General features: G+C 37.2%; 1 protein-coding gene across 1 annotated transcript; it reads right to left on the bottom strand.

Moving 5' to 3' along the window:
• Window positions 1-34679: 34679 nt before the first annotated feature.
• Window positions 34680-111423, bottom strand: RTKN2 (rhotekin 2). The gene is made up of 13 exons (XM_031956900.1): window positions 110967-111423; window positions 110750-110809; window positions 102113-102303; window positions 89339-89394; window positions 80310-80363; window positions 78519-78636; window positions 75306-75500; window positions 61492-61586; window positions 54373-54479; window positions 52619-52750; window positions 46858-47023; window positions 41478-41585; window positions 34680-40313 (listed from the first exon to the last, which is right to left on the bottom strand). The coding sequence occupies exons 1-13, from the start codon at window positions 111036-111038 to the stop codon at window positions 39961-39963; spliced, it is 1707 nt and encodes a 568-aa protein (XP_031812760.1). The 5' UTR covers window positions 111039-111423; the 3' UTR covers window positions 34680-39960.
• Between the last annotated feature and the right edge of the window lie 32756 nt (window positions 111424-144179).

Genomic DNA, 144179 nt, shown 5'->3' with positions numbered 1-144179 from the left:
GATCCAAATGGAAAACGTATGGCGTTGTTGATGTTTACAAAATCATGATACACATTTTTCAGTCTCAACTACCAATTAGGCTAAAATTTTTGTTGAATTTTGACTAGTAAATTCTACCTTCCCTGGTGTGAGTTGTTCTTAGAACTAATCAAAAGTATTGTGTGTTTAGATTTTTAACAAATGAACCCATTTAGTCCTTTGAAATGCTTCGCTTGTGATGGAGACCTCAGTTAGCTGCCCAGTTAGATGGAGAAGCCCTCAGATCTGTAAGTTTAGGTTTTGAACTAATTCTTCTGTCTCACCTACCACTTTACCCTTCCCCCATACAAAGTTACTACCTTCCTTGTATGTATATATATGCATACACACATACATATGTGTATATATGTGTGTACATGTGTGTATTTATTATATATATATGTATGGGAGAGAGACAGAGAGAGAGAAAAGAGAAAAAAGAGAGAAAAGAGAGGGAGAAATACCTTCTGTGTATATGAGGAGGGGGAGAGAGCAGCAACTTTGTGTGTATATGCATATATATATATATAGATCTATATCTATATATATCTTCCTTTATTCTAAGAATTCATCATCAATATCTATCTATCTATCTACATATAGAAGGCACCAACTTTACAGATATCTACAAAATTGCAGCCCTCCCTATAAACATGTATACATGTAGATATAGATCTAATTATATATACACTCATATAAAGTGAAATACTATAGTAAATAAATTACACCAACCTTCCTCCCTCTTCCAAGTTATTGCTCTCCCTATAGGGAGGGTAGCAACTTTGCATTTATTTATTTGTTTGCTTGTTTAACTAGATTTCCATTCAGTTATATTCTCTAGTTGTCCTTATTATAGGGTTTCACACAATCACAGACCCTTCAAGTTTTAGTTAGAGCTGAAGATTTGTCTCGTGTACTCTCTGTGACTGGCCATGGAGCCATCCAGATTCAACCAAGGGCTTTCCCCTCCTCCATCAATAGAATGGCTAAGTCCATAATAAGAGAAGCCTTGGTGCACTCATTGCAAAGAGGAAGGAGGCAGAAGAGAAATGTGAGCTCTCGGGGTTGTTCTAAGAGGCACAGGAAGTGGTCAGGGAAGGAAAGAGACAAAGCACAGAAGGCTGCTCACAAGCTATTTTGGGGTAAAAAAACATCTGCTAGACTCGAAGTCAGTAACAGCCTCCAACAAGAAGAGAAAGAAAATGGCAACAGCAATTTCTCTGGGTGATGCTGGAGAGAGGAATCCTCTCTATCCATAAGAGGAATGTTATGAGTCCACACTACATTTTAATTTGGAAAATAGAAAAATCAGTTAGCATCTGTTTTCTTGTGAGTTAAATGAATGTGTATGGAAGCAATAGTATGAATGGGAAAAGTATGGATCTGAAAATTTATAGGATAGAGAGATATTTCTACAACTTTCGATTCAACCATAATTAATAGTCTGAGGAATAAAGAGGAGGAGAAAGAAGAGGATTCAAAAAGTATTCAAAAGAGATTTTGGAAAAGAGGGTGATTTTTTAAAAAGTGGGTGTTGAGAGGGGAAATCAAGGAAGACCCCCCCCAGGACATTGTGTAGACCTTGGTGGCAGACTTTTGGAGGAACATGGACAAGATTCACATAGAATGGGCAGACAAGGATAGGCTGTGTTATACATCTTCTCAGGGAACTCCCATTTGATGCTGTCACGTAGTCATCTGAATATTTGGAAGAGAATTGTAACGAGCCATGTTTACATAAGACAAGGGTCATGAAGCACACATTCTCATGTCAAGTTTTTACAATGATCTCAGTTGAAGAGTGGAGACCCTGAGACGTGGGGAGTCTGTTGTTGGGACAGCCACTGCCATGGATTAGGTGGAACAGCAGGACCGGCAATCAGGTCGAAGGGGAAATGATTTGGAGATACTGTAATTAGGGGAGAAATAAGCAAAACCTACTGGATAGTTTCTACTTTTATTTGTTTGTTTGTTTGTTTGTTTGTTTTCATTAACTAGGTCCTAAACTTGGTTGTTTCTGAAATGCAAGTGTTTCCAGTGTCCCCTGGGACCAAATAGTTGGCACAGTGATTATAACAACAAGCCTGGAGTCAGGAGGACCTGAGTTCAAATAGGGCCTCAGACACTTATTACCTGAGTGACCCTGGCTAAGTCATTTAACTGTGATTGCTTCATCAAAAAAAAAAAAAAAAAAAAAGGAAAGAAAAAGATAAAGATAAAGAAAAAAGAAAAAAGAAAAAGAAGAAAAAATAGAAAAGAAGGAAAAGAAAAGAAAAAGGAAAGAAAAGAAGAAGAAAAGAAATTTCAGCACCCTTCAGGAAAACCCAACTTTCCACATCCTTGTTAAAACTCTGTTGCTGTCTGATTTAGGATCACAAATCTCTCCAGCAGATTTAAGACTCACTGGAAGGTCATGGAAGATCATTGTTAGGAAGCCAGAAGACAATAGCTCTGGAGCTGTAAGGCACCTCACCTCCAGCACATCCAGTCTAACCTGCTCAAGTCAGATCCAGAAAGGGAGGCTGGGGCTTGCCCGAGTTCACTTCAGAGCTCACAATGCAGGAGCACGGGCATTTTGATGAGGGTGAAAAATATTTGGGAGAAAAAACCTGCTTAGGTTTCATATCCCACCAGTGACACTGACCACCAAGTGACTTTGGCCAAGACCTTGTAGCCTCTCAGGCCTCCATTCCTCATCTGTAAAATGAAGAGTTTGGTTTAAATGGCCTCTGAAGTCCCATTTCTCTACTGAAAATTTTCAGTTAAACCCCGAGACAATAGAGATTCAGTTAGACCATAGTGCCCAAGTGGACATTAAGGTTTGGGCCACAATCTCTGAAGGACCCTTCAGTTCTCAAACCTAGAATTCAGCAAATGCTTTGTGCCCTCACGGACATAAATATCCAACTACCTTGGTCCAAGGCTAGTAGATTTTAGCCTTATTTGGGAATTCTTTGAGTGGGAAGGGCTGTCCTAAACTTTTATTAATTTTCCATTGTGTTGCCCCTTATAGAATCCTGGGACAATCAGGGAATGACGTCTACTCCCCAATAGGGCTAATTAAAGCAGAAATTTCCACTGGATGCTTCCCAAGCCTATTTCTCTTGGAAAAACTGAGATTCTCTAATTGTTCAATTTGATTTGGGGACTGAGGGCCTAGATTCACGGTGGGAATTATGACATTGAGGGAAAAAGCATCTGGCAGATGAAGTTTGGACAGCTAGGTAGTTTAGTGTATAGAGCGCCAGCTGGAGTCAGAGAAACTCCTTTTCCTAAAATCAAATCTAACCTCAGACTCTTAACTATCTGTGTGAACCTGTGTGACACTTAATTTTGCCTCAGTTTCCTCATCTGTGAAATAAGTTGGAGAAGGAAATGGCAAACCATTCTGGTACCTTTGCCCGGCAAACCTCGATGGGGACAAAGAATCAGACACAACTGAAAAATGACTGAACGACAACAGATGATATTTATCCTCAGACCCAGGTGAGCCAGAATTACAAAAATCTGGGTTTGTGCTCCGACATTTACACTTACTGGCTATGTGGGCACAGGCAACTCTTTGAGGTGAAATGTGTAAAATGAAGATAACCATCCCTGTGGTATAGACTCCACGAGCTAGATGGGAAGCTCAAATGAGTTAATTTTGGTAGAGTGCTTTGTAATCTTTTGAGTGCCATCTAAGTCATAGTTATTACTATTATTATTAATCCCGAAAGAAGTTCAGTACCCACTGGGACAGTTTTGTACAGTGAAAATAATACCGGTTTGGGATTCAGGAAAACTGGATTCTTAGCTCAAACACGTATGAGCCAGATGATTATAAGCAAATCCATAGCTAAGTCCTGATTCACTGGGGATACAAATCCAAGGAAGTGATCACATGAATTGAAATCTGCACTAATCAAAGTTGAAATTATATAAAGTATAGTCATTGGTTTCAGCCCAATGGAAAGTGTGAATTCAAATAATGTGACCACTCTATAGGATTCCTTTTTCACACTGACAGGGATTTCGCCTTCATTTAAAGAAAACTACATAGCAAATTGTCAAGAGCACTGTCTGAAGTCAGAAAGGGTTCAAATCTGACCTCAGATATCACTTGCTTTGTGATCCTGCACAAGTCATTTATTTGTTGACTGCCTTACTTTCCTCAAATGTAATGAGGAAAATAAAAGCATCTTTAACTCAGGGATCAAATGAGATTAAATCTGCAAAGTATCTAACATAGAGTAGACACTTAATAAATGCTTTTCCCCTTCTTCAGTTGTTAAACAGCTACAATGTAAAGAAATTGCACTGCCAGGTTCACTTGTCCTGTGAGTGCCAGTTGGTGAGGATAGATGGCCCCTCTTTCCCCAAATGACAACTGAAAGTAGGACCATTGATCCCAGGGTTCTTGTGTTTTTCAAGAGAAATATTAGTTATCCTCACCTTACGGGCCAAGAAATTGAATCTCAGAAAGGCTTAATAACTTAAACAATGTCAAACAGATAGTAAATGCTGAGGATGAGATATAGACCCAAGTATTTCTGACTCTTAAGTACAGAATGGGTTCCCTTGTATCCCCCTTTACCCTTTATAAGGGTATTCTGATTCTCCCTCTCTGAAGAATTCTCTCCCTCCTCAAATTTTGCTAGAGCATTTTGTCTGATTATATAATTTACCCCATCACTCTCTGCCTTGTAGTAAACTCATTTGTGGACACATATTCTTCCCTTTCTCCTAAATAGATTATAAACTTCTCAAGAGCAGGGACTATTTTTGTGTTGTTGTTTTTTTTTTTTCATCTTGGAATTCTCAGTGTTAGTATAGCCTCACAAATAGTTGGTACAAAATAAATGTTTTCTGAATCAGATTGAGTGAAGGGGATGAGATACATGATTGATATCATCTTCTGAGTGGAAAAGAGCAATCAATGATTAAGTAAAGATTCACCAAGTGTCTTAAGCAAGGGGGGACAAAAAATAAGCATCAAACAGGCCCTGCCTTCAAAGACTTTACATTCTACTGAAAGGACTGGGAAGAGCACATTTCATACATGAGCAATGACTTCTGCAAAAGCCTAGAGGTGGGAGTTTGAATCTAGGCTTTTATTTCAAATCCGGTGCATTTCCCACAATCCACAGCTGTCTTTATATTCTCGAGTTGGAAAACACTATTGATTAGTTAGTCCAAGTCCATTTTCAATCTGGAGTCTGTGGACTTGGCTTTTAAATATAATTGATCTTCAAGATTCATCATTTTAACTTTAGCACATGAGCATTTGGTGATTTTGTTGGTAACTTTATTTTCACTTTCAGGGTGGCAACCCTGCAGTGACTAAGTACAGTAGAGAAAAAAAAAGGCCCACAATTTTAGGGAACAGCTGGTATCCTACTGGTGCTCCATCAGTTTTGTTCACCTTACTATTATAAAAAACTTCCCGTGCATTCGTTGCCCATTTCCCTTGTTTTCCTATAAAAGTCCAAGTTATGGCCTCAAAGTATAATGGAAATCCTTTGGGCTCCAAACCCAAGTGTGCAAAGTCAGGGATGAGCCTTGGTGAGAAAATAAAGGCGTTAAATAAACTTTGTGCTGGGATGACTACAGCTCTGTTCTGTTTGATGTTAACTAATTGATGATTTGTTATATCTGTAAAAAGGAGGAAAGTATTTTTTAAAAGTGTTCATGAATCTGCTTTGGAAAGTTTATCAGCATCATGTTATTAAATAATATTATTATTGTATTATCAGAATTAATGTTTTGTTATGAAGAATTGTATGTTGAAAAGTCTATTTTCAACACTCTAGAGAAAGATTACATGTTTTGGTGGGCGTGGGAACCTCTGTATCATTTGCTTTGACTATTACTCCCATGAAAGCATTGCATTTTCACAACTCATTTCAATAGAAATCATTTTCTTTGTGATCCTATGTGTTCTATGTTCTGCATTTTAAAAAGAGAAGGGGTTGATAGATCTCACCAGACCACCAAAGGATCCAAGATATAAATTGAGCTAACATTTCATTTTACATGAGGAAACAGATCTAGACACTGTAAGTGATTTACCAGAGCACATAGCAAGTTAACTACACATACATACATATATTCACATATGTGTAATATGCGTACACATAATATACATATCCCTATGTACATATGTACTTATATACCTATTTATACCTATGTACACATCCTATATACACACATGCATGTATATACATGTATTGTATAGAAAGGTAGATACACACAATATATACACACACATATATATATACTCATATATGTACACAATGCACACATACACATATTCCTATACACACATGTACGTACACAAACTTATACACACATAGAATGCACATATGTATACAAAAACGTGTGTATATTATATATGTTTGTGTGTAGACGGGGAGATACACAACAATATATATACATACACACACTCATATATGTAAACAATGCACATATACGAATAAACAATACACATCCCTATACACACATGTACATAACAAACCTATATACACACAATCCTATATATGTATACATGTGTGTGTATAAATACATACATACATGCAAGTATAAGTAATCAAAATTGCCCAAGCTAAAACTTGGAAGAAGGACCCAAATCTAGGTTCCCCAACTTTAAGAGGAGAGATATTTGACTTTATACTGAATCAGATAAATGAAGGAAAGGGCAGAACAGGCTAATCTCAAAATTCCTTCTAGCTCTAACATTCTAGGACAGGTCCCTTGCATATAACCTGGTCATTTCTGCTTCCATCCTTTTGCCCATGCTGTTCCTCCTGCCTATAAGCCCTTTCCTCTCTCCTCTCTACTTGTGAAAGCCTTCATGCTGTAGGGAGCCAATACTTTCTTCACTGCTCTGTGAAGACTTTCAGGCTTTGCGAAATGAGCCAATTGGGCAAAGATTTAAAGCTACAAGAGACCTCAGGGACTATTTAGTCCGGCTTCTCTATTTCACAAGGAAGAAGGTCCAAGGAGTCACACAAGATAAGAGGTCAAGCCAGAATATGATCTCAAGTGCCCTCACGCCAGAGCTAAGTGACACTCCATTACTCCTCTTCTAAACGCCTTTCCACTGATGTGATGGATGGGGTGCTAGGTTTGGAATCCTCTCTCTGCAGATACCTTATGCACTCCCCGTGCCGTTATTCTCATCAGTCCAGCTTCAATTGTCTCCAGTCTCTTAATTCTAAATACTACTGAGTCTGTGATGGATTTGTCTCCTCAATTAGACTGGAAGTGTCCTGCAGATAGGGCATCTTTGTTTTCCCCTACCACATGGACTAGCATAAAAAAGGCACTTAGCAAGCACTCATTGGCTGCTTTACCTGAAATATAATTTTTCTTTGCGCCCTCACTGATAAGCTCAAAGTCCTTTCTTTGGTTATTCACTGGGAGAACTCCCAGAGGCCTCCTCTCAAGTGAGGGCAGCCGTGGTTGTCATTCATTCATCTCAGAATCAACTAGAGAATCAATCTTGGTCCAGTTGCTAGGAAACCCCATCTTTGAAGTGGGAATTCAGGATCAATCTCCTCCCGCTTTAGAGAACAAGTATTTAAGTAAATTACTTCCTCAGAAATATTGATTCATTCCAAAGACATTTAAACAATATGGAAAATGACCAGATTTCGGTGTGTGAACCATGTCTATCCAGTAGTGTTTGAAAAGAATAACACCCTTACAGATATGTATTTACACAGAAAAGCCAGATTTTGTTTGGCCGGGTAAATAGCAGGTTTAAATACAGTCTAAAGTTCTATTTATATAATGAACTCTTATGGTCTGTTGCATAAATAATGTCTTCAGAACTGTGTAAATATGCATTTATGTGTAGTTGCCTTTGTGAACTTTCATAAGAATTTTGGTTTTATAATTACACCAAGGCTGAGTTTATATTGGTAAATAAAGCATTGGGAAGAGAGGAACTTATTTCCTAGCAGAGCGGCATCTTAACCACAACATGTCCTTTATTTATTTATTTATTTATTTTTTAAAATTTTGCTGAGAACACATTTTGAAAATGCTCAAGCTGTCTTAACAGCCTCAGAGTTTTGCAAATGGCTCCTTCCGCTAGCTGGCCACTGGCTTCCCAAGTGGTCCTGGACAATGGGAAAGCTCACGGCAGAGGAGGGATGCTCGCCAGCTTGTGAAAATTTTTCTGCAAGAACTTTTGGCTGCCTTAACTGCCTAAAGCAAATGTTTGTTTTCTGCGGCACTCCAATCAAATGCTTTTGTGTGAAAACACTTGCTAGGGAAACAAATGTTTGTTTTGGTAATCTCCATTTGGACAGTTGGAACATTCCCACTTAAGATATTGGTTCTCCGAGATAGATGTTTTCTTTGGAAAATGAGACTTCGGCTCAAGAATGTGACTTAAATCTAGCCAGCAAGGAAATGAGGTGAAGGCGGTCTCATCCATTCTCTGCACCCCCTCCTCTGAATTGCTACGACTAGTGAAAGGGTGAATTATTTTCCATTCTATCCTGTAATGTCGAGACTTAAAAACAAAATCTGAGAAGTTTAAAAATTGCATTTCTTCCTAGAAGTGTATGGGGCTCAAAAATGTCCAAAACCAGCCCCGAGAGGTTCTTTAATCTGATATGAATAATTAAGTGCTCTTTTCTGATCGAACAGCCCATGTGTTGTGAATTACACTCTCAGTCAGGCTTAGTACAAACTGATCTCTGTTCGATAAAGATTCCTTCTGAGGAACCACTCTTGTCTGTCCATGCTAATAGAGAAGAGGAATGATGTGGATAATGCAAAAGCTATGCTGGCCTGGGAAAGTTCTCACTGGGGGCAGCCAATTTTAGCATCCTTGTTACAGGAAAAATAAAGAACTGGAAGAAAACTCAGAGGGTAGGTACTTCATCCTGCCATTTGTAGAGAAGGAAAACTTAGACAAAGGGGAAGTGATGAGTTCAGCACCCTGTAATGAATTAGGGGCAGAAATGGGGCAAAAACTTGAGTTTCTTGGATTCGGGACCTGGATTCATTGAGACAACTATATCACACTTTCTAACCAATTTTGTCTCCTTCGCTTCACACCAAATGAAGAGGTGGGATGCAGGTGGGATGGAGACGGTAAAGGGGATAAGTTTGAGCTCCGCCATTTTATCATCAATGATCCTACATCTAGAAAAAACAAAGTATAATTGGATCTAAGTCAGGCCTAAAGTCAGAAGGAAACATAATAAAATTGAAAATTTTTAAATAAATAAATTTGCTAAGTTTGACAAATGAATGTTCTTGTAGTATATTCATTGTCCAATCTCTTATTTAAAAAGAAAAAAAAAAAAAAAGCACTTTGTCTTATTTAAAGGCTTTAATACCCAGGAGTATGTTTGAATTTCCCACTGGTATGTTTGATTTTGACTTACTGCATTTTTTACCAGGCTCAGCCAATATTTTCATGTGTTAACACTCGTTATTAAACATAAGATTTTTGTGATGGATTTAATTTAATTTTCTTATTGTCCTTAGAAGCTACAGACACTATGACATCTTCAGCTATTGCAGCACTCCTTCCAGAATCTAGTGTTTTACTTGTTCTCATATTTACATTTTGTGCTCTTCAAAGGGTAACTTCTACTTCAGGCTCAAAGGTATTCTTTGGTACATATTTATTCCCCAAACTATAGTTCATAAGCCCCCATCAGTGTATTTACCTTTAATAGCCAGTTGATAGATATAATTAGCATTTCCTAAGATAGAATAATACGAAAAGAAGCAACAAACTCTTTTTCCCCAAAATTTCTCTCATAAAAACTTGTAGTATTGATGGAAAGAAGGGGTGCCCTGGGCATTTAGCACATACAGGGTGCAAATGTGGCCAAGAAGACTCTAGAACAAAAGATTGCGGATGGCCTTTCTCTTTTCATGGAAGGAACTGCTTCCCCTTGAGAATGGATTCTCCACTTGGTGAGCTCTTCAGAGAGCTCCTTGTGCCTGCTTCTTTCCATAGCTATCCTCTCTGTTGGCAAAGATCAAAGGCCATAATGCTTAAAACTGCTTTCCCTCTCCTCTCTCCCTCTCTCTCTCTTCTCTCTCTCTCTGTCTCTCTCTCTGTCTGTCTCTGTCTCTGTCTCTCTCCCTCTGTGTCTCTCTCTCTCTGTCTCTCTCTCTCTGTCTCTGTCTCTCTCCTCTCTCCCTCTTTCTCTCTCTCCTCTCTCTCTCTCTCTCTCTCTCTCTCTCCCTCTCTCTCTCTCTCTCTCTCTCTCTCTCTCTCTCTCTCTTTCTCTCTCTCTCTCTCTCTGTCTGTCTCTGTCTCTCTGTCTCTCTCTCTTTTCTGTCTATGGTTCCTATAGGATACAGTAACTACATGAACAGCTTCACTATAAGATACCATGACTAATGGGGAGAAGGGAAGAGACAAAGGGGTAATTACACAAAGTTCTTTTAGGGCTGCTAAATTTGCTTTTCAGAGACATCAGATATAATGTCAATTCTCAGGCCTCCAATGACAAACAATTTGTCTAATTCTCATGGGGTTTCCATTATCGCACTTTGTAAGGGACAATAGGGCCCAGACACATCTCTGCACTTTCCATTTTACTTATTAACACTTCTCTTTGTTACCTCTTCCCTTATGTCATTTCATCAATGAGGGGGAGGGGATCTCCCAAACCCTGGGCTCTACTTTGAAATTCAAAACCAAACCAATGTCAGATAAGGGTGGCTTTGTGTTTCACTGAAAATCAAGAGATTTTAGGTGGAGGTTCAGTATTTGGGGAAGGCACCAGATTTAGAGTAAAAAGCTTTGCGTCTGTCTTCTAACTCTAGTACGCATAGCCTGTGTGATCCTAAGTACCAATCCACCTCTCTGGACCTTAGGGTCCTCTGTAAAAATATTTATTTTTAAATATTATTTAGAGAGAATATCTATACATCAGACACAATGATTTCTAAGGTCCCTTCCAGCTAAATTTAGGATCCTGAACATCTAATAATTTCATCTCTTTGGGCCTTGGTTTTCTTGTGTATAAAATGAAGTGAACTGGATGTCCTATATGCTTTCTTCTAGCTTGAAATTAATTTTCTCCTAGTCTAAATATTATTTATATAAGAAAACATGAGAGATTTTTTCATATTAGTAATAGACAATATTTGAGGATTTTTTTTAAATTTATCCTGCTAAGATCTGGGTTTTCAATGCCAAAGCACATGTATCCAAACCTCTCTTTACTCCCCAAAGCACATTTATTCTGTCCACAAACTAGTTGAACTAGAAATGTCCAAACCATCCAGATGTAAATTACCAAAAGAAACATTTTCACGAATATGAGCAATGTTTTTCCTCATGGTGGCTTGACCCTGGCAAGAGTCTGAAACTCTACCTGATCCCATTATCATTTGGGAATGAAAAATCATTTCCCTTTCATGCAGGAAGAAATAAACTTTTAAGTAAATAAACAGATAAGTAAAAACAAAAATATATATAAAGCAATGGGGGAAGGGTGGGAATCTCTAAGGCCTAGAAAGATCAGGAAAACCATCATTTTAAGAATAGCACCTATAATAAGAATAGCACTCCTAAGTTGTGCCGTGGATATACTGAGTTTAAATCTAGCCTTAGACATTATGTGACCTGTATTTGCCACAGTTCCTCATCTGTAAAATGGGGACATATGGAAAAGGAAATGGCCAATCACTCCAATACTTTTGTCAAGAAAACCTCATGGACAACAACGTGGGATCACATAAAGTCAAATATGAAAACATAAAGCTGTGTGACTGAACAACAACTTGCTTATAAATAAGTATGCTGCGCCAGGAACACAACTTACATGAAGACTTCAAAAATATAAGGGAAAAGTATTTTGAAAGACAGCAGAATTCTGTTGCCATGATCAATCACTACTTCAAAAGATTGATGATGATAGATGACTCCTACCTCTTGACAGAGAAGTGACAGACTTGAGATAAAAAATGAGATGTGCATTTTTCAGACATGGCCCACAGTCTGATTGGTTCTGTTTGAATGTGGACAGATGTTACAATGAGGATCTCTATTTGGGGGACAAGTATGTTAATGGTTAAGAAGAAATAATTTAAAGAAAATGTTCTAAAAATACATAAGAGACTATTTAAAAGATGACATGAACCGGCAATTTTGTTACTACCATGCTAAATTTTGTGTGAATTTTAAAAGGATATTTCCAGATCAAAAGGTCATTTTCCTTCTTTTTTTACTCTTCTGTGTATATTGAAATGTTCATGTTTGTAAATAATTGCCAACAATTTTATAAATTAAAAAAATAAACTGGGAATATTCATTGTAGAAAAGATTTAAGTAGTTTGGAATCACTGTCTTAGAGGATTTACAGGATTTTCATGTTGAAATTTGTTTTGCTTTGCCCTAGAGGGGAGAACCAAAACTTAACAATGGAGGGAAGGTCCATTTAAGTTCGGATCAGTACAAGGAAGACTTCCTAACTCTTAGGAATAAGAATGGAATGGACTGGTGAGGGAATGGAATAGGGTGGGAACAGTGATGATAAGGCAGTGAACACCATCCCTGGAAGAGTTCAGGCAGAACTATCAAGGATATTATAGAAAGCAGTGGAGAGCATATTAAGCACCAAGGAGTCTTCTCCCTGTCTCCACAAAACCTTCTTTGATTGGTCTTCCCACCCTTGTTATGAACTCTTCCTTCTTAAATCACCTTATGTTTAATTATCTTTTTTATGCTGCATCAACAGAATGGGAGATCCTTGAGTGCCATGAAAAAGTAGTTCCATGCTTTGCACATAGTAGGTGCTTAATACATGCTTTTTTTTTTTTTTACACTGAATTACATTGAAGAAGTCTCAAATTTTCTAAGCAAGATTAAATTCCTTGAGATTATTTTTTTTCCCCTGCATTTCTACTCCTTCTTACCGATTCTGAACCAACCAACAGAATAACTGCTGAGTGTCTTTTATGTATGGAGTACAGTGGAAGAATTGTGAATGGATAATTTTCAACTTTCACCTTATAAAATCTTGTATTCTAATTTTTTCCCTCCTTCCCCCACCCCTTCCCTAAATGCCAAGTGATCCAATATATGTTAAACATGTGCAATTCCTCTACACATATTTCCACAAATATCTTGGTGCACAAGAAAAATTAGATCAAAAAGGGAAAAAATGAGAAAGAAAACAAAATGCAAGCAAACAATAACAAAAAGAGTGAAAATGTTATGTTGTGATCCACACTCAGTTCCCACACTCCTCTCTTTGAGTGCAGATGGCTCTCTCCATCACAAGATCATTGAAACTGGAATCAATCATCTTATTGTTGAAGAGAGCCATGTCCATCAGAATTGATCATCTTTTATCTTGTTGCTGTGTACAATGATCTCCTGGTTCTGCTCACTTCACTCAGCATCAGTTCATGTCTCCCCAGGCCTCTCTGAAATCCTCCTCCTGATCATTTCTTATAGATCAGTAATATTCCATAACATTCACAGACCACAACTTATTCAGCCATTCTCCAATTGATGGGCATCCATTCAATTTCCAGTTTCTTGTCTCTACAAAGAGGCCTGCCACAAACATTTTTGCACATGTGGGTCCCTTTCCCTTCTTTGTGATCTCTTTTTTCAATCATATATTTCTTAGTAGACATCCTTTATCCCAATTCTCTCATATCATTCCTTGTTTGTACTGTGTTACTACCACTCACACTTATGATGGGCCTTTCCATTTCCCTTTGAGTGATCATAAACTTCTCTTCTTTAGAGACTGTCATGTTGGGTGACTCACAGCCATACATCACCTGAAATCTACTGCTATAGGTAGAAAAATGAATCTGTTTCAGGAAGAGGTTTGGGGGTTTCCTGAAAGAACGTTGCAATTCTTCAAAGACAATCCAATCTGTCGTTGTTCAATTCTGGGTCCCTGCCTCTGTTCTTCTAATTTCTCAGTCCCAATGTCTTCACGTTGTATTTAAACTATTAACATAAAAATGTTATGTTGATGGGAAATAAGGCCTATGTTTTGGCAGTCACTGATGTTCTCTTGGTCATCTATTTTGGTAATAATAAAGTCTGAGATTTTTCACACATTTTGCTAACTCTTCCTTCTTCAGGTACCTTGAAAATCAATCCCTTCATGCTCTCAAAATTGTTTTGCCTCCAGCAGATATACTCAGTCTGGTCAATCTGCTTTTCCCATCTTCCTTTTCTCTAGTGTCATTTTCCTTTACTCAAGAAGCATAACAGGGTCTGTGATGTTAAGAATGCAAATCCAATTCCACTGTGATAATTAATGAAAAGAATGTTATGAAAATCTTTACAGATTTTTTTTTCTATCTTTTGTCTAATTGTTTTCTTCCACTTTCATTCTTAAATACCCTTTTGATAACACAGCATAGTTGGGTCTCTTGCCAAACTTTCTTTATTCTGTTTTTTCCTTCCAAAGCTTCCGTTTTATGAGGTAATACTGTTTACAATTTACTGCACTCTTCCATAAGAGTTTGCAAATGAGTTTATATTCTAAATTGGCATCACATTGGCTGCCATATCTTTGTATGACAAGCAGATCGAGTTTTGTTGACTAAGGAAACTCTTAGGGTCTTTTGGTCCCCTCCTTAAGGCAATGGTTTATATCGGTTAAACTTCTGTTCAATGTGCTTTCTTCTATTTTCCATTTTCCAGAATCAATAATATGTTAAGAAGGACAGGTAGAGATTATTTTATTTGCATATCATATTCTTTTCTCATTTTTATTCTTTCTTTGTTTCATTTTATTCTTTAGTTTTGTGCTAATCTGATCCCCGCCCTAACAGGTTGGTGGTCTGTCATAGTTTCCCATCTCAATAACAAGCCATTTCCTTTTTGTTCAACCATAATCTGCTTCATTTTTAAATGCTATTTGTGCTCATGATGTCTGGAAGCTCCAGATTCTTTTCTCAAAGTTTTAATGACATAAAGGCATAAGGCTTTTATGGGGTGTACAGATCTTTGGCGTCTTGCATTCCCTTCTCATCATAAACCATATTTTCCAGCATATTTTTCACTATGCCAACCTTTGCATTAAAGTCACCATAGTATATATTGATTTAATTTGTATGGTTTTATTGAATTTTTCATTGGATTTCACTACCTCTTCATCTTCCACAACAGATGTTGGAGCAGAAGATGAAATTATTTTCATGTCAGTCCTTTTGTAAAAGTTTATCACGAGCCCTGCAGTACGAGATGGTCCAAATGCCCTATGAAATGATGTTGCTGCTCGTTGCCTTTGGATGTGGGCTAAAACCAATTCTCTGCATCTGTTCACCTTTCCAAAGAGAACTTGTAAGCTCTCCTCACACTGAACTGCCATTTTTTTCCTTTCTAGTTGCATTTATAGCAAGAATTTTGCTCACACTTAGAGCCCCCAAAGCTAAACTAATGTTTCCAAACTGTACGTGACCTTAGGAATCCTTAGCACCCTCTATCCCTTTTCCAGAACTTTGCTACTGTCAGTGCAGAAGGAGATGGGGAGCACAGAGGAGCAAGGATCATTTTGTAGTCTTCTTTCTTTTACGGGTCGCCATGACCATGGAATTACTAAACAAAGTCAGTATGCTGGCGATGAGCTAGCTTCTCCATACTTCACTAGGATGGGCCCCAGAAAACAGACACAGTTTGTCTGCACCATATTTGAAGTCTTTCCAGCCTGGTAAAATCTGTCAGAGCTTGCTTTCCTCTGGTGTAGCTTTTGAGAGCTCTATAATATGAGAAAGCATCAGAGGAGGACTTTGTGAGCAGAGTGACCCGATGTTCCATGGGGGCTGGAGAGGTATATTAGCCAATGCCTGGGAAGTGAAGGCTTGGACATGACAGATATATTAGGACATGCCCTACAGCATCCTTGCAATTAGTAATTCACCCAGGGCTCAGACTAAATGATGATTCAATGCTTCTGATCTCTGTTCTTTTGTAGAGTACTTTCTTCCTTTCTTTGTATAGCTAACTCTATTAGTTTCTGATCCCCTATGTGTCGAGTCTCAAAACTTACACACACACACACACACACACACACACACACACACACACAACATTACAGAGAGTTCCCCTAAATAGGCACAGTTTGAGGGATGGAGAAGAGGAAAATCTGATTTGAGAAGAGAATTAGAATAAGAGGAGAGACACAGAGAAGTAAAAAAGGAACAAAAATGGAAGAGATGAGCTGGAAAAGAATACATAAAATTGTCCCCTTCTCTTCCTGTCTCCTTCCAGCCTTCTAACCCTATATAAAGAGAAGATTTAGAAAAGAAAATATTCTTCCAATCTAGAATAAGAGAACATTGGAACGAAAGGGGACCTTTCGATCATTTAGACCAGGGCTTCTTAAACTTTTCCCACTCACAATTCTTTTTGCTTGAAAAATTTTTATGCAATCCCAGATATATAGTATATAAAGTATGCAATTCAAATATTTACTGATTAAAAAACTATAAAGAAATTTTAAAACAATTCATTTGTATGCAGAATTTTTACCATTTATTAAAGACTAAAGCAAATTTGCAAACTGAGGTGGATCCACTTGTTTATTTTTCCATAAAGAATGAAATCCTGGTCAAATATTTGATACCTTTTACTGTTGTCAGATTTCTCACAATCCCCACACTCATACGTGACCCTGTATAGGGACATGAATGACAGTTTAAGAAGCTTTCATCTAGATCAATTCTGATGGACATGGCTCTCTTCAACAATGAGATGATTCAAACAAGTTCCAATTATTCAGTAATGAAGAGAATCAGCTACACCCAGAGAGAGGACTATGGGAAATGAGTGTGGAACACAACATAGTATTTCCACTCTTTCTGTTGTTTGCTTGCATTTTTGTTTTTCTTCTCAGGTTTTTCTATCTTCTTTCTAGATCCATTTTTTCTTGTGCAGTAAGACAACTGTATAAATACGTACACATTTATTGGATTTAACATATACTTTAACATGTTTAACATGTATGGGATTACCTGCCATCTAGGGGAGAGGGTGGGGGGAAGGAGGGGAAAAGTTGGAACAGAAGTTTTGCAAGGGTCAGTGTTGAAAAATTACCCATACATATGTTTTGTCAATAAAAAGCTATATTAAAAAAAGAAGCTTTCATGTAAAGCAACTCCATTATTTAAAAGATGAAGCAGCTGGAGTTCAGAGATGGAGAGATAGATGCATATAATTCCAGAGACAATGAGCGGCAGGGGCACTTTGAGAACCCAGATCCCTCGACTCTAATTCAGCCTCTTTGCCATTCACAATGGGGAAAAGGAAAGCAGAGAAGGCACCCAGATTTCTATATTATGCTGTCAAAATATCAAGAAAAGTTAAATGCAATGAAACTTCCCAGACACACTTTGGAGTTCAATTGATTTCAATTAAAATCAATCATCAATCATCAAAATTGAATACTATGGAAAGAGCTGGATCAACTATTTACTCAGTAGGGTTGTGCTGGTCAGTTTCCTGTTGGTCTTTCTCTTTAGGAAACAGTCTTTATTTGGAAGTTTTAATGTGTCAAATATCACATTTTAAAAAACAATTTATATTTATTGATCAACTCAAGTTCAGTTCCAAACCTTCTCTAACCAGCCCTCATTCGACTCATTTCTTATTTTTGTGCAGGTTTTTTTTTTTTTTTTTTTTTTAACACTGTTGATCACAACAACTTCCTGGACATTTATTTCTCCTTTGGATTCTTATGACACTCCTGTCTCCTAATTTGTTTGACCATTTCTTGGTCTCCTTTGCTGGATGTCTCCTACCCTTAGATATTCCTGTCTCCTGACTTGTTTGACCGTTTCTGGATCTCCTTTGCTGGATGTCTCCTATCCTTAGATGTTCCCAAAGCTCTGACCTCTTTCCTCTCTCCTTCTCTCTTCTTTTAGCAAACTCCTAAGCTGGATGGATTCAATTATCATCTTTATGAGATGACTCTCATGGCCAAATGCCTGCCTGATATCATCTGACTCTCCCACTGGTCCTGAATCTAAGCATGTCTAAAAGAAAACGGATTATTCCCCCACAAAATAAGAATCTTTTCCTATTCCAAACTGCCCCATTTCTTTTGAGATGCCATCCTTCTATTTATTCAGAATCATCCTCACACTGACTTCTACTAACCCTGAGGCATTCTCTCCCCACCTCATTTCTGGTCTGAAGGTGCTGACCTAGGAAGGAAAGAGTGAAATAGTGAGGACAGATGGCAAGATGGTTGGGGTGTTTGGCTGGATGGATCCATCTGGGTATTTAAAGCCTTTCACAAAATGTGTCTAACCTGTGGGATTGGTCCCACGTCGTGGCCCCTTTCCATATTTTCTGTGTTCCAGACTACCTGGTGCATTTGTGGCTCTCCATACATAAGACTCCATCTCTTCACTCTATTTTTGCTTCATCTCTGACTTGTAGGATTTATCATTTCCTCATAGTGTCACCTCCTGTAGGAAACATTCAGGATTTCTCCAGTTGCTACATCAGTGCTCTTGTAATTTTATATATTTCTTTGCCCTCTATGTATTGTAGATAAGCTTATATTCATAAAAATTTCCCCCTCCCACTACAATATAAAAGGCTGGGACTATTTTGTTTTCATCCCTGTGTCCCCAGGACCAATAGTGAGGGGGTCGGTGTCAAAGTGATGAATACCATGAAGCACAAGACAATTCCCTGCCCTTGATGGGCCATAGGATCTACTTGAATGAACTTCTTCTTCTTCTTCTTTTTTGCTGAGTCAATTGGGGTTAAGTTGTGAAGACCATGTTAGTCCCCTGGATACCTTAGAGTCGGCCAGAGTCAGGATAAGCAAAAGTCCTTGGACTTTATTCTTGTCTTTAGGGGTAGAAGTGAACAGGATGGACGCAGGACCTTCCTTCTCTTCCTCCACTGCCAAAGTGACCCTGGCTTGTCTTACTATCCACCCCCTAATTCTTCCCACAATTCTCTGTATACAACAAAAGATCGAGCCAGCACAGAATAGTGGGAAGGGCCATTTTCCAAGCATATGCTAATAGAGTATTGTCTAATAGGTAATTAGCCTTAAGTGCTCTGTTGTCCAACCTCACTGCATCAACTTAGAGTTTCAGCCCTTTACATTAAGTGACTTGCCCAGGGTCACACAGCTAGGAAGCATTAAGTGATTTGAACTCAGGTCCTCCTGACTTCAGGGCTGGTGCTCTAACTACTACACCAAGTAGCTGCCCTTGAATGAACTTCTTTTGAGTAACCCCACTTGTTTCTCTGTTTTATCCTCTCTTGGCAGAGAGTGAAATCAGGGACCTACCAGATCCTACTCCCTAACACTTTGGTCTCTTTCAAGAGACAAAATTACAAAACTAATTATTAAGAAATCTGGATTATTTTGCAACATCTCCTACTAATTAGTGTAATCTGGGCAAGTTAAATTACACTTCCTCTCTGTTGGCCTTGGTTTACATAAAATTAAGTAATTAAACTAGATGACCTCTAAGGTTCCTTCCAACTCCAGTATACCCTGACTCTCTAACTTCCAAATATTGGCTTTCACTACGGTCAACAGAAAAGTTACCTGAAGGAGTACGAGTACTTAATTAAGACAGATTTGCTAATGGAATAATATTCTCTTCTTATCTATATTCTAATACTATTCTATTCACTAAAAGCTTTCAGATTTACTTTCATTTTAAAGACTGATTTTTATGAATTTTATAGAAACTTATGGACATGCTAAATGAACAACTAGAGAAGTATGAATTGTAAATATATATATATATAAATATATTTATATATATATATATTAATGTATATATATTTACAATATATGAATTGTAAATATATATACATTAATATATATATATATAAATATATTATATATATATATATTTACAATTCATACTTCTAGTATGAACTCTAACCCTAACCCTAAGTTTATATATATATATATATATGTATATATCTCTCTCTATATATACATATATATATATATATATATAAACATAACCTAAGTTTATATATATATATATATATATATATATATATATATATATATAAACTTAGGGTTATGATTAGAGTCAGATGCATTTAGGGTTAGAGTTAGCACAAATTTAGGATTAGGATTAGAAGTGAGGAGTAATTTCAAGTCTTTATGACAATTCACTATCTATTTTGATGAAAATGTTTCTAATTAGTTTGTTAATTTTTTTTCCCTAGAACTAGTGAGGATAGAATAAAACATTTCCAAGGGCTGGAAGAATGGGAAATTGTGAGACAGTATTATGCCCAAATAATGTGTTATAATATAGATCTTTTTCCTAATTCTCTCGGCTGAGGTACCTTAGAGCAATTTCCAGCTCAGGCTCCTTTTAGTTTGAGGCTGGTGGATCCATGGGAAGAATACTGTGATTGAACTCAGGCATTTTGCATTGAAATCTTGTCTCTGACACTTTCTAGCTGTGACCCAGCCACACATTTTAGTTCAGTTTCCTTGTCATCTGTCAAATAACAATTTCATTACCATTCTCACAGTGTACAAAGAAATGCTTTGTAAACCTTCAGGGATTGAAAAAACATGTTTATAAGTATTATTATTTTTTTAAGTCTCAGGTGTGGACATGAAATAGAACAAGATTTAAAGAAACACAAGTAGGTGGAAGCATATTACAAACTGTGACTTGCATAGATGAAATAGCATATAAACCATCATCGGTGAACTACGAGCCCTTTGAGAACAGAGGTTATTTTTGGTTTTTTTCTTTGTAGTTGCAGGATCTTGCAAAGTGGCTGGCGGTTTTCTTGTTGTTATTTTGATGAAGAAGGTAGTGGTCCAGACTTGTGATTTAATTGATTTAGAGAATGCCCAGGGAGGAAATTCCCTCTACCAAGGTGGATCAGCAAATGTTCTGTCATTAATAGTTTTAAGAGTTGCCTGGAGGGGACTGTGGATTTAAATGGCTTGCCAGGATCATTCAGCTAGTATATAAATAATCCAATAATCCAATAATTCAAGGAAGTATTGTCTTTCGAACAGTTTTGAAAGTAAGCAAGTATTTCCAGAAGGCAGCTGGGTAGTCTGGTGGCTAGAACTCAGAGTCTGGAGTCAGAAAGACCAGAGATATTAATTGTGTGATCTTGGGCAAGTAACTAAATCCTGTTTGCCTCAGTTTCCTCTGTCTGTAAATGGGATGGAGAAGGATACGGTAAATCACTCTAGCGCCTATACCAAGAAGACCCCAAATGGGATCATTGAACGCTGAACATGATTGAAAGGACTGGACAACAAAAAGCATTGTTACCATTTACTAATAGAAAGGTGTTATGGGAAAGGCTTTGACATTAACAGGTTTATTTGTAAGGTTAGCTCGATTGAGAAGGATGAATTCTGCTTAGAGTTAACTTCAAGAACTTCTGCCTTCCCCAGGAAATCACATTGAAATCTCAGTATCACTGAGATGGGTCCAGTCTTGAATCCCATACTTCCTCAGCACCTTCAGTGGCTTCTTTTCAGCTTTCTGTTAGATTATAAACTCCTTGAGGACAGGGATTGTCTTTCTTATTTGCATTTTCAGCACCTAGCACAGTACCTGGCACACCATAGACATAATAAATGTTTATTGACTGACTCTCGGGGTCCTGGGTATGGTTACATCATTCCAAGGTTAAATTCCATGGGGAGAAAGCAGAAATTCAATTCAATTCAGCAAGTCTTTATTAAATGTCTACCTTGAAAAAGAGAGCCATGACACTAATAAGGTGATGAGAGCTTGCACCAAAGGAGAATCTGTGTCATCAGGGAGAAAGGAAACTGTATGAGGGATGTATGGGAAGTAATATTCCTAGAATATATAATAATATATTATTATGTATAATATATAGTATGTATAAGTAGTATATGTTATATACATATCATATATTATACATATATATAATTATATAATAATGTTAGACTGAACAGAGATTTTATTGATTTATATTTTTATAGCTTCTCAAGAGCAGAGAGAACATGTGAATCAAGACTAATACCTAAATACCATAAACAAAACAGTCCTGGAAGGGTCATAATATTTGCAAATTGGCTGTTAGATTTTCTAGGGCCATAACATCAGGTAAATGCCCTTTCCATTATTGCTTCTAGGCAGGTTTGAAAGAAAACTTATATACCTAAAGGACTGTGTCAGGCCTGAAGAGTTGAGCTTAAAAAAATCAGTGTCACTCACAATAAGGTAATATTATATATAATTTAAATATAGTCTAAGTCAAGAGGTAGTAACTCGTTCTCCTTTTCAGGCAAACACCTTCATCTCCAGCCCCTTGTAGGATTATATAAATGTTAGTTACAGTGCACCTAATAAATCACCTGAAGTAATCCCATTATTTAAATTTGTACTGCACACTTCCATTTCCATTAGTCTGGAGCTAGTTACTATATTTTACCCAATGATAAGTTCAAACAATTCAAATTCAAATAATTTTGACCACTTCAAGAGATTTCTTATTTGCACTAATTAGGACTTAGTTCTATTATTATATTGTTGTCATTTCTCCTGGAAAAATATAAGCTTCCTCAGTACAGGGATTTTCAACTTTATCTTTATACCTATTATTCCTAGTAAAAGAACTGGCACACAATAGGTGTTTAATGCATGCTTGTTAAATCGAGTCAAATGAAACTGGTGGAAAGAGCACTAGATTTGGTATCAGTGAACCTAGACTCAATTGTTGGCTCAGTTTTTTCACCATAAAATGAAGGCATTGAGTTACATAATCTCTGAAGTCCCTTCCATGGGAGGATTCTGGAAAGATGGCAGAGTAGATAAGAAAATTCCAAGTTCTCTAAATTTCCCTGGCAAAGAACAAATTGTACCTCAGGGAAAACATAGGCCAGTGGAAAACAAAGATTTGGGGCAGAACAGGGATCCTCCTGGGACAACTGAAGAAGGCCCAAAAGAAGACCCCAGGACTGGGGGTTAAACCCAAGGGAAGTGTAAACAGCTCCAGACTAATTCCTCAGAAACACCAAGTGGGGAACCCTGACACTATCTGGGTTTGGCTGGAACCTCAGCCAGAAACACAGAAACTTTTGACGTCTGGGAGTGTGTGTGGGTCTCTGTTTAGGAAGACTGAGGGAACCTTTGCTGATAGGAACACCAGGCCCAGCTGTGCTACAAAAACTTGACTCTGGCTGAGAAGGAACCAGTACATGGGGAGTGCAGAAGCAGTGGGGCAGGAAGGCTATGGGCACTTGTATGAGGCAGGGAGGTCTTGGTTTGGGCTTCTAGGGCAGAGGGGAGGGATGAAGTGAAGCCAGAGGCACCTTGTCCCCCTAGAATTAGAGGTACTTACACTAATAGTTCTCACTTTTAAAAAATGAACAGGAAAAGAAAAAACTCAACCATAGAAACTTACTATGGGAATAAGGAAGACCAGAGTTGATCTTTAGAAGAGGACGATGATTAAAAAAAGCCTCTTCCACCCCAAAGAATAATGTTAAATGGCTACTTGTCCAGAAAGAATTTATAGAAGAACTCAAAAAAAATTTTAAAAATCAAATACAAGATTGAGGCAAAATTAAAAAAAAATACTAAACTAAAATAAAATAAGAACCATCCAAGAAAAATAAGAAGATGATGAAAAAAAGTTAACCAACTAGAAAAGGCAATACAGAGTCTTAAGGAAGAAAAATAATTCTTCTTTGAAAATTAGAATTGGGTAAGTGAGACTATAAATATATATATATATATATATATATATATATATATATATATATAACAAAATATGATAAACCCAAAGATTCCAGCTTCTGGGATAAGAACTCACTATTTGATAAAAATTGCTGGGAAAACTAGAAAATAGTATGGTAGAAACTAGGCACTGACCCACACCTAACATCCTATACCAAAATAAGGTTGAAATGGGTTCATGATTTAGACATAAAGAATGCTATTATAAGTAAATTAGAACAAAGGTAAACTCAGATTTGTGGAGAAGGAAGGAATTTGTGGCCAAAGAAGAAATGGAATACATTATGGAATGCAAAATGGATAACTTTGATTATATTAAATTAAAAAGTTTTTTTCTTTTTTGCTGAGGCAACTGGAGTTAAGTGACTTGCCCAGAATCACACAGCCAAGAAGTGTTAAGTGTCTGAGGCCAGATTTGAACTCAAGTCCTCCTGACTTCAAGGCTGATGCTCTATCTACTACACCAACTAGCTATTCCTAACAAATTTTTGTACAAACAAAACCAATGCAGACAAGATTAGAAGGGAAGCACTAAACTGGGAATTTTTTTTTTTACATTCAAGGGTTCTGATAAAGGCCTCATTTCTAAAACATATACAGAATTGACTCAAATTTATAAGAATTCAAGCTATTTTCCAATTGCTAAGTGGCCAAAGGATATGAACAATTTTCTAATCAAGAAATTGAAACCATTTCTATTCATATAAAAAATGCTCTAAATCACTATTGATCAAAGAAATGTACATTAAGACAACTCTGAGATACCACGGCACACCCTATCAGATTGGCTAAGATGACAGGAAAAAATAATGACGAATTTTGGAGGAGATGTGGGAAAACTGGGACACTAATACATTGTTGATGGAGTTGTGAACTGATCAACCATTCAGGAGAGCAATTTGGAACTATGCTCAAAAAGTTATCAAACTGTGCATATCCTTTGACCCAGCAGTGTTTCTACTGGGCTTATACCCCAAAGAGATACTAAAGAAGGGAAAGGGACCCGCAGGTACAAAGATGTTTGTGGGAGCCCTTTTTGTAGTGACCAGAAACTGGAAAATGAATGGATGCCCATCAATTGGGGAATGGCTGAACAAGTTATGTAATATGAATTTTATGGGATATTATTGCTCTATAAGAAATGATCAGCAGGATCATCCTGGAGAGACTTACATGAACTGATGCTAAATGAAATGAGTAGAACCAAAAGAACATAGTACACAGCAATAGCAAGATTATACGATGATCAATTCTGATGAATGTGGCTCTAACAATGAGGTGATTAAGGCCAAAGCACTCAAAGAAAGGACTGTGGGGACTGAGTGTTGATAACAACATAGCATGTTCACTCTGTTGTTGTCTGCTTGCTTTTTGTTTTTTCTCATTTTTTTCCTTTTTGATCTGATTTTTCTTGTGCAGCATGATAATTATGGAAATATACAGAAGAACTACACATGTTTACCATATATTGGATTACTTGCTATCTAGGGGAGGGAGGAGGGGGAAGAGAGGGGAAAAATTTGGAACATAAGGTTTTGCAAGGATGAATGTTGAAAATTATTCATGCACAAGTTTTGAAAATAAAAAGCTTTAATAATAAATAAAATAAATTAACAAAACAAAATATAGAGAATGAAAAAAATAGAACAGAATGTGAAACATAAAGAAAAATAGATTTGAAGAACAGATCAAGACTAATAGAAGAATAATTGGACTACCTGAAAGCTGTGACCAAAAAAAAAAAAAGAATCTTCATATAACAGGGCAAGAAATAATCACAGAAAACTGTCCTGATATGGTAGGACAAGAGGGGAAAGTAGAAATAGAAAAATGCCATCAAGCACCACCCACCGAAAGAGATCCTACAAGAAAAACACATAGGAATATTATCAGTAACTTTTGAACCCCCCAGATCAAAAAGAAAATTCTACAAGAAAAAGAAAAATTCAAATATGCTGAAGACAATTAGGATTGTACAGAATTCATCAGCAGCTCCAATAAAAGATCACAGGTCCTGGAATAATATATATTGACAATAAAAAAAAACTAGGTCTGTGGCCAAAAATATCATATCCAGCGAAACTAACTATACTATTGAATGGGAAAAAAAAGGACATTCAATGAACTTGCAGATTTTCAGGACTTTATCTCAACCAAACCTAAACTCAATAGAAAATTTAACATATAAAAGCCACTATCAAAGATTAATTTCAAGGGACTCAACAAGGAAAAACTGTTTATGTTTTTTTTACATGGAAAATGTTTAAGACTGACATCAGTAATTGGGCAGTTCAAAAGAAAGATTGGAGTAGAGCTGAGTATCATCTGGCTCTAAAAAGCAAAACTGTCCAGGAAAAATTAAAATAGTAATTATGCTATATGAATGAGGGGCAGAGGAAGAACAGCCACAGAGGCATTGGATGGGGAAGAAGGGCTGGCAGTTCTGAAAGCCTACTCATTTTGGGAATGGGTCAAATAGGGAACACCATGCATATGTATGTGCGTATGTATGTCTATACCATGAAGGGTTTAGCATCCTCCAAAATCTATAGAGATATAAGTGGAAGGGGGAAGGAAATAGGATAAAATGGAGTATACAAGGGTGTGTGACTTTATGGCAGTGGAACAAAGCCTATAGATTAATGGGGGGGAAAGGGTGGTATAGGATAAGGTGGGCATAGAAAGGTGTTCAGATTAAGGGGAGTGGGATAAAGAGGGAGGGGAAAGGTTGGGGGAGAAGATAATGGAGGGGTCCATGGGGAGGTTAAGGAATAGCAAGGCAAGCCAAGGACTAGAATGAAAGTGGATGAGTTAGCAGGGACAGGAACTAAGAGATATACACAAATACTGTAACAAAGATCAGGAGTAGAATGCATCAGAAAAATAAAGGAAGGCTAGTAATCACCAATGTCAGACAAAGTCAAGCTTAAATATAAAACTGAGAGAAATCTACATTATTTGTCAGTCATATTAATATTGTTTTAGCTGTATTCTATACCTGTGCAAATGCATATGTACACATACATATGTGGATACGCTAGCCGTGTATCCTGGACAAATTACTGAAATTGTTTGCCTCAGTTTCCCTCTCTGTAAAAAGGAGATAATAATAGCACTTACCTGTCAGGGGTAATATTTGTAAAGCACTTTGTAAACCTTAAAGGGCTATGTAAATGCTAGCTATTGTAATTTTGTCCTTTAAAACCATTACTTCATTATGTATACACACATATATGTGAATGTATATTTTTATGTATATGTGTATATATGTATGTATATATGCATATATATATGTGTGTATATATATATACATATATATGTATATATATACACACATACACACACTTGTGCTTAACTGTAGCTTTATTGGGGCAGATGGGGAGAAAGGAATAACCTATAAGGAAGCAAAGAAAATATCAACAGTCATGAATATGCAGTCTCTTCTGCTATAAATGCTTTCTTGAAATGGAAATTTATGGTTAATTATTTTGAAACTTCCCGGCTATTCTGCTGGGCACATGACAATGTTTTGTTTTGTCTTTAAAATTTTCCTTTTCTTTCTTTTTCTATTTTGTTTTTTCTTAGTTTGTGTTGTTTTAAATAAAAAAATCAAGTCCCTTCTAGACATAAACACATGAAGTATACATGATCTTAGAGGCCTTAAGACCATGCCATATGGCAATCAGTTGAAATGGAGATTTGAGGCCTGCATAAGAGAAGCCTTGGGCATCAGGCATGGGGAAGGTATATTAGCTTTCTCAGCCTGGAGGAACTAGATTTCATTAGCTTGGCAACACCCAGAGAGAAGATCTAGGAGCAGCTTGATATGAGGATTTGATAGTCCTAATGAACTACAATGAGCTCGGCCTAGGCAGGGGTGGATTCTCACTAGAGGTCTTTTAAAAGAGGCTGGAAAAATGTGGAACACAAGGATTTGCCAGGGTGAGTGTTGAAAACAATCTTTGCATGTATTTGAAAAATAAAAAGCTATGATTATAAATAATAATAATAATAAATGAGGCCGGGACTGTGACATCGGTGGCAGAAGTATAGCTGCTCAGGTAGTGTCTGTCTGGATGGCTCCTGAGGTTTAACTAAAGTTGAGATTCTGTGATTCTGTGATTCTGTGAAAAGGAAATAATCTGTTAAGTAAGTGCAGAAATACAGGAGAAATAAAAATGCCTCATGAGACCCAAGAGGGAAAGACACTGCACAGAATGTAGCCAAATATACTTTCCTATATGAAAACCTTTTCACTAAAATAATGAGCTCGATTATTTATTTACTCTGTACTTTTTGCCTTTTGGACAACTAACTCAAGGTATGATTTAAAGTAAAATTTAAAGAAATATAAATACCTCGGTATTTTTGTAACTAACATAAATCATTTCTATTGCACCAAAATATGTTAAGAGAGAGAGCTCAGAGTAAGTAATATAGTTTCCAAGAGCCTTAGACCCTTGGGTGGAATCTTCCCAAGAGCCATCTGAAATGAGGCAGCTAGCTGGCTCGGTGGCTAGAGTGTTGGCTCTGTAATTGAGAAGACCCGAGTTCAAATTTAGCCTCCAACGCTGACCAGCTAGTCGTGTATCCTGGGCAAATTACTGAAATTGTCTGCCTCAGTTTCCCTCTCGGTAAAAAGGAGATCATAATAGCACTTACCTGCCACGGGTAATATTTGTAAAGCGCTTTGCGAACCTTAAAGGGCTATGTAAATGCTAGCTATTGTAATTTTGCCCTGTAAAACCATTACTTCATTTATGAGGAGACTCCAACCTTAGGAATATATGCTTATAAAAGTATCTGCTTTTCCCAGAGGCAAAGGCCGCCTTTCCCCTTTCCTAGACACTTTGGAGGCCCAGTTAGCAGCTTCCCTCTCCCCTTCCAATTTGGAGTTCCAGTCCAGGGTTAGGCAGTCAGGCAGACCAGTTCTGTGTCCTCCTGTCCTACCTCTGAAGACTCCACTAAAAATGGCCTCCAGCTTAAAGGTAGGAGAGACCTCCCTAGTGTTCATTTGCTCCTTTGGTTGCTCTTATGAATCTCACGTTTTGACCATTTCTCTTAAGTCTAAAAAGAAAACCTTTGCTTCCAAGTATCCTGTCTGTGCTCCCAGTTCCTTCTAACTCAGAAAGAGATGATGGAGCAAAAGCTTTATTCCAACTTTCCTCTGGGTACTTGTCTTTTCCAATGAGTATCATAGATTCAGATCCAGAAAAGATCTTTGATATATAAATATATATATATATATATAGTATATATGTGTATATGTATGGGTACATATGTATTTGCACATGTGTAGGCATACATCTAAAACAATATTAATGTTTGACATATAATATAGATTTATATTATATATAATTATATATATATGTATATATACATATATATGTGTTATATAAAATTATACATAATATTTGAGAACTCTAGTGTTCTCACTTTTGTCCTCATGAGGAAACTGGCTGAGAAAGCTTAAATGGCTTATTCCCAGTTCAATATAGCAAATATCTGAGGCAGTTTGGGAACAACATCTGCTTGATTCTACCTGCTAAGTCTCATCTTGAAGCTTGTTCGGTCATTTCAGTCCCGTCTGACTCTTTGTGACCCCATTTAGGGTTTCCTTGGCAAAGATACTGGAATGGTTTTCCATTTCCTTCTCCAGCTCATTCTACAGATGAGGAAACTGAGGCAGCATTAAGTGAGAAGGTCACACAGCTGGGAAGTCTGAGGCTATATTTGATCTCAGGAAGATGAGTCTTTTATGACTCTTAAGCTTGGCACTCTTCTCCACTGAACCATTTAGCTGCCTCCCTCTCTCCCCCCCTCATCTCACAGCAGCTATGTTCTATTTAATAAAGCCCATTCTGGATGATCTATCACTAACACATCATTGATTCTTTTGCAACATGGCTAATACGGAAATGTTTTGCATGACTGCACATGTATAATCTATAGCAAATTACTTCTTCTCAAGGAAGAGAGATGAGAGAGAAGGGAGAGAATTTGGAACTCAAAATCTTCAAAAACAAATGTTAAAATTTTTTACATGTAATTGAGGAAAAAAATGAAATCATTTTTTTTTTAAATTTGCAGCGGGTGTTCCTCCAAGCCTTTCCCTTAAAAATATCAGATAAGTGGGTACAATGTTCAAGTCCCCTTATTTTGGTAAGAGTGATCACGTGAAGAGAAAATATTATCGCAAACTCTCATGGCATTCATCGTTGGTATTTCAGTTACTCAACGAATCCACCCACAGAGACAGTGAACTTTGAATTAACTGCTTTGAAGAGCACGGTGAAGTAAATCTTGATAAAAATCAAAGGCTGAAGAAATCTTGTTTGACAGAAGGCACGAACAGAAATGCTCGAAGTGCATACGGCTCGGGGAGAAACACTCCTTCCCTGACAGACTAAATGAATAATAACAGTTCAAGCATCTTGAAATGCCGTATGATCAAAAGGCAGAGACTTTTTTTTTTTTAAACACTGCCTTTTAGTACCCTGGGAGATCTCGAGCCCGGCCCCGATGTTGGGCCTCTCAGAATGTCTGAACACGTTCTTGTGTCCGGCCTCCAGCTTCCGGTGGTGGGTGGAGAAAGGTTCCAGTATCATGTACAGGAGGAGGCAGGGAAAGCAGAGAAGGAGACCATTGGAGCGATGGAAAATGAGAATCCCTGAATCTACCTGGAGGAGTCTCTGTGACTCCCTAACATTGCAAGGGATCGTGATTTCATGGGTAGAGGGGCTCCCTCTCCAGAGAAGATTATGGGTCTCAAGTCCTCCATTCCTTGGCAGCCTTTGGGAGTGAGAGAGGGAGCAAGTGTCATAATTTTGCAATTGAGAATGGCTGACATTTCCTAGCCATTGAGGGGTTTACTGAGGGCTTCTCATAGAAGGTCCCTTTAGGCCCTCACAACTAGATGGAGAGAGGTCTTCCTCATGGTCTTCCTCCAAATGGTCTTTTTAAGCTACAGTCTTCCTCAGGGCTCAAGGTTGAGGAAAACCCATTCAGTGATTAAAGAAATTGTGGGATCTGAATTCAGTCCTCTCCTGGCTCCTGACCCCTGGCTCTAACATTTTTCCTACCATGTAGCACTTAACTAGGCAGGTCCTTGGGCAATAAAAATATGGTCCATTCCTGGGCTCATATTCAAGGCTTTTCTTGTTTGGTAAGACCTGACATTGGTGGAGGAGGGCCTGAAATCAGGAAGTTTCATCTTCCCATGTTCAAATCTGGCCTTAAACTTTTTAGCTATGTGTGACTCTGGGCAAGTCACTTGCCCCTTTGCCTCAGTTTCCTCATCTGTAAAATAAATCAGAGAAGGAAATGGCAAATCATTCCAGTATCTTTGCCAAGAAAATAAAAATATAAGCTGCTGGCATAATTTCAAGAACTCCCGATCAATTAAATACCATAAAGAAGCATTGGCAAGACTTTAATGGAGGCTGCCTTGCTTATTAAATAAATGGTACTTGATTTGTGGAGGGCCACAAGGCAAAGGAAATAATACAAGCAAAATGTTGTATTCCCCTTCGAGGACCAACACAAATAAGTTCATGCATTTGACAGCTTTGGAATATCAGGGGGAAAAACATTAGTGAGAGGCAAAAGTTTCTCCTCAGTGAGCCAGAAAAGTTTTCTGGGCAAGGCACATTTTCATTTTTTTTTTTTTTTATCTTTAGAGCTTAGAACAGTGCCTGGCACACCAGAAATAATAAATATTTATTGACAGACTTGATTGGGAGTCGTGAATTTATAGCTACAAATTGACTCAGAAAAAGACACAGCTCTAGGAAGCAACAAGAGTGCTTTGTTTTTTAAATTTAATTAGTTTCCTCATTGGAAAAATGGAAGCATTGTGCTAGAAATCTAAATTTATGGTCTTTATGGAAGAGTAAGCTCACTCAAGAGACATCCCAATCAATATTATCTCAGTAGAGGTACTGATTCAAGAAACAGCTACGGGCTCCATAGTGTACAAAGCACTGGGCCAGGAAGATTCATCTTCTTGAGTTCAAATGTGGCCTCTGACACTTACTAGCTGTGTAACTCTGGGCAAGTCATTTAACCTTATTTACCTCAGTTTCCTCACCTATCAAATGATCTGAAGGAGGAAATGGCAAATCATTCCGGTATCTTGGCCAAGGAAAGCCCAAGTGGGGTCATGAAGCATCAGACATGACTGAACAACACTTGGTCAGATCACAAACCATTTTTGTCCATCCACCTCATGCAACTGCCTTCTATAAATCCACCCCTCAGTGTTCTAGAGGCCCTCCTTGGGGAGCTTTGCAAGCTGTCCACTCTTAGTCCTTCCTCTTTCTACATGACCGATCTTTCATTTTTTCCTGGTCATATGTTTGTGGGCAATATCCTATCTGCTGTTTCTATATTAATTCCTTACTTAACAGGTTATTATAGCCAGCTCACACCCACATGGTGCTTCTTTTCCATTATCCTTTGGATAATCAATTTCCATTCTTGGGAGACTTTAGGCTTCCAAAGAATCCTAAATCAATGATAAAAATTAGCAGTGTTTAATGGCTCCAATTAGCAGTGGCCAATGGCTCCCAAGATGCTTTGTGGAAAAATATGGCATCTGGTCTTTCTAAGATCATCTCTTTATTCAATACAATCAAAATGAGTTAATTGCCTAGTTATGTTCCAAGATGCAGGAGTTGCTGCTCACTGCATCCAGGGCCATTTCCAGTTATCCCGATTATATTTTGCCACTGGACCCAGATAGTTCTGGAGAGAAAGTGAAGCTCTCAAATTTTGCACAGCCCTACCTCACTTAAATCCAATTTACTTGCAAGTCCTTCCTAATGTCATGATCTTCTCTGAGAACAAAGGACAAACAATATGGTGGAAATATATAATTGATTTCCTTGGTAAGGGAAATACTGGTGTGAAAAGTCCCTCCATCAATGCAAGTCTGCATCTCCTCAACAATTTAGTTCTAAGAGAGTGGCTGAGGACTGAGGAACTCTAAATAAATTGGTTGAAATGAAAGAGCTATTTATTAAGTGGCAGAAACAGCATTTGAACATGTCAAGCCTCTGCCCATTAGACCTTGAGGACTTTCACTAGGGGAGCTATAAATATGGAAAATAAGATTGTCCCTGCCTTCAAGAAGTAGCCAATATGATATTGGGTAGAATTGGGTAAGAAGGAAGAAATTCAGACAGAAGAATGGAGGAGATGGGAGGAAGCAAAGACCAGTTTCAGCTTGGGGAATCAGCTGTATACTGCCTTCTGGAAAGGAGGCATTTTGCAAAGAAACAAGATTTTCAGTTATTGGAGATGCACAGAGTGTTTATGACTAAGGAATCTGGAGTTAACAGTAACAAGACTGGAGGGGGGAGGGCCAGATAGAATTAATAGCTAATAATTCAGTCTGCCTGAAATGGAGAATTTGCCATCTGCAACTGAAGGTCGGCATATGACAGAGTCTTCTTTACTATAAGGCTCACCTTCCACTTTGTCAGACCCATGTCCCATGGGAGAGAATTGAGCTCCGTCTGCTCTGTTCTGATCCACATCTTCAGCTCTTCTTCCACCCTTGGTCGTTCCAGACTTTTTCTCTCATACAACATGGCACTTAGAGGCCCTGTTTCACTCATTTTCCACCCCATCTAACTCACAAGGTATTGTTGGTAACATACCAAATAGTGTATCTCTCTGTTGCCCACTGGATCATTTGTAATTCAGTAGGTTCTATTTTTTCCCTTTGTTAAAATTGCATGAAGAAACATATGGAACATATTTTGATTAAAAACCCTCAATGATATATGGAGCCAGTAATGAATTTTCATTAGAGAGAGAACATGTACACATGACCACATACTCTTTATGACTACTTCTGAAAATGCACTTTCTACAATATTAAGTTGGCAATATTTGGTTTGTGCTTCTGAAAAAACCCTATTTTTTTATGATGAAAATTCACCCAACTTAATGACTTGCCTTCACTTTCAGATGCAGCTTCAGTACCACCCTCTTACGCGAAGCCTTTAGTAAATGTCTAATAATTTTATATTTCTGCAACATATTTTATATGTGTTTGTCTTCATTAGGATGTAAATTCAATGAGAAGAGGGGTCTTTTCATTCTTTGCCCATGGCAGGTGATGAATCGCAATCTACTTTAGTGGTCCTAGTGCATCCTTCCTTCAGTTAGTAAATGTTTCTCCATGGAGAAAGCAAACTCATTCCCACAAGAAGCGACAGGTTTTTAGCATGGTAGTTATATTATAGATTTGGAAAATCAAGTATAGACTTAACATTAGTAATTGAGTTAGTGGCCACTTCATTGCTCTTTTCTCTTCCCAACCCCATCTCTTAAGTTGTTCCCTGGGAATAAATTAGGTGCTAAGGGAGGTAACACTCAAATAAGTGGTCTCTTAGTGGTAAGGAGAGACAGTTTCTCTCGTGTCTAATTTACTATCAGACTGCCATTGGGGAAATTCTCCATCACTAAGTTATGAGAAAGCTTCGAGTTGCTATTTCCTAGTCTGTGGATAGTACAGACTATGAAAAGAGGAAGTCTAGAATTCAAGGGAGTGTGGGATGTTAAATACATCCAATTCTGCATCTGACAAACGTTAGCTCCATCCAGACAAGACCATAAGGATATTGGTTTTACAATTAGCACGAGCGCCTGTCTGTCCATTTGACTGAACTCGGGTCACTATACTGTTTATTATTGTCAGTATTAACCCAGAGGAAAGTTCTTTGAGAAAGAGGCAAAAAAAAAAAAAAAAAAAAAAAAAAATGTACTCATGAATTGGTTCTTTGAATTTATAGTTGCCATGAACACATGGCTTCTACTTGCTTAAGGAAATATAAGTCCCTGGTATAATAGATCCCTTTAATCCAGAAATTCACTTGAGCATAGATTTTAAGACAGGAGGGACATACAGAATACAAATTATACGTATTACTTAGGAAAAATAACATTCCCTCAACAATTTCATGTCAGATGAAAATATTTTTATTTTTTTTAAATAAAAAACAACAAAGTAGGTACTTCCTAGTTGTTAAGGCTAAAAAGTATTAACTGCAAAGTTAGACCAACCAGAACAAACCTTTGCTTATGATTAGTACCCATAAAGCAATTAAAAGTAAATATGTAAACAGTTAACTACGGCAATGCCTTTGAAATGTAAGCATAAAAAGACATCGCCATCTACATTACGGGTTTAAGACTAATGGAACGTTTAAGATGTACCAGGAAATTAAACTGTCATCAGTTAAAGTTTAATTAGTGTTTTAATATTTCACTCTTAAAAACACAATTTGTGTTTTGCTAAATTCCTACCATATCGAAAAAAATATTCTGGGCGCGATGGCATTTCTCTGCCAGTTCTATCTCTCCTACCTCTGCTCTCCAACCCCCGCATTACAGGTGATTGCTTTCTAAAATGCCATTTCACATAAATTGTGCCACACTGCCCTATAATTCCATTTGGGGCTGAACTAATTAACTTCTCAGCAGGTGGCTGAGGTGCTTGAATCCATGCCTGAAGAAATACTTGACTGCTTATACAATACAAACATGTCTAAGTGACCTTACATGGGTTGTCTCTAAATCATCACAATTTCCATTTTTAATAGTACCAAGTAAAATACATTTAATAGAACCCTAAAGGGCAAAGATAAGGCATTTATAAATGGATTTCACTTTCCACATACATTTGAATCCACTTTAAAAAGGCGCTCTCCCAGGTCAGGGGGGTACTTGAGAAAGTTAAAATGGATTTTGCAAAACTCACCGGAGAATTGGCCTGTCGGATATTTTCTGAAAAGCTGTTTACCTTAGGAGGTGTAAATTATATGCTAACCAAATGCCTTCTAGATTTACATCTGTCCCCACTCTGTGATTCTATTATTTTTGTATTTAACCACACTGTGACTGTCAATGCTTAAAAATACACTAATGCTTATTATAGGGAATTCACATAGCAGGATATAAAAAGCAAATTTGCAACCAGTCATTTCAGAGCATCAGAATATCATCACAGAATTGCCATATATCTCTTAGCTCTCTGGAGTTCCACCAATTAGGTTATCATTAACAAGGCGGGGTTTAAGTTTCCAGTCAAAAAAGGCTTTGTTTCAAGTTTACGTCTGTCTACACAAAGAGACAATTTAAAGGAGCAAACAAGGAATTTGAAAGGACAGCCCATTAAAGCTGAGCCAGCTTTTTTTTTTTTTTTTTTTTTACAACTCTGCATACATTATTCTGTATCATAAACTGCTACCATTTATTGGAAATGAGATAAAATGAACAGGTCTTTGATGAACTTCATCATGGATTTAACTCAGTCCCTTCAAAAAAAAAAAATCTTTAGGGGGAGAATAGAGAGAGGGATGGAAGCTTTTTGTATAACAACAATGTCTTCCAAAGGGTACGTATGTGAGAGACAAAGGGGAGACAAATACTATTCCAGAAAACATTCAATCCATTGTGTTTGTCTAGGGGGGGAAAACAGCATCTTTCTAGTCTATACCATTGATAAATTTAAAATCATGGAGATAAAAAAATTATTTAGGATTAAAATAGAAAAATTGCTTTGGGTTAGGAAATGGTTTAGTTGACTGACCAAAAATTGATAAAATAAACTATTCTTAAAATAGGAAGATTTTGGGGAGGCATTAATGTAGTCCTATTCTACCATTTTCTATGTTTTTGTACTATTTATGTTATATATATAACATATAATCTATTTAGAGGCATATTTCCTTAGAAGTTGTTTCTAGGAAGCATATTACTTTATGGAGATATCTTTTCACTTTAACATCTAGAGTGATGACATTTATTAGGCCACAGTATAGCTATGAGACAGTAAAGTCCCTGTTCTATTACAACAGCTTTGGAAAGAAGTTTCATTAATTTATCCTAGATTTTTTTTTTTTTAAACTAACATAGATATCCTAATGGTAATTATGTAGTTGTCTACACCGGAGCATAATGGAAAAATGTACAACTTAAAATACTTTTTACTATACTCCAGGCTCTCATGTTACTTAATCTAATAAACTGTAAGCAAATAGGGCCCAGATCTCACCAAGAGCAAGAGAGGAAACTGCCTGGTTTTGTCTTTTTGGGGGCAATTTAACTCTTTCCAGACATTATGGCAACAATAATAAGTTATTTCCTTCAGTGCACAAATGTGTACTGGAGATACCTCAGAGTTAGTGAAACTTAAAGGGCAAACAATTTACTTGGGGTTCAGAAGTAGTTTCAGATTACTCTAGGCTAAGTCTTTATTGCAAATCGTGTTGGGTATTCTGCTTAATGATTATTCAGTTCATATACATTTCTATTAAATTATCAATATAAATTTTCCTTTGTATGCTATTTATATTCGATCTACACGTACCCATTTAGAATCTATTCACATAATCTGTCTATGATCACTCTGCACACCTTAAAGTGCTATACAAATGAGAATTATTACTATTCCTTTTATTTACAAAAGAAGTTATGATTCAAGATGTACAATTAGATAGTCATTGTTGAATATGAACATGCTTTGCTTGATTGCATATTTGTTAAAAAGCCTTTTCTTTTTTTCTCTTTCATGGAAGGGAACAGTGAGAGGGAAAGAAAAGATATTTATTAGCTGAAAAAATAAAATAAAAATTCTAAAATAAAGAGAACCTGTTATTCTTGGTCTCGGTCCATCAGTAAACAAGAGGTCATTAGAAGGACTGTTAAAAAAGGGCTCCAGTCCATCCATGTTCAGTGGCAGAGAAACAGATATTCAACTCTGAGACCTTCAAAGTCGTCCACTGAGGAAAGGTACGACTGGTGTGTAAATTATTTTTGTAGCCAGGAACTTTTAACTCACATCAAACTAAAATCTCTCCCTGCTGTAATTTACATGAGAAATGAGAAGGATGGAATTCAAAAGTTTCAAGAGAGGTTAGACATAAAGTGATTCCAACTATGAAAGAGAGAATGGCCCATTCCAGTGACACAAGCCATTTTGCCTCTGGCGTAGTCTAGATATACAATTAGGTAGAAACAGATGACACAAAATACTATCTAAAACAGTCCTATTTAAAAAAAAAAAAAAAAAAGAATTATTTTACATGAATTATTTTACATTTTAATACCAGTATTTTCCTTTTTGACTTTCAATGTCATCTGTTAAAAGGGCAATCAAAACTGCAACTAATATAAACTTCTTTCACTGGAGAAAGGAAGTTAGTTTTATTTCTAGGATTTCACAAGCAGAATCTTCCATAAATTACCCTAGCCAGCCATTCCGATTTGCCTGCATGCTAAGGATCTTGTCTCTCCTTGTTCTTCCAGTGAAATTCTCCCTCATTCTTTGTATACATCTTGACCACACACACATACACACACACACACACACACACACAAAGTACATGTCCTGCTACCAACAAAATGGCATCATTCTATGTGTTCACCTATATACAAATTAGACATCTACATACATATATGTACATATATAAGCACACACATTCCAGACATAAATATTACATATGTGGCAATAGATATTATCAGGGAAAAAAATAAAGGCTCCAATTAAATTAACAGAGACCCTTTTGGCCAAGTACTTATTCTACATTGTAATAATGCAGTCCTGATCCAAGATTTGGAGCTTTTAATAGCTTTAAAAAGATCCCCAGAGATTAGAGAACAGGGCAGTAATTTAATCCTTGTATTTTTATTTCCTTCTTCCAACAACATTTAGAATTCAGCAGGATTTGAGATGGTTGGTGTTGCTACTGACACCTTATGGAAAATGCTTTGTCTGGAAATTTGGATTAGATATTTTTAAGAAATAACCCTCTGTTCTAGCTTACAAGAAACATTATAACAAGAAAAGGATTTTTTGTTCCTTTTAAGGTGTTCATCTGTTCCTGCTGTTTATTCTTCTCCTTGAATTCATAATCCCATTTCTGTCACCATGATTAGTTGCTATGGAAATTACCACCTATGGAAATTATGTCACTGTTGTAAGAATCTGACTTTAGGTAGATAACAGAGACAACAGATTATAAACCTTTAAGAAAGAAAGATCAGATTTAATACGAATGCTATTTATTTGTGTTTAATATGGAAAATTAATACCATACTCAACTTTTCTGAGAATTCCTAATCTGCCATCTCCTTTGAACACAGCTACTAATTAAATGTTAAAATGTTGGCCAAGCACTCAATTACAAACCAAAGTTTGAAAATCCAATGTTTCACAATAGGAAATTAGCACTGGATATAAAGTGCATTTCTTCTTCAATAATGCATAGAACATGTTGTCATGTATCATTTCTGTAGGCCAAAATTGGATGTATTTGACTTTCAGGGATTAATGGTAAAACATAGCTACGGGACTCATCAAGGAAACAATTTTAAATAGTGCACTAAAAATTCCTTTTAAAGATGAAGAATTCAATCTGATTCCAGAATTTATCCCAAGAATTTAAAAGGTCAAGTCTATAAACTGGTGACTAATACTGAATTGGAGCCAGTGAAATGTCAGATGAAAATTCCAGAATATTAAAGAAACTTTCTTGGGTGGATTCGGCAATTTGTGGTTTGAATAAAACTTTTGAAATGTGAATTAAAACAAACTTTGATTCCCATTAAAATTCACAGGATGAATATATGACACATATTTAATAACATAACTAGGAATTCTCTCCCCAACAACCCTCAATTTTCCCCGGGGGCAAAGTTTACACCCTGGTGTTGAGGTGGGAGCAAGTTAACTCTTCTAGACTCTAAGACTACATTTTGAATCTGACTCATTCATTCTATTATGGAAACTGAATGGAGATAGTTAAGCATGGAAAATGGTTCCCCCCCTCAAAAAAACTACAAAAAACAAAAAAACAAAAAAAACCTCCTATTTTCTTCCCTAACTATAATATTTAGTTACCCTATTATAAACCATTGATGCAAATCACTATCTATTGCAGTATAAATAGTTATCACAGTCATTAAGTAGCAACACATCTCAATGCCTGTGAAAGAACAAGTCTCAATGGCAAATAGCAACCAACACCAGCTTTGGCTAAGCCATGTATTCATTAAGAGTTGCATTTGGGATTGCAACAATTCAAAGATAATCTTGAAGAACCCGGAATCATTCTTGAAGAATGTCTTTGGTAGATTTCTGTCCTGGCTCTGGCCCTGGTTTGGCCTCTACATTGTACCTCAAGAGGCCGAGATCTCATCACCCTAAATTATTATCTCCACTGGGAAGCAGCAACTCATAGCTTATGTGAGGGATGGATCCAAAGAGGAGGCCGGAGAGTCAAAGTCCGTCTTGTTCTCCTTGTTCTCCTTGTCCAACTGGTCCGATGTCGCCGGTCCTTTCATACTACATGGTGGCTTATCCGAAGGAGGCAGAAGTGCTCGCCTTTTTTTCCCTTTCCCATCATTAGTATTTAAATAGTCATTTGCTGGAGACAACACAACCTTTTTCTGCAAGACTATTTGATGAGATCCGTCAAAGAACGCCCCCCATCGGGAAGATGATTCTTTTTCAATGAGGAACTGCCCATGAGTATCTTCAATTTTCTTCTTTATGATGTCAGTTAAACTCTCAAGTTTCACTGGGGAATCAATGCCTATAATGATTTTAAGGGGGAAAAAAAAACTGGTGATAAAATTCCTAAGTTTAGATCATTTTTCACTAGAGATTAACTATTCATTTCCTAACTTTAAGAGCTAGTAAGGATCTTAGATCAACACCTTAGACAAAGCTAAATCATTTTAGAATGGTTAAATAATATCAAGTTTTTTAAAAAATTAAAAATAAAACAATTCCATTTATATTGCCAAACATCTAAGCCATTGCCTCCTCATCTGCAAAATGACAGGGTAGGATCAGAGATACTCTATGATCCCTTTCAGCTCAAGGTCTAAAAGGGGATAATTCTATATTTCTTAGTCAATGCAATTCTCCTGCAAGAATTTGCTCACAGGAGCAGCTAGGTGGTACAGTGGATAGAACACCAGCCCTGAAGTCAGGAGGACCTGAGTTCAAATCTGGCCTCAGACACAGCACTTCTTGTGTTACTTGTGTGACCCTGGGCAAGTGTCCTAAGCATAAATAGCTAGTTGAATATTTACTCTTAAAACGTAATACTTTCAAATATTCTGCTCAGCTTGAGGAGTATGAGTTTGGCTATATGGGGATGATGACAGATGAAAACAGAATGTAGTTGCGATTTCCTATCTATTCACAATATGGCTGCAAAGTCACACAGCTCAGATCTTAAATACTCTTTAAAATATGGGAGATTGGAATATCAACGAGACTAGAAGTTTCAAACTTTTCCAAGTAACAAACACTGCAATTTTCTTTGGCCAAAGATGAAAGCTTTCCATGCATTAATATTCATTTTCCAAAACCACTTAAAAATGAATTTAATAAAAGAGAAAAAAAATTACAGTACATGACTATAATTTGGAATATTGTAAGCTTTCATTTTCAAAATTTTCATCAGCTACTCAGTTAATGTTTATTTCCCCTGTACCTTTATTCATACTGAAGCCTTAAAATTGTGTTTGATCTTAAGCATTCAAGCTATGAAAAATGTGTATTCATTAATTTTGTATTAATTCATATATTAAACATGAACTCCTTAGGAAGTAATCATAGTCTTTTTTCATTCATTCTGACGGCCTCTAAAAAATTCAGCATTTTAATGTCAATAGAACAAGCTGTTTGAATACAGACAATGTTGTTTTTGTTACCCTGCAGCTTGGAAAAGACAAATCCCACTTACTCATATCATGGTAGACTGAGGTCGCCTCTTTTGTCAAGAACAAAGGTGGTTTCCGTGGTGACATAATCTCAATTTTCATAAGTTCTTCACAACAATGCTTCCATTGGCCTGAGAAAGAAAAGACAGACTGAGCTAAAATATAAATGCAAATCCATATATTTTATTTTTAACAGATGCCAGTAAATTTAATTTGATTTGTGAGTAAACTTGAAAAACATCACCTTTAAATAAACTTGCACAAAACCCCATAACTTTCCTTACTGTTAGTTAAAAAACCCACATCTTGATATAATAAAAAAAAATTTAATAGCAAAAATAACAAAAAAAATTTTTAAAGAGAAAAAAAAGAAAAAGAAAAAAGTTTTTTATGCAGATATTAAGCTACAATTTAATAGGATGATAATTTTTACTTCTTCACTAAAAGGACAGTAATCACTCTTTTGTGATTCCCACTCAGAGTTAAACTACAGAGATGTTAATTTACATAATAAATATAAGCATTCAGCGTTTCAGACAAAATCAAAAGTAAAAACTACCTGAAAGCTGAAAACACGTTTTAAGGCACGATCTTAATTTGGGAAAACATAACTAAGAATTGCCAATTTAATAAACAATTGTTCTATTATCTAAAATGATTATTCTTTTGACAACCATCTAATGTCGGAAAATCAATCTTTTTTCTTTAAGTGAAACCAGTTATTACTAAAATATTGGACAGATATCACACAATCTATTTCTAACTCGAGCAAATTTGTTTTAGGAGCGACATTTTAAAATGAGTAGGCATTGGAATCGGAAAAAAATCTAATCTTGGAGAAAATTAAAGAGCTTGGGAAAGATTAACTGTTCTCTCAAAACTTTTATTTCAAAATCCAACCCTGAGACCGACTTCCCTTGGAGGGGGGCTTCGCTAACATACGTTCATTCATCTGTTCATTCCTTCGTTCCAGTACTTAGTGAGCACCTACTATGCACAGACGGCATCCCTGCCCATCACTGTGCTTGCTACTAATTACCCAACTCGAAGACATATAGTCTTCGGGCACAAGGTTTATGCCCTCCACACGACCAGGAAAATGACTGTAGTACAAATGCCTGGAACTTTTTAAGAATGATTTATGGCCTACAGTTCCCTGCATTTTATTATGTTCTCAATATCCCCGCTCATGATCCAGTCTGACTGGTTTTCCTGCTTTAAGAAATTAAAGACATCTCATTTTCGGTCAAGTTATCTGCACAGTTTTCTGAGTTTTCCTCTAAAATACTAGCCGGTTAATTAATACAGTTATAACTTCTTAATCCATTCACCTCAAGTAAATAAGGAAAATAAAAAACCTTTCAGTATGTTTTATTACAGCCTGTTAAGTATGGTATATGGTAAAGATATGGAAACAAGCAAGACAGCAATTTATGAAAGGAATAAAATTCCAAGGATAAACCTTCAAGAGTTCTCTAAGCCAAGTTTAAATCTCTGGGGATCTGGGCCCGGTACTTTCCCCCTCTTTTAAATAAAGACATAAAAGCTAGCTGCTGCCCTCCCTCCCCGTCCCCCCCTGCAAATCAACCTCTAGTCTAATGAGAAAATAATGAAACAGATTGTGGACAAGCCAAGCAGGATGTCTCTGCTGCCATTCTCGACAAATTCTCAAGTGCGGCGTTTTTACTGCGCCCGATTAGCTGAAGGAGTCTCATTGTTAAACTGCTGGCTGAATTTTGTAAAAGATACTAATCTTGTTCGAAATTGGAACATAATACCACCTTCCCCACTGTACCCTTCACAACAGCAAATTCTACTCAAGTCGGAGAAGGGGATTTAGGGGAAATGCTGACCGGCTCCATCTTCGCCAGGGAGCACAGGTCTCCTGGCAAGGAGACCCAACGGGTCCCTCCAGCTGCGGGTGGCTGCATCTTATGGGCCGTAAGGAATAGTCAGGACAAAGCGGGCCTGGCCCAGAAGCAGCCTGGCTGGCCCAGGGAGCGGCCGCCGCGTCCCTCATCCCTTAGCTGGCTGATGGGAGAGCGGGGGCCGCCAGGAAGGCAGGCATGCTGGGCAACTCCTCCTGAGCACGCCGGGGTCCTGCTCAGCCCCTGCCCCAACTTCACCCTCCCCCAATCTCTGCTGCCTCTGCCACCATTCACTCGTGTCCTACCCTCCAGAATCCCACCTCTCGGCAGAGACCCCAGAGGGGTTTTTTCTTTCTCCAGCTCATTTCACAGGTGAGGAACCCGAGGTACCCAGGGCAAGGTGACTTCTCCAGGGTCCCACAGCTGGTAAGGGAATCAAGTCCCGTTTAAATTTGCACTGCGGCGCCCCCTAGCGGCGGGATCACAAAATCCTCAGCCTCTGGGAATGGCCAATGGCCTGGGTCCAAGGTGGTGCGGGAGGAGGAGAGCCGGACGTTTTGGGTCTGGGAAGCTGCATTGTTTCCAGCGGCCCCGCTTCCTGTATTCCAGCCAAACAGCCTGACTATATCCCCAACTTCCCCCAGGAGTCTCCTCCTCGTGTTTTCCCTGGGCCTCCATTCCTCAACTGCCTGTTGAAATACTTTTTACCTCCTCTTACAATGTATTTCGAATCTGCTTGTTTTCAGGGGGAAGGGGGAGACATCAACTACTTGTCAACAGCCATTTTTCATCCACCTGATTTTTCCCACGTGGATAGTAAGAGTAAACTTTCCTGAGTGTGGATGGATCTCACTGGGGGCTCTCACAGTGACATTCAGTGACTGCAGACCTCCCATTCAGAAATAATTCAGACAATGGTAACTATGTGTTAAGATATAATCGGCATTTTTTTGGATTTCTTTGGTGCCTTTCTTCCTCACAAATGCATCTCCTTGCTCCATTTGTTGCTTATTCCCGAGTTACATTTCCCTGTATATTTTCAGTTTTTCTTTATGTCCTCCTTTGCCCTGGAATCTCTGGATATTAAGATGTTGATTTAATTTTGGAAGTCTTATCAGATTCTTGGAAGGATTTCTGTGTCCTCATCTTCTACAACAGATGTTGGCACAAAAGTTTCTATTACTTCATGTTTTTTGGAAAATGCTCATCCTGCCCCCTGCAAGACAAGATAGCTCTATCTCCCATGAAATCTTTTTTTTTTTTTTTAATTGCCTTGGGACATAGGTGATTACATCTTTATTTGCTCTTCTCAGAAGGACCTGTAAGAACTGTTTCCATTAAGCTAAAATCTCCCTGTTAATATTGGTAAGATTCAGTTACAGCAGCCATCCATTCATCCAGTCACTAGAGAATGCCCAGTTTGGAGCACCAAGCAGCATTAATGCTGCTCTCAGACCCGGGATTAGAACTTCTCTCTCCCTTACACAGAGGATCTGGTTTCTTCTGTTAACTATCTCATAATATGAGATAACCATGCTACGGCCAAAGAGTTTCTATAAGAACTGATTTCCTTTAAAAGAAGGTGAGTTCATAGCTTAACAAATATAACATTTATAAATATCACACACACACACACCTTATCATAACAGCAATTCTTTAGTAACTGGGGAGGGGGGAGATGTAGGAAGGTAAAAGATCAAAGATGATCAATTATAAACGTAACTCTTTGATCTTGGCTCCTAGATATTATAACGTGTTACATCTTGTTTGCTTGAATCTCACTATAAAACTATCCTTGGATCCTTAGCCACAGGATGGTGGACCTTTCTGTCCAAGGCCAAGCCCACCAACATCTGCTCTCACTGCTTCCTCAAGGTCCCCAACATCTCTTCTTCTTGTCAGACCCTCTTTCTATTGGCTCCTTCCTTGCTCTCCACAAACATGCCAAAGTCTCTTCTAGTTGAGACTCAAGCCACCATAGCAGCTCTTTCTTTCCCATGTCTACACCAATGTTTTCACTTTTCACTGCTTCTGACCCTTTTGCAGTCTAGCTTTCCACCTCACTCAGTTCCAGATGTTGAAAGTTACCAATGATCTCTCTCCATTGATGGCCTTCTCAGCCTCCTTCAAGCTTTTCATCCTGTTGACCAACTTTGGCTCCTGGATCCTGACTTGCTTCCTGGTTCCCTACGCATGGGTTTGATTGCTCCTTTACTGGCCCATTTACCACACAACACCCTTGAACTCCAGATGCTCCCTACATTGCTGGGTCCTCCTCTCTCCATCCCCTCTTGGAGACTGCACCAGCTCCTACAGATGCAAGGATCACCATCTGTAGGCTGATGACTCCCAAGCCTGCACGTTGTCTCTCCTGAGCTCTGCCTGGATACCCACAGGCCCCCAAATTCTTCCAGGACCTCCCCAAGTCACAGGTTTCCTTCCACTATCTTTTTCATCCCACAGCTTGAATTACCCTTGGCTGTTCCCTCTTCCGCACCCACATAGCCAATCCATCAACAATCTCCCTCCACAATCTCTAAGATGATCCCTTCTCTCCACTCTCATGGATCACCACCTCCTTCAGATTCTTATCCCCACCTCCATTAGTCTTCCCCTCTCAGCTTTCTCATCCATTCTCCAAACAGCTAATAAAGTAATTACCAACATATAGGTCTTACCAAGTCACTCACCTATGATAAATTTCAACAGCTCCCTTTGTTTCTCAAATTAGTTTTAATTGTTGCCCTAATCTGTCCTACCGACATTTCCAGCCTTTTAAATATATTACTTAGCTACATTATTCAGTTTATCCAAACTGGTCTTTTTACTGTTCCTCACATGATGCTCCATCTCTCACCTCCATGCATTTGTACAGGTTGTCCATGTATAGGCTACCATTCCACCACAGCTCTGCCCCTTAGTACTCCCTTGTTTTCTTCTAAACTGTTCAACATACATCATCTCCACAAGGCCTTTCTTACTCTTCCCAGAAGGCCCTTTCTCCAACTTACTTCTCATTTATTTTGTACACCTTTTACGCATATTTATTTGGATATAGACTTCTTCAATAGAATCCACTCTCCATTACCTACCTGTATTCTCAGTCCCTAGTACAATGCATGGTACACAGTAGGTAACAAATGGTTGTTTAATGGTTAATTAAAAGATCTTAAGATTTCTGAGAAAATACTGTCAATGAATCTCAAGAGGGAAGGAATAAGCATTTACTGAGTAACAATCATGTGCCAGGCACTGTAACAAATACTATTTGATCCTCACAACAATACTGCAAGTAGTTATTATTGTTACTATTAGTAATAATCCTCCTCCTCCTTCTCTTCCTCCTCCTATATTGAAGACAAAGTAAAGCAGACTTGTCCAGTCAAACAAGGAGTAGCTTGGATTTTCTCGATTCCCCCTTACCTGCCCACCCAGGGCTCTGTATATCATGGCACCCCCAAGGGGCAGTATTCTATATACCTTTATATTATAAATATACAACTATACCCCTAGAAAACCCCAAATGTTTACTTACTGAGATCAAAAATATGCTGCCTGAAGGCATCCATCCACTCCTGAAGCTCTTCTAGACTATCTGCTGCAAATGTCTCTGTGATCGCCTTATCATCTGTAATGTTGATCACGAAGAAACGATGGGCTTTTTTCTTAGGATCTTTATTCATCGCACGGATTCTGGTTTCCTAAAAGTTTGGATAAAATGCCAACTCAACAATTCACACAAAGACTGGAGGCTTTTGGTACAGCCACCTAGCACACAACGATAAATTTGACATCAATCTTGGCTTAAAAAGAGTTGTTCCTAGGACTGATTTTCAATATTCAAACTTCAAACATATGAAAAATTTGGGAATTTTCAAATGAGTAACAGTGACTCTCTATAGTGAGATTAAAAGCTAGTTGCTACTTGAATCTCCCATGGAGTGAGGGGGATATCAGGGGGAGACTTTTATTTGCAGCTCTTAACTTGAGCAATGAAACAAGAACTGAATATGATAACTGTAATACAGAGTATACATTATCTCTATTTCTAAGAGTAATAAGATGGAAAAGAATCCGTCAAATGCTCCTCATTGTGACATTCAAGCCAGAAACCAGAAGTATCAGCTGAGGTAGGGAAAGGACAATAGAGTTTCTACTGTAGTGAGACATTGTGAGGGCTTCCTCATTAACATTTATTTTATATCTACCATTCATTTATAAAGCTCATAGCTAAAAGTCTATAAAGTGATATTACTCCCATAAAATGTTCAAATTCAATTTTTTGGATGCAGGAAAGCATTAAAAAAAAAACCCAGATCCAGGTCCCTGAAAAGGCAATCAACCTGTCGGGCCGGATTTGCCCACAGAAAGAAGACAGAAAAAAAGTCATAGTTTCACAAAAGGTTAGACAAGGTGTTTCTGAATAGCAAGTGGGAAGAGGCTGGGGGAACACACCCTGCCCCATTTCAGGAGATAATAATGTAATTAGGCAGATTCACAAATGGTTAAGGGAGCAGATCTCAGATAGTGACACTTAGGGAGTCACAAGTGGAATGAAAGGGGGATATGCCCTCTATGCTATTCAATTAAAAAAAAATTAGTGATATTTTCAGTTTTATATCACCTGCCTAAATTTCCCATTTCTTTTCCCCTGACTCCTCCCAGATAATCATTGAATTGAAAAAAAATTTAAAACATAATCCTCCCTAAAAAAAAAATACAGATCAATAATTTTTTTTTTTTAAATCTGATATATGTTATGTTTTATACCCTTGGGGCAGGGATGCCTTCTACTTTTTCTGGCTTCTTGAGCATTTTGCAGCATTTTCTCCACCAATCTCTCTAAATTCAAATGCCTTCCCCTCTCAATTTCTATTTTTCCTATATACAGCTCACTTTGTATTTTTTTTTATATCTTGTCTTCTCAGACTAAATTCCTTGAGAGCAGAAATTGATTTTTACCATGTTTTATGTCTCTAGCACATAATAGGGACTAATCAACTGATTATTGTATGGTTTTGCTTCTCTCCATTCTTGTAGTCATTGTGGGTAGAAGGGTATTTTGCTATGGTTATTTTACCTGGTCCTTCCACACTTCTGTGTTCCATCATAGATGTTCTTCCTAAAATAGTAATATTCTTTTAATTTCCATACTGCAATTCCTATATCCTTTTCCCTAATGAGCATCTACTTTGTTCCAAGTTTTTTGCTCTTTCACAAAGTGATGCTATAAATACATTGGTATAATATAGGACCTTGGATTCTCAGTTTCAAAGGACATGTAGATTTCTATCACTTTATAGAATTCCAAATTGCTTTCCAAAGTGGTCAACTAATTCACTGCTCCAAGAAAATATCAGTATATCCTTATTTCTCCATATCCTCTCCAGCACTGACTACCCCACCTTAGCTGGGTGTGAAACTCCAGAGCTATTGCATTGCATTTCTCTTATGATTAGTGATCTGAAGTTTTCTTTGAAGTGGTTGATTTCCTCCTTGGGAATTGTTCCTCCTTAAACCATTAACTACTAGGAAATGGCTTCTTGTTAGTTGTCTATAAATTTTTGGATTTTGGATATCAAACTCTTTATCTAAGAATTTAATGCAAACATTTTCTTCCCCATTTGAATCTCTTCTTTACCTAGATCTGTTCATTTCCTTTGTGCAGAACCTTTAAAAAAACTATTAAAATTATCTGTGTTATCTTTTATAACTGACTATCCCTTACCCGATTAGGAATATTCTTAACCATAACTGTTAAAGATATAGTATCTATTTGTCTTCTAATTTTTTTTTAATGCACAGTCTTAATATCCAGATCAGGAATGATTGTAGAAAATGGTTTAAGATGTTAGAATAACTTTGGTCAGATTGCTTTCTATTTAAATATTGGTCTTTATCAAATAGGGAATTCTTCAGCTACGCCCAGAGAAAGAACTCTGGGTATGACTAAAAACCATTACATTGAATTCCCAATCCCTATATTTATGCCCACCTGCATTTTTGATTTCCTTCACAAGCTAATTGTACCATATTTCAGAGTCTGATTCTTTTTGTACAGCAAAATAACGCTTTGGTCATGTATACTTATTGTGTATCTAATTTATATTTTAATATATTTAACATCTACTGGTCATCTGCCATCTGGGGGAGGAGGTGTGGGGGGGTAAGAGGTGAAAAATTGGAACAAGAGGTTTGGCAATTGTTAATGCCGTAAAGTTACCCATGCATATAACCTGTAAATAAAAGGCTATTAAATAAAAAAATAAAAAATAAAAAAAAAACAAATACTGTACATTTGGTGATTGTTTTCCATTATTTCCAATTTTCCTTTGCTTACTCCCTATCATTGATTTGTTCATATGTAATTTAAAAGAATACTAAATGGTTACGATGACTACCTGCTTTGTAATAGCTTGAAATATGAAATTGCTATTCATTTCCCTTTTTCCTTTAATAGTCTACATCTTTTGTTTGTATGGGCTTGATAGTTTGATAGTTTCTCTTGATACAGAAGTTTGATAGTTTGACTGCCATAGCATTACTACTGTAAATTAACTTTTTATTATATTGGCATGGCCTATCCATGAGCACTAAATATATTTTCAATTATTTATGTTCTTTATTTTCCTAAGGAGCTTTTGTAAGCTTACAACTTTACTTCCACTTTTTATCAATGTTACTGATAAAAGCCAATGTGGCAAGTCAATCTGCAAGTCTGATATGAGGACTGAAAGAACATCCTGGATGAGAGAATCAAGATCAATTTTTGTTCTTCTATGGGGTAATAATGCCTTGACTAATTTGTGAATTGGATTTAAGAGAGGTGGAGTTTACACTCTTCTCCAGAACCAAGATAAAACCAAAAAGCCAACTGAGGGGCAAGCAGATTTTACTAAAACACAGCCAGGAAAAAGATTGGCTGGAATCAGTTTAAAATGCCTATTAAAGTAGTTTGTACTTTATCCTAGGGACAATAGGAATGTTGAAGGATGACAAAATCTGAAATGTGCTCTCCTTGAACCCTAATTATTTCTCCCTTTTCCTGCAGAGTAAATAATTCTCTTTCATGCCAAAAAAGAAAAACATTATCTACAATTCATATGGAAACTTTTTAAAAATAAAAATTATACAACAGATTAAATTAATTAGAAGTAGATATAAAACTAATGCAAGTAAGCTAAAAGAGAAGAGATAGGTTTGTATCAAATCCATAATCAACAAATATTAAGAGGCAAAAGCAACCCCTGCCTCAAGGTGCTGATAGGATATCAAGATCTGATAAAGGTCCTGGGTAAAGATAAGTAAGAAATATGTGATCAAAAGCTATTTTCCTGTAGATATGGTGACAGGATATGGAGAAACAACTCTCAAAAAAACTGTATTCACAACCAGATGAAAGAATGTTCCAAGTCAGTAAGAATAAGAGAAATACAAATGAATATAACTCCAAGTTTTATCTCATAGCCAGAAAACCGGTAAAGCTGACAAATGGGAACAATTAACCAAAGGAGGGGTGGTAAAAATAAAAGCACACTACTGCAGTGGCAACCACTCTGCAATGCAATTTGAGATAATGCAAATAAAGAGATTCCATTGTGAAGCATATACTTTGCTCAGGGAAGTAAATGGGAGATCAAAAGAAAAGGGATTTAAATGAATACTACCAAACAGGTAAAGATCAATTCCAACATTAAATAATTTGAAATAATTACTGTACATATATATGTATATGTTTCCTTAGGAAAATAATATATATATATATATATATTATAATTATAAGGCAAAGAAACAATTTTTATTAAAACAATTATGATGCTTGACTAATTTGTGAATTGGATTTAAACCTAAACCAGAAAGAGCAAGAATGGAAATAAAATTAAAGATCAATTTCATTAACAAATACGGATGCAAAATCCTAGATAAAATGCTAGCTAGGAGATTACAACAATATATCAAAGATTATACCTTTTGACCATGTGGGATTTATGCAAAAATAGTTTAACATAAGGGAAAATTACAACAAAAATAAAAGTAACAAAAATTATGATTATATGAAAAGATGCAGAAAGCTTTGACAAAATAACTTGAAAGCATAGATATAAATGGATTTTCCCTTAAAATGATAAGAAGCATCTATTTATCAGTAAATAAGCATCTATCTATCAGTAAATAATTTGTAATTTTTGTATTTGTAATGGGGATATGGTAGAAGCCTTTCTAATAAGATCAGGAGTGAAACAAGGATACTCATAATCACCAATGATATAATATAATAATTGGTTAATTGGTTAATATGGTTGATATAATATAGTATTATTCTTGAAATACTAGCTATAGCAATAAGACATGAAAAAGAAACCAAAGGCATCAAAATAAGCAATGAGGAAACCAAAGTTTCCCTGTGAAGATGATTTGATGGTATACTTAGAGAATCCTAGATATACTTGGAAAATCTAGCTAAAACAATTTTAGCAAAAGTAGCAGAATATAACATAAACCCACATAAATCACCATTTCGACATATCACCAACAAAACCCTTCAAGAAGAGATAGTAAAAGATCCTCCATTTAAAATAACAATAGGCAGCATAAAATATATGTGCCAAGACTAACTCATGAACTAAATGTAAATAAAATGCTTTACACAAAAATGTCAAATTTAAATAATAAAAAAAATTAAATTTAAATAAATTTAAATAATTGGAGAAATTATAATGTTCATGGGTAGGCAGAGCCAATATAATAAAAATGGCAGTTTTACCTAAACTAACCTACTTACTGTCAAAAAATATTTTTTTGCTAGAAAAGAAATAAAACAATTGTGAAATAAAAAGTCAAAAACATGAAAGGAATTAGTGGGGAAAAAAGAGAAGATCTAGCAGTACCAGATTTAAATCCAATTACTTATAATAAGACAGTCATTCTCAAAACTATCTGGGTACTGGCTAAGAAAAAGAAAGTTTTTCTTTTTGATCCTCTATTTTTGAGGATCAGTAGATGAATAAAATATTCTTTAGATTATACAAATATCCAGTTCAATGGGTGTAGGTTTCCCTGCTTATTGAATGGTAATGAGGCCAGTAAGATTTCTCCTAAAAAGAAACAAAGAAAGGAGAGAATGGAATCAACTTTCACCATTTTATGACAACATTTTAGTAAATAAGATGTATAAGGAAGGCCTCCAACACAACAGAACTTCACATCTGGGGGCAGAAGTGAAACTGATTAACTCAGAAACGATCTTTTTTAGAACTTTTTTTTCTCCTTACCCACTGAAGGGAATCATATGTTACCTTGTTAAAAGGCACTACCAAAGTGGGTTCAAATTTAGCTTCAATTTCTTCTGGGCTGTAATAGCAGAAGAGTTGGCCGCCTCTCAACACAGAATAGAACCTTGTCCAGATAATTAGGCCTTCAACCGTTAGCTGAGGAAGAAATAATCAACAAATTAACAACTTTCTCAGTTTTGCTAATTTTAAGAAAATTTTGAAATTCTCCAAGTTTACACTGTTTTTATAATTTAAAACTAATAAGCAACTTCCTTTTTAATTCCCTGTGAAATAAATCAATTGACTGAGATCAAAAAGCAAGTTAGCTTCAGGGAATTAAAGTCCCAAATTCAAAAGAATTTAGACTAAAAAAGAAATAAATACCACAGAGCTACTCCCCACACGAAATCATAATCAATATTGTTCTAGGAGATCTTTCACCGGATGAAGCAAGTCTATTAAAAATTAGTGTTTCAAACACAGTGGCAATCCATCAAATGACCCAGCAAAATTAGAAAAATAACTTTCAAAATCTTGTTTTTGCCACACTTTGCTGGGAACACTGAAAATGTCAACTACTCAGTAAGAATGCAAATTTTCTTTTCTTCTAATAATGGAATCTCTCTCGGAAAAAAGCTATTGATTCACTATAGTCCATAATGAATTATTTACTGGATGGAAATAACTATTTATGGTTATAAATAAATCAGTAGTAGGTGGCACAGAAGCAGATTTGGAAGCCCAGAGGCCTCAAGAATGCCAAATCTCCCCTCTGCCAGAAACTGCCGTATGTGAAAGATGTCAAGCATTTCCCCCTCCCCAAATCAGGACTCCACAAAAAAAGGGGCCTTCTGTTACTGAATATCTAGCACAACAAGGCCTGGGATAAGGAAAAATAGGGCAGATTTCCTTATGCAAAAAGCAGACCAGAGGCCTCCCTCTGGTTAAATTCTATCCCCTCTTCTCACAGACATGCAAAGACACCAGTTTTTGACTGTGAGTCTTGGACCTTTTGGTCTGCTCAGGATACTATTTATAAATTCATTATATAAAATATATAGGATTAGTATGGAAAGAATTGTATATGTATAACCTATATTAAATTGTTTGCTGCTTGGGGAGGGAGGAAAAATCTGAAACACAAAATCTTGCAAAAGTGGATGGTGAAAATTATCTTTACATGTATTTGGAAAAATAAAATACTATTGAGAAAAATACAGGGGGCTTCATAGGGAACCAATTACACTGAAATTGTTATCAAAAAAAACTTTTTAAGTTCATGGACCCAGGACATACACGTGCATGCTTTGTGCACACACACACATACATCACATACACATGCACGTGCCCTGCATCCTGACAATCACAGGTTCTGGCACTTAAGAGGAGCAGAAATGGGTACTCTTCTGATACTGCTCATCCCGTGTCCCTTCCAAATGTCTGAGGCAGCTGAGCACCTTCCAAACTCCTCTTCCCAAGTGGTAATCTCTTAGCTTCCACTCTGTGTTGGACTTTCCCCTTAGAAGCCCATCTCCAACAAAGATCTTCTCGGTTTATAATGAGTACATAAGCACACTAACATTGGTCTAATGATTGATCAAATTTAGACATAACACTTTAATAACCCCATAAAGTCTTATGTTCCACAACAGACTTTTCCCTATTGGAAGAAGGCCAGAAAGCAACATCAGTATATACAGATTTAATTGGGTATAATATTCTCTATTACTTCAAACAGACATTCACTGCTGCTACAAGATATGTAAAAGCATTCTAACCTGCTGATTAAGAAATCCTTTGAATGCATCTTCAGCCATGCAAGCTGGCTGAGCAACTAATCGGCAGCACATGTTGCCATACAAGGGAAGCCAAAATGATGACTCTTCTGTTTAAAAGAAAAAAAAAATCAGGAGGAGAAAAATCACAACCATTGTGCAATGATAGAAACTCATTTAAGCCAGTTACAAAATCCATTTTAATTTTTATCTTTGTACAACAATAGGTTTTAAATTCATCTCTTAGCATTATAAACTATTCGAATGTTTATTATACCAGTGCTGTCTGATGCTCACTCTACACAGAATACAAATGTCATGATCAGAAAGAAACAAATGCTTAGAATAGATCCAAGAGATCAGGATGAAGTTTGTAGGCTTGGCCAGTAGGGTTACAAGAAAGAAGTAGGATTAATAGCATTTATCCTGTATTTCTTCTGCTAAAATAAACAGAGGCCTTTTGATAGCTTACCTTTTTGTTTATTTTACTAAAAAGTCAATAAAAAGGAGTATTCGTTTGTCACATTTTAGTAGATGTATCCTAAGAAGTGGCTAGGAATAAATCGAATATCAAATACTATTTTTTAAACTGGTTTACATTAGTACATTATGAAAATCAGTCACTTTTTTAAAAAGACTAGAGTAAAATATTAATTTTAAAAGAAAAACTGTTTATTGTTACAATATTAGTAATATTCTAAATATGAATGCTCAGTAACCAGAATTCTTGTTTGGTTGGGTGGCTTGTGGGGTTTAAAGGAAAAAAGAATAATGACTTAGCTTAACCAGATGACTTAGCTTAACTAAACAGAACAGTCAATGGAAAAACCATGGTGCCTTTTGATCAAAGCTCTTTTCCAACATGACACAGCAGGATAAGCATGCCACCACTTTTCATGGGACTTCTGAGAGATTGAGTTTCTCAGCAGTTTGTGGAAGCTGCTGCCAGGTTTGCAGAACAAATGGGAATCTCATACCCATCATTATGGAAAAAATGATGAAAAACAACAAAAGTCAATGCCAGTGGCATTGTGGAGAAACAAACTTACTTCACTGCTGGTTCAAATAGGTTCAAATAAGTTGCTAAGCACATGCTAATGTGAGACAATATGGTGGGTGGTTAAGAAGACCTAGGATGAAGTCCTTCCTCCTATCCCTACTAGATGTGCGACCATGGGGATAAGTTATTAAACCTCTCAGTGGCCCAGAAAGAAACTCTCTGAACAACTAATTAGAAGTGAGTTGACAGCATAGACTGGTAACTTTCCATATTGGGTGTCCTTTATGTGGATGAAATCACAGACTTTAATCAAAGACCTACATCTAGCTTCTCAAAAAAAATTTATTATGTAGGACAATAGGGTTAGGCAACAGTGATTGAAAAAAAAAATTATCCTTACCCTTAAGATTATATTGTCCTGGAATAACCTGTTATTTGTATAATACAAATTATACAATTACAAAGAGTTATAGTTACAAAAAGAATCATACCCTTTGAACTAATGATGCAATTTTTAGGAATATACTCCTGATTCAAATTTATAAGAATACAAGCCATTCCCCAATTGATAAATGGTCAAAAGATATGAACAAATGAAATAAAGACATTTCTAGTAACATGAAAAAATGTTCTAAATCACTATTAGAGAAATGCAGATTAAAATAACTCTGAGGTACCACTACACATCTCTCAGACTGAGAGGAGATGACAGAAAAAGATAGTGATAAATATTGGAGGGGATGTGGGAAACCCGAGACTCAAATGTATTGCTGGTAGAGTTGTGAAATGATGGAACCATTCTGGAGAACAATTTGGAACTATGCATATAGGGCTATCAAACTGTGCATACCCATATCCAGCTGTGTCTCTACTGGGTCTATATCCTAAAAAGATCATAACAGAGTAGAAAGGACTCACATGTGTAAAAATGTTGAATATGTTATGGTACATGAAGGTAATGGAAGATTATTGTTCTATAAGAAATAATGAGCAGGCCAATTTCAAAAAAGCCTAGAAAGAACCAATGCTAAGTGAAGTGAGGAGAATCAAGAGAACATTGTACACACCAACAAGACAATGTGATGGTCAATTGATGGAAATGGCTCTTTTTCAACAATGAGGTGATTCAGGGCTTGTGATGGAGAGAGCCATCCACATCCAGAGAGAGAAAAACTATGGAGACTGAATTTGGATCAAAGGATAGAATTTTCACTGTTTTTGTTGTTGTTTTTGTTTGCTTGTTTTTTTTTTTCCTTTATCACATTTTTTTCCCCTTTTGATCTGATTTTTCTTGCACAGCATGAGGAATATGGAAATATGCTTGCTGTCTAGGCAAGGAGGAAGAGGGAGAAAAGTTTGGAACACAAGGTTTTGCAATGGTGAATGTTGAAAACTATCTTTGCATGTATTTATAAAAATAAAATAGTATTTAAAACACACACAAAAAGAAAATACTCTAAAAGGATTATCAAAAATAGAATCATCAATTTAAAGATTTTCATAAAAGCATAGCCATTGTAAAATATGGGAATTGATCCAAGTTCAGCAGTAGGGAATATTTTTAAAACTATTAACCAAATAATCAATAAGTATTGATTAAATCCTTAATATGTGCCAGGCACTGAATTTGGTGACAGAAACTTTGCTTGGACTGGAAAGGGTGTTAAAAACTGACAGCAGGGAGAGCAAACATGCTAAATCGTGACTTGATTTCTCTGCCAAGAAGAATCACTACTGCACTGGAAACAGAACACAAATGACTAAAATGGGGTTAAAGGCCAAGATAAGAAGAGAAAGAGTATCCAGCTGCCCTGGATGAAGTCAATTCACTTGTCACAGATGAACTCTATGTTCAGATCCTGGGAAGACTGGCCAATGTGATGGCCAAGACTATGACTGATGAAGGAGGGATTGTGCAGAACAGCAAAGGTGCCACATGGCTGGCCCAATTTCCAGTTTGCAAACTGGAGCCCAGAAGCTTGACTTTTGGCAAAATTCCAAAAAGCATCATTAAGGTGATAGCTGATCATTATCTAGAAAGAGAAGCCATAATTACAAAGAAAAGGCAAGAGGGTTTCATCAAGAACAGATGAGATACTGATCTCATTTCCTTTTTTTGGACATGACTACAAGACTAGGAGATGAAACGAATGCTGTGGATGCAACTTACCTAGATTTTAGCAAAGTTTTTTGTAAAGCTGCTATTCTGATAAGACACAGATATAGAAAAGATGATAATATTATCTGATGAACTCAGGAAATGTACAGAAATCAAGTAGTTGTTCCACATCAACCTCCACAGCAAGAGGTCACCAGTGCAGAGCTCTAGGTACCTGTGTCTGATCTTCTGTGGTTGAACATTTCTGCCAGTGACTTGCATAATGGCAGAGATGGCAGGCTTATCTAATTTGCAGAGGACACAAAAATGGGAGGAACTGCCAAAACGATGACTCTGGATGCAAAAGGTTCTCGATAGGCTTGTCAGTGGACAACATTAGGGAGGAATTGAGATGAAGTTTTCTACAAGTGTAAGATGGGAGAGGAACAGTTGGGCAGTGAGAAGATCTGGGGGCTGATTGGACAACAAGCTTAATGAAGTCTTCAGGGATAGAGCAGCCAAAGAGTCTGAGGTAATGCTGGCCTGCAATGAGAAGAATAACTTCCAGAAGAAGGAAGCGGTAGACTCCTTGTCAGACCACACATGGCCATGTTCAGTTCTTGGCACCAGAGTTGAACGAGAACACAGATAAACTAAAGAGTATCCAGAGCAATTCCAAAAGACTCATAATGGAAAATGTTTTTCGCATCCAGAGAAAGAACGATAGAGTCTGAGTGCAAAGAAAAGCATATCGTTTTCCTTTTCTTCTTGGTTTTCTTTCTCTTGGTCTTTCCCTTTTGTTCTGATTTTTCTTTCACAACATGACTAATGTGGAAATGTATTTAATATGATTGTACATGTACAATTTCTATCAGATTGTTTGCCATTTCAGAGAGAGGAGAAGGAGAAAAATTCTGAGCTCCAAGTCTTATGAAAGTGAATGTTGAAGACTAAAGGGAAAGAAGTGTACATAGGAGGGTACAAAGGTTGGCAAAGTGCTTCGAGTCTATGATATAGAAGGACTGTTTGAAGGAACTGCATCTAGCCTGGAGAAAAGACTCCCAGGGGACATGCCAAGATTGGTTCTGGTTGGCCACAAAAGGCCAGTAGATGCACAATTGGTGGATGCAAAGGAGACCACATCCCTAACAATCTGAGCTAAACAGAAAAGACTAGAGGGTTTTAAGCAGAGGCTGAATGGCCACTGGGGGATATGTCATATGGGGAATCTCATTCATGGGTGGGGGGTTAGAGCTCCTAGATTCCGAGTTTTGTGATTCAGTGATTCCAAGAAAAAGCCAAGAAACAGTGTCTGCTGTCAAGGAGCTTACATTCTAATGAATAGGATGGAACACTATATAAATATAAATGAGGAATAAAGTTAGAAAGACCTTTGGAAAATAATGCAAATCAACAAAAGAAAACAGAACAGGGCATACAATGATTGTACTCACAGAAGGAAAATAAAGGAGAATGAATAGACAAAGAAGTCATCCCGATGAACTGAGAAGGAGTGAAGGGATCAAGGTAATTGGACCATCCAACTGGAGCAACCATTCCCAGAAATACCAGTCACACTAAGGGACTTACCCACAATCATATGTGACATGGAGAATGCCTGCTTTTAGATTCTGAGCTGCCATGGCCTTGAAGCCAAAAAGGTCTGGAGTATAATCCAAACTAACTTCTCAGTGCCCTTAGCTAGTGCTGTCAAACTTCAACAGAGACAGGAGGCCACAATCTGAACAAAAGCATCCCTGCAGGATGCAAAATGACTTAATTTTAAGATGTAATGTTAACTATGTTTTACTATATTTTTAGTTATTTTGTTAAACATTCCCCAGTTACATTTTAATCTCCTTCAGGCTGCACTTGAGGGTTGTTAGCAGTTCTGTTCTAGGCAACTCTAAGACTGAAAGTTGTAGACAATGTGTCACTTGTATTGATAAAGAGTCTGTTCACTGGGAATTGCTCCCATTACCAACCAATGAAATAACAGGTCTTGTCTGTATCCTTATCCAGTTTCCTACAAACACTAGACACCACGTTTAATGGCTAAAACTGGCCTCCTTATAAGTTTAGAAGGAGTATTTTTATTCTTTATATACCTTAAAATACTTTGTTATTGCAAATTTATTAAGAATTTGTTAAAATGTGACAGTTCAAAAATCTTGAAATGTATCATGGCGTATTTAAAATACAAAGCACAATACCCTTGATCCAGCAGTGTTTCTACTGGATCTGTATCCCAAAGATATCATGAAAAAATGGACAAGGACCCCCATGTGAAAAAGTTTGTAGTAGTCCCTTTTGTGTTGGCAAGGAACTGGAAATTGAGTGGATGCCCATCAGTTGGAGAATGGCTGAATAAGTTCTGGTTTATGAATGTAATGGAATATCATTGTTCTGTAAATCAGCAGGATGACTTCAGAAAGGCCTGGAGAGACCTGTGTGAACTGATAAATGAAGTGACTAGAACCAAGAGAACATTATACACAGCAACAAGAGTATGTGATAACCAACTGGGATGGACTTGGATCTTTTCAACAAAAAACATGATGGAGAGAGCCACTGCATCCAGAGAGAGGACTATGGGTACTGAAGGTGGATCATCACATACTATTTTCACCTTTTCTGTTGTTTGCTTGCTTTTTTTTTTTTCATTTTTTGTTCCTTTTTGATCTGATGTTTAACTTATATTGGATCACTTATATTTGGATCACTTTAACTTTATATTGGATCACATTGTTTGTTTAGGGAAGGGAGGGAGACAAATTTGGAATGAATGTTGAAAATTATCTTTGCATGTGTTTTGAAAATAAAAAGCTGTTATTAAAAATAAAATACAAAGCACAAAACACATCATTATTCTTTCTCATTATTAGTTATTTTAGACTTTTACTGAATTAATTGAACTTTGAGAAGTTCCCTGGAAGGCAAAGGTATTTATTTTTTGACTTCATATTCCCAGTAATTGACATAGAAGGTCCTAAATAAATGGTTATCAAATGGAATTGGTATTAATGAACCTAGTCCTTTAGTGATCTAAAAATTTCCCCCCTTTATACCACTGTTCCATTATCAAGCTAGAAAAACAAAAATGGTGACCATTCCTATTTATTTTCAAGTTTGGGGACAATTGGTAGGTTCAACTCCACTAACTTGTACTTTATATTATCATAATATTGTATTTTATATTTTCCATACCAGATCCTAATAGGTAAGGAATTTAAACATTAAATTAGAGGAGCTCATGGTAGTTCTGAATTTGAATGGGAAAACAGTGCCTTTAAAAAAAAAAAAAAAAGATTCTGTTCCAGCAACAATTTCTCATTAACACCTGAACATAAAGTATTGTTCTGATCAGTGTGTGGTTATTACATTTTAACCATTAAACTATTATTGTGTTGTTGATTTCTGTCTAATTCTTAAATTATTTAAATAATTTAAATAATTTTAAATTATTAAAAAAAATGGTTTTTTTTTAACTTTCGATAGAAACCACCTAAAGGAAAGATCAAGGCTATACAACATATGCTTTTGTAAGTCTCCCATGCTCCTCTTCCCACTTCCATTTTTCTCCAAACCAGAGTAGATATGAATAGATAACATCCTTTTGATCTTGCTCACAAGATACTCCCTGTATTACATGAACACAGGTATTATTCAAGTCTATTAGCAAAGTGTCCAGTTGCCCCCAAAGCTGCCCAGGGGAAATGTAATGGGGTTGTCTCTTTCATAAGACAAGAAATGGACCCTTAACACTTCTCTTGGATCACATTTTGATGGGAATAATTCAGATAAATACTCATTCCTTCCCATTCCATCCCTCAATTACTCTGTCTCTAAAAAGGGCAAACAGGAAGAAACTCAAATTTGAAAGCCACTTTGAGACGTCATGTGAATACTTGTGAACACAAATCCACTGACAGATTGAAGAAAACAGATGCATCTTTGAAAGAAACATGTTATAATGTGAGCATTATATTAGCTATTTGTATGTTTTGCAACTCAATAGACTTACCATTTCCAGTAATAGTAAGAGTGTGGGTCCTGAAGCTTTCATCAGTATTTTCCAAGGTCAGAGTAGTATGGGCTAGCAAACTGTACTTTACACCCCTAAAAAGCAAGAGAAATTCTAAATAAATATTTCAGAACAGCTCCTGATTTCAGAGAGGGAACATTTCAACACATGGGGATATGTGAGAGGAAAGTGTCTGATCCCACGTTAACAACCAAACAGTATGAGAGGCTTATATGTTTTTAAGTAATGTTTTCAAATTATTTGAAAAATTCTCTATAAAAAGACAGATATGCAAACATAATCACACAGATAGATATGTTTCTTTGGAACATTTACTCTAGACAACTTGATAGCTGGTTTTTTTTCCCTAAGGTTTAATTAGTTCAAAGATTTGGAGCTTTTCTCCATGGCACGAGATAGTGAGGTGAATTACTGAAATCCAATAGTGGTCCCTTGTTAGAAATTTTTAGGAATTACAGCAATTTCATCACATTATGCGGAGCATATTCTCACATAAAATTAATGAGAAGCAAGTTAATTTTCCTGCTTTTTATTTGTAATGATTTTCAAAAAATGATTAAGCTGTAATGGAGAAGAAGCTGGCATCGGCATCAAGAAGGCTTGGATCTAAATTGAACTGTCATATTCTGAATGTGTGATGCTGGTCAAGTCACTGAACTGAAGTCTATGTTATACAGTAGGAGTCAAATTGCATCAGTGAATGAAATTTCCTCACTATTTTCCAAAAACATCCGATTTTTTTTTTTTTTTTTAGGGAAAGTAACATTTGGAATTGCCTTTGGCTTAAAAATTAAAGGTATAAAACCAATCATAGCAGAATTAATTGTCTCAAATGATGTCCAAGAATGGCTAGTGCTGCTACAGAGTGCTGAGGGGCCTTTAGAATTTGTATGAATGAGATGATTGAGGTCAGTTTCAATGATCTTATAATGAAGAGAGTCATCTGCACCCAGGGAGAGGACTATGGGAACTGAGTATGGATAACAACAACATAACATTCTCATTTTTGTTGTTTGCATTTTGTTTTCTTTCTCATTCTACCTAAAAAAACCTTTTGATTTTTTTGATCTGATTTTTCTTGTGAGGCAATGCACAAACAATGTATACATATTTTGGATTTAACATATTTTAACATGTTTAACATGTATTGGACTACTTGCCAATTGCAAGGATCAGTGTTGAAAAATTGTCCATGCATATGTTTTGAAAATAAAAATCTTTAATAAAATTTAAAAAAGAATATATGTGCTGTTGTGCATGTTTCTATGTTAGCTATATGCTGGAAGGTGATATAAACAGGAGAGTCAGTAAAAGCTGAATGCAAATAAAACTGTCACACAATAAGAACTGGTAAGTTTTTTTTTTCCATTATAGCTTTTTATTGACAGAACATATGCATGGATAATTTTTACAACATTATCCCTTGCACTCACTTCTGTTCCGACTTTTCCCCTCTCTCCCTCCACCCCCTCCCCTAGATGGCAAGCAGTCTTATACATGTTAAACATGCTATAATATATCCTAGATACAATATGTGTGCAGATTCATATAGTTCTCTTGTTGCAGAAGAAGAATCAGATTCAGAAGGTAAAAATAATTAGGGAAGAAAAACAAAAATGCAAGTAGTCCACATTCATTTCCCAGTATTCCTTCTCTGGGTGTAGCTGCTTCTGTCCATCATTGATCAATTGGAACTGAATTAGATCTTCTCTTTGTCTAAGATATCCACTTCCACCAGAATACATCCTCATACAGTATTGCTGTTGAAGTGTATAATGATCTCCTGGTTCTGCTCATTTTACTCAGCATCAAGAACTGGTAAATTCATAGATTACCTCTTTTTACACTAATGAAGTTCACAACTTCCATGATTTAGTCAATGTTTTTTGAAAGTTATCAAGTCTCCCAGATGCATCGCTGCATAACATCCAGGTTCTGGCTGGCCACATGGGTCAGTAAGATTTGGTAGGTAATCCAATCTTTAAGAATTGAGAGTCACCACCATGCCAGGGAGGCAGGGGAGGAAGTCATTAAAGGGAATGGAATTAAAGTAAATCTTCTGCCAAACTAAAATTAAAAACAAATTAAATGTCCACCAATTAGGGAAAGACTAAGCAAAATTTGTGAGGGTACCATAAGATATGATGCTATGAAGAATTCAAAGAAGGGTTAGATGAACTGATGCAGAGAAAAGCAAATCAGGAATCAGTCAAACAATGACAATGGAAAAAAAACCATGACCAAAAAAACTGAAAGCTGCAGTCACAATGACCAAGCTTATCCCCAAGGGAAGAGATTTGAAATTACAGAAAATGTACCTGTTTTCCCTTTGCAGATGTAGGGAACCAGGGCTATGAAATGTTACAGTCACTCTCAAATGAATAGATTTTTTGTTCTTTTATTTTGTTCATTATTAGAACGATGGCTCAGTGAGTAAGACCAGGGGCTGTACCCCATAATTAATTTCAAGAAAAATCAGAGGACAAGAAAATCTTCTGAAATCTTTTAGAAATCTTGAACTCTTGCTATGTAATTTCCAATGTAAACATTCAGTCTTTATTTTTATTTCTTAATCTGAAAATCCCCAAAGGAAAAGGCATAGATATTAACATAGCATTGGTGGAGCTATGACTTTCTAGGAAACAATTTGGAATTATGTAAGAAAAGCCTCTAAACTGTTCATATTCTTTGATCTTTGATCTACTGATCTACTAACTATATTGGGAGGAGGGACTAAAGGAGAGATGGGAATACACATTTATTAAGTGCCTTTTATATATCAGGCATTACGCTAAGCATTTAACAAATATTTAATTCCTCAAGGAGATCAAAGACGAGAAAAAATCAAATCAAATCAAAGCAATATCTTTTTGTGGTAGATAAAAACTGGAAACAAAGTGAGTACCCATTATCTAGAAAATGGATGAATAAAATGTAGCTTATTATTATAATCAAGATAAGGAACTTAGAGAATACTGCAAGATTTATCTGATTGTAGTTCGATATAAAGAACCACAAGAATATTCTATCCAGTGACTAAAATAATGTAAACAAAACCAGTAAGAGGAAACAGAACTATGATCGATTATAATGACCAATTTAGAGAACTGAGGAGGAAACACACAGAATCATAGGATGATAGAATTTGAAATCAGAAGGACTTAGCTCAAATCATTCTGGAAAAAATCCAACAAGCAGCAATCTAGCCTTTCCTTAGACAATCCAACCCACTTCCTGAAAGCTCTCCTTCATATTAAACCTACATATGCCTGGCCACTTTTTTCCAGTTATTTTCACTGATGTTGCCCACTACTTGAAGACATCAATTCTCTCCTGAGTCTTCCATTTATAAACTAAACATCCCCGGCCCCTTTAACCAATCCTCATGGCATAAATGCAAAGCCTTTCATCCTCCTGGACAGTCTTTTCTGTACATTACCATCTTATCAATGTCCTTCATATGATTTGCTTAGACGTGAACATTCCAGATGTGACAGCCTGAATGAGGTTGTGATCTTGTAACTTCTCTTGATACAGAGAGCCCAAGATCACAAGTCACCCTGGTGATTTACAGACCAAGTGCTATTGAACCATGTATATAAATGTAATCTTACATTATAAAGTCAATTTCTTAATCAAAGCATTTGGCTTTACAGCTTCTCCTGTTAACTTTCATCTCACCAGGTCCATTTGGATCCAAACTATCATATTAACCATCTTCCCTAGTTTTATGTTCTTCAAATTTAATGAGAATATTGTCTATGTCTTTAATAGCACAATGCTAAGCACAGGTTCTTGAGTAAATTCCACTGTAGACATCTTTCTAAGTTGCCATTGAAGTAGTAATGACTACTCCCTGGGTCTGTCCATTCAACAATTCCAAATCTGTCTCACATTATCAATTAACCCACGTCTCCATTTTTGTCATGAGAATGTGATATTTCAAACACTTGCTAGAATCTAAGTAAATGTACCTCTCATCTACTTGTTTGATAACTATAGAAAGAAAAAAGGAAAAGAATGAAGGGAGACAGGGAAGGAAAAAAGGAAGGAGCAAAGAATAAAAGGAGGGAAGAGAAAAGAGAAGGAAGGAAACAGAAGGGAAGAAGGAAGAAAAAGAGAAGGCTTGTTTTTGATGAAGTTGTGCTAGCTATTTTTTAGGATTGCCACTTATTTTTATTGAGACTTACTAAGAAGATCTTTCATAATATACTTTCCCAAGATTTAGCTTAAGTTCACTGATCTTTAGTTTATAGGTCCCATTCTGTTCCATTTTTTGAAAATTGAGACAAATGTTTGTCCTTTCCCAGGCCTTCAGTATATCTCCTTTACTACCATGATCTCTCAAATCAAACCATCACACTAGCCATCTCTCCCAATATCCAATCATGGACCTAAATGGCCTCTTACTATCTCCCATCTCGTGCTGTGTATCAATTACTGATTTAACCATTTCTCATGATCATTTAGGATGCTCTACTTTGAACTAAGCCCTCCAGCAAATGTTTGGACAACTGAAGTTGCCCATCATTACTACATCATGCCAGTGAACCAACTTTGTCATCTGCTTCCTGAGCCCGTCATCTGATTTTTCTTTTTGTCCAGCTGATCTGTAATAGACTCTGATGACATAATTGCTTCCACATGTTGTCTCCCCAGCAGTTAATATCCAATCAAGTGCCCTCCAACACAACTTTTTGGTTCCTAGAATTCCTGATATAATCAGACCTGCATAATCCACAATGCTCCTGTACCTCTTTTTACCTTTTTACCTTTCCTTTCTGTAAGGAACACCTCATAGAGCCACATTCTGGTCAAGGACCTTGTTCTCCCAGGCTCTCTGATACCCATTTCCTTTTCATGCTTGCCAAGATATCCGAGGCCCCAGGTTTTATCTTGAAATCCTTTACTGGATTATCTCCTTTGAACTTTTGGGTTTCCAATAGCTACTTTTCTTACACTTTTTTCAATGGTCTCTAGACATGGTTTTCTCCCTTCTTTCTCTGGTCTTTTCTACCTAAAAAAATATTTTGATTACATTTGCAATACATTCAGCATATGCATCCTTTTAAGACTTTATTGAGTGCACTCTTTCCTCCTCTTAGCAGAGAGGAGGCAGGACTATGAAAATAGAATTAAATTTTACTTAAAGGCTTTTTTTTGCTCAAGGGAACGTTCAGAGGAAAGTGACTGGTGTAAAAAATTATTTTTTAAGAGAACGAGGCAAAAAAAAAAAACAAACCACAAGATACTTTAAAATAGCAGGAAAGAAAATATTTTCAATCTGTGTTATTGATTTTACTTAGAGATAAGAATCAGGACACTTTCATGCTTTTAAAGTATCTTTTTTTTTTTTTTTTTTTTTTTTTGATCTTCACATAAGCCCTCTGGAATGAATACCAAATATTATCCCCATTTTACAGACAAGGAAACTGAATCCCATAGCCTATAGATGTTAGAGGCAATATCTAAACTCAACTCTTTTCCACTCTAACAACCATGCTTCTTCTTTATGTTAGTACTTCATAATTTAATCACCTTCAGAAAGCTTTAGTGTTTTTCATAACAGGGAAATATTTTAATAAAAGTCCACCTCATTTCCACTGTGCCTCATCGTGGCCTGGAAATGACCCAAGAGGTTTCCAAAGCTACATCAACTAAATCTCTAAACGATATCCCCACCTTGCCAAGGGTGGAAAATGACCACAGGCCCAGCTGGGCTAGTAGAAGAGGATACTCCACAGGGAAGAATGATATCAATGAAAGCAGTGTCTACCTTGATGGTGTCACAGATGCTTTAAGGATTCACTTTACAAAATGACTTCATGTTTAGTTTTACATAAAGCTACTTTTCCAGATTTAATCTTTTTATTAAAGGTATCAGGGGCATTTTCTATTTAAGGAAATCCCTAAAGTGACTCATTTTGTAAAGGGATCATCTCTAAGTTGAGGTTTTCACTCTATGATTACTTAAAGTGAGAGATACCTAATGCACTTAGAATGATTTGTTGAAATCAAACCCAAGTAACAAAAAAGATACCCTAAAAAGGTACCAAATCAGCAAGCAGCAAATTGAGGGGCTAAGAATCTAGCTACATGTTACATAAGACCAAAGTCCTACACTTTGTCAATAAAATGGAGAAATGAATCCAATCAGGAAGCATATTAAAAATTTACCCTAAAAGTACCATGTCTTCTTTCAAATAAAACAATGCATGTTGATATTTCAAGTTACCTCATTGTTCAAACATGACTAATTATAACAATTCTGCCAAAAATAACAATGACCTCACTTTAAAAATATTCTTGTCAGTATTCCCCTTTCTTTCTAAAACATTACATTCATTCCTTTTAGCCAACCTCAACACTTTTGAATTCCCAAAAATTTAATCAGTGACTATTTTTCAAACCAAATAGGCTAATCAGCATGGCAATTTATTGTTCAGAAAATGTTGAAGAAAACAGAAGGGTACTTTAAAAGGCATGCTAAAGAAACACATCATGTTTCTAAGACACAGAATCTTCCAACAGAGAGCAAGGTGGGACCTCCAAGATTCTTTTGTCCTACACTGGCATTCTTCAGATGGGGAAACTAAGGAGGACCAGAAAGATGAAGATATGGCTAAATTGTTAAAGTGGGCTTGGCTTCAGCTGGGTCCACTGACTAGAGATTTACTGGTATTGTTTATGCCGATTCTGATTAATAAAAGATGACTCACGAGTTCCATTCTAAGGAAAGCCATCGCAGCCATGTATTTTCTACCTTTGATTCTGGTAATAGGATGGGTAGTTGAAGAAGTGTCAAGTGGCATAAATCCCAGACTTTCTAGGACACCATTTTTACACTTTAGATTTCCACATAAACCACTTCTAATGTCAGCAACCTACCTGCCATACTACAGGATATTATTGTAATGCTGATGTTCTCATTTTTAAAGGAGGAGCAAGACAGAATTGCAGAATTATTAGAATTATAAAATCCTATGATTTTAGGGATAAAAGGATATTAGATCACCTACTTCAATCCTTCTATTTTACACAGAGGAAAATTAGGTTTAGAGACATTTTGACTTGCACATTAATAGGAAGAACTAATTGGAACCTGGAGCTCCAGGTTCCCAATCTTTCCACAAACTATACTGCCATTCTTTCCAATTCATCATGAATGGATCTGGACACACTCCGTCATTCAGGATGATCAATTAAAGCACATTGCTACTCAATACCTACTTCAAATTTCCAATATGTGAATTTTGCTATAATGCTACTTTCAGAGATCATAGCTCAGACACCACAAATTCTACTCTTCTAGAACCCTCCAAAGATATCTTAGGGTTTACTGGCTAGATTTGTTTTTCAAGAGCAGGCGTCAAACCAAAACCAATCTCACTGGCCACCAAGAGATCCTAGGCCAAGTCTCATTTGGTCATTGTTTGGGTATTGAAGGACTCAAATTGAATGTAAATAACAATCATTTCTGCTTTGGCCAGAAACTCCTGAGGGTCTCCTCACAGATTTGTGATTTTTGTTTGTTTGGACTAGGTAAAAAAGGAGATTCTTGCCTCGATTGCTAAATCAATCATCAAATTGAGGCCCCATTGAAGACTTTAGCTTAAAAAAGGCCAAGACCCCAATTCATCCAGGGCCATCTCCTGTCATCCTGATCTCCATCTGGCCATTGGACCCAGATGGCTCTGGAGAGAAAAGTGAGGCAGGTGACCTTGCCCAGTCTTCCCTTCCTCCCTTCAATCCAATCATTTGCATGTCATGACATCACCTCCCTAATGTCCTGGTCCTCTTCAAGAAGGAAGGACAAACAATAACAACTCTTTCTGAACTATATACATAGCTGTTTCCATGTTTGACATCATTTGGGAAGGAGTGGACTTGTTCCTTTGACAGCTTTCTTATTCTATAGAAATAAAACCATCCTCACTAACAGGTCAAGAACTGCCAACAGGCTGAGAGAGCCTCTGATACAGTCAAGCAGAAGCTTTGCCTGAGCCTGAGCTTTGCCTCAGGCTTCAACAGCCTGAGTGGGATCTCCCCGAGGGGTGGTCATCTATTAAGTTAAGAAAACAGAAGAAAGAGGAAGCAGCATGAAGGTAGTATTTTTGTGAATCAAAGCTGGAATCAGAGCCCAGAAAGGCAATTTCCCTGGAATGGATGGCTGTCTGAGGGCAGCTCCCTCTAAGCCAAGCCTTCTCTACCCCAGTCCCAGATAAGTAAAGCAACTCCCTCAGTCACAGAGTCTATCAACAGCACAAGGCTCACTCTCAAAGGTTTTCAGTCTAATTGACAAAAAGAAATGACGCCTGCCAAGAATAATATATGCTTGGCTTTACCAATAAATTATTTAATTCAAGACATATTAGTCAATGATGCAACCCTCAAAAATCCCTCTCAAAATTCTCAAAAGGATATCACCAGACTGAAATAAAATAATGATTCTATTATTTGGTCATCTTTTGGCACAAAATGGATATGAATTAAGATTTAGATTCTTCATTTCTAAACCCTCTGCTCAGTATTTTCAATAGTATTGCTTTGGGATTTGTTCAGAAAGTTTTGAAAGAACACTGGGGAATAAGATGGTGGAATACAGGCAGCAACTCATCTAAAATCCTCAACAATGCCCTCCAAACAATTTCAAAATGTCTCCTGAAATGAAATAAAATTTACAAAATAAAATATCTCCTCAAATAAAATTTGAGTGGCACAACCCACAAGAAGTTAGCCATAAGGGAACAGGGACTCTAATTGTATATTCAAAGGCTATGAGAAGCACTAGTACTTGTGGCATAGACTTGGAGAGCAGTAACCATACCTTTTCTAGGATATCATCTTGGAAGAACCAAACACTTGCAGACTCGAGAACTAGCTCTGAAAACAGCAGCATGAAAAAACTAGAAGTTTGGAACAGTGTCTCCCTACCCATAAGTGAGAAAAGCCTAACTTTATTTTAGAAGTTCAAAGTCAAGAGATAGGTAGTTAAGAGGAGCAAACAAAAAAGAACAAAAGAACTGCACCATAAAAAGCTACTATGGGAAAAGGGAAGATCAAGACTCAGAAGATAATATGAAAGTACCTACAAGAAAAGTCTAAGAGAAAAATGTTAATTGGATCCATGTCCAACAAGAATTACTGGAAATAAAGTCGACAGTACTGGAAATAAAATTGGTAGAAGCAAAATTAAGAAATGAGAATTATGCAAAAACAAATTTACAAAACCAGAATAGCTTGACAAAAAAGGCATAAAAAATACTGAAAACACTTAAAAAACAATTGACCTATGGTAAAAGAGGTACAAAAACTCAATGAAAAAATAATTCCTTAAAAATCAGAATTGAACAAATGGAAGCTAATGACTTCAAAGCACATCAAGAAACAATAAAATAAAACAAAGTTATAAAAGTAAAAAGGTGAAAGGAAAAAGGAAAAATCAGAAAAACATCAGAAAAACAACTTACCTGGAAAATATCTAAAGGATAGACAATTTAAATATTACTGCCTGGAAACTGACCAAAAAAAAAAAGCCTAGAAATCATATTTCAAAGTTATAAAGGAAAACTGCCCTCATATCCTAGATCCAGAAGGTGAAACAGAAATTGAAAAAATTCACCCATCACCTCCTGCAAGATATCCTCCCAAAATTCCCAGAAATTCCAGATCAAAGGGAAAATATTACAAGCATCTAAAAAGAAAAAATTCAAGTATCATGAAGGCAGTCAGAATCACATAAGTTTTAGCAACTTTCACTTTAAAGGGATAGAGGGGATCGGAATATGATATTCCAGAGGGAAAAGTATCTATAATTACAACCAAGAACAGTAACTATATATATCCTTCAGGGGGAAAAATATACATTTAATGAAATTAAATTCCTGATGAAAAAAACAGAACTGAATAGAAAATTTGATTTTCAAATATAAGACTCAAAAGAAATTATATAAAGTAAACAGAAAAGAGAAAACAAGGAATTCAATAGTTAAACTTAATATTTAACACATATTTAACAATATTTAACTGTTAATATTTCACAATATTTAATGATATTGAGAATTTAAGCATTCCTGATGAAAAGAGAGCTAAATAAAAAATCTGACATTCAAGCAGAAGAACTGAGGTAAAGATAAAAGATTATCATCCAAGGGATTCATTCAATAACTATTCCTATATGGGAAGATGATACATAAAACTCTTAACAACTGCATTATTAGGGCTGTTAGGAGTCTACTTAAACTGAAGGCATGAATGTGCATCAATTATGTTGGAATGACTTAAAAAATAGAAATGAGAGAGATGAACTGGAAGAGATGATAGTATGGGAAAAATTTTCCAACCTAAAAGAAGCCCATAAGGAAGAGCTATTATAGTAGCCCTGAGAATGGACAGGGGTGGGGGGATAGGTTTGGGAATGACAGGTATCAGAATCAATAGTGCTTCAGCTGAAGTAAAAAAAGGCAGGGACAGTAATCCTGATCTCAAAACAAAAGCAAAAACAGACCTAACTAAAAGAGATAAGGAAGGAAACTATACCTTGCTAAAAGGCTCCACAGACAGTGAAGTAATTATTTTAAAATTTTATGGCAATTTTCTGATAAAAGTTTCATTTCTCAAATAGGGAATTGAGTCAAACTTATTTTAAAAAGAGTTATTCCCTAACTGATAGATCAAAGGATATGAACAGGCAGTTTTTACACAATGAAATCAAGCAATCGATAGTCATATGAAAAAAATCACTACTGATTAGAAAAAGGCAAATTCAAAAGTGTAGTCCTTACACTTATCAGAAACAAATTCTAGAGGGATTGAGGGAAAATAGGTATATTAAACAACTGTTGGAATAGTGAACTGGTCTAGCCATTCTGGAGAACAATCTGGAACTATGCCCAAAGGGTATACCCTTTGATCCATTAATACTACTACAGTTATTTCCCAAAAAGATCAAAGAAAAGGGAAAATAAGACAACTCTATTGGTGAAGCTGTGAATTGACTCAACCATTTTGGAAAATAACTAAGGGGATACTCACTAATTTGGAAGTGGTTGAACAAGTTGTGGCTTATGATTGTGCTATAAAATGTTAGCAGAAAGAGGAGCAGGATTCAGAAAAAAAACATAGGAAGATCTATGTGACTGATGCAAAGAGAAGTGAAAATGTACACAGTAACAGTGTGTTATGAATCAATTATGAAATCAATTATGAAAGACTTGGCTGCTCTGATCAATGCAACAATGTAAGACAATTCCAAAGGACTAATGATGAAAAAATGTCATCCACCTCCAGAGAGAACTAATCAACAGTACAGATTCAAGTATTTTTTTGCTTTTCTTTTTGTAATATGACTAATAAGGTAATGTTTGCATGATTTGACGTGTGCAATTGATTTTCAGGGGGGAAAGGGGAAGTAGAAAGGAGGGAGATGATTTGGAACTCAAAATTCAAAAACCATGTCAAAACAAACAGGTTGATTTGTTTTAAAAATCAAGAACAGAGAAGAAGTAAGTACTCTAATCTCAGCTTCACTATGTGTGACTTCTTTGGATTACAATTCCCTCATTTGTAAAATGCCTGCTGGAGTCCTTACCTGAAAATACTTAGCACATTTTAAAACCTTTAATATTTTTCTAATGATTTCCTTATTTTTTCCTATATTTTTCAATGGTTTGTACCAATAAAGGTTATTAATACTTCTAGGCCTAAAATCATTTAATGATGACTGTGGTTTTTATACAACAGTAGAATCTGAAACGTTAGGAACTCACACCATGGGTGGTTAAAATGGATTTATCAATGACCTTTGTAACAGTATCACTCAACTGGACATCTAGCTCTCAATGGTATAAAAATCTATAAATACCCGTCTCCTCAGTGGCATAAAATAATGTGCTGGTGCTTGTTTTATTTTTAACAAACCTACTACAATGCACTATCATACTCTCTGTCCCTTTCAGAATGTTCATCTAGGAGCTTAGACATGTCTAGACAAGGACATTATTCCCAACCCTTTGGATGGAACTCTTTCAGCTTCACTTTGAGAAGTGAAATGGGTAGAAGCAGGAAAACACTGTACACAGTAACAACAGTATTTATCAGCATCAGCCATGAATGACTCTCAGTAATACAATTATCCAAGACAATTTTATTTATTTATTTTTTTTGCTGAGGCAATTGGGGTTAAGTGACTTGCCCAGGATCACATAGTTAAGTTTAAGACCAGATTTGAACTCGGGTCCTCCTGACTTCAGGGCCGGTGCTCTATCCACTGCACCACCTACCTGGCTCCGAAGGACTTATTTTCAATGAATACTGCTACTCTCCTCCAGAGAAAGAATTGATGTCTGAATGCAGATTGAAGTATATGCTATTTAATTTTTTATTTTTGTTTTTTTTTTTGTCTGCATTTTCTTTTGTAACTTGGCTAAGTTTTTGATTTGCAAGACTGCACATATATTATCTATATCAAACTGCTTCCTTCTCAAAATGGGGGGGGACTCAAATTATTTTCAAAAATTGGTTTTACATGTAATTGAAAAAAAAGGTAAAAACTTCTCAAGGATTAAAAAAAACAAACCCAACTCACTAAAGCCCTCCTAGTCAAAAAAATTAATTGCTTAAATAAAAAAAAAAAAGAAAAAAATTGCTTTGAGAGTTATAAAGGCAGTATAATGACAGTATAATGAAGCAGAAAGAACCATTTGGATTCAGAGAACCTGGACTGAAACTGTGGTCCAAGAGGCAGTCAGCCTTCTTGTGCACTAGGTTTTTCATCTGGTTGATTGAGATAGAAGGGAGCTGGAAGGCCATGCAATCCAGCTCTTCATCTTACAGATGAGCATATAGAGGCTGAGAGAATTGAAACGGTTTTTTTGGGCATATGCAGCTACCCAGGGTGTGAGCTGGAAGCCGAACTCAGGTTTTCCTGAAGTGCAGAAGCCCATCCATAGTGCACGTGGCCCAGGTCAGGGGCTGGCCACATTCCTGTGTGCTACCACAGAACAGAGTTAATGGGAAGAGATGGTTTTCTAAGTCCATGTGCACAGAGATGCTTAATGAGGGTTAGGAGTCCTAGTTTCTATGAGTCCAATACTGCTGCTTTCCATCATGCTGATCGACTTCCCTCTAAGACAGTCCAGTGCCCTCTCCATTACATTTGGCACTATGAGACAGGCTATTTCATTGTAGCTATTCAGAGAAAAGTCATTAAACATTTTCGGAACTCATAATTCCAGGAATGTCTAATTTATACCAAAAGTATTGACTAATACCAAAATGTCATTGATATTAAACTCATCAAAAGCTTGGTCAATGCTTTGCCAATGAATTATATACCTGATAGCAACCATTTTCTGACTAACAAGGGAACATTTTCTTGAGCGACAGTCTGTTAAATTGGCTAACAGCATACCTTATAATAAGGAGGAAGCATAATGTACTTACTGCCTACTAGAAGCAGCAGGGTCCCCAACTATTAAGACAGATAGCATGTAAACACTTCAACACACAGATAACCCTTATAAGAAATGCAGACAAAGATTCCCCAGCCAAGGCCTCTTCAATGAAAATAGGCAGTCTCTAGACTTCCTGACTTCAAAGGAGTACCCTCGCCAATTAATTATTAGGACAACTGTAGCTTCCTTTCTATATTTGGGTTTTTCCCCCCATTTGAAACATAAATGTAAAACTAGAAAGAGGCGGGAAAAAAAAGTGATATTATGTGACACAAATGTATACCACACACAAATGCATTCATATATACTAAAATAGCTATATTTAATTAAACTACTTACCCTTTTGCTGGGATGAAGTCAAAGTCAGTTTCATGGTCATCTTGCAGCATACAACTGATTTTTTTTGCTGTAGTTTTACTGAGAGATCTTCTCAGTCTCTTGGCAAGTGTTCTTGGTGCATTTGCTAGAGATGCTTCCTCAACACAGCAACTATAGACCTCTACCTTTATCTGGAAGTCTGGCCTCGCTTCATTACTAAAAACAAACACATAACATAACTTTAGCTGTTTCAGTCAGTTTTTTACAAAATGGAAATGTAGACATGACATAAAAGGCTATTGATAAGAGCCAAGAAATTTCTCATTGATGTTTTTTTTTTAACAGATACTCTAAATCAACATTTGAAATCAGCTTATGTTAATATATGCTAATGAGTTAGATTCTCAAAGTCTTTATTATTTAGTACCTTAAAAACATGAGTTATTGAAATTTCTGGAGTTACCAAGGAATAGCTTACACAGTGAGTACCTTAGCTCAGAATAGATGCTTTTAAAAAAATGTAAATGAATTCATTTTCCCCACGTTATTATTTCTCTTTGTCATTTCTATCATGGACATACTTTTAATGTATTTACATTAAATGGCTCATTTCCTGAAGTGACTATTGCTCCAAAACACTATTTTTATCAAATGATCTTATGTCAATATCACCCTCACAATGGCTCATTTGTAGGTTTTCCCCTAAAGCCTGCAATGTTGGCAAGATTCTGCATCCTCAGCCCAGCTTGCCCTTGGCCCCCAGCTACAATTCATATTTCATTATTTGGTTTAATTTGGGGTGCTCACAGGGTAGGTATAGATGTACTAGAGGATGACATCATAAACCACAGAAGTATGTTGAAGCCAGTTTGGCCCATTCCAGATAGCCTTTTCCATGACACCAGCCCTTTACAACAGAAAAATAGTGTTTATAACCAACAAGAAAATGTACTTAGGACCTAAATAAGTGGATCATCAGCAGCAGATGCTGCCTGCAGATGGAAAAATGAAAAGCCTTAGAGACTTTAAAAATGCAGCTTTAGCCTTTTAAGATTTAAATGAACAATCTATAGTTTGGATAAACCCAAGAAATAACTTCCAGATATTTCTGTAGTTTATTATTTGGCAACTTTTAAACATACAGTATTCCTAGTAATGACTAACAAATGTCAATATTTAGAGGAAAAACAGATTCATAAATACTGAATTCTTATTAAAAGAAACAATTATCATAACAAAAAGCACATTCTAAAAAAGCATTTTAAACATTTGTTAGGGTTTATTTTTTAAACATTTAAAATATTTACCAGGATGATTTTTAGTTGTAAATTGTGCTTTTTTCTTTTTCAAACTAACTTTTAATTTGCTTCTTTTCCTGCAAAAGATTTTGACTTGAGTTTTCAGAGGGAGAAAAAAAAATTGGTTTAGTGGCTATTTCACCACACCAGCAAAATAGAATGAACTGCAGGCTAATTCTGGCTTTAAAAAGGAATAAGAAATATCTATTAATGGAGATTAAAATGATCTCAGGTAACTTGAAAGAAGATACTTGCTCCTCAACTTCCAGGCTATTTTTAGGAGTGTTTTTCAAGGACTGATCTATCCAGGTAATGCTTTCGGTATTCACAAATACAGCCTGGGTTACACCCATTTTTGCTACTGACTGGGTTTTGAATTCTGTGTGTAAAATAAAATACAGGAAGAGGATTAAAGAGGTATAAGCCCTACAATTTGCCACCATAATACTTGATCTGTGGATCACATACACTAGGTCTTAAATACAGCAAAATTCTGTGCAATGCACAAAACTTGGGCAAAACTTGGGTGTCCATTTTGCTTCTTTCAGTGATAATCTCTGATCATAGGGGAATTCCCTTAACCTCTCTGAGCTTTAGTATACTAATCTATAAAATGGGGATAATAAAAATTCCTTAATGTGCCTATCGTTCTAGAGAAATATGAGCTATTGTCATTCTCTGACTCCACAAAGAACAGAGGTGATATCTAGGAGGACAAGAGCCCAAGACCCAGGTGCTGCCAGTGCTTTGAGACTCTAGGAATAAATAGGAATCATATAATGGTGGGGGCCAAGAGGATCTAAAAGAAAGCCTTTTAGTCAACAATGATTTTGAAGCCTACCAAAAGCACTCTATCTGGTTCTATATTCAGATAATAAACAATCGAACATCACTACAATTCCTTTTTTTACTCTTTTGTAATGTTGGGGAAAAAAAGTATCAAAAGATAAGAAATCACTAGATCAAAGGGCTGTTATCCCCATATTTCAGGATTACTGTGAAGGCAAGCTTACCTAATAATAGCATCCTTGTTTGAGATTCAAGATGCATCTTTCTTAGACCACATATGATCTTATTTGGGAGTTCTCAATAGAAATTATCTTTAAAATCTTATTTAAAATAAAAATATTATTAATGATGATATATTTAATATAATATGACACGATTTCCTTTGAAATCCTGTACATTTTATTTTAGGCATTTCAAACCATTATTCTGAGAAGGACTCCATAAGCTTCATCAGACTGAGTTCATGTAGAGGTATACTAGTAAATGTTTAACAGTCAATTTTGGGTGGGACGGGAAATGTATATGACACCAGTTTAATCTGCATTGTTTCCATTTCATCATTCCATTCATCATTTTTCTATGTTTAAGCAATCAACAAAACAATAAATCGAGTTTTGAGTTGCAGCATTTGTCTAAATATAAATGCTCACACAGAAAATATAACAATTGGTTCTCCCAAGCTGGTCTGAACTGGCTCCAGCGCATCTTTAAGTGAGTCCATGATACAAAATAGATATTCTGCTGTAATAGCAAATATTTTTATGATGTTCTAAAGTTTAAATTTAATTATGGGAAGAGATCTAGCAACCAAACCCTTATTAACTTTATAAAACCGGATCCAATTCAATAAATCTTTAAACATTCATTGTTATGAATATGCTATTTCTACATAAAAGATTTTAATATTCAAATTTTTGACAATTCTTTTAAATTAAATGTAGATGTTCTCTCTGTAGTAATGTTATTTTCAAATTCACTTAGTATGTGTTCTACTTGTAGAACACATTTCTACTGTAAGCAGTAGAAATAAAAATGTCTTCTTGCCTCCCAAATAATTCAAAATGTGAATTTTTGTGTCATGTGCTACTATGCCTTTTTGAATAAGAGATTAGCCTGTCTTTAGTCTAGGAAGATGAAAAATACTTACAATATAGTTACATTTTCAAAACATAAGTCAGTTATTGTTTTATCGACAATCATCATGTTGGTATCAAAAATTTCAGTTCCCGTCTTGAACAAGCAAAAAATAGCATAGCGCTGTGATCCTAAAATAAATAAACAATATTTTAGCAAAGTTAAATCACAATAAGGTTGTCCTTTAAATATGATATTCAAAGACATTACCCGCAAAATTCTTATTTTCATAAACAGCCCAATACAGACAAGTCTCCAATGTGTGTTTGAAACCTAAAACACATTTTCCATGGAGACTATTACAAGTGGCAGGTAGACTTGAAGGAGTACTAATGTGGAGCCTTGACAAGGAGGCCTTATTGGGAATTCAGGGTAGAATCCAGTTTGTACTTGGCAGTTCTGTATGGAAAAAAGGAGGTGGACTAGAAGTTTGATGATATTTCTAGAGAGTACCAGGGGTGTGAAAGATAACAATGAGCAGTACAGATATCCTTCTTTCTCCCCAGGGCCAGGACAGGTTCTAGAGCCAAGGGAAAAGTGGGAACAAGGCTATAGTGAGGGACAGGTATCAAAAATAGAGGGTGGATAAAAGATGATGATAGAAATCTCAAATAGGAAAGAAGCTCCTATGGCCAATGGAACATCTGTGTAAGGGATGAACAAGGGGAAGAGGATATGTAACCTAAGTGGAGGCTGTCAGTATTGTACTTCACATTTTGTTGTTGAATTAGCCCAACAGTTCCACCAATATACAGCAAAGCCTCATCTCTCTGGAGCTTAACTATTCTATAACTTCATCTAAAAGGAACACAGCTGAAACCCAGACAAGTAAATAAGATCGCTAAACTGACAAGACTCATGTTACAAAGTCCATGAACGAATAAAATGCTCATGTATTTTAATCCCAGGAGAATCACTCTCCTGGCACTCTTCTCACTTCAGACCTGTTTATGCTGATTTGGACATAATTTCAACAAGTTGAGTTATCTGGTTTCTAATCACACAGAGGAGATTTGATGTCGCAAAAAAGAGAGATTTTACTGTAATCATTGGAAAGATGATCTTCCACTCTGACACATGCTCCTTTCTTGAGGTGCCTATAACTCCTTAAAGGAAATAATAGAAAACTAACCAAATTTCAGACATTCCATGCAAAATTAATCATGCTGAATATGATCCAGTTATTCAAGAAATATCAATCAGCAGAAAAATATGCTAATATAATATTGAAGAAAAATTGTACCAGATAAAAGATTTTTGTTGGGTTTTTTTCCTTCACAGGCTTTCTGAACCCACTGACAACAAAGGTGAATGTTATGTTGGATAACAGCTGGAAATGATTTGGGGTTAATCTCCGTGACCTTGGAAAGTACATGAATTTGTAAAAACCATCCAAGACGCCATGAAATGCTGAAAATCAGAGGCTAAGCTGCAGATTCTTTTGCCTACCCTGTGCTACATATTCTTAAATATTGGAATGAGTTATAAATAAGTAAAGAGGCAGAAAAGTATTTCTAGCTGCCAGTCCAATTATAAATATCAACTTTCTTCCCCTCACGACTTCTCTCCTATTTACTTTAACCATAACTGTAGCTTTGCACATTTTCCCAGCAACAACCAAAAATATACCAGATATGCATAATCCAAATTGGAGAGAAGTTACAACTGAGAGACGGCCTCAGTCTGTTAAATAATTCAGCAAAATTCTTTCAATTAATCAAATGATATCTGCATCTCATTGTAGAAAGAGTGGCTTTCAATAATCCCACGTTTTGATTTAAATTAAGAAAATTTTTACACATACCTTCTTTATTACTGAAATGATCAGAGTCTTTCCACATTAATGGTATTCGAATATCTAGAGGGAGAAAAAGAAATGACTACGTGTAATAATTTTCTTCCAGACTTCATACCTTGAAGTAATCTTAGCCCGTGAATTCCATAATGGATACTGACTACTAATGCCAGAAGAAAGTTTATTATTTAAATGTTCCAGTATGAGCTAACATTTTGCTTTTTTTTTAAAAAAAGTTAGAAATTTTAAAGCTTACAGGCCTTTAATATTAATGAAAGATTGCTAAAAATAACATAACATCTCTTACTCAGAAAAGAACTATAATAAATTTACAATGTAACATTTTCATTTTGTGATATTCTGCACTTAGTCCATCAGCTATGGGAAAACCTATTCATTGAATTTCTATTTTGTGTAGGCATTAATAACAAAGGTAACATAATGTAAAGGGCAGCAATATATGACTTCATAGAAGCAAAGAATGTTTGAGCTGGAACAAACCTTTGAAATCACCTTTTTTTTCACTTTTTCACTTTTTTTTTTTACAAACGAGGAAACTGAGACCCAGAGAGAAATTAAGTAACTTGTCCCAGAAATAATCCAAAATTAACACCCAAGAATATTCTTGTACTCCTGAAAATCTCTGCATTTCCTTATGCGATTTCATAGCTCTGCAGTCGAAGGGTGCTTAGAGGCTATGGATTTCAAGGCCTTCATTTCATAGCTGGGAAGCAGAGGTCGCATTCCTTGTGCTAAGTCACATTTACAGTAAGTAATAGTATTTCTGACTCCCAATCCAGGAGTGACTTTGGTCCATTACTCTTCAGGTTGTATCTACTAATACCCTCTGGCTCTCACTAGTACTCTAAATATTGATGAGAGAAACAATAGGCAAACTGATGTGACTGCAACAATGGAAATTTTCCAAAACCATTCCTGAGAGACATTCAAAAAAGGGGAGAAAGAATGCTGGCCTGCATATCAATCAATACCTAGCAGAACCTTTATATTCCAGATACAAAATCCAGAGACCCTTTGAATTATTTGGACAGTCTATCAATTTTCCACTTTGCTTGGGAAGAAGTGAACGTGCTTTACGGGGTCTACTAATAATTCTTCCTTGGTGTCTCCCTTCCTGCTCTCTGCAAGAATAATTACACAACATAGAGAACCACATGTGGACACTGAGTGGAGGAAGCTCATCCTCCAGCTGAAGGAGGATATAGTATCATCCAACTGTGTCTACAACAAAGCCAGGCCAGGGTGAGTTTCGGCTTGAAATACCTGGAGATTTTTGCCTAAATTATCTAGATAATTGCTTCAACCCTCTACTTCAATTTATTTCCTGAGAAACTGCCTAAAGCAGGTCTTTAATCCCTACTTAAAACTTTTTTCCCCTCTATCATCACTTACCAAGTTTACACATGAAATTTTCACACCTATTAATTATGTCAGTTTTAATTAGTTACAAATCTGTATGGATTTAAGCTAGATACATTTGTGAAGAGCTTCCCTTTCAGACCCCATGGGACCTTGACTGTTCAATTAGAACTTTATCAGTCTGTCATCATCATCCCCTCCCTATGTTGGCTTCATTTCTACTCTCTGATCTCAACTTAGTATTGGAATTGATATCTAAAAATCCACTAGAAAACAGGTGAAATGAACTAATTATTCACACTAGGAATGGGTTTTTCATTTCTGTGAAAAGATTCCAGGGAAGAGTTTTCTAAATAAATAGTAAGCTCCTTTGGCTCAAATAAGTCATGATTCAAATTGTACACATGTGATTTACAGACCTTTAGGAAATTTATTTATTGCCATAAAGCAAGACACATCTGTTGAATGTCATCAATCTCTGATGATATCTAATGGTTTTGGAGAAAAAAAAAACCAGTGATATAATTCCTATCCAATTGGAAAAGGGCAGCCTTGCCAGTCTTTATTGTCTGAAGAGAAAACAGAAGCCAAATAGGGGAGCGAGTGGACAATAGATAGAACAATTTGGCATTTGACTTAAATTTGAAGGATAAATGCTTCAATTAATCCATTTTACTTTATTAATAATGCACAACTGAGTAGAAGAACAGGGATAGGAATTTGAGGTTTCCTGAACAACAATGAGATCTGAAAAAAAAATCTTGTAACAAAATAGTCACTTGATAATTTAAAATTCACAACATGGCCTATGCAATGTCAAAAAGTGATTAGGTGGAGGTGAAAAACATAATCAGTACTTCAGTACTCAGATTTGGAATTAAACCAATGATAATAAGGATTGTGTACCTGGGGAAAAAACATGCTTCTATATTTTACCTATTTGAATTTTCAAGGAAAAAGAATGTTTTTACTAACATGGAAATTAAAAAAAAAACAAAAAAAAAAAAAACTGCTTCACAAAAGTCTAAAGAGCAATATCTTTAAAGTATCTGCAAAGAAAATCCAGGTCCAAAGCAAAATCTTTCATCAGGAACTTAGTACAATGATAGACAATTTCTATTTGATTGTGATTAGCCTAAATTAGTTACTTCAAAATGGCATTAATTCCACTGAGTCACTCAAGGTTCAATTAGTAATTTATTACCCTTGTACATTGAAAGGTGCCATTTGGATAAAAGAAATTAGCTTACATGTCAAAGATATAGGATCTTTTTTGAAAATTCCTTTTTAGGGAAATATACAATATTTTGTTGATTAAAATATTTATTGAATCCTTATTTGTGAGGCAGCATGATAGGTACCTACATAGAATACCAAAAAAATTAATTTCTTCCCTGAAGAAGCTTCCTCTAATAGGGAACTAAAGCATGTATTCAAACAATGACAATGAGGGAAAAAAATCTGCTACAAGTGACATGAACAATATGAAAAGGAAATATTATTTTGTCCTGCAATAATCAGGGAACTAAACTTGACTAATAGGTTACAATTCAACCAAAGTAAATTTAATAAAGATATAAATAAAAACTGGAAGTAAGCAGAAATAACAGAACACAAAAGGAGGATAATGGATATAAGGGTAATGACACAAAGGCAAAATCTCAGTATTTGTTAAAACAATGTAATGAAAGTTAAGATGCTAAAAAAGTGCTTTAGCTTCTAGGGAAGCAAACCAATGAAGGGAAAAAACTCCTGTTTGGGGTGCTTGAGAGGATAACAAGAGATCAGTAGGAAAGTAAAACCTTCAAGATATTGATCATGTAGTAGGGTATTAAAAACCTCAAATGCAGAAATACTAAGTGCATCTTTTAGCAACCACCTATAATAAAAATTATATTCAATAAAGATCCTTTGAAGCAAAGATTAAAAATTAGACACTAAATAAATCAATAAATCAGTCACTATAAATGAAGCTGTGACCTGGTCCAGCCATTCTGTAAAGCATTCTGGAAATATGCTGAATTATTAAACTGGATAACCTTTGACCCAGTAATATCACTACTAGGTCTAATTCTCTCACCACCTATCCAAAAGATAAAAATTGAGGAAAAGGATCCATATATACAAAAATATTTATAGTTGTTCTTTTTGTGATGGTAAAGAAACTGAGAGGGTAGCTTATCAGTTGGGCAATAAATAACAAATTATGATATAGGAATGTGATGGAATACTATCATACTCTAAGAAATTAAGGGGATGGTTTCAGAGAAATCTCGTAAGATTTGTATGAACTTATACAAAGCGAAGTGAACAGAACCAAGAGAACAATTCAGATAATAAAAATATTAAGACAAACAACTTTTGGGGCAGCTAGGTGGTGCAGTGCATAGAGCATCAGCCCTGAAGTCAGGAGGACCCGAGTTGAACTCTGACCTCAGACACTTAACACTTTCTGGCTGTGTAACACTAAGTCACTTAACCCCAATTGCCTCAGGGGGGAAAAAGACAACTTTCAAAGACTAAGAATTATGATCAACACAATGACCAATAATAATCCTAGAGAACTAGTGATTAAATATTCATATCCATTAAGATCCACTCCAAATGAAGAGATGCACAATGAAGCATATTTCTTAATGGATGGGGTAGTGGAATTGGGAGGGGAATTCAAAACTAAAAATAAAAAAATTTAATTTAATTTTTTTAAAACAAGAACTGAAATGCAATTGTACAATTCATGTTAATTCTACTTTTCCACCAATGAAAATGAACCTTTGTAATGGGAAGAATAAAAACAAAAATGCTTACAAGAGATTCAAAAGGCAAAAAAGATGACAATGGCAAGGAAGATACCTCCCTCACTGATCTGAAAAAGTTCCAGTCACTTAGTCCACTTCCATTACATCCATAAGCATTAAAATGGTGATCTCTAAGAAATATCACTGGCTGGGAGATGGGCAGATGTTGCAAATTTTTTTAAAAGTAGATACCTCAAACTATGGTCAGAAAACCAAACATTTATTTCTGGTTAAAAATAAAATCCTAAAACAGATGAATCATGAACACTTCAAAAAGTAGATAATTGCTAAAACCAACCAGAATTCATTTAAAACAAGTTTCACTAGATAGGTAGACCAGGGAGAGGCCATGAACACATTTAAATTTTAGTAAAGCATTTTGACAGTCTCAGAAGATGGATAAAACTACAATTGGGTAGGACTGGAACCGGCATAACATTGATAAGTGGACTAATAATTAATGGACCAATAACAATGGCCAACTGAAGAGAGGTTTCTGGGCAATGTCATAGAATGGTTCCATCCTTGGTCTTGTTCTCTAACACTTTTATAATGACTTAGATGAAGGTATAAATAATATGATAATAAAATCTAAGGCAAGCATAATGCTGGAAAAGCCAGCTAATACACTAGTGGGTAGCATATAGATAAAAATCAGGAACAGGAAGAAATTTAATCAGAAAAATGAAGATCAAATATTTCTGCCAAAACAGTTCTAGTCTCTTTTAGTCCTTTCATTGTAGTGACTCAATGATTAAACTTCCTTTGGAAATGGTTCATTGTCTATCTCAAAGTCTGTTCTTTTGTCCATTTCTCATTTGTAAAGTTAACAGCTTGATTAAATAGGTCAGGTAAGAGCTACTTCAATTGTATTACCTTACTTTGTATTCTTTTATCTTTTTTCACAATTGATTTTGACCTTTGTTCTTTGTGAGGTGATCATACATTAAAAATCCAGAAATCTGAATAAAAAATTAAGTTATTTTTGTCTGTTAAAATTTTATTTGGTGCTTGCCTAGTTCTCTGCCACCTCTTTTCTGAACCTTCTCTCTCCAAAGTTTTCAATCAACTCTGAACAGCTAAGTGAGATAGTCTTTTCTCATTGTTCTTGTCCCTCTGCCACATGTGGCAGCGTAGACCATTCTCTCCTCTTGGACGCTGTATACTGAATTTTCATGACCCTATTTTCTCTAGATTATCCTACCAGTCTTACCATTCCTTTTCATTCTTCTTTACTAGTTTATCATCCATATCACATCTTCTAACTGTAGGTTATCTTATCCTAGTCTCTTTCTCTCTCATGTCAGCTCACCTAGGTTTCAATAGCCAGGTTTAAATAACCTCCTGATAACCTGATAACCTCCAGATCTATAAATAGGTTATGCCTGAAAACCAGTTTCCTGTATCCTAGTATCCTAGCCAGTAGCCTAGTGGAAGCATAAAAATTATTTTGAACTCAACATGTCCAAAGGTGAATTCATGATCTTTTGCTCCAAACCCATCCTTCCAAACTTCCTTGTTCCAGTCTGGGGCCCCACCATCCGTTCAGTCACTCAAATTCATGATTTCAGTTATGCCTGATTTCTTATTCTAGCACATCCCACACATCCATACAGTTGCCAAATCCTGTTGCCTCTACCTCCACAACGCAGCTGAAATCATCCCCTATTCTCCAACTGGTTTCTATGCCAGTCCAGGTTCTTGTCATCTCTCATCTAGACTATTGCAAATACTTGTAGTTAGTACCTCAAGTACTCTGTCCCTACTCTAGTCTAACATGCATAGCTGCCAAACTGATCATGTCACTGACCACTCAATCTGGAGCTCCAGGGGCTTCCTATTGTTTCCAGGTTTAAATAGAAAGCTTCTGTTTGGCATTTGAAGCTCTTCCAAGCTTGTCCTTTGTAGCATTCTGCCTTTATTAAACAGTATTTGGATACAGCCAAGTTGGTGTTCTTACTGTTCCTTGTACACTGGCCTCTGTCCAGGTGGTACTCTTTGTTGGGATGTTTTCTTCCTCATCTCTGTCTTGCTTCCTTCAAGGCTCAGCTCCGGTACCACTGAAGCCTTTTCTGATCCCTTCCTCTCCCCCAGTATTAGCACTTTCCAGAATTATCCTGTTCCTATTTTATATGCTCTTCTCTCCCATATCTCCCCCAGATGGTACAAGCATCAACAGGACAGCCTCTAGCCCAGTACATAGGTACGCAGTTGGTGCCAAACAAATGAAATACCTGCTGGTTCATTCTCAAAGCCAATATTCAAGATATGGAGGGGGGAGGCTTTGGTACAGTGTACAGGCCTTCCAATGTACTTGGGGTCATCATTTCCCTTTGCTCACTTTTGCACTAAAACCACCAAATAATCAAGTAGATGTTGATCTAGTTGTTTTTTTAAATTTTATTTTTAATTTATGGAATAAAATGAGCATTTCCACAATTTAATTTAAAAAAATGATTATATATGAAACTACAAATCTATGTTATTCCTTTTAAATATATTTAAATATAAATTAAATATTTTCCTTTTTTCTTTTCTCCCTAAGATGGCTACAATTAGACACATTATATAGATATATAGTTATTCTATACATATTTATCAGTTCTGTCTGGATACAGATAGCATCTTTCTTTATGTCTTTTATAGTTAATTTGGATGGTTATAATAGTCAAAATGATTTAATTTGCTCAAAGTCATTCTTAAAACAATATCATTTTGTTCTTGTTCATTTTGCTCTTCATAATTTTGTGCAAGTCTTTCCATGTTTTTCTAAGATCTAAGCTCATGAGCTCTTATAGTAGTACACTATATTCCATCACATCATTCACCACAACTTGTTTAGTCATTCCCCAATTGATGGGCATCCCTACTGTTTCCTGTTCTTTGCCACCACAAAGAGCTGCTATAAATATTTTAGAATGTAGATTCTTTTCCTTTTTCTCTAATCATCTTTAGAAAGAGACCTACAAATGGTATTGCTGCGTCAAAGGATATAGGCAATTTATAACTCTGGGTATAATTCCAGATTGCTTTCTAAAATGATGGGATCAGTTCATAATTCCACCAACAGTGAATAAATGTCCCAGTTTTTCCACAATCTCTAATATTGTTACTCTTCTCAATCTGGTAGGTGTAAAATAATATCTCAAGATTTTTTCAATTTGTATTTCTCCAATAGTGATTTAGAGCATTTTTTTTCACGTGACTATAGATAGCTTCCATTTCTTCATCTGAAAACTGTCTGTTCATATATTCTTTGACCATTTAGCAATTGGGGAATGACTCTTTTTTACTAAGTTCTTTTAGATATTTGGGATAAGACTTCTGAAAATCTATTCCCTTCCCCCGAAATTTCTGATTTTTCTGATCCTTATTTGCACAAAACTCCTTAATTTGATGCAATTAAAATTATCTACTTTATACCCAATTTTGCTCTCTCTTTCATTTATTCATAAACTGTTTGCCTATCTATAAGTGATAAATATATTTTGTGTTCTTCTAATTTTTCCATCTTTATGACTAGGTCATACATCTATTTTGACCTTATTACTTGGTAAATGGTATAAGATATTGGTCCACGCACAGCTTCTGCCCCACTGTTTTCCAGTTTTCCCAATGATGTTGATCTCATTAGTAGAGTCTTAAGTTCATTCTTTGAAGCAAATGTCAGCGCATAATAGACAATTATTTTCACAATGGTCTGCAAATGTATGTATTTGTTCCTATAATAAAACCAACTCCTTTATTTGCCTCTTTAAGAGAAACCTGTGAGTCACTCATGCACTGAATGGCATTTGTAGACTGGTTTCAAGTCAAGTGAAAAGTTCAAGATTTTTATGACTCACTTCCTCTGGAAGTTTGTCTAATGATTGGTCACTGATAAAGATCTCCTAGGGATAGTCTAAAAATTGTGATTCTTATTTTTCTGTGCTCCAAAAGTGGAGGAGGAGAGGAGTATAGCTACATAGAACCATTTAAAATTTTTCTTATGGTTGTCAGGCCCAGTAATTCATCCCCAGGTGACCAGGCTAACTGGGAAGAGTCTCCCTGAACTTAACCAGGTTGGTACTCAAAAACAACCACCTTTCCAGCCTTTCTGAGAGCAGTGTTAACCCCTTGCCCAACTTGCCCAACTAGGCCTAGGGTCACACCTTCATGCCACAATAAAGCATCTAAGTAGGAAAAACAGACTTGTCCTGAAGTATAACAGGCTGCAATTCAGGATGATGATTTTTCTATGTCAGGGTAAGAAAACCTGAGCTCAAATTCTTCTTTCAAGGTGTGAGACTCCAGAGCAGTCACTTCATCTTTGAGACTCAGTTTTCTCTTTTGCAAAAAGGGGATATTAATAGTATTTACCTTGCAGAGCTGTTGTGAGGATTCAGTGAAATACTATTTGTAAAACACGTTGCAAACCTTAATGCACCTTCTATGTGCTAGCTACTGTTAGGATCCTGGGGGTCATTGGGCAGAGTCTTCTCCCAGACCCTGAAGGAGAACAGGATCCATTACAATCTACTAAACTGTCTAAACTGTCCTTCCTTTCAAGTCTGCCTGTAATTCTGTGACTTGGTAAGGAGGGTGGGTGGGCCATGCAAACAAAAGCATTGGCAATAAGCCACGTAGTACAGTAATGGAAGGTAAGGCTATCGGAGGCTGGACTGGGAGACTAGCCCAGGACTATGACCCAGGTAAAGCTCTCAGTTTTTGAATGGAGAGCAATGGGACAAAAAGAGGGTTTTAGAAGGTGGATCTGACAGCATTACAAAGAATTCAAAAGACACTGTACACTTAGTAACTTATACTAGTATGACCAAGATCATTAGACCTATGAATAATGAGTGCCCATGAATCACATACCTGATAGTGCAACTTTTCCTTTACAAGCAGTCCGTTCTTTTTCAGAATCCACACATCTGTCAAGAGAAAAGAGGAACTGAATTATTACACCACCTACTTGCCAAATGACACAGTTAACTTTTTTTTCAAAGTTCCATTAACTTTCCAAGTATGTAACTTACTACCAGGAAGTAACTCATTCTGACAGCTAGGGTACCCCCATCATTGCCTCCTTATGCATCTCATACAAACAATTGTTTCACGTTGTTCCCCATAAACCTCTTGAGGGTAGGACCATGCTTTTGCCTTTCTTTTTATCCTCAAGGCTTAGCATGGTGCCTGGTACATAAGAAGGACTTAACAAGTGCTTGTTAATTATAGTTTCAAAATTTATGCATGTCTGTATATATATGCATATGTATATACCTATTTGTATGTGTATGTATAAATATGTGTATAAGTACACATATTTATACATATATACATAGATGTATGTATATATACACATATAAATATGTGTATACATAGCATTATAGTTTAGCCCTTCCATCACAAGAAGATTAGGAGAGATAGTGCAGGTATCATTTTATATAATCTATGTAGATTATTGTATAATTGCATTGTTATATGTAATTGTATAATTACATTTTGCTATATATTTTTTTTACCATATTATATCCACAGATGAGGAAATTCAAACTCACAGGTGATGTGACTTACTCCTGGCTACAAAGAAAGTAGCAAAGGTAAAATTCAAACTCTGATGTCCTACTGCTTCATTGCATTATACCAAGCTGATCTGGTCAGTTATTTAGAAATGAATTGAAGAGATGGTTTGTGAACATTCAGAAAGGGAGGCGATGCTTCACTTAGAACAAGCTGTACCAGATTAGTAAGTAGATTGGGAGACTTTAGACAAATTATGATAGAAATATATAATCATGCACACATCATTATGCAAGTATCTGTGTACACATGTGTGTGTATATATATGCTACATATTTCTCAGCACAAAGCACATACAAAAATAAATCAAAGACTACATGAAGAGATAGAAAAGCAAATGACTAATTTTGGTACATCAGGATAAACATTTAATCCTATCCCTGCATATCCCTGACATACCATGTCCTAAAACCCTCCAGTATTTTGTCTTATCTAACTCCTCTGCATTTTCAAATCTGTGGTGAAATGATAGATAAATACACATTTTCAAAAAACCAAGTCTTATCTGATTCTAAATAAAGTTTTTTGGGGAAAAAATCCGGTCAGTGTTTGAAATAGGGAAACCTCATTTATTTTCAACAGTTTAAAAATCATCCTTGACTTTTCCACAGGAATGCCATGAGAACTGCTGGCAATCAACAGCCCAGTTTACTTTCTATCTCTAATTAAAACAATATATATTAATTTCCTGCTTTAATTGCTCATTTCAAATGCTCAGCCACATACATGCATATAAAATATTTTAGTTCATTTTGAAACCTTTCTGGAATACTTGAGTTGATGAGTGACATGGGAGATTTTAAAAAGACATGGATCAAAGCCCTAGATGAACTAAAATCTACAGTGGTAGAGGGTACACCCGAGCACTGAGACCCTAGGTTCACACATATGCAAACCCTCACTGAAATGAGGATATAAAATAATGAGACTAATTCTACAAGCCAGTCATCAGCCTCATCATTTTATTATCAAATCTCAGATAAAATACATTTTATAGTACATAAAAGGAAATTCATTTTCCTTTGAAATAGAATTACCATTCATAAATTCAAACTCCTATCTTTTCTGACATATAAATGAGATTTCTTTCAAATTTCTGTAATAATAAGCAATGAGCAATATAATCCATCAAAATATGAATTTCACTGGAGATAACGGGAAGGCCTAATAAGCCAGGTAATTTAAGCAGCTAAGTAGATGCTATGGAAGGGTTTGTGAATTATTCTAAAGTTGAGATCCATTAAACCTAATTATGAATGGCACCTAGATGAATATGGTTTGCTCAAGTAGGAAAAGTTCAGAAGTGTTTGTTCCCTGAAGTAAACACTGGACATTATCTAGTCTGACTTTCTTTTTCACTTTTCTTGCAATTTCTTCAGCATTATGGCAGCAGAGTTTTTAATCCTACTTTCCACTCATGTATACCCAAAATTTCAAATAATTTGTTGAGAAATATATACCTTGATGGGCATTAAATGCACTATAAAATCTTACAACAGAAACTTCAAAGGCTATCACAAATGAATCATAAAATCATAGTTAGAAGGACCTTAAAATGTTGACTGATCTAACTCCCAGTTGAAGCATCGATTGTCCAATGAATGCTCTCCAGACTGAAGATCAACAGTGCTGATATCATTAGACCAGAGAAAATATTCAGTGTTTTACTGTATTATTCAGGCAAAAAACTGTAGCCCACCTAGCCCCCAAAGCTTCTACATGTTTTTCCTAGAGCTCTAACCTCTGGAGCCAAGAATAAATTGGCTCCACCCTTCACTGTGATTAAAAACTCTCCAAAGATTGGACAAATATAACCAAGTCCCCCACAAGTCTCCTCCCTAATTCCGTTACCTCTTCTATTAGTGGTTTTAAGTCCTTCCACCATCCTGACTGATCTTTTGGACATACTGTAGTCTATCCTTGTCTTTCTTAAAATGTAATGCACAGAACTGAGTAAGAGAAACCAGATGGGGTCAGTGTGAGGCAGCCCACAGGGAAATGGGCTCCTTACTCATTCAGGGGGTAACCCTCCATGATCATAAGCTAATAAGGCACTTACTGGTTTGGCTGCCATGTTGCACTGCTGACTCACCTTGAAGGTACAGTCCATTCAGTTCAATCCAATTGATAGGTAGAAAAGGCCCAATACTAGGTGCCTCTAGTTATGAAGATGAAAAATAGCAGCCTCTATCCTTAAGGAACTTTCAAAATCAGACAGGGATGAGCCACAAATATAAATTATAACATGAATAAGAATGTTAATAATTATACTACAAGTTAGTGAAGAGCATTGAGTAAAAAGGCAAAGGGATTCCCCGAAGCTTTGAAGATCAAGACCTCATGAAAGGGGCATACTTTACTGGGTTGGCCCTTGAGGGCAAAGGAGAATTTCAACAGGTAAGAGTTTTAAAGAATGAATTTCAGGCCTGGAATGACGAAGAGGCAAGAGAGGACAAGATAAACTCAGAAAATCTTTCTCAGGGTCATTTGCCCGAAGCAGCACTTAAAAGAAAGCGTAATGAAATCGATTAGACAGAGCATTGAATGCCAACTGAAGTAGGTTGATTATTTGGGCAGGCATTGGTGGAGTTCCTTATGGTCTGAGCCAGGTAATTCTATGAGGAAGACAGCATAGAGGAAGGAGACAAATAGCTGAGCACTTAGAAGGCTGTTAAAGAAATTTGATCAACTTAAACACTATTCACAATGGTCCAGGGGACCAATGATGAAGATAAGAACAGTGAGACATAAACCTTGAGTTTATTTGCTTTAATTATGGATGTTTGTTAGAAAGTTTTAAATTTTTCATTTTTTCACAAGGGAGTTGGAAGAGAGAAAATAAATACTTGTTAATTTAGAAAACAAAATAATTTAAAAATACCTAAATATCAGTACTATAAAGCAATTTTTAAAAAGGCTTTCTTTATGTTACATTAAATCTGCCTTTGCAGTTTCAACTCATTTATCCTGGTTCTACTCTCTAAGGGGCAAGTCTAATCCTCTTTCCAAATCACACCTTCAAATACTTGAAAACTGTCTGTTCCTCTTCAACCACCATCATTCCCTGACCCCTGAGAAAATCTGTTCTCCAGTTCTCACATGGCACAGTCTTTGTCTTCCACATCCTGGCCACTAGCATCTCAATACATTTGTTTGTCAATGTTCTTTATGAATCATGGCCCCCAGAACAGAACACAAGCCTCAAAGGAAACTGAATGGAGCCGAAACAACAGAACCATCATCCCTCCCTCATTCTGGACAAGATCCTTGTCTCCATGAAGCCTAAAATCAAATTCATTCTTTTGTTTTTTGTTGAGGCAATTGGGGTTTCCCAGGGTCATCCAGTTAGGAAGTATTAGGTGTCTGATACCAGATTTGAAGATTCATTCTTGTGGTCTACTAACATCTTTGATTCACCCTATAAGAACTTACTTTTAGAAGACTTGTAAAACTTTACATTTGTTTCTATCCAATTTCACCTTTTTAGATTGTAATCAGTATTGTCACTTCTTGAGATCTTTGAATTTTGATATAGTAAGTAGCTTTCCTTGCTACCTTTTGTGTTATCTGCAAACTGGCAAGCAGGGATGTAGATCTCTGACACAATCCATTAGAGATTTCTCTCCAAGTTGATAGCAACCTCTAAATGGGTGTTTTGAATTCATTCATCCAAGATATAACTTGTCCTATCTAACCTGCATCTCTCCATCTCAAGAAGAGTATAAGACATTACCTTGTTTTTACCAGCCTAGCAGAATGAAATGACCTGCCCTTAATCAAGCTACAATGAATATTATTCAACACTTTCCTTTCTAAATGTTGATAAACCAAAAATATATGCCACAAATCAGTCAAACTTACTGGTCTCTAATTTGAAATGTCTTCCCCCCTCTTTTTTTCTTTTCAAAAATTGAATTGATTGAAATAATCATGTAAAAAAAATAGACATGTGATTTTGGGCGATTTTTAAAAAATTAATATGATTAATTATGTTGACTCTTTCCCTAAGGTTAAACCATTATAAACCTGGTATAAATTCGATTTGGCCACAATGAGTTTTGGAGATCAGTTTCTGTGACTTTGCATTTTTATATAAAATCTGAATAAAAATTAATGAGATTAATCTATGATCTAAAAAGTTCCTTTGCTTTATTAGTACTCCTTTATAATAATGATAATAAAAAAAGAATATATATGACACTATCACTAAATTTTTCCATCAGAACCTAGAGTTCTCCATCTGCTTTTGGTTGTTCCTTAATAACTAACTAGCTATATTTCCTTTTCTAAGATTGGGTTATTTAAAATGTCTCGGATCTGTTAATTTGGCTATTTCATATTGTTTAAGGTATCCCCCCTTTTCTTGAAGGGAATTATTCTCAGTTTTGATAATATATAATTGTAATGAACAGATTCTGATAATGCTTATTTCTCTAGGTTTTGATAGTATTTTTATCTTGTTCATTTGCTATTGTTTTTAAACTTTCTGCCTCATCTTTTTTGATTGGATTGACAAAACATTTTCCCTCTAATTTTTTTCTTCAAATCCACCTTTTGGCTTTCCCAAATTCTTCAAATCCCACTTAAATCTCACTTTCTATAAGAAGCCTTTACTGACCCTAACTTAATGTTAGTCTTTCCTCTGTTATTTAATTGCTTTATTTTCTTTGTGAATATATAGTTGTTTACCTGTTGTTTTTCCCATTAAACTGGGAGATTCCGAGAACAAAGTCTTTTTGTTTGTATCCCAAGAAGTTATTAGCACAGTGGCTGGCAAATAGCAGCACTTAATAAATGCTTATTAACTGACTACTTTTTAATATCTTTCTTTTGTGTTTATTTTTTACATAATTTTTAAAAATAAAATTGTATTGATTTCTTTCAGAATGCCCAAATTTCCTCCACTGTCCATCCCATTCTTCCTGAGAACTTCCCCCTAACAATTTTTAAAGATTAAAAAAAAAACCAAACCAGTAAGATCAATACATTGAAAAATCAATACATTGAAAAAAAATCACATAATTGTTTCTATGATTTGTTCTTTGACTCATTTAAAATTCCATTGTCACATCTCCATTTGTGTCTTATATTTACAATCCCTATTTTTGTTGCATTGTGTTCTATAAAGGATATATTTGGGTATTTCTGCCTTTTGACATTTATTTGCAATGCCGGTGTTCTACAGTAAGTTTTTGTCAAAGTTCTGTGTGGTACTTAGGAATATGTATATTCTTTAATGTTGCCATTGAAAATACTCCACAAGCTCTAATTTACCCATCAATTTGTTCATTTCTATATTTTCTCTTGCCACTTAGCTTCTAAGAAAAATAAAAACTCCTCTATCTTTTGAATTCTTTCACAATCTAAACCAACTTACTTAGCTTTATGTCAGTCAATCAACATTAAAACCTCCTGCCATTTACTGATATTTTCTTGTTTTAGGGTTTCTTTTGAAATAATCACATTAAAGGCAAAAACAATGAAAACCACATGATTATCTAAACAGATATTGAAAAAGCCTTTGACACAGTACAATAGGTACTTATGTTTAAAACCTTATAATATAGCAATAAAGGGAAGGGCCTTTTTAAAATATTACAGTTCTCTCTAAAACCAAAAGCAACCATCATGTAACAGAAATATACTAGCAACTTTTCCAATATTATATGAATAAAGCAAGGAAATCAATTATCCCCATTCTTATTTGATATAATTCTAGAGTTGCTTAATATAATATGACAAGAGAAAGATATTAAAGATATTAAAAGCATAAAGCTAAGGTGGTAAAACTATCCCTATTGCTGATGACATGATGATATATTTAGAAAATTCCAGATAATGAGTAAGGTTACTCAAAATATTTCAGCCAAATTGCAGGCAACTAAATTTAAACCCTCACTAGTAATTAGCATTTCTATATAACAAAATCCAAGAAACAATAACAAAGGAAAGTTCCATTCTAAATAATTACAAAAACCAGCCTCAGTTATAAAACGCTACTTAAAGATAAAGAACTTAAAAAAAGTATGTATTAAGTATGCACTATGTATGTCTCAGGCACTATGCTAAGTACATTACAATTATTATCTCATTGGATCCTCACCACAATCTTGCTGTTACTATCACTTCCATTTTATAACAAAGGAAACTGAGGCAGAAAGTCCCAAATGACTTGACCTGGGTCTGGGTCACACAGCTAAAAATTGTGAGATCTTTCTGATTCAACCCAATGTCACATACTTGTCTCCTGGCAGGGAAGGTGTATTTTTAAGCAAATAGAGACAAAAGGCAATTACAAGAGATAAAAGCTGAAAAGATTCTACACAAACAAAATCAATGCACCTAGGAACAGAAAAGCAAGAAGTATCCTGTTAAACTAGATAATACAATGGCTATTATCTTAGACCTCTAATCAGGAGGAATTGAGCTCAGGTCCTGCCTCAATTAACTAACTACATGACTCCAAACAAATCATTTAATGTCTTTGAGCCTCAGTTTCCACGTCTATAAAATAGGAATGATTGCAACTACCTCCAAGAGCTGATGTAAAGATCAAATCAGATATTAAGTTCTTTATAAATTTTTAGGTGCTACAAAAAGACTATCATTATTTCTGATATAAACAATTAACAGCTATAACTAAGACCAGAAGCCACCATCAAAATAGTCAAATCCCCAAAAAAAGTTCAAAAGAATTGCCAGTCATTAAGAACCATAGGTTCCAAATCACTAACACAAGAAATGCAAATCAAAATAATCCTGAAGTGTGTGCTCACAGTATTGCAAATCCCACAGAAGAAGCAATTTTGGAATTATGCAAATAAAATGAGTAATATGCCCATCCCCTTTGGTCTGGAGATTACCCTACTGATTACCCAAAGAAATCCACATATATACTAAAATAGAGGAATTTGGAGAATGGGCACATGGATATATGGAAATAGAAATAGATGACAAAAGAAAAATATGGAAAGACACAAACTGAGCCACAGGGAAGTCAGCAGAGCCAAGAAAATCACTTACACAAATAACTTTGGTAATATAAATGGAAAGAACTACAAGGTGATAAAAAATGAGGTTTTGCAAAATGCCAAAGAACAAGCATAGCCCCAAAGATAAAACAACATTCACTCCTCTTTAGAGGTGGGAAGTCAACAGGTATAACATATTGCACACACTGTCAGGCTTTTTCAATATACTGATCAGTTTATTTTTATTGTTATGAAAGATGGCTTTGGTGAGAAAGAAAAAGAGAAATCTTGTTGAAAATAAAAAGAGAAGGTAAGGAAAAGAAAGGGCAAGGGAAAAAAGTCAACATTTGCCTCTCTCCAGTCCTGTGGGACCTCTCTTCTATTCTCCAAGATTGTTCAAATTTTCCAGTCCAAAAAAAAATTTTTCTAAAGGTCAAAAAAGGAACTGTTGGTCTAATACAATCTATGCTACCTCTAAGTGATGACTGGGTCCCTTTTGAAGCATTCACAAGCCACCTATTTAATAATCCTTTCAAATTTTTTTTTCCAGGAATTGGCATGCATTGGATGAATCAACTTTCTTCTGAAAACTGAGCCATCCATTTCCATGACTCCAATCCCAAGGAACATCTGCACTTTTCTATTACTCCACAAAAAAATTAGATCATTCACGGCTGTTAAGCAATCCCTCTCAACACAATGTTACCATTCTGAGATGTGATGAGCCTAAGCATAATAATTTAGGGTTTACAGAGGGGACATTTGATTATTGCTTGGACTATTTGGTGTTTAAATTTCCCCTTAAACTCCTGTTGATTAAGGTGATTTGGAGAAGATTAAAAAATTACAGGAGGAAAAAAACCCAGCTTATTACATGGAAAAATTAGTTCTCCCTATAATTCTGCCTTACTTATATAGCTATTTACAGAAAAAATGTGAATTAGCTTAAATTGGATATTAATGTTTTACATATTGAGCAATTAAGCAGTACAGTGGGTTGAGAATTGGATGTGGAGTCGGGATATGAACTCAAATTGTGCTTCAGACACATACTAGCTTTGTGACTCTGAGCAAGTCACTTAACCTGTCTAGAGACCTGAATAGGAATAGCAGCATCTACCTCCTGGGTTTCAGTTATGAGGATCAAAGAAGATATATTTTGGAAAGCCCTTTGGAAACCTTGAAGTGCTACATTAACGTCTGTTATTATTGTGTACATGAACATAAATCCAAAACTCCAGTGGATTCTGAGACTAAGAATTAAAATATTACTTCTGATATAGGAGCTGATGATTAAGCAAACATCTGCTTTAGAAGTCTCTTGTTACTCTCAATAAAGAGATCTATATTTAACAGAGTCAATTGGTGAATAGATAAGAAGTCTGGCCCCAAGGAAAAAAAACACCCTTTAGTAGGGTTCTTCACTCTTAGAACTGCAGTTTTCAACTGATCTTGTGCTGAATCTTAAGTGGACTTTTTTTTTTTAAATATAGAAAAATGTTTATCTAAGATTGAGTATTTCTGAATGTAGGTTTTGTTCCACTTGCAGTGATGCGAAATGACCACCAGAGGGTGCCAATTAGCCATTTTCTTTCAAAATGTATTTTTAAATTGAGTAAATAGATTTTTTATTTTATAGTCTTCCAGGTGCAGATTTAACACAGTATCACTTTGAAAAAATTGATAATCTACAGTACAAACCAACCCAACAATGAAAGAGCCCTATATATTTTCATAAAGAAGCCTTGAAAGGATCTGCCTTTTAGGCAGATTATATAATCTTTTCAGCCTTTGGGAGTTTTAATGAGAATTTTAAATTATGGGATAGAGTAGATGTGAGGAATCCAAATGGATCACACACAGTTCTTTGGACAAGTTTGTATTTCACCTCCTGACCCTAAACAGAGGAGCTTGTTTGTTTTTTAAATGTATTTTATTGACAGTTTTCATCTTTACCCATCAATCATTCCCTCATTGTCAACCTCCTTTGTGACAAAGAAAAAGAGTTAAGCAAATCGATCCAATTTGGAGAAGACTGAGCCCTTTTTTCACCAGAAACCAAATCATCAAAGCTTGAAGGACACAATTAGATCCACATGCTCCCCTTGGGCCATCTCGGTTTGGACCGAGCAGCTTGGGCCTCCTAACCAAGGCACCCTGGATGCTGGACGAGCATATTGTATGAACAGGCCACCGGGAAGGCCAGAGCCAAATCAAGCTTGTAATGGAGGTTAATCCAATGTATTTATGAACAAAAAGGCAGCTTGTCCCTTACTAGAGGGATGGAGAGGGATGAGGGCTGTGGCTGGGATTCAGTTTATAGAGGGAGCTCCCAGAGCAGAAAGCCCTCTCCATCCATGCAGGTTGGCAGCCTGTTTTTAGTTGCCTGTCTGAGAGTAAGGGGCCTCTTATCTTTTTTGTGGGTCATGGACTCCTTATTCCTTTGGCAGTCTGGGGAAATCTATGCACCCTTTCTCAGAATAATAAAATTAGTTATGTAGGATTACAAAGGAAATTATTAAAATGAATTAGCTATCAGGATATATATATATTTTTTTAAATCCCAAGTTTTAAGGATCTCCTGAATTTTCCAGTGTAGGGAAATCCAATTCTTGTCTTTGCCTGGGAGCAGCCAGGTGCTGCAGTGGATAGCTCCTCCAGCCCTGGAGTCTGGAGGACCTGAATTCAAATACCACTTTAGACATTTACTAGTTGTGTAACTCCAGGCAAGTCACTTAACACAAACTGCTTCCAAAAATTAATAAAAGAATTGCCTAAAGCATCAAGTTTGGGTGACTGACCCAGAGCCGTATAGACAAAGTTAATTCTACCCACTGTGCTACCCTGCTTATATGATGACATAAAGAATAATGCAAATAACTAATCAAAGTAACTTTTATACAAACATTCCCAAAATGAGGTAGAAAAAAGGAACGGAGCTCTTCCCTTTGTGTGCGATACAAATTGAAGTTAAGTGACTTGCCCAGGGTCACACATCTAAAAAGTGTTATATGTCTGAGGCTGGATTTGAACTCGGGTCCTCTTGACTCTAGAATCATGCTTTATTAGGCCATCTGGCTGCTCCTAATCTAGAAAAATCTGCAACCCCCCTGGACAGGCCCCTTTCACCTATTATTATTTCATATGATCTCTACTACTCTAAGACAGTGAGGGTAAGAGATAGGGAAACTGAGGGAAAAGAAAAAAAGATCACATGGCCTAAATGCTTTTCCTTTTAGTCAAACCACAGAAGCCTGGACATCACCTGACCAAGCCAATTAGATATCCTGTTATTACCCCAAAACAAAGTCCATTCAATCGGGGAGACTTTGAAACAAGCTCCAAGCCCATTTCCAACTCTGAATCATGATACTTAGATTAGATCCCCAGAGGTATCATGATTCAAAGTTCCTCCTATGACCAATGAAGAAACCAAGGATCCAGGAGTTTTGCTGATGACCAAGGGGCAGCCTTGAAATTGAGCCTCAATGAATCTTCTGACTGCAAGCTTGTGCTCGTGTTGTTACCCAGGCCTGGGAAGTGAGACCTTCTCCCCTCATTGCTTTCAGCCCTTTTAAGGCTTCAGATACCTCTAGCTTCTAGAGAGGAGCCTATCAGCTACAAACAATGAATTCTGGTATAATCACCGAATCAGAGGGCTGAGATCATGTCATGATGTACTTTATTTTGGATTCTCTCTACAGTTAAATTAGTTGACAGCTGACTATACACAATCTTATTTGTATATGGTAGAGCAACTTAACCAGCTTGGAATAACTTGGTACATAACATGGTATCCTATATACAGATTTCAAGAAACATCTGACTGCCTACCTAAGAGGAATGCAATTTTCGCATTAACATAATTCTTCCCTATCTTTGTGACACTCTCTCTAACCCTCACTATTCTTTGATAGCAATGACTGCTTTTCTCCACATTACATACTGGGGGTTCCTGAATTTTTTTGGCCTTGACCCCTCCCTCTTCCTAGCAAATTGGTGAAGTCTTTGGATCTTTCTAAAATTCAATTTAAAAATAACTAAAATAAAATCCATGGGGATACAGATCCATGGAAATCTGTGGACACCAGGTTAGGAAGCCCCATCCTAGGCACTCAAAATAACTATGATCTATGCATGAAGCAGGAATGGGGAAATCAAGGAAAACCAAGGAAATCACATCAATTCAGAATGGAAATTTAAATCAGGAATGGACTGATAATTGATGTGTGTTTTAACGTTTTATTTAATTTTTGGTTGGTCACTGTTTCAGTTCTCTGCCACTCTCCTTTCTATATCTAAAGGCAGTTAGAGGGGGAAAAGGTAACCTTCCCAACAGCATTCAGTAGGGAGCTGGGAAATCACATGTGTTCTCAGCTCAGCAATCATTTTTCCCTTTTTACTTGCCTTTGTTACATAACAGACTTCAGTGCTAGGACCAGCCTTATGTAACATTTTTATAAATGAATAATTATAGAGCAGAGGTAACAGTAGATTATGAAACAGCCTCTCCCTACCTCCCTGTGCCTGCAGATTGAAAGAGCATCAGACAGAGAGGGGTCAGGACTACATCATCAAGCAGCAATGGGATGATGTCCCATTATGGATACTGAAATCTTCCTGCAGAGAGAAGCATTGGGTGATGCAGCACAACAGGCTGCTGATAAGGAATCAGTGTGAAAGCAGACAAATATTTTATTTAGACTGATGAGCCTGAGCAAGTCAATTTTTGTGGGACTCGGTTTCCTTTTCTATTTTGAAATGGATCATCTTTACAGCCCCTTCCTGCTCCAAGGTGCTATGAAATTATTTTGCTTACCCATTGGAATTGCCATAGCTGTCTGCTTCTCAGGAAGGCTTCAGTCTCCCCAGAAGGAAGTAACCTCATCCTCTCTACCTCCCAGGATAAAAGTCAGGAACACGCCTTGTAACCCCAAAAGAACTCTAGATCCCTTTCTTTAGCATTTATCTTTAAAACAGTATTGGGTGCTTTGACATTTCTACTTGAATCTAAATTATGCAGTTTTCATTCAAATGTTTAAGTTCATTCACAGCTATGAATTATACTAGGAAGAGCAAACCTGAATCTGTAACTCACCGTCTTTCAGGTCCAGTCTGCTCTCTCAATTTCTCTAGTTGTTCTGTATAAGCCATTATCCGAGCATTGCAGACCATCAGATTTTTAACTGCATGTAAGAGTTGATCTTTTTGAGTACTCAGGGAAAGGAGTTTGCATATTCCTTTTTGCATCCGGATTTCAAAGTCAAGCTTTCCTTGAATGCTGCCATCCTAAAGCAAAGCAAATTAATGGTTAGTGAGGAATAAAAAGAACGAACACTTGTTATTGTTATGTTATAAAGAGAGGGGAAGGAAAGGAAAGGAAAAAGGGAAAGGATTTTATCTTTGTACTCCCCAGCATAAGGAACTATACTTGATATAGTTCATAGGTTTATGGAATTGGAGTATTCTGATTCCACATATTTAATATGAGAATGTAAAAAGCTGATCTGCATTTCCACTTAGGTGACTTTTTAAGCTATTGTCCTTGGGGAGGTAAGGGAAGGGGAGTTGTCAATATTCAAAGTTTATTCCAACATTTCTCTTCCTAAAAGTAAAATGTTCCCTCTGGACACAGTTAACAAATAAATGAAATGATCTGAATAAAAAGGATGCACAAAAAAACTTCTTAAACTGCTTTTTATCTTAAAATTGATCAGGAAATATGAATTATATTATTCACACATTTTAAGGAAATAAGCATCCTCTATAAGAAAAGGAAACTGTTTTAAGACCAGGAAAGAAAAACTTCACTGGATTTTTTAACTTCACTATCCAAATGAAGTGCATTCATCACATGCCAAAGAAATTATTTAATTATGGTGTCCTTTGGGTGTAATTATATACACTGCAAAACACTCTGGTGTTATGGTAAGGTAAGCCTGAACTAAATAAATAGGTTATATAAATGCAGATGCCTTTATATCTATTTAAATTACCCCAGATTTTTTTTTCTTTCTAAATAACATGTACCAACTTTCCAAATCAAAGAACTAGTAAACAATTTAGTTTTATCCTATTTAGCTCAAGTGTAAGTCACTTAATACTGCTGTGCCTCAGTTTCCCCCCATACCTCATAATGGGAAACAGATGCTTGGTAATGGTCACCCCCCACAAATGTGTCCTGTTTTGAAGCAAGGAACCAAAAGCAAGCTATTTTGGAAACCAGAATGTTTGTGCCGCCCCAGGGAGTTGGGATGAGCAGCCTGAACCTTCTGCAGGACAGGTCAGGTAGCCACCGGGTCCCACGTTGGGGCCCAAAGCTCCCCCAGGCTCTGCCAGAAACAGGAAGGGAGCAAATGCGTTTAAATGCCCGCCGCCATCTACTACCTAGACGACCTAGACGCTGACAAGTCAATTAAGGCTCCAGCATTTGTTGCATGGGCAGCGCGCCCAGGACTGGGATTCTGAAGCTTCTGGGTGATGCAGCCTGCTGCCAGTCCGGTAAAACCTATGGTTACTGCCGTTTCCAGGCAACATTCCCTGTCAGCGAGAGGCTGGGAAAGAGCCACGTGTTCTTCCTCCATCCAAGCGCCCAGAAATCGGTCCCTGCACCGGCCGGGAAGGCCTGGATTGAAGCTCTCAGACCCAGTCTGAGTCCCTCCCTGAGGGGGCTGTCTCATCAATTTCCAAAGCTGTCATGTCTCGCAGGCGCCACCAGATGGCGAGAGCTTCATTGAGGAAAGCAGCCTTTAACTCCCCACCAATTTCCAGGCCCATGAAGAAAGGCCAGTGGCTTGGCCAGGGGTCCCCTCACACCCCTCCAGCCCTGGCTGCGGATCTTTACCTGAAGCTGTCTGGGGGAAAAGGCTAAAGCAGCCCCAGAGGCACAGATGTGACGGCCTCCGCGGCTCCCGCTTCTCGGGGCAGAGCCTGTGAGCTTGGCTAAGGGTTTTGCTCTGCCTTTAGCTCATCTGATCCTCTGGCCAGTCTGGGGATTATTGGCTCCATTTTACAGATGAAGAAATGGAGGCAAACAGGGATTAAGTGGCACAGCTACTCAGTGTCCAAGGCAGGATTTGAATTCAGATCTTCCTGACTCAACATCCAGAACTGTATGAACAATATAGAGGGGGAAGGCAGGAGTGCACCCAACTAACAAGAAACGGGCCCTATCGTTAGGAAGTCTAAGCTTAGGCAACTTAAAGTCAAATGGAGCCAGAGATCAAGGAGCAGAAAGTGTGTGAGCCATTGAATTCATTCAAAGTCAATATAGACCACTTCTTTACTTAAATGAAGCCAACCAACAAGTAGTTCTTCACAAATAGATGTCATGGGTAACCACATAATAATGATGCCTATATAGAAATATTTCTAATATTACTATATGCTCGGTACTGGCTCTTCACAGTTATTACTTTTGATCTTCACAATAACTTTGGAAGGCAAGTATTCTTATAATCCCACTCTGCAGATGAGGAAACTGAGGCAAATGCAAGCTAAGTGGCTTGCCCAGAGTCACACAGCTAGTAAGTATCTTGAGGTCAGATTTGATAAGTAGGAGGAGAGGGAGATGGAAGGGGAGGGGGGGAGAGGAAGAGGGAGAACTGCACAATACCTCTGTAACTTAATAGGCAGTAAAGTCTCCTGGACCTGGAATTTAATTCTGGCTAATGCAGACAAATGAAGAGGGGCTCCATAAGTCTTTAAGAAGCCAAAGGGCCAATGAACAGAAAGTGTGCTGGTGACCAGGCCCAAGGTTGTGCTAATTCTTGCCCGAGTCCAAATCCCAGAGGGAGTGCTCAGTAAATGGTGTTTGCCAGTCTAATGGAGGGGAAGAAGGGTTAGAGAAAGGAGTCACTGCTAGCCTCTGCTTGACCTCCCCGCCCCATGCTCTCCTTGCTCCTGGCCCAGACTTCTCTGATCAGTTGCCAAAGGCATCTTCCTAAAGCACAAGCCTGACAGCATTACTCCTGTCCTTACTCAGTAAACTGCACTGGCTCCCTATTACCTCAAGGATCATAATAAAAGCCTTTCTCTGGCCTTGGGCCTTCCTGCCTGTCCAGCCTTCTGGCCACGTCTGACCCGACTCTGACTGTGTCACCCTGTCCCTACTCAGTAAACTGCACAGTTCCCCCTTACCTCAAGTATCAAAATAAAATCGTTTGGCCCTGGGCCTTCCTGCCTGTCCAGCTTTTTGTGATCCAAAGACCATGACCTTACTGCCCTTCTGATGCGTTCCCCTGCTCCATGTCCACTCCTGCATCTCCACCTTCCTTTAAGACTCAGCTGATCACAAGGAATATGGAAATGTTTAGAAACAGACCCTCTCTTTAGCAAGGCTAGGCTTAGGCAAACTGAGGCAGAGATCAAGGACCAGAAAGTGTGAGAGCCTTTGAATGCACTCAGTCATTTCAACAATGACTTTTTAAAGGAGATCAATCAGCAAGGTAGTGGGTAAGAAAGGCATATGTTTAAGCTATCAATATAGGTTAAACCTTGCTTGTGGACTAGAGGAAGGGAGGGAGGGAGAAAAATTTGGAACGCAAGATTTTGTCAAGATGAATGTTGAAAACATATTTGCATATATTTGAAAAAATCAAAAGCTATTATACAAAATAAAATAAAATTTTTAAAAAAGACTGGGCTGAAATTCCACCCTGCTTCGACAGACCCCCCACTTTCATCTGCTTTCCCTCTAAGATGATCTATTTCCACTGCAAAGGATTTGTACATGCAGCACTTTATGGGATATAGAATGTAAGTTCCTTGAGGGCAGGGACTATGGATTTTGTCTTTATACCTTTTCAGTGCTTAGTGTGATGCCTGGCATGCAGTAGGTGCTTAATAAATGCCATAGCCTGACTAGCCCTGGCAATCACAAACTTTCACCCTTTGAGAGTCTTCCACACAAAGAGGAAGGATGAGGAGCCCAGAGGATAGAGGCAGCCTTGGTTGCTATGGGTGCAGAAGCTGAGGATGCTGGGAGGAGTGGCCTGTGGCTGCTGACCTGCCTTCAAATTGCCATAAGGAGCCTGGCAAGGCAGTGAGGGCAGCAGGGGCAGCTGGGGTATCCCACTCCTAATTCAGGGCTGCAAGGGACCTGGAATCCAAGTGGGACAGAGAGCCCAAGTCAGGACAGATCTGGGGCAGGACTTCCTCTTGCTGGTCCTCTGGCCAGCTCCCATGATCCCTAGTTGTCCTTGAAATGCCCCATGCCAGTGCCAGGCTCTGAACACGCTGGGGGAGGGGGGGCAGCTAGGGAAGGCTATCTCCATGGAGGGTGGGACTAGAACCTTAATACACCTAACATGTATATGGCTACAACATCATGAGCTCATCTGAGTCCCACATCATTCCCATATTAGAGGAGATGATTGAGGCACAAGTCCCAAGTCGCATGACCAGCAAATGGCAGTTTGTATAATAAAGGCCCCACACTATCACCTAACCCTCCTGAGGCCTCCTAAATTAAATGACTTCACACAGGGGCAAATCTTGAACCCGGGTCCCTGTGGCTCTAGAGTTGGAGCCCAAGTTTTCTGACATGGTTCTCCAACGTGCAAAGCCCACTCACTTCCTATGAATTATTCCCGAGTATCCTGGTAAAGTCAGTTATTTTCCATTTTCCATTTACAAAAATAAAGTCAACACCTTTACCCAAAGGGGTGGATGAAGGAAGGACCCTCCATATACTGGACGGGGGGGGGGGGAGATCTGCCCAGAAGTAACCCCATCCATGGCCACAAGAGCACTGCAGGAAGTATCATACTAAATGTCCAAATAAATAAACTCCCCTGACACTGGGAAATGGGCATTATAGCGAGCGGGGATCAGAGGGGGTACGGTGTGCAAGACAGGACTTAGAGCTGAGGCAAATCAATTGACTTGTGTCTCAATTTCCTCATTTATAAAATGGGGGTTAAATGGGGCCTCTACCTCAAGGAACTGTTGTAAAGATAAAAAATTAAAATACGCCAAGAGTCTTGTAATCCTTAAAATGCCATGCAAACCTTGGCCATTATTATTCCTATAGTTTGATGATATAAATGGCATTTCATTACCAGTTTTCGTTACCAGGATGAATTTATGCATGGAAATGTGGCAAGTAAACTGAGTCACAGAAAACCAAGTCTGGAGCAGCTAGGTGGTGCAGCTCTGAAGTCAGGAGGATCTGAGTTCAAATTTGACCTCAGATACTTAACACTTCTTGGCAGTGTGACCCTGGGCAAGTCACTTAACCCCAATTGCCTCTGGGGTGGGGGGGGGGGTTGGGGAGAGTACATTTCAGCTATTCCTTGCTCTAAATCTCAGCAAGCAGTGGGATCCCAGTGACTACAATAGTGCTCACTGAGCTAGTTCACTCGACAGAGAGTGAAGAATATAGTCTGTGGAATAGGAGCCTTTGATTAAATTTCAGCTCTGATGTTTACTACTCACATGAATGGCCTCAATTATCAATTTAATCACTGTCTCAGTTTTGCTATCTGTAAAATGGAAATAAAAATATGCCCTTATGGACCTCCTAACAATAGCGAAGAAAGTGCTTTGTAAACCTTAAAGCATTAGAGAAATGGGACTTATGAGGTATAACTTACTCCCCAGTCTCTGAAGCAACGTGCCAAAACAATCTTTAGAAATCACTGCCTGGATAATGAGCAAGGACAGGCCCCACTGGACAATCTGGTCCAGCATCACTCCCTGGCACACGCTACACTAGGAGGATGCTAGGACACCTGTCTTAAATAAAAATAACAACCCCACCTTGAATTTGAATGGCATCTTTATAGTTTAGAAAAACTAAACACTATCTCCAATCATCTTCAAAACAACCCAGTGAGGAAACATGCAAGTCTTTGGTGAGATTCTGTTTGTGGTGGGTTAAGATAGCTATATATCACTCACAAAATTATTCAGGATAAATAATCCAAGGCACTACAGCAGTGGTTCTCAAAGTTTGGTCCAGAGCACCCTGGGAATCTCTGAAATCCTTTTAGAGAGTCTACAAATTCATAATTAGTTTCTATTTTTAATGTGATCAATATCTATAACTATAAACCACATAAACAAAAACTTTGGACAGATCCTCAATCATTTTTAATAGGATAAGGATATTGACAACAAAAGTTTGAGGACCACTGCACTACAGCATCTCAGAAAACACTGGGGAAAAGACTGAAGGCTTATTATCAACTTCTTAAACACCTACCATATGCCAGACATTGAAGATTCAATACAATGAATGAAACAATCTCTACTTGCAAAGATTTTACAATCCACTGAGAAAAATCAAAACATGTATGAGACAAATACTAGAGTTAGAAATGAAAATACAGGTGACAACAGCTTTTGCAAGGTTTTTAAAGTGATACAAAATAAAAAGAGTTTTAGTTATGAGGATAGATTTATGTATGGAAAGGTGGAAAGTAAACCGGGTCACAGACAACAAGGAAGTCAGAAGACTTGATTGAAATTCCAGCTGCCCCTTGCTCTATATCATCTCAGCAAGCAATGAGATCCCAGTGACCACAATGGTGGTCATCGAGCTAGTCACTTAACAGAAGTCCCCCCCCAAGCCATATCTCTTGCTCAAGGTCACATGCGGAATGAGGGGCAGACCTGGATGAAATGTGAACCCCAATCTGAGGGACCAAGTGCCTTTCCCTCTCTAAAATTATGCTAGTCAACAGAATGAAGTCACAGGATTGGTGATCTCCATCAGGATTCCAATGAAGTGAGTCACAGGCTTATAGAAAAGACCTGTTGGAAGGTCCTGCTGGAAAAAAGCTTGAAAGTAGGAGACTAATGCTCTTGGAGAAAAAGTCTTGATTTGTCCAGGTTCACCCAGGTAAAAGTAGAAAAAAGCCGGAAGTTGAACTCAGGCTCTGTTATATTATTCTGTCTTTTGCTGAACCTGTTTATAAAATGGGGACATTGATATTTTTACCATCAGCACAAAGCCAAGATATATGGCAAGTGTTCTGTAAACTTTAAAACAGAGAAATCATTTGAGGAAAACTTCTAAGTGTACAAAATATTGGGTGTCCTAAAAAATCTTAGTTCTCTTTTAAGCTATTAAAGCTTTTAATAGATTAAACAGCTCTAATTGAATCTACTTTCATTCATTCTATTCAGGAAAAAAAAAATTTTCCCTTGTTCAATGACATTGTTTGAACTGTTTACATGCTATTGTTGTTTGTCTTTTGTTCTCAAAGAGGAACATGACATTAGGAAGGTGATACCATGACATGTAAGTGAATTAGATTTAAGTGAGGGTTGGGCAAGGTTACCCGGCTCACCTTCCCCTTCAGAGCCATCTGGGTCCAGTGGCCAGATCTAGATCAGGAGGACTGGAGATGGCTCTGGATGTAAGGTCGGTATTAGGTCTTAGTTTGAGGTAACACCCAACCAATGATTAAGACCAAGTACAAATTGAGGCAGAGAATGGTCTCTTTTAACCTAGTCAAAAAAATAAAAAATCAATCTGGGAAGGGAAGATAGTCAAGGTTTCTGACCAAAACAGAAACAACTGCTATTTACATTCTCTCAAAGCCAATCAGGGCCTAAATAATGGTCAAGTGGGGCTTGGCCTGGGACCCACTGCTCACCAATCATTGAGAGCCAGAGTGAGTTGGATTTAAGACAGGGTCCTCAAGAAAGAAATCTAACTGGTATACTCCAAAGTATCTTAGGAGGGTTCCAACAAAAACATTCTTTGGGCAGAGCACCCACAAGTAAGGATATAGATAAGAGTAAGATAGCCTATGTGGACAGAAAAAGAAAGAGGAAGGGAGGAAGGAAAGGAAAGGAAAAAAGGAAGGAAAGAAGGAGGGAAGCAGGGAAGGAAGGAGCTGTATTCACATATTATATAAAAGCAGTGCAATTCTAATAGTGAGAGTCCCAATTTCCAATGTGAGGCTTTCTCTAAAGTCACATAAGGACGGTGGCCTTTTCTTGTTCCAGTGGCTACACTGGCTGGATAAAGAACCTTTCCCTCACCAGCTTCCTTTTGCTACGGTACCTTGGGTTAATTTCAACTGACTTTTTCACAAACTCCATTAAGAGCAAGTTTCCCATAATCTTCATCAATCGGCAGCTCTTCTTCAGTGAGCCAGGTGATGGGGATGGGATGGGACACCCGAAGCATTTTCCCCTCCGTTTTAAGTGAAATATTCCGGATGTAGTGGGGTAGTGGCAGAAAGGGCCGGAGAATTCCCAGAACTGTGTGTCCATCGCCTAAGTCCCTTGACCAGTCTGAGATAACACTAGCTCATCTTGGGGTAATAGAAGGAAAAATGCTTGTGAATCTCAGGCTGCTCTAAAAGCCATTTCTAGTACCACAGGAGCCCAACTGAAATCGAGTCCGTTTGAGGTTCCCCCACCTTTCCAACGCTGCTAAAGGGGGAAGGGACCAGGCGCTGGGTCCGAATCCGTGACCCCCGATGACCCCGGTGACCCCAAGGACCCTCACTAACCATTGCACCCTAAGTCAGAGGTGAGCTCTGGGGCCCCCGCGGCCCCTCCCGGGGCTGCCCTTAGTCTCACTCCGGGAGGGGCGACCTTGCGCAGCCCAGCCCGAGGCCCGGCGGCGGGGCCGGAACTGACCCTGCGGTCAGAGCTGCCCCCCAGCGCCCGAGCGCGGCTCCGGGCCGTGGCTGAGAAGCAACAGCGACAGCCAAGATAGCAGTGCCCGCGGGGGGCCCGCCGCCCCGCGCCAGAGGCTCCCCTCGCCACTTACTCTCTTGTGGGGGGCGTCCTGGGCGCGCGACCACCGCTGTCCGGGTCCCGGCTTCCGGAGCTGTGAAAGGGCAGAGACAGACCGAATGACCCCTCGGGCTCCGCTCCGCGCGTGCCTCGGCGTCCCCCTCTCCCAGGCTCCGCGGGCCGGCCCGGGCCTCGCCTAACGCGGGGGAGAGCGGGGCCGGGGACAAAGGGGACAAAGGGGCCGCCCTCACCTGCTGCTGCTGCTGCTGCTGCTGCTCCTGCTGCGCGACGCTCCCCGCCGGGGGCTCCGGCGCCGCCTCCATGGCCGCCCCGCTCCGCACTGGCCCCGGCTCCGGCTCCGGCCCCGGCCCGTCCCGGTCCCCGCCACCAGCTGACCCTCCGACAGCGATTTGAAAATCCCGCCCCCTGGCTCCGGGCCCGGCCACTGCGCGGGGGGCGGGGGGAGGAACCAACCGCTGGGCCGTACTAAGTCAGGAGGGAGGGAACGTGGGCGGTTCTGCGCACGCGCAGCCCGGGCGGAGGCGGGGCCGAGTGGAGCGAGCCGTTCTCTGGGCTCTGGTGGAGCAAAGGAAGGGGCGGGACCGAGGCTGCGGCGGAGGCGGGGCCCGATGGACGCTCCTCCCCTCTAGAGAAAGTACCGGCCCCGTGCACCTGCCCCAGCTTGGTATTTGGGCAGGTCTCGGTGCCCCACCCCTTCCCGGGAGCGAAGGCTCCCCGCCCCGCCCCGCCCCGCCCACGCCCCGCCCCGCCCCGCCCCGCGCCGCCGCTTGCTCCCCTGTGCCTCACGGTCAAAGGCGGCCCTAGAGGTACTTTTGTCCTTTTTAACGATCCGGACACTGAGGAGCAGGGACCCGCCCAGAGTTTCTCCCAACTCAGCGCCGGGACCAAAGTCTTTCCCACTCCGCCCGGGGGACTCGCGACGGCAGCATCGGCTATTAACGAATCGTAGAACCGTGGGCTTGAGGGAGCCGCGAGGCCGCCCAGCCCGTGCGTTACGGGCGCCAGGGCCGGCAGGGAGGCCGCAAGCCCACGGACCGTTTCCCTCCCCCAAGGCCTCGGCTGATACTCAGAGCGGCTCTTTCCTCGCAGCAACCTTGGGGAGTGGGCGGTGCCCGCCTTCTAGCGGAGATGGCGGAGAGGTGGCGGACGGGGGGATGTGTATCTTTGCACATGGCCCAGGTGCGGGTTTGTTTGCCCCGCTGTCTACTTGTCGCAAAAAAGGGGCTTTTTGTTGTTTAAAGAAGTATTGGTTGGAGGTGAATGACGAGGTCTAGAGACAAGAGTTGAGTGAGAAGGAAAAGGGTCTTTGGAATATTAAGGATGCACAGAAAAGGTAACGGAAGGCGTTTTGGAAGAATACACGGATAAAGAATGAAGCTTTTCTAATGAGTTGCAGTTATTATATGCTTTTTAAAAGTGGACAAACTGTAAGGAAAATCCATGGGGTGGTGTCTTTTCCAGTTATTCATTACATACAGAAATGAAAGTGTACATCGGATTTTGCCAAGAATAGGATAGTAAGGGGACAGACCTGATACAGGGATGTAGCAGGAGAGGATGGTCTTCTGCCAAGGCAGGCTGGCGTCTTCTGGGCCATTTAGCTCTTAAAAGAGTCGCCTACAACACTGTGGGGCTAAAGGAATAGAATAATAAAAAGTAAAAGGATTAAAACAAATAAAACAAAATAGTAAACAGAACAAGGGTCCACGATTTCAGCAGAAGATTCTCATATCCATATAGATCCATCTAAGATCATGAAAGATAAGTCTAAGAGAACTGTCCAACATCATCTAGTGAATACTATAGATCTGTGCCTGGTACGAGTGCTTAGGTGCTGTCCTAGGTGCTGGGAATACAAACAAAAAAAAAAAAAAAGGCAAGACAAAACCTCCTGCTCTCAAAAAGCCCGTGTTCTATCTAGGAAAGAGCATGTATATATTGCAATACATATGAACAGTAACTTAGGATGTTAGCAGAGCCATTAGGAGCTTGGAAGATGTAGAAAGGTTTCCTACAGGAGGTGGCTCTTGCCCTGAGCTTCAAAGGAAGCTAGAGGCAAAGGTGAGAATGAAGCACAAGCTCTGCAAAGACACTCGGATGATAACAATAATGATGATGTGTGCATATGTGTGAAATGTCCTATGTCAAGAAGGCTAATGTGACTGTACTGACACATATGTGAAACAGAACAATGTGAAACAAATCTGGAACGTGGACTGGAGCCAGGTTGTGGAAGGTTTTAATTGCCAAATGGAAGAGTTTATGTTGAATCCTAGAGGCAACCAAGAGTCACTGAAGCTTGGAGAGTAAGGATGTGGTTGTATGTAAAAGGCTGAAACTCTTGAGTCGATGCACTGAGGTTGGACAATTGACAACTCAAGGCTAATTACCGATTGGACAATACTCTGTAAGCATATGCTTGGAAAATGGCCCTTCCCACTATCCTGTGCTGGCTCGATAATTGGTGTATACAGAGAATTGTAGCAGGGACTAGAGGGTGGAGTAAGACTAGTCAGAGTCACTTCTGGATGGGAGATGAAGAGGAAGGTCACAGAGATTCTGCATCCATCCAATTCAGTTCCACCCCTAAAGACCAAGAATAAAGACCAAGGACTTTTGCTTCTCCTGACTCTGGCTGATGCTAAGGTATCCAGGGGGCTAATGCAGTCATCACAGCTGTACTCCTTACCTCACAGGGACTTTGCAAGGATCAAATGAGATGACAGATAAAGCACTTGGCAAACGATAACTGTATATAAGCCTGGGCAGGAATCAAGGAATCAAACTTTCAGATAGAGAATCTTTACCCAAAGTTACACAACCAGTGTGGGGGGAAAAAAAAAACAGAGACATGATTCAAACTAATATCTCCTACCTCTAAAACCATAGCATTCTCCATGCTACCATTTTGCCTCCCATTACCTTGGGTCTTTGAGAGTAGCTACAAATAAAAGATTTATCCCCATCAATCAACTTAGTGATGAGCTCCTTATTGAGCTAGACTGGTCCTTGCATAAAGTACACACCATGCACAAAAAGCTTACACTTAGAATAACAAATAGCTTTTAAGAGCCTGCTATGCTCTGTGTATTGCAATCTGAATTTAGATCGAATCCTGTCTTAGTCAGTTAGTAGCTTTGTGACCTCTCTGGGTCTTTCTCCTTATGTAAAATGGAGATAACTACCCAGTGTTGTTACGATGACCAAATAAGATATGTCAAGTGCAGTATAAATTTGAATTTTTTTCCTTGTTTGGTTAGGGTTCTGCTAATTAGACTTCAAATAACCTAGAGCACTGTCCAAGTCAATAAGGTGAACTTGAGTAGAGTCCAGATATTGTAAAAAAAATATGGGTATATCAAAATATGGGCATCAATTTTTGGCTCAGAAAAATATGTTTTAAGATTCTAGTTTAAGAACTGATTTTTTTTTTTTTTGGTTGAGGCAGTTAGGGTTAAATGACTTGCTCAGGATTACACAGCTAGGAACTATTAAATGTCTGAGACCAGATTTGAACTCAGTCTTCCTGACTTCATGGCTGGTGTGCTATCCACTGCACCATTTAGCTGCCCCTTAAAAGCTGATTTTAGATTAGATTAGATTACAACTTCTAATGCAACAGGCCTTGAGAGAAGTTACTGGATTAAGGTTGAAGAAGTGGAAGGAATAAGGTTTCCCACATGGAGCAGGAATTATGTGCTTATAAAAATCATCAAATAGCAGACAAAGAAGGACCCCCAAAAAAGTGCAACTCAGCTGCAACAATCTCAACCCCACACTCAGCTTGGTGCCACATTTCCTTATTAATTCCATAACCAGGTTCAAAAATAGTGTCAGAAATATCCTACAGAAGCAGAACTACCCCAAATTACAGAATTTCTTTCTCTAATCAGCTTGTTTCCCTCACCTTGGACTAGGCTTGGGCAGAGTTCTGATTTTCCCTTATCTTGAAATCCTGGAATTCAAAGGTTTCGTTTTTAAAATCATTGTTAATGTTAATTTATTAGTCATATTGATATCATAGAAAGCATAGATGCACAACCAAACAAGTAGAACATGCTGTTACATGATGAAGTAAAAACTGACTTTTTTTTCCCTTCCCTCCCTACAAGTTAAATGGGAAAATAGGATGAAGTGACTGAGTTAACAAACTATAGTGAAGCAGAGATAGGCTAGGGGGAAAGACCAAGGGACTAGATTTTATTGTCTGTTCTTCACTTCCAGTCTGCTGGTCCAGTCTCTCTTCCCTCCTCTTTCACTTTATCTTGTCTGCATCTTATTCTCATTTCTTCCTCTGATGTGCTTAGTATCTTGCTTTTGACTTCAAAAGTGATGGCCTTTGCATTTCTCTGCCTTTGACAAAAAATAAGATCAAGAATCCTTCCCAAACTCCTTCCCAGGCTTAGCAGGAAAAAGTATTGAATTGGATGCAGCCTCACTTCTTCTGGGAAAATGAGGTTAACCCAGAGCCCCACATTTGGAAAACTTGAGGCAATGTATGTCTTTCCCCAAACTACATTCCAGGCTACCATGTCTCTGTGGCAACATTTATGGGGAAGAGTAGGGTTACATAGGTAATAAGTAAAAAGTCCATTTCTTTTTTCTTGTGACTCTTAGCTCTTACACATTCGCCAATTGACATCCATTGGAGGTTCTTTGGACCTTATGGCCCATAGGCTATCCCTTGGTTAGCTCTCCCACTTGCCACATCCATACATTTATGCATTTTTCATTCATATGTTCTTTGGTGATATCCAGTTTTAGCTCTTCCACTTACTAGCTGAGTGACCTTGGGAGGGAAATCACTTTTGTTCTCTGAGCTTTGGTTTCTACATCTCCAAAATGAGTCAGCTGAGCTATTTGCCCTTGTAATTCTAAAGGAACACATTATTCTTCCTCTCCTATGGTCCAGCCAAAAAGCCTTCTTGTGCCTCTACATAAGTTATCTCCCATATATTATTTTTAAAACACAATAAGTTTCAAATAATTGGGTAGCTTCTAGATATAAGAACAACAACTGAGGAACTCGGGAGAAGTCTTGCAGGAAGTCACTTTTAAGCTAAACTTTTATGAAACCTATTAATTTTTAATAGGCAAAGTACTGTGAACATGGATGACAATCAATCAAACAATCAATAAGCATTAATTAACTTACTAGTGCTGGAGAAACAAAAAGAGCTAAAAGACAGCCTTCATGGAGTTTACAATCTAATTAAGGAAGACTATATACAATAGAAAAGGAAGGGGAGTACCAGCAGGGTGGGAAATGAGGAAATATCAGTCCTGTTCCTGGTTCAAACGAAGGCAGCTCCACCTTCCAATCAAAGAGCCTAAAGTACTGATGAGGTTAAGAGTAATAAGGCTGATGGATTTTACAGGATGATGAAATGTCCCAAGGATGATGTTATTATGAGCATGATGGAGAAAGAAAAGTCCAGAAGGTGTGCAACTAGGTGGAAAATAGGAAGCCTTCACTGGGAGGAGCTGTAAATGCAACAGAGAAGTTTGTATTTTATTTCCGACATAATAGGGAACCATAGAATCCTCTCAATCAAAGAAATGAGAAAATACTAGCACCCTCACATTTATTATTTACTTTCAGGGTTGCAAAACTTTCCACATGTAATATCTCACTCCCCACAATAGCAGTATGAGATAGGTACTATCATTATCCTATTTTTCAGATGGGGAAACTGAGGCAAGGAGATAAATCAATTTGCTCAAAATCATACATCTAGTATCAGAGGCAGATTCAAACCCAGGTCTTTTTTAGCTTTAAATCTGGAAATCAATTCATTACATCACCTGGGCTGTCAAACCATGACATAGAAATGTGAATTTGGCACCTGTGTGACATCAGTGAGCCTGGTTGATGCCTACATAGTTTTTATATTCAATATTTTTGAAGGGAAAATGTTATGAGCATCAACATTTCACCTCAGAAGTCCTGTTCTCACTGGATTCTGCAGAACACAGCTTGAAAGCTGATTCAGGAGCAGGGACCTGATTTGGGGATGCTCAGGTTCCCTGCCTAAAGCCACATCAAAGGTTTGGACCTGGGAGCAAAAAGAACTGGGTTTAATTCCCCTCTTTACCTTTTGCAATATGTATGACTTTGGCAAGTTACCTGAGGTCTTTGTGACTCAGTTTCCTGATTTGTTAAATGTGGACTTAGATTGGAGAAGTTTCATCTGAGGTTTCTTCAAGTTTTAAATTTTGTTGGCATCCTAGTGTTAGCTCAACTTGAAACAAGGTGATAACTCAAGGGATATGTTAGAATCCTAGTGTTAACTCAATGGAATCGATACAATACTTGTGTTTACACCTTTAGAGAGCTCATATAAACAAGAAGTATTTAAGTACTCAATGGAGTTCACATGTATTTTTCTACCCTGGGGTTCAGTATGTTGACTTCTTTCCCAGGTCTCTCCCACTTTGCTCTTAGCTGTTTCAATCACTCCTCATCTTACAGTCTTCTTTCTTCTCATTATAGCACATGGAAACAAGCCAGAGGTTAAAGATTTCACCTAGATCCTCCGATGATTTGAGCAATTCACCTCTTTAGCAATATCTTTTTCTACATGCACATACAACACCCAGAAAGTGGGTGGGAGTTGTGGTCTTTTTTTTTTTAACCTTGCAACCCCTTGAGAAATAAGGCTTGGGCATCTCTTCCTCTCTTTTTCTCAATTTATGTGTCTGTCTGTTTCTGTTGCTTTTGCTGAGACTTTTGCCTCTTTCTTCCCTACTCCCTGTTCTCTTTCTATCTCTGCTTCTATCTGCTCTCTCTGTTTTTCTCTCTCCCTCCTCTATTTCCCATGCCTTCACTTCAATTTTCCTGCTAGGTTTTGTTTTTCTAAATAAGGAAGGATTATCATAAAACAGAATTTTTTCATTAGAAGGGACATCATTGACCACCTAGTCTCATCCATGGATATACTATAATCCCCTCTACAATATTGTCGTGTTTTTTTTTTTTTTTTTGAAAACCTTTTTCTTGAAAATCTCCTGTGAAGGAGAAATTATTACTATCCATAGTCCACTCCATTCTTCTTTCTTTTTCTCACTCCCTCCTTCTCTTCCTCCCTTTTTTTCTTCCTTCCTTCCCTCCTTCCCTCCCTCCCTCCTTCTCTTCCTCCCTCCCTCTCTTCCTTCTTCCCTTCTTCCCTCCTTCCCTCCTTCCCTCCCTCCTTCCATACTTCCTCCCTCCCTCTATTCCTTCCTCCCTCCCTCTCTTCCTTCCTCCTACTTCCCTCCTTCCTTCTTTCTTTCCTTTCTTCCTTTCTTCCTTCCTTCCTTCCTTCCTTCCTTCCTTCCTTCCTTCCTTCCTTCCTTCCTTCCTTCCTTTCTTTTCTTTTTTTTGCAAGAAAATGGGTTAAGTGGCTTTCCCAGGGTCACATAGCTAGTAAACATTAAGTGTCTGAGGTAGAATTTGAATGCAAATCCTCCTGAATCCAGGGCCAATACTCTATCCAACACAACATCCAGATGCCTCCCAATTTTTCAGTACCACTAATTTTTTTTTTAACTAAAGCTTCCCATTTTTCAAAACACATGCACGGACAATTCAACATTAGTCCCTGCAAAATCCTGTGTTCCAATGTTCCTCTCTTCCCTGCCCCCTCCTCTAGAGAGCAAGCAATCCAACATGTCAAATATGTAAAATATATATGTTAAATTCAATATAGGCATACACATTTATACAATTATCATGCCTCACAAGAAAAATCAAATCAAAACAGGAAAAAATGAGAAACAAAATAAAATGCAAGCAAACAACAACAAAGAGAGTGAAAATTCAATGTTGTGAACCACATTCAGTTCCCTTACTCCTCTCTCTAGGTTTAGATGGCTCTCTTCATCATAAGATCATTGGAACTGGTCTGGATTATCTCATTGTTGAAGAGGGCCACATACATCAGAACTGACCATCATATAATCTTGTTGTTGCCGTGTATAATGATCTCCTGGTTCTGCTCATTTCACTCAACATCAGTTCCTGTAAGTCTCTCCAGGCCTTTCTGAAATCATCCTGATGGTTATTTCTTATAAAACAATAATATTGCATAGCATTCATACATCACAATTTATTCATCCAATTTCCAAGTGATGGGCAGCCACTCAGTTTCCAGTTTCTGGCCACAACAAACAGGACTGCCACAAACATTTTTGCACACGTGGGTCCCTTTCCCTCCTTTAAGATCTCTTTGGGATACAAGCCCAGTAGTAACACTGCTGGGTCAAAGGGTATGCACAGTTTGATAGCCCTTTGGGCATAGTTCCAAATCGCTCTCCAGAATGGCTGGGTCTGGTTCACAGTTCTACCAACAATGCATCATTGTCCCAGTTTTCCCACATCCCCTCCAACATTGGTCATTATCTTTTCCTGTCATTTTAGCCAATCTGAGAGGTGTGTAGTAATTCCGCTAATTCTTAAAGAAGATAGAACTCTGGGTCTGAAGTCAGGAAGACTCATCTCCCTCACTTCAAAGCTGGTCTTAGATACTTAATTAGCTAAGTGACACTAAGCAGATCACTTAACTGTATTTGTCTTAGCTTCCCAAATTTTCCAAATGGGATTGGGAATAGTCAGAGAGCACTGAATAACAATTTTATTTATTTCTAAATAAATATCAAAATAAAACATTAATTTATTTATAATAAATAAAATTATTGTTTATTGAAAAATTAAGTTAATAAATTAAATATTAATAAATATTTTAAAATAAAATATTTAAAAATAAAAAATGACTTTTTATTTTTAAAAAATATGCAAAGATAGTTTTCAACATACACCCCTGCAAAACTTTGTGCTCCAAACTCCTCTCCTTCTCCTCTGTCTAGCCCCTCCCTTAGACAGCAAACAATCCAATATATGTTAAACATGTACAATTCTTCTATATTACCATGCTGCATAAGAAAAATCAGATCAAAAAGGGGAAAAAATGAGAATGAAAACAAAAAGTAAACAACAACAAAAAAAGGTGAAAATACTATGTTGTGATCCACAACAATACCAATTTTAAAAAGGTTTTTCCTTTACATCAAAGCCTACATAAGTTACTTGACAGCTTTTCATTTTTTCCTCCCTCTGGGCCAAACAGGACAAATCTGATCTTTCTCCAAATTACCTTTTAAAATTTGGTAATGGCTATTATGTGTTCAGGTGTTGCTCGATGAGTCTTCAAAGGTTCATTTAGGTTTTCTTGGTAAAGATGCTGCCCTCAGATATAATGGGTCTTCTTTTATTTTAGACTAAATGCCCCCAGTTTCTTCAATTAGTTCTCATATGGAATATATGATTGTTTTACTCTTTGTATTTGTACACATCTTTCTGACCCTCTCTTCCCAAGAGTCTAACACAGTGGCTGTTAAAGAGCATATGCTAATAAATATTTATGGATTGAATAACTGATTTATAAATTCAGATCCATCAATAACTCCACAAAAGCAAAGAGAGATATCTCCTAAAAAAAATTCATCAAAATAGTTGGGCTAAAGCACCATGTGAAGAAATAAAGATAATAATAATGATGATGATATTGCTAGTGTTTACATAGTACTTGAAGTTTTGCAAAGTAGTTTACATATATTATCTCATTTGATGCTCACAAGAATCCTGGTAGCTAAGTGCTATTATTATCACAATTTTACAGGTGAGGAAATTGAGGCAGATAGGGATTGCCCAAGACCACATAGCTTGGAAGAATCTGAGGCAGAATTTGAATTCAGGTTTTCCCGACTCCAAGACCAGGCTTTTATCTACTGTTCCAGCTAGTTGCAATTGTCATTCTTATTAATTGGACTTATCTACTCCACAAGTTTGTGAGAAAAGGGCCTTGGAAGCCTTCAAGTCGTACATTAATGTAAGTTATTAATGATCAGGAGGAGCAATCTATTTCTGTCTCAGTTACCTGAGATAGCACTACAGTGTTGTAGTATTTATTCTTTTCCTACATTTAAAACACATAATCATCCTCTGAAGTAGATGCAGAATCCAGCCGGGGCCAGCCTGCTAAATAAATCTTTCCCTAAAGACAAGAATCATTCTGGCTTCTTTTCTCCCTTTATTCTATATCCTTTCCTTTTTCCCAGAAGGAAGGGAAGAGGAAAAAGAAATCAAGTCAACATTTTTGCATCAATTTTTATCCATTCCCAAAATTTTTGATTATTAATATTTGTGAGAGTATGTGCCTCACCAGCAATGAATAATTATGAAAATTTAAATCATTCAATTTAGATCTATATATAATGTCTCCAGAAATCAGCTGAGCAAGGGATTTTCCTGATCACTTTGATTACACACACACACACACACACACACACACACACACAGTTTAAAAAGTGCATTAATCTGAGAAGAGTGTAATCAATGTGGGAGATTCATAGCAGTCAATTTTCACCTTAAAAAGTTGCTGAATGATAAATGTGGAAATATGTTTAGAAGAATTCCAGATATTTAGCTTATATTGGATTATTTGCTGTCTAAGAGAGGGTGAGGGTCAAGGTAGGGAGGAAAATTTGGAACACAAGATTTTGCAAGTATTGTAAACTATCTTTGCATGTATTTTGACAAATAAAAAACTATTATTTAATAACAAAGAAAAGAAAAAAGAAAAAGTTGCTGAAATCTTTGGGGCTCAGGTTTAGAACCTTAAAAAGGGTTTTAGAGATTAGGTTTGAAATATAATTACTTTGAATAGGAAGCTGTACCTAGGAGCTGGGAGGCAGATATATATAAAGCCAGGATTTTTAATCTGGGGATTAGAGATTCTTAAGGAGTCTCCGAGTAGATTTCAAGGGGTCCATGATGTTTAGAAAAATGCATTTTTGTTTTCACTAATCTTGAAGAGAAATATTGCATTTCCTTCAATTATTTAAAAACCTTGTTCTGAGAGAGGGTCCATGGATTTCCTTAGATAGGCAAAGATATTCAGGATAACAAAAAAAAGTTAAGGATCTCTGATCTAGGAGAGTGATATGCATAAGGTTTTCTCTTAAACTAACATGTCAAGGTCATACTAACTACATGGGAGAACTCTTGAGGACGTCTTTTTGGCCAGATTAACCATATGCTGGATTGGTAGAATGGTTTAAGGATTACAATTTACTTTACAGGTGTCCTCTCTTTTGAAAGTCATAATTCATTGCGGCCAAAGAATAACTGGAAATCATTACTGAACACAAAAAAGATAATTTTTATTATATTAAGTTAAAAAGTTTTTATACAAACAAAACTAATATAGACAAGATTAGAAGGGAAACAATAAACTGGGGAGACATTTTTACATTCAAAGGTTCTGATAAAGGCCTCATTTCTAAGATATATAGAGAATTGACTTAAATTTATAAGAATATAAGCCATTCTTCAATTAATATATGGTCAAAGGGATATGAACAATTTTCAGGTGAAGAAATTAAAACCATTTATACTCACATGAAAAGATATTCTAAATCACTATTGATCAGAGAAATGCAAATTAAGACAACTTTGAGATACTACTAAACATCTCTCAGATTGGCTAAGATGACAGGAAAAGATAATGATGAATGTTGGATGTGGGAAAACTGGGACACTGATACATTGTTAGTGGAATTGTGGATACATCCAGCCATTCTGGAGAGGAATTTGGAACTATGTTCAAAAAGTTATCAAACTGTGCATACCTTTTGATCCAGCAGTGTTTCTACTGGGCTTATATCCCAAAGAGATACTAAAGAAGGGAAAGGGACTTGTATGTGCTAAAATGTTTGTGGAAGCCCTGTTTGTAGTGGCAGGAAACTGGAAATTGAGTGGATGCCCATCAGTTGGGGAATGGCTGAATAAGTTGTGGATGTTATGGAATATTATTGTTCGGTAAGAAATAACCAGCAGGATGATTTCAGAAAGGCTTGGAGAGACTTACACGAACTGATGCTGAGTGAAATGAGCAGAACCAGGAGATCATTGTAAGTGACAACAGCAAAATTATATGATGATCAATTCTGATGAATGTGGCTCTCTTCATCAATGAGATGATTCAGACCAGTTCCAGTGGAGGGCCAGAACATTGGAGAAGTATGCTTGAAACAAGGTGTTAACTCAGTGGAATTGATGAGATGATGGTTTTCTAGGTTTACATATACTTAGTACTTAGTAGGTGATGTAATGGCTCTCTAGTTCACACATACTCAGTGTGCTGTAATGATGTAATTGTAATAAGGTATTTAAGGACTGAGAGGACTGGAAGTGAGACATTACCTCTTTGGCCATCCTCCTGGTGGCTCTCCTGCTTCCTGCACTAAGATCAAGGCTGGCCTCCAAGACCTTCAGAAAGCTAGCCTGAACATTACAAGTTCCAATGATCTTGTGATGAAGAGAGCCATCTATATCCTGAGAGAGAACTGGGGGAACTGAGTGTGCATCACAACATGATAAAATCAAATGAAATGCCATGACATGACATTTTCCCTCTTTTTGTTGTTGTTTGCTTGCATTTTATTTTCTTTCTCATTCTTTCTCATTTTTTAAATTTCAATTTGATTTTTCTTGTCCAACAAGAAATTTTATAAACATGTATACATATATTGGATTTAACTTATATTTTACCATGTTTAACAAATATTGGATTACTTACTATCTAGGGGAGGAAGTGGGGGGAAGGGAGGAGAAATTGGAACCCAAGGTTTTGCAAGGGTTAATGTTGAAAAACTATCTATGCATGTCTTTTGAAAATTAAAAAGCTTTAATAAAAATTTTTTTAAAAAAGAAAGTCATATTTTAGTGCATATAGATACTACTAGTATGTTATCTCCATTTTATGGAAGAGAAACCTGAGGCTTACATGGGTACTTTGTAAACCTTCCTTGGGACAACTAGGTGGTTCAGTGGTTAGAGTGCTAGTGGAGAGAATATAATATTTCCAGGTGGTCACCTAGCCTCTGCTTTAAGATTTCCAGTGAGGGAGAAACTATTGCTATTCAGAGCAATCCATTTTATTTTTCGGTATTTCTAATTTTAAAGGGAGCAGCTCTGTGGCGCCATATTGGGTAGAGTGCTGCTCTTCAAGTCAGGAAGACATATTTATTAGTTCAAATCTGGCCTCAGACACTAGCTGTGTGACCCTGGGAAAGTCACTTAACCTTCTCTGCCTCAGTTTCTTCATCCATAAAATGAGCTGGAGAAGAAAGTGACAAACCATTTCTGTCAAGAAAATCCCAAATGGGATCATGAAGAGTTGGACGCCATTGAATAAGACTGAAGAACAGCAACAACAACAGCTCAGAGGTTACATTGGAGACTGCTGGATTTGAAGCCAGAGGACAGAAGTTCCAATGTGACCAACTGTTACTATCGAAGTTTTATCTATGTTCTTCTGGACTTGGAAACCCAATTCTCCCCTGACTTCCAGGTCAGCATCCATTGCATTGAGCCTTTGGAATAAACTATTCAGTTTTTCAGCTTAGCATTGAGAGTCCTTCCTGGGGAGGCTCCTACCTGCCTGTCCAGACTTATTTCCCATGATTCTTCAAGAACTACTCTCTATACAGGACAAACTGAGCCACTTGAGTTGTCCTGTACTGGGTGCCTGAGTTTCCATCTCCTCCTCTCTTTAGAGGTTGTTACTCATCCCTGGAGAAACCCCTCTCCTCATATCCCCCTTTAAAGGCTCTGCTTCTCTCCAGGCTCTTCTCCCAGGGCTCCTCCTGCCAAAACCTCGCTGATGCCCTTCCCTCTCCCAGCCTTGAATTGGTCTGCATATACTCGTGTCTGTTTGCCCCATAGGACACGATTTTCTGAGGGGCAAAGATGTCACTGATGCTGTGTGTGCATCCCCAGAACTTAGCTCAGTGCTGTGCACGTGGAAGTGGATATCAGATGAAGAAATGTAGTCTGGGAGGCATCTGGCCCCAGACCTCATTGTAATGGCCAGGAAATAAGACTGTAGGAGGTTAGATGATTTCCCCAGAGTAGTAACGGGCAAGGCTAGAATTCAAAACAGGCCCTGTGACTCGAAAACTAGCTCTTACCTGTGGGTCTTACCACAGTGCTGGCTTGACGGAGTTAAAATGTCTGGATTTCAACTTGCCCATTGTAAAAACTCTTTTGAAGAAAACAGATTCTATTATATCTCAAAGCTTGTGCTAAATCACTTAATAGTAATCTCTACTTTGACTTCTGATGATATAAGAAGAAGAGGGGTTAGATTGAATTAGGGAAAACCTGATTATACAAGCGGAAAGCTTCAATGTTCCAGAAAGACTCATGTAGTCTTCAGCAAGTTTACAGCATAACAGAGAAAAAAATCCAGTTTCTGAGTCAGGGTGGGAGTGGGGAGGTAAGTCCTAGACTTTGGACAATAACCGTTCCCTACCTGGGGTCCCAGATGTTGGAAATGCCTCATAAAATCTGAAATAATAAATGTTTTTTGGTGATATCAGCAGTAGCCTCTCTAGTGAACTCCAGTTGATTTGGTTTCCTGTATCTAATCTTGTCCACCAGACCCTGGGGAAATTATGGTGAGTCTACAAATAGAATCATATAACAATTAAATGAAAAGCTGAATATATTTAGCTTGTCAAAGGAATGATATATTATTCTATCTCACATGTTCACTTAATGAATTGAGAGGGAGTATGGTAGAGTGGATGGAGGGCTGGATTTGGAAATCCTGGGTCTGAATTCTTCCTTTTAACAGAACAAATCATTTGATCTCTCTCAGTCTCGGTTTCCTTATCTGGCAAATGGCCCTAACTAAACCTATGTTATTTACTTCACAAAGTAGCACAAGTGTCTGCCAACCTTAAACTTAAGTCACTTTACATAAGTGTGATTTCTGCTCCCTGGACCAGATATCTACCTTGTAAAGGATGAATAATGACATCTTTCTCCCTCAGAATTATCTTTCAGTCTGCCTAAAGATGAAAATAGGGAAACAGTTACAGTCCTTGTCAAAACGGGCTGGCATCTTGAATAATATCTGCCTGGCTGTTTGACAACTCTCTATTTCTTAGAGAAGAGGAGACAAATGACAGTTGAAACTCTGTGTCAGCCAGTGCAGAGTAGCATCAGAGCACCACACAGAGAAGAAGGTTGTTTCTGATGTCATCATTTGCTGAGATCTAGATGGCAAGATTAGGGGACAGGGAGGCTGTCTTAATTCGTCCTCTGAAGTTCTCTGTTCAGCAGAACCATCTCAATAGTGATGGTAATGACTGATGGATGATGGCAATTGAAATTCTGAGGCTCCATCCTCTCTGCAAACTGTTTGAACTGATTCCCCGTTTCTTACCTTTTCTAGTTTACAATAATCTCCCTGCCTCAAGTCACTTGAACCCATCCTTTACACAGCTGTTAAAATGAAGGTCCTTTGGCTCTTTTCAACAATGAGATGATTCAAGGTAATTCCAATAGACCTGTAATGGAAAGAGCCATCCACATCTAGAGAGAGAACTATGGAGACTGAATGTGGATCAAAGCTTAGTATTTTCACCTTTTTATTGTTGTTGTTGGCTTGTTTGCTTGCTCTTTTTCCCTTTCTCATGTTTTTTTTCCTTTTGATCTAATTTTTCTTGCATAGCATGATGAATAGGAAAATATGTTTAGAAGAATTGTACATGTTAAACCTATATTGGATTGCTTGTTGTCTAGGGAGGGAGGGAAAGAAAGGAGTGAGAAAAATTTGGAACACAAGGTTTTGCAAGGGTGAATGTTAAAAACTATCTTTTCATGTATTTGGAAAAATAAAAACTTGTTATTTAAAAAAAACAAAGAATAACAACATAAAATCATCAAAAACCAAAATGAAGGTCCATCTGACTAGGTTGTTACTCAAGATGTTCTGGTGGTTCCCTAATACTTTTGGGACCAAATACAAACTGCTCTGTTTGTCATAGCCCTTCATAACCCTAACTTGCCTTTCCATCCTTCCCACATGCTATAGTTTAGCTAAATTGACTTACTTTTTAAAATTTACCATTTTCATACATTTGCGTTAGCCATCTCCATTTCTAGAATACATTACTTCTTCTAGCTCTTAACATTATTACTTTCCCTTAAGTCAGTTTGAACACTACCTTCTACACAAAACCTTTCCTAATGCCCTCCCTGGTGCATCTCCCTGCCATCGCTTTCAGAATTTATGGTATGTACTCAGTCTGTTGGACTAAGATCAATATCCAGCTGGAAAGGACCTAGAGGCCATTTAATCTACTTCCCTTCAGATGAGGAAACTGAGACCCAGAGAGATCAAAATGACCTATTTGTTCGTGAGCCACTTCAAGATTCTCTGATTCCATATCAACTCACTATCCACTGCCTCTTTGAAGTAAGATAAGATTTTTAACTATTATCTGATAAAAATAACTTTATAACCTGGCTTTATAATATTTTAACATGATTATATTTTACTTCTTTTATTTAATGTTATTATATTTTATTTAATATTATAATATTTTAATTAATGGCTGTGAATTGGCTGGTAATACCTTAATTATCATTATTTTTTCTATAATTTTTAAATGGCAATTCACAGTATTGGGAAAGACTTTCCTAAGGCCCATTATTACCCAAATGTCTGTCCATAATTTTCATAGATTTAATGACATAATGACATAGACTATGCAATAGTGTTCACAAAACTCTTGCAAGAGGTTGGCTTTTTTCCCCTCCCATCTGTAAAGCCAGGAATGCTGTTTGGGAAGCATAGATAGCAAAAAAGGAAAAAAGATGGGGTCATTCCAGACAGGCGGGCCTGCTGTGATTTTTGTCTTTTTGTCTACCCTGCACAATCATCAGGATTTAATATGAGATCCATAAATCAAGGAGGAACCCTGTGGTTGTGATAATGGCAATGTCCTTTAAATAAGATGCTACCCTTACTAATCCCATGACAGCATTGTGGCACAGATATACTGACTTTGCAACAAACATACTCACTTATTGATTGAAAAGGAAAATTTCCCCTCGCAACGGCAGTATTTTGTCCCTTCAAGAAGGCTAATGAAATCCAGCAATGATGCTCAATTGTCAGCTTTAGAGTGGTAAATTAATTTTCAGTCTTTGGAAAGGTGGGGGGAAGTATAAGCCCATCAGGAGAATTTCAGCAACTGAACCAACATTTGAAACACCATTTCTGACCCTTGACTCACAGGTTGACGTCTCTGTGGGGTTCAGTCGACTACTTTTACTCTATGGGTAAACCGAGGGACTGTGGATTCCAGCATTTGAGTCCCAACTTGTGTGCTCCTATTGTCAATTAACCAATTAGCTTTTTAAAAAGGACTTTAGGGAAGCTGTAGAGCAACAGCAATAGTTACAAAGTATATCTCTCCTCCCTATACCATGATACACTTTCCCCTTGCCCATACTGTGCCCCTGGGAGGAATGGACACAAACTTAAATCTAAAAATGGTAAGGTACATGTACAGAGAACATATGACAAAGGACCATCTCCTAATTCTTGGCCTTTAAAATCTTTTTCTCCCCTTTTAGTGTCTTTATGAAACTCCCCTTAGGTATAGCTCTATGTATTGCACAATGATTAGTTCTCTGTGGAGTTCATAGATAGCATTTCTCTCTGTCATGAGAAATCTTACTCCCTGAGACTGTTATTTTCCTCATTTAACTGCATTTCAGGATTCACCTGTAGATACTTCCTCCCTGGTTGGACATCTTTGTTATGGCAGCCACTTCTATTACCTGCAGATGCTGGTGGAACCTCTGATAGGATCTGTGGGTCTCCGAAATTTGTCAGGTTTCTGGGGTACTCTGACTTTACTTCCATCTGGGAAACTTTCATCACGACCCAATATCTTAATCCTGAGTCTGGTAACTGGAACTTTACTTATGAGAACTTCCACATGCTTGGATTGGACCAAAAAACCAGATGTAGAAAATCTGTCCATTGAGTACTGTTTCCCCACCCCTAATAGTTCAAGGCAATTCAAATACACTTTTATTAAGAACCTACTAGGTGTAAGGCATTCTGAAAGTGCTGAGGATACTACAGTACAAAGATGAAAAAGTTTAATCTTCACAGATCTTATATCCTATTGGGTGGAAGCCATCTGGGTCCAGTGGCAATATATAGATTGGGATGATTCGAGATAGTTCTGATGCTATGATCCACTTCGAGAACGAAGGCCAAACAACATCCCATTGGGTGATGTGACATGTAACCCAGTAAGTAAATTACAAAGAAATGCAAAGTTTGATTGTCCCCTCTATAGTGTGATCTGGAAAATCCACAAAATTTGTTGACCTTCCCTTCATACAAAGAAGAAGTATGGATTTTTAAAATTTTTCTTTTATGTTTATTGATTTTTTTATTTTTCTTTATTATTCTTTATTATTTTATTTTTCTTCTTATGTTATTTAAAGTACTTTATTGTAAAATTTGGATCAAATATTTGGTCACAGGCTTGGAATCACTTGTTACCTATGTGTCATCTGTGGCTTCCATAGAACTTCCCCCAAGTTTCCATTTAACTTTTTATGCCAATCTGCAATCTATGGAAACTACAATAGGAAAAGTCATGATATGGAAGGGATAACCATAAAAAAAATCAAGAACATAAGTATAATCAACTGAGGTAAGAGAAATAAGGGGAAGTCTCATTTAAAAGATGGCATTGAACTGGGCTTAAAAGGAGGCTAGGTAGTTTAAGGGGCAGCTAGATGGTGCTAGGCTTGGAGTCAGGAAGAAAGTTCAAATTCAGCCTCAGATACTTATTAGCTGCATGACCCTGGGCAAGTCACTAAATCCTGTTTGCTTCAGCTTCCTCATCTATTAATTGAACTTGAGAAGAAAATGGCAAATCACTCCAGTACCTTTGCCAAGAAAACTTCAAAAGGAGTCATGAAGAGTTTGCACAATGGAAAGGACTGAACACAAACTAAAAAGAGAGTCCAAGGAGTAGAGGTGAGGAAGAAGGGAATTCTAGACATGTGAGACCACCTGAGCAAAGGCAGGAGAAGGAATGCCTTATATAGGGAATACCTTGAAGGCCAGTATGACTCGAAAGTGAGTGAGGGAGATGACTAAAAATTGACTGGCAAGTTGAATGGAAAACTAAATGATGAAGGAGTTTAAAGATGAGTCTGAAGAGTTTAGCTTATATTTTATAGACAAAAAGAGCCACTGAAGAGTTTTGAGTGGCATAGAAGTGCAATCTATATTTTAGGAAGATGGCTTTGGTGATTGAGAAGAATTCAAGAATGGAAAGTGGGGAGACAAAGTCTGGAGACTGATTAAGAGGCAGCAGGAATAGTCCAGGGGTGAAATCCTGAGGGCCTGAGCTGGTGTAGCTGCTGAATAGATGGAGACAAGGGAGCAGATGCAAAACAGATAGTGGAATCCGAATCAAATATGGAAGTGAGAGAGAGGGAAGCATCAAGGACGAAGCAAATGTTAGAAATAAGAGAATAATTACATCAGTGGAAATAGGGGATTTGAAATGAATAATTGATCATTGCAGGCAGGCAGCCTAACTGATTTTTGTATTTTTGTCTACCTTGCATATCTTCAGAGTATCATGCAAACACCAACAGATATTTCCCTTTTCCATCAAGATTAATGGGGTGTTCTAGATTTATTCCCAAGGTGCTTTCATGCTCTAAAAACAGGATTTTATGACCTTTCCAAATAGATTTATAGATTCCCTGAGTAATGATGAAGATGATTATATTAGCTGGCATTTCTATGTAGCTTGTTTGCATATCATTTACAATGGGGGAATAGATGCTATTTTTATGCCCCTTTCACAAATGAGGAAACTGAGGTACAAATAAGTTAAGTGACTTACCAGGGCCACATAGCTAGTATGTTGCTGAGGCAGGTCTTCTTGAATTCCAGATGATTTGTCTTCTCCATCCATTTTGCTACCTAGATGCCTCTTATAGTAATTCTAAGATATTATATGTTCAATTAAACTAAAATATATTATATTAAACTAAGATTCCATATGCCAAATAGTTACTAAGGGTCAACTGGAACAAATTTCTATGGAGGCATAAACATTGAATTAAGAGATTTAAATCAAAACTATCAAAATCCTTGAAAAAAATACAAGACACTAGGAAATAAATAGAATCATAGCCCATCAGCAGAGGGACTTCAAAGATTCAGTTGGCCAACTCCTTCATTATGCAGATGAGCCAAAGGGGACTCAGAATGGGATAGGGGTGTTTCTGTGGTTTCACATGGAGCCCTCCATATGAGGGAGAGAATTTTAATTCCGGTCTTGAAATTTCAAAAGCAGCTCTTTGTACAATGACTCCCCAAAAATCAAATCAGATACAAGTAATCCATAATTGAATACCTTATTTTGGATTCACATTTATGATTAGATTAATAAATTTATTCATTTTGGGATATTAACAAGATGTCTTTCATGATCATTAGAATAAATTATGTCAACTATTTCATAAAATTATTGAGCTATTTTCATTATTAATGACTATATTCAACTGTCTAGCAAGACTAACCAGTCAAAAGTAATTAATGATCAATTAGGACAGATTATTGTACTTGTCTCTCATTTGCTTTCTTACTCATCAACTTATTTTTTCTAAACCAGGTCAATGTAAAATGAGGCCTAATACTTTTAAACTTCTATTTTTTTTAGATTTTTATTTTCAAAATATATGCATAGATAGTTTTCAATATTCACTCTTGCAAAACCTTGTGTTCCAAATTTTTCTCCCTCCTTTTCCCCCACTCTCTGTCTTGGATAGCAAATAATCCAACATATGTTAAACAGGTGTAATTCTTATATGCATATTTCTACAATTATCAAGCTGAACAAGAAAAATTAGATCAAAAAGGGAAAAAAAATGAGGCAGAAAAAAAAGCAGACAACAAAAAAGGTGAAAATACCATGTTATGATCCACATTCAGTTCCCATAAGTCCTCTTTCTGAGTGCAGATGGCTCTCTCCCTCACAAGTCTATTGGAATTGCCCTGAGTCATCTCATTGCTGAAAAGAGCCAAATCCATCAGAATTGATCATTGTATAATCTTCCTGGGGCTTTGTACAATGTTCTCTTGATTCTACTTACTTCACTTAGCATCAGTTCATGTAAGTTTTTCCAGGCCTTTCTGAAATCATCTGCCGATTATTTTTTATAAAATAATAATATTCCATAACATTCATATACCACGATTTATTCAGCCATTCTCCAACTGATGGGCATCCACTCAGTTTCCAGTTTCTTGCCACTACAAAAAGGGCTGCTACAAACATTTTTTGCACATGTGGGCCTTTTCCCTTTTTATGATCTCTTTGCAATACAGATCCAATAGAGACACTGCTGGGTCAAAGGGTATGTACAGTTTGGTAGCACTTTGGACATAATTCCATATTGATCTTCAGAATGATTGGGTCAATTCACAACTTTATCCACAATGAATTAGTGTCCAATTTTCCCACACCCCTTCCCATATTTGTCTTTTCCTGTCATTTTAGCCCATCTGAGAGGTGTAGTGGTACCTCAGAGTTGTCTTAACTTGCATTTCTTTGTTTAGTAGATTTAGAGCATTTTTTCATATGACTAGAAATGGTTTTAATTTTTTCATCTGAAAATTATTCATCTCCTTTGACCATTTCTCAATTGGAGAATGGCTTGAATTCTTATAAATTTGAGGCAGTTCTCCATATATTTTAGAAATGAAGCTTTTGTCTTTGGATATAAATCATTTTCCCCCAGTTTTCTGTTTTCCTTCTAACAAACTTCTATTTTCAAACAATACATACAGAGATTAAACTCTCTCACACAACATACATTTTAAGAAACTGTGCTTTTTGTAGGTCACTTATTGATCAGCATGGAATGAAAATATAGATAGCATTTAGTACCTTCCCCATTAGAGACCCCTATTAACAAATGCTTCATGAATCCATGGATGAATGAATAAATGACTTTCCTTTGATTCTGGTACTATATTTAGAATAGGAAGGTTTTTTAGTGATGTTGCTTGGGTACACTACCAAAGAGAAACTGCCAAGATACTAGAAAGAACACTGAGCTGGCTTACAGTTGACCAAAAAAGCCATCATAAATCCCTATTTTGACAAGAAGTGTATCTTCACTGGGAGTGTGTCCAGCATAGTGAGCACAATACAAAGATGCAAAGGATGACTGTAACCTATCATGACTACTGGCATGAAACCCAAAAGAACAAAAAATTTAAGAAGTTCTATGAGAATATGTTGTTGAGTCCTCCCAGAGTTCCAGACTGGGTATAAGATAACTAGGGATGAGTGCTGGCTGCTTTGCTCCATGGTGAAGCTCAATGTCCTGAAAGTCATGAAGGCAGCTGGAACCAGGAAGCAATTTTGGATCCTTCCTCAATGGCCGGCCTGTAATGTTTAGCTGCCCTGCCAATAAAGGCATTCTTCTTCCTCACTCTAAAGACTCTGAATCCACATCTTTTTTGAAGTCATAAGATATGACTTTCAATCCCACTTCTGAAGTCTGCTATTTCCATGCATGACTTTAGGCAAATTACTCTACTTAAAAATCCTTGCATTTCATGTTCCTCATCTGTAACAGAAGGACTTGGAACAATTGGCCTCTGAGACCAAATCGAAGATCCCATTCCTGAAGACAAATGGATCCCAGAAAGAGATGAAATACAGAAAAGTGTTAGTGGAGGGAGGGAAAGAAAAGATAAAACTACATTTGGAACTTAAATATTCACAAATGGTAAACATATTTGTTGTTGTAGTTCAGTTGTTTCAGTCATAACTGACTTCATTATCCCATTGAGGAGTTTGCTGTGAAGGTTTGCCATTTCTATGTCCAGATCATTTTATAGATGAGGAAACTGAGGAAAACAAGGGGAAATTACTTGTCCAGCATCACCAGCAAGTAAGTGTCTAAGATTGATTTGAACTTGTGAAGATGAATCTTCCTGACTCTAGGCCCAGTGCTCCAACCATTATACACCACTTAGGTATACATACTTTATGATATATTCTAGACCTCAGGAAGAGAGAACTGGGGCATCACGAGCCACTGAGTTCTCCATAGTTACACCCAAGGTCTGGATTCCACTTGTGCTCTTGTCCCCTAGACTATGATGAGAACACATGTTTCCTGTCTCTTTCCAAGTCTGATTATATCTCTTCCACTATCTCCCTCCCAACTCCATTCCCCAGCCCCTTGAATATTTCCACTTAAATCGCCCTACTTTTCATTCTGAGTTAAACTTGTTAGGGAGTAAGCCGATCTCTTTGTATCAATGGACTGGGTAATGTTTCAGTTAAGTCCCAGAAACAGATCACATCAAGCAAGTTCAATTTAAGAAGGCAGGGCAGTATATAAAATGTCTTAGGAAAAATAACTTCTTCAAATGTGGTCAAAGTAAAGTATAAGTGAGTTTTGGCATTTAAAGGGGGAAAGCATCTGTTATCTGGAAATTCACTCATGTGGGAACTGGTATTCCTAATTCCTCATTCCAGGCATTGCCTAATAAATGAGGCCTTAGTGTCTTAAATGTTTGTGTAATGCTTTGGGCATGTTTCATTTTACGTGTTATCACAATCCACTTATTATAATCCTCATTGCCCAGATGGGGACAGGGAAGTAAAATCTAATTAGGTATATGAAGGAGGAGGAAGAGGAGGAAGAAAAGGAGGAGGAGGAAAATGAAGAGGAAGAGGAGAAAGAGAATGAGCAGGAGAAGGAGGAGTAATAGATGGAAAAGGGGGAAGAGGAGTAGGAGGAGAAGGGGAGAAGGAGGAGGAGAAGAAGAAGAAATAGAAATAGAAGAAAAAGAAAAGAAGAAGAAAAAGAACTAGAAGAAAGAGAAAGAAAGAAAAAGAAAAGAAAAAAGAAAGTAAGAAAAGAAAGAAAGAAGAAAGAGATCATTTGGCAAAAGTTAGCATTGTATCTTATCAATATTGAAAGAACTACAGAAGATCCCCACTCCATTGAATAGACCATCTTTAGTAGATTTATAGTAGGACATGGGCAAGAGCATTACGAGATAGACAAAAATGAATGAGTTATCTAAACTGTCTCTAAACCGAGTCCCTAAACCGAGACTACAGGTTTAGAACTAGAAGTAGATTCTTAACTTGAAACTCATGGATCATTATGAGGTCCATAACCTTGGATGGGAAAAAAAAATCTTTTTTCTCCTTAACATCTGGCTGAAATTTAGAATTTCCTTCATTTATGAATGTTGGCAACAAAGCAGATTCATGTTAGCAGTGACTGTGACTTTATTAGTGATTGAGAGAACATATATGATCATTATATGATCGTTTGACATTAGAGTTTTTGTAGAAATTTCATTTATACTCTTCACTACTCGGAAATAGCTGTAGTTACCAGACTAGCCTCTAAAATGCAGATGGTTGCAGTCTGCAGCCTATATTTCAATATAAATTGGTTTTGGTTTTCTCTGTAAATTGAGTCCCATCTTATGCATTTTGGTGCTGCCAAAGGAGTCCGTGCAAGATGTCATAAACAGTTTACAACTCCCAGATCTAGAGCAAACACCTTCACTTTAAAAATAAAGGAAATGAAGCCCATAAAAGTTATCACACAGATAGCAGAGAAGGGGTCAAATCTAGGGCCTCTGACTCTCAATCTAGCATTCTTTGAACCTCACTACAACCCCAGAGGTTGTGTATCATTTGAAGTTTACAGTGGACTGAGTCCTGGGCTTTGGAATCAGGAAGATATGAGAAACTAGAAACTAATTGTGTGACTCTAGGCAAGTCACAAAACTTCAGTTCCTTCATTTATCTGGAGAAGGAAATGAGAAACCGGTCTAGTATGTCTGCCCAAAAAATCACCCAGATGAGGTCACAGAGTTGGACACAACTGAAATGACTGAAAAATTACTTCATTATTATTTTGTCCATGTTACAGATGAAGAAACTGAAATCAACAGTGACTAGTTTAAGGTTACAAAATAAGTTTCTAGAAGAGACTGTGTCTCTCAGTTCTAGGACGTATTGGAGCCAGCTCTTCCCCCTCTCAAGGACAGCCCATTGTAAAATTTTCAATGTAAGCATTTATACAGCTTAGAAACTGGCAATCACTACAAATCAGCACTTGATTTATTGTTTTATTGATTATTTAGACTTACAGAATTATGAAGAAAATGTTCATTAAAATGATAATGAAGATTAAACTTAAAATATGTTGAAAGTATATTTTTTCAGAGTCAGTTGCTAACATTTAGCAACATAACCTTGATTCCATTAAACAAAATTTCCAGAATCATCTGTCCATAATTTAATTCAGCAAGCATTAATTGTCTACATAATATGAAATGGAGGTCTGCCAATTAGCTGGCCAAATTCATCTATTTTGGGGTCAAAAATATTTGGCAAACAGGACAGAATAACTTGCCTAGAGTCACACAGCTAAGAAGCTTCTAGGGCCAAATATGAACTCAGGAAGATAAATTTTCCGGATTTTAGGCCCAGAGTTCTACATCCACTGGGTCACCCAGCTGCCCTTCAATAAACATTTACTAAGTCCCAGTTTCCTCCCTCCCTTCCTTCTCTCTCTCTCTTCCCCCCTTTACCTCCCCTCTCTCTGTGTCCATATAGGATACCATATTCTTATTTGTGGGTTCTCTTTCCAAAGGAATACAAATTTTGATCACTGAAACCTAGCAAGATATCTTGGAGTTTACCAGCTAGATTTCTTTCTTAAGAGTTGTACCTTACACCCAAATCACTCTGGCTCTTATTGAGTGGCCAATTAAAAGGTCCAGACCAAACTCCACTTGGTCATTGGACCCTGATTGGTTCAGAGGAAATGTAAATTGCAATTATTTCTGTTTTGATCAGAAACCCTGATGATTGGATGTTGCCTTAGTCAGACTGAGATTTGTGAAAGACCTTAACTTCCCAAGGCCAAGATCTCTCACTGCATCCATCTCCAATCTGGCCACTGGACCCAGATGGCTCTGGAGGAGAAAGTGAGGCAGGTGACTTTGCTCAGTGCCCTCTCATTTAAATCCAATGCACTGACAAGATCTCCCTGAAGTCATGGTCCTCTTTGATAATGAAGGACAAACAACAATAACCTTTTTCCCCATCCCCACCCCTGAAGAATGAATGCAATGATGTAAATGGAAAGAACAACAATAAGAGTGATGAAATTAAAACTGTGAAATTATAATAACTAGGTTTGGCCCCTGAGAAGAGATAACAAATAGCCATCTCCTCCTACCTTTCTCCTAATGGTGGAAGACCATGGATGGGGAACTTTGTATTTAAAATCAGATATTGAATGGTATTTTTTTATGTTTTTTATTCTTTCATTAAAAGAAATGGCTCTTTAGGAAGGAGTGAAAAAGGAATGCATTAGAAAATATAGGTGCCATTAAAACAAAAGATCAAAATAAAACTTTATTTTAAAGATAAATAAATGCTTGTTTGTTCATTCATTCATTCTACTGGTTTTTGAGAAAGCTGAACTTGATATTATTGACAATTGGGAACAAAAATTAAGGCTGTATGTGCTTCTTTAGGGAACCACTTGCGTAATTAACAACTGGTATCAATTAAACTACAAAGAATTAAATTCACTGACATATGGACAGTGCTTGATGCTAACATCTTTTTGAAGAGATGTATCTAAATATTTTGATCATCCTAAAATGTAAAACCTTAATTAACTGCATTAAATCAAGTTTGATTAGGTTAAGCACATAATTGAAAATATGGCAAGGGCTGAATAAAAGCCCTGAGTGATTTTAGAAAGAGTATAAAATTGCAACTGGGACCAACACTCACTTTTGTTCTCCAGTTGAATTATGTTTTTTACTATTTCACTGAACTATTGATGCCCTCGTAGAAGTTTGCTATTCACCATAAAATCAGGAATTCTGGGACAGAGCCCAGTCTTTATCCCCCTCCTGCTAATGTAGCCCAGCTGCTGTAGGACAGTGGCCATCCATTCTGTTATGCATAAAGAAAATGATTTATTTTGCCCCTCATGTTCTGCAAATCTTTTAGCAGGTCATTCCTTAAAAGGCAGTTCATAGACTAGTTCCTCCCTAACAAATAAAATTCTTTCAATAAACACAGGAATATTTCTTTCATTAAATTTCCAGTAACAAATTTCTACTTCAAACCACATGTAAATTAAAGATTCCTCCTAATTCTCTGAATATTTTTCTCCCAAAGCAACAGAACTCTAACTAGGGTGGGTCAACTGAGACTTTGTCCAAGAACACTGAAATTTAATGGAATTTGGTGATACAAGCCCTTCAGCAGTTAGAAACAACAGAGGTAAGAGCACTTATTTAAAAGAATGAATAGTTAAAAAAAAACCCTCTGGTGGTGAATTTCCTTCTCTGCCTTGCACTCCAAGTTACCTGGAGTTAGCAGGTACTGGGGTGACCCAGATCCTCTCCCCCAAAAGAATTTCCTAAAGCATCCAGATTTTTTCCATATAGAACTTTGAGGGTCAGGAAAAAAATTAATTTTAATCTTACGACATAACTGAGGTTTTCTTTTTGGGAACAGAGCATGCTACCACAGAAACAACAACAACAATACAACAATAGCAATTAATTTTTCTATAATATTTTAAAATTAACAAAGCATTTTATGTACATTGTTTTGTTTGATCTGATCTCTTACCAACAATGATATAAAGTGGGTGCTATAAGTATTATTGTTCCTATTTTATAGATGAGAAAATTGAGCCTTTGTTCTCCAAGACTATAATAACCCAGTCACATCACTAACAAAGGTCAGAGGTTGGATTTCACAGTGACAGAATTTGAGAGTAGACAGGGATCACAGTATTCATTGCATCCAATTCATACATTAAATGAATTCCCACTAAACATATCCAGGTTTTCTTGACCCCAAGTCTGCCACTCTAGACACATTACATGGTTGTAATCCATGTTACAAATTACATGGATCTCCATGTTACATGGATCCAATTTACATGGGTGAAGAAAGTCTGTGATTCAGACTTCAGTAATAGGTTGAACAGCATAGAAAGTGGTCCAGGAGAAATGAATAAAATTTATACATCATGAGAAGGTATGGAAGGGTTTTGATTTAAACCATTAGAGGGAATTATTGAGGTTCAAAAGGGACCCCCAAAACTTGGGGGTCACAGACCAGTGTTGTGAGGTATCTCAAAAGAATTTGCAGACTTAAACCCATCTCCAAGTTAAGGGCAAAGTCTGCTGTAATTGTAATGCCAGTTAAAGCGAGCTAAGTTCCAAAAGAACTTAATAAAGCACTGGGAGCAAGGAAACAAATTTATCCTGTTCTTCAGGTCCCCGATATGCTAATTTTATGACCCAGAGGTAGAACTGAGGAGTGGTCTCAGAAGTTTGGTGATCACTGACAAGCATTATATATATCTATATCTTACAGTCAGCAATGTTTGTAGGAAGGCCAGAAGATTTTAGAATTATTGACAGATTGTTAGAAGAAGGTCAGGGGACCTCAGGATTATTGCTATAGTTCCCCTAGAAGCTGTTCTCTATCAGAATGACCACAATAATCAAGAGACAAAGTGATATAGGAGATAGTGTGCCAGATCAGGAGCCAGGAAGACATACACTGGAATCTTGCCTTGGGAACTATTAGTCTAGTGTCAATAGGCAAGCCAATTAACCTCTGAGATCCTCAGTTTCCTTAACTGAAAAATGAAGACAATCATACCTATAGGATCTACTTCTCAGGACGATTGTGTTCTTCCTGTGAGATGATACAGGTAATACAATAAGTGATCATAGATCCCATGAAGAAAGAATTTATAATAACATAAGCAAAATGCACAGATTTTCCCTAATTCTTCTTCCATAACTAGTTTCCCTCCCACCCCTGGCTAAACATATATTTCACTAATGGCAGATTTTACTCATCTTTGACATTATTTCTCATTTGTGTTATGTTTCAATCTGCTCATTCCTAACATGTACCACTACAGTGTTTTGAGGCATTTTCTACTTTGGAGACTGCAGTTCCCATGATATGGAGTTCTATAAGATAACCAGAACATTAGTATAAAAAAGATGGCCCTTTCTTTCAGGAAGAAGCTTGGGGGCATCCATAAAAAAGCACATAGGAAAATAACCAGAAAAAAAAATTAAAGCCTGTTAGCTGCAGCATCTGAAGAAGATGCAATGAATAATTATATGAAACTATCCTCTTTGAGGTTTAATAGACTTAGTGGTCTGTGTTCTTAATATATTCAAGAAATTATCTCCCAATAAAGGGTGTGCTTCTGTTTTTCTTGAAGAAATTAGAGTGTAAATAACAGAGAGTATAGGGATAGTCTGTCTCTTTGCATGTGTTAATTTTATGGACAGAAATTGATGGGGAAATTACTTTAAAAATGGGATGAATATTAGCTGTGTGACATATCAATTTGCAAATATTCATTATGACAAATAACAAGAGGAATAGAATGCCTTGTTTATTTAAATGTTCAGAAAACTCATTTAGAAGAGTAATGGTCTTTCTCCAGAATGTGACATGTCAAACTAGTAGAAAGCAAAGCCTGCCCAGTTATATAAGACTGTTTCTGAACACAAAAGATTTAACTTTCACACATGGATCCTGGTCAGTCAGACGATCAGTACATCAACAAACATTTATGGAGTGTGCCAGATGTGTTTAATCTAAGTCCTTCAGAATCATAGTTGGTCACTGAAGTGATCATAGTCCTTAAAGTCTTTCAAGATTGTCTGTCTTTAGGATGTTGCTTTGTATAACTTGTTCTCCTGGTTCTACTCATTCATTACATACAGGTCTATCTGAAGCTGTCTTTCATTTTTATTGTACCTATATATTTAGTATTCCATTACATTCACATAACATACTTTGTTTAGCCATTCCACAATTGATACTCCCCCTTTTAATTTTTAAATTTTTACTATAAGAAGAATGGCTATGAATATTTTTGCATATATGGATTCATTTCCCCTTTGATCTTTTTGGGGAAAAGGGCAAGTTTATGGGTATGTACAGTTGGGTACCTTGCTGAAGATAGTTCCAAATTGCTTTCCAGAAGAGCTGAATCAGTTCATAACCTTGCTAAACTGCATTAATGTGTTTCTTTTTCCCATAGTCTCTTCAACATTAACCACTTTTAGGTCAATTTAGTCCATCAGATGTAGAATCTCAGAATTGCTTACATTTGAATTTTTCTGACTTTTAGTGATTTGAAGGATTATTGGTAATGTGTCCTACTTCCTCTGAAAATTGCCTAGTCATATCTTTGGATTATTGATTACCTGGGAAATGGTTCTTATTTTTATTTATTCATATAAATTTGAGTCAGTTACTTACATGTCTTGAATATGAGAACTTATCAGAAAATTTTCTATAGAGATTTTTTTTAGCTACTTACCTGTTTCCCTTCTAATTTTAGTTGCATTGGTTTTGTTTGTGCAAAACTTTTAAATTTTGTATAAGCAAAATAGTTTATTTTCAACATCTGCAATCCTTTCTATTCTTTTTTCTGGTCATCCCTATTCACAGATCTAAAAAGTATTTCTTCCTTGGTCTTCTAATTTATTTATGATTTAATCCTTTATGTAGAAGTTATAGGCCCATTTAAAGCTTACCTTGATATAAGGTCTGAATGTTGCTCTATACTTAATTTCCTCTAGACTATTTTCTAATTTTCCCAGAACTTTTTGTTAAATAATGAATTTTAACTTGAATAGTTGGGATCTTGGGATTTATCAAAAGCTAGGCTACTGTGGACTTTGTTTCTGGTTATTATGTACCTAATCCATTCCAAGGAGTAAGTTCTCTTTTAAATATCACCAAATGGTTTTAATTATCATTTTGTGTATAATTTATAGTATAGTTTGAGATCTGGTACTACTAGATTATTTTCCTTCTGCCTTTTTTCATTGTTTTCCTTGAAATTCTTGACATTTTGTCCTCCAGATGAATTTTTTTTCCAGCTCCATAAAGAAATTCTCTGATAGTTTGTTTGGTACAGTTACAAATAAGTAAATTTATTTAGGTGGCATTGTCATTTTTATTGTGAAGCTATTTTATCTTGCATAAACTATCCAAAAATTCAAATTGCCTAGAGACATTTGTTGTTGTTTTAGGGACACTGGGATTTGTTTTCAAAGTTTGATAGAATTCAGAAAAAAATAAATAGTCTTCTAAACTAAAGACTATTTATATAGAGGGGGCTCTGTTCCATTCTTCACAAAAGAATAGATATTTCCTAGAGGCATTGGAAGGAAGAGTAACCCTTTGTTTTCCCCAAGGCATGATCTAGGGAAAATTTCCCAAGTAGTCTTATAATAGCCTATTTGGCAAGTCATGCATCAAAACAGAGGGGAATATTACCACCTTCTTTCATATGCATAGAATTTTCCCTAAAAATGCCATTTTGAAAAATGCCATGAGTAATACAAAGAATGCTGGATATAAAGCTCAATTAAGTTAAAATCCAACAAACACTTATTAAAAGAATCCTAGTGGCACTGAGAAGCACTATCTTTCATAGTTGCAAGGGAGCAGAGGCCCTTGTTGGCTAAGGACCTGAGTGACCAAGAGAGCAGTGGTTATACCTCTTCCCAGACCGCATCATCTTGGAAACACTAAGACTTCCAAAGTTTTAGAATTAGTTCTGAAAACAGCAGTACAGAAATGCATAAAGTTGAGACAAATACCTCCTTTCCCCAGGAACAGAGTTGAACTTTTGTTCATTCATTTCAGTTATGTCCAACTCTTCATGATCCCATTTGGGTTTTCTTGGCAGTGACACTAGAGTGGTTTGCCAATTCCTTCTCCAGCATATTTTACAGATAAAGAAACTGAGGTAAACAGGGTTAAGTGATTTAACCATGTTATATAGCTAGTAAACATCTGAGTGCAGATTAGAACTCATGAAGATAATAAGTCTTCCTGATTCCAGACCTGGTGTTTTTTGATTCTAGACACTGCTGTGCCAGCTTCCTGAGTTCAACTTTGAAATGAATTTCAAAGTCAAGAAGCAGATTGAAAGAATGAGCAAAAATCCACAAAAAGAACCTGATCATGAAAAAGTTATTATGGTGAAAGGGAAGATCAAGACATAAACTTGAAAGGAGACAGTGAGATCAAAAAAGGTACAAGCAAAGCCTCAAAAGAAAAAAAAAGAGGTAATTGGACACAAGCACAACAAGAATTTCTGGAAGAGCTGAAAAGTTATTTTAAAACTGAAGAGTAGTAGGGAAATCATCATTGATTAGAGAAATACAAATTAAAACAACTCTGAGGTACCACACCTATGAGATTGGCTAATATGACAAAAAAGGAAAATGATAAATGTTGGAGGAAATGTGGGAAAATTGAGACAATCATGCATTGTTAGTGGAGTTGTGAACTGATTCATTCTGGGGAGCAATTTGAAACTATACTCAAATAACTAATAACTAAAAAACAAAACAAAGCATGCATAACATGTTGACCCAACAATTTTGCTACTAAGTCTTCATCCCAAAAAGATTTTTTTTAAAATGGGGAAATAAATGAAAGCAATGCAAGAAAATCATAGTGAGATAGTTAGAAGCTTGGTAAAATGAGGCAGAAAAATACTGTGAGTAAAATATCTTAAAAAGCAAAATTGGTCAAATTGTAAAAGAGGGCACAAAAGTGCATTGATGAAAATAACTCCTTAAAAAGCAGAATTTTCCAAATGGAAAAAAAAACTGAGGAAAATAATTTCTTAAAAATTAGACTCAGACAAGTGAAAGTTAATGACTCCATGAGGCACCAAGAAACAATAAAACAAAGACAAAAGAATGGGGGGGGGGTGGGAGGAGAGATATGTGAACTTTATCATAATAAAAACAACTGATCTGGAAAATAGATCAAGAAGAAATAATTTAAGAATGATTGGATTATCTCAAAACCATAATCAAGGAAAAAGTTTAGAGATCATGTTTCAAGAAATTATAAGTGGAACTGATCTGATATCCTAACCAGGAAATAAAATAATAATTGAAAAAATCCACCAATCACTTCTTTGGAAAAGAATCCTAAAAGATATTAAAATGAAAACTCCGAGAACTTTCAGGTCAAAGAGAAAATATTATCAATAGCCAGAAAAGGATTCATTCAAATGTCATGGAGCCATTGTCAGATAAATCACAAGAGATTTAGCAACTTTCATATCAAACACAGGAAGGCCTTGAGCAAAGAAATTAAGTTTACAACCCAAAATCACTTTTCCAGCAAAACTGAATATAATATTTCAGGGGGAAAATATAATTATATTCAATATAATTAAATTGATTATTTTCAAGCATTTCTGATGCTTGAAACTAAAAAATCTGACTTTCAGATACCAGACTTAAGAGAAGCATAAAAAGGTAAACAGGAAAGAGAAATCATAAGGGACTTAATAGAATCAAACTGTTTATTTTCATATATGGGAAGATGATACATATAATACTTAAGAACTTTGCTATTGTTAGAGAAGTTAAAAGGACAACATGTAA

This window comes from Sarcophilus harrisii, chromosome 2, assembly GCF_902635505.1.
Source record: "Sarcophilus harrisii chromosome 2, mSarHar1.11, whole genome shotgun sequence".
Taxonomy (NCBI): domain Eukaryota; kingdom Metazoa; phylum Chordata; class Mammalia; order Dasyuromorphia; family Dasyuridae; genus Sarcophilus; species Sarcophilus harrisii.
The sequence above is the reverse complement of the archived record's forward strand: the minus strand, read 5'-3'. Positions and strand labels throughout refer to the sequence as shown.

What these genes read in the sequence shown, in the direction of transcription:
- RTKN2 (XM_031956900.1), bottom strand. Translation starts at nt 111,038, where the DNA reads ATGGAGGCGGCGCCGGAGCCCCCGGCGGGGAGCGTCGCGCAGCAGGAG. An exon ending in AGGACGCCCCCCACAAGAGA is followed by an intron (nt 102,304 to 110,749) that starts GTAAGTGGCGAG and finishes GCTTTGCTTTAG; the next exon opens with GATGGCAGCATTCAAGGAAA. An exon ending in TTTGAAAATGTAACTATATT is followed by an intron (nt 75,501 to 78,518) that starts GTAAGTATTTTT and finishes GTTTGTTTTTAG; the next exon opens with TAATGAAGCGAGGCCAGACT.